Here is a 144179-nt window from a genome sequence, read left to right on the forward strand (position 1 = left end):
TTGAATACGGGATTGATTAAGTCCTTGACATCGTGGTTCATCCGATGAGATCATCGTGGAACATGTGGGAGCCAACATGGGTATCCAGATCCCGCTGTTGGTTATTGACCGGAGACGTCTCGGTCATGTCTGCATGTCTCCCGAACCCGTAGGGTCTACACACTTAAGGTTCGATGACGCTAGGGTTATAAAGGAAGTTTGTATGTGGTTACCGAATGTTGTTCGGAGTCCCGGATGAGATCCCGGACGTCACGAGGAGTTCCGGAATGGTCCGGAGGTAAAGATTTATATATGGGAAGTCCTGTTTTGGTCACCGGAAGAGTTTCGGGGTTTATCGGTAACGTACCGGGACCACCGGGAGGGTCCCGGGGGTCCACCAAGTGGGGCCACCAGCCCCGGGGGGCCACATGGGCTGTAGGGAGTGTTCCTTGGCCTACATGGGCCAAGGGCACCAGCCCCACTAAGGCCCATGCGCCTAAGAGATGGAGAGGGGGCAAACCCTAATGGGATATGGGCCTTAGGGCCCATATTGGTGCGCCTCCCTCTCCCATCCCCTCTTGGCCGCCCCCTTGCTCCCCATCTAGGGCTGCCGCCCCCCTAGGGTGGGAACCCTAGAGGGGGCGCAGCCCCTCCCCTTCCCTATATATATGAGGCATGGGGCTGCCCATAACGCGATTCGATCTCTCGTTGGTGCAGCCCTGCATCTCTCTCTCCCTCCTCTTCTGTGGTGCTTGGCGAAGCCCTGCAGGATTGCCACGCTCCTCCATCACCACCACGCCGTTGTGCTGCTGCTGGATGGAGTCTTCCTCAACCTCTCCCTCTCTCCTTGCTGGATCAAGGCGTGGGAGACGTCACCGGGCTGTACGTGTGTTGAACGCGGAGGTGCCGTCCGTTCGGCACTTGGTCATCTGGTGATTTGAATCACGACGAGTACGACTCCATCAACCCCGTTCACTTGAACGCTTCCGCTTAGCGATCTACAAGGGTATGTAGATGCACTCTCCTTCCCCTCGTTGCTAGTCTCTCCATAGATAGATCTTGGTGACACGTAGGAAAATTTTGAATTTCTGCTACGTTCCCCAACAATATTGTGATATCCCAAGAAGTAAACATGTTCCAACAAGGAACAACATCTCCATGTTCCAACAAGGAACAAACTTCAATCTTCACCTGCAACTAACAACGCTATAAGAGGGGCTGAGCAAAGCGGTAACATAGCCAAACAACGGTTTGCTAGGACAAGGTGGGTTAGAGGCTTGGTTCAACAATATGGGAGGCATGATAAGCAAGTGGTAGGTATCGCAGCATAGGCATAGCAAAAGAGCGAGCAACTAAGCAAGCAAAGATAGAAGTGATTTCGAGGGTATGATCATCTTGCCTGAAATCCCGCAAGGAAGAAGAATCGAGTCCATGAAGAAGACAAACGGACGTAGATGAACGGTTCCTCACAACGCAACATTATCGGAACCAACCCGAAGAAGCAACACCGGAAAAGAGCAAACAACCTAGTAAATAACCACCACATAGACATGGCATGATGCACAACCAAGTATGATGCATGTCCGGTTTAATGTAGCATGACATGGCAAAGAGCACAAACAATCCTACAAATTAAGTGGAGCTCATTATGCAACGGAGTTGCATATTGAAGAAAACACCACATGACTTATTTAGTTCTCTCTCGTTTATGTACCCAACAAGATTAAATGTTGTTAGCATGGCAAGAGGTGAAACATGAAGAAACTATCTAATCTAGGCAAGTTTAAATGAGGCCGGAAGCAACGAACAACAATTCCGGTAAATCCCCATATGCATATTATAGATTTGGTACTGTTCTGCCCTAAACACAATTTTAGAGTTATTAAACATGCAAAGCAAGCACACCATGTTAAACTAGGCATTTTTCTACCCCAATTACATATAAAGTTTATTAAATTCGGAGTTACGGTTATTTAGTTATGAAATAAACCGTTTTAACAAGTTATTCAAGCAAATTTAAACAAACAACATTTTAAACATAGATGAAAGTGGCATATTATTAAACTACACAAAATTCTAGACATACTACATATAAAGTTTGTTTTAATCCGATGCACGGTTATTAAGTTATTATATGCATGAAGTTTAGGGACCTCTCTGTAAAACAGCAAACTCTTGGATAATTAGGAAAATCTCTAGAACTGAAAAAAAACGTAACAGACTGAATCTAAGGCATGTTGGGCCAGCAGTGCGCAGGGCGCTGGAGGGGTTCTGCTCACCTAGGGGCTTTGGGCCGAGTTGAAGAGGAAGCAGGCCGGGGCGCTTGCTGGGCCGGATCTACAGGCGCTGGAGGGGTGGCAGCCCAGGCGCGCGCTTGCACGAGGCGCAGTCAACGGGGCGAGCGGCTGCGCTCGTCTTCGATTCATAGGAAGCAGGGCACGGCGCTAGTCTTCTCGTTCGAAGCAGAGGAAGCCAGCGGCAAGAACTGCAGCGGCAGGCTTGGCGCGAGATGAACCCAGGCAGACGCAGCAGGCCTCCGGCGAGGTCAGCAGGGCGAGGACGGCGGCGACCGGACGCGGGAGCGGGTGAGGGAAGCAGCTGGGTTCGGATCCGGCAGCCGGCGTCCCGTTGTGGAGCAGAGGACAACCATGGCCTCGGGTCTCTATCGATGCGACGACGACGGGAAGGCAGCGGCAAGCTCCATGGGACGGCGCTAGAACAGAAGGAGAGGAGGGCCCCGGCGTTGTCTCTCCGACGAGGCGGCGGCACGGGGATGGTTCTGGCGAGGGTGAGGAGGCAGGAGGCGCTGGAGGTCCACTTCAACGGGGACGCGGCGGATCTCGCCGAGGACGGAAGAATTGGAGGCGAGGCGGCCGGGTCAGGTGGGTGGCGGCACCAAAGCTTGTCAGACGGGACGGGCTGGTGCGACGGTGACCTGCAGGAGCTTGACGGCGACTGCTGCTACAGAGAAACAGAGAGAGATATGAGCGAGGGACAGGGGGAAAGAAAAGGCACGGGAAGATCCAGAGGAGGGGGACGCGACGTTCCTGCTGGTTGCCGGCGAGGAGTGACTTGGAGGCCTCGGCACGAGGAAATCGGCGAGCGGCGCGGGTTGGTTGGCTGCAAAAAACGAGGTGGATCTGGATCAGGGAAAAACCCGAGGTGGGAGGAGACAAGAGGAGTGGCTTCGGTTGGCTGGAGATTTGGATCGGGAGGGATGGATCCCGAGAGGGATTTGGTGGAGTGGCGGCGGCGATGGGACAAACCCCCTAGATTTTAGGGTTGCTGCCTAGGTCTATATATAAAGCACTGGATTTTTGGTTAGGGGCTATTAGGACCCTCCGATCGCAATCAGACGATCGCGAAAAAAAATTAGCTAGGGGGTCCAAATAAGAAAACGGTGACGTTTTGTAGATGTTTGGGGATGATCCGAACACAACGGTGGCGACTGCTCGGGTCGGGTCTGGGACAATTTTCGGACGCGTGAGGGGTGGGCCGCGGGCTCACGAGAGAGGTTAGGTTGGACCTGGCGGTAGGTAGCCTGTGCAGATGGTCTCGAGCTGAGAGAAGAGAAGAGAGGGAGGCCCGGCGACTGTTTCCGGAGACCGAAAACGTCCGACAAAAAGGACCGGCTATACTGCCGCTATAGTTATCCGTTGGGCTATCAAACGAACTCCGAACGCGATGAAACTTGGCGGGCGGTCTACTGACAACAAAACAACACCACACGCCAACTCTCATCCCATTCCGAGAACATTTTCCGGCCACTTATAAAATACTATTTCAGACATGCCGCGGGCGCGTGCAAGTGTGGTTGGGCTCAGAACGGACAACAGAGAGAACTCGGAGAACCCGGACGAATGCAAGTTTTAAAACATGATGATGTAGTGCACATGATGACATGATGAGATGCAACACGCAAGCAAATGACAAAGCAATAACAGCGAATAAGCGGAGGACACCTGGCACATCGGTCTCGGGGTGTCACACTTTGCCATCGGTATGTTACTTGCCCGAGATTCGATCGTCGTTATCTCAATACCTAGTTCAATCTTGTTACCGGCAAGTCTCTTTACTCGTTCCGTAATACATCATCTCGCAACTAACTCATTAGTTGCAATGCTTGCAAGGCTTATGTGATGTGCATTACCGAGAGGGCCCAGAGATACCTCTCCGACAATCGGAGTGACAAATCCTAATCTCGAAATACGCCAACCCAACATGTACCTTTGGAGACACCTGTAGAGCTCCTTTATAATCACACAGTTACGTTGTGACGTTTGGTAGCACACAAAGTGTTCCTCCGGAAAACGGGAGTTGCATAATCTCATAGTCATAGGAACATGTATAAGTCATGAAGAAAGCAATAGCGACATACTAAATGATCGGGTGCTAAGCTAATGGAATGGGTCATGTCAATCACATCATTCTCCTAATAATGTGATCCCATTAATCAAATGACAACACATGTCTATGGTTAGGAAACATAACCATCTTTGATTAATGAGTTAGTCAAGTAGAGGCATACTAGTGACGTTTAGTTTGTCTATGTATTCACACAAGTATTATGTTTCTGGATAATACAATTCTAGCATGAATAATAAACATTTATCATGATATAAGGAAATAAAATAATAACATTATTATTGCCTCTAGGGCATATTTCCTTCAATCTTAGCGGGAGGAAAATACTTAGAGATAAAAGCATCTTTGCACTTATTCCATGAATCAATACTATTTTTAGGTAAAGACGAAAACCAAGCTTTAGCACGATCTCCAAGCGAAAAAGGAAATAGCTTTAATTTAACAATATCATTATCCACATCTTTCTTCTTTTGCATATCACAGAAATCAACGAAGCTATTTAGATGGGTAGCGGCATCTTCACTAGGAAGGTCGGAAAACGGATCTTTCATGACAAGATTCAGCAAAGCAGTATTAATTTCACAAGATTCAGCGTCGTTAAGAGGAGCAATCGGAGTGCTAATAAAATCATTGTTGTTGGTATTGGTAAAGTCACACAATTTAGTGTTATCTTGAGCCATCATGACAAGCAAGCAAACTAACACACAAGCAAACAAAAAGCAAGCGGGCCAAAAGAGGCAAATAGAGAAAGAGAGGGAGGATAGAGAGAGGGGGGGCGAATAAAACGGCAAGGGTGAAGTGGGGGAGAGGAAAACGAGAGGCAAATGGCAAATAATGTAATGCGGGAGATAGGGATTGTGATGGGTACTTGGTATATTGACTTTTGCGTAGACTCCCCGCCAACGGCGCCAGAAATCCTTCTTGCTACCTCTTGATCACTGCGTTGGTTTTTCCCCGAAGAGGAAGGGATGATGCAATAGAGTAGCGTAAGTATTTCCCTCAGTTTTTGAGAACCAAGGTATCAATCTAGTAGGAGGCTACGCGCGAGTCCCTCGTACCTGCACAAAATAAATAAATCCTCGCAACCAACGCGATAAGGGGTTGTCAATCCCTACACGGCCACTTATGAGAGTGAGATCTGATAGATATGATAGATAATATATTTGGTATTTTTTATGATAAAGATGCAAAGTAAAATAAAAGCAAAGTATATAACAAAGTATTGGAAGATTAATATGATGAAGATAGACCCGGGGGCCATAGGTTTCACTAGTGGCTTCTCTCAAGAGCATAAGTATTCTACGGTGGATGAACAAATTACTGTTGAGCAATTGACAGAATTGAGCATAATTATGAGAATATCTAGGCATGATCATGTATATAGGCATCACGTCCTAGACAAGTAGACCGACTCCTTCCTGCATCTACTACTATTACTCCACTCATCGACCGCTATCCAGCATGCATCTAGAGTATTAAGTTAATGAAAACAGAGTAACGCCTTAAGCAAGATGACATGATGTAGAGGGATAAACTCATGCAATATGATGAAAACCCCATCTTGTTATCCTCGATGGCAACAATACAATATGTGCCTTGCTGCCCCTACTGTCACTGGGAAAGGACACCGCAAGATTGAACCCAAAGCTAAGCACTTCTCCCATTGCAAGAAAGATCAATCTAGTAGGCCAAAACAAACTGATAATTCGAAGAGACTTGCAAAGATAACCAATCATACATAAAAGAATTTAGATTAGATTCAAATATTGTTCATAGATAGACTTGATCATTAACCCACAATTCATCGGTCTCAACAAACACACTGCAAAAAGAAGATTACATCGAATAGTTCTCCACAAGAGAGGGGGAGAACATTGTATTGAGACCCAAAAAGAGAGAAGAAGTCATCTAGCTAATAACTATGGACCCGTAGGTCTGAGGTAAACTACTCACACTTCATCGGAGGGGCTGTGCTGATGATGTAGAAGCCCTCCGTGATCAATGCCCCCTCCGGCGGAGCTCCAGAACAGGCCCCAAGATGGGATCTCGTGAATACAGAAAGTTGCGACGGTGGAATTAGGGTTTTGGCTCCGTATCTGATCGTTTGGGGGTACGTAGGTATATATAGGAGGAAGGAGTACGTAGGTGGAGCAACAGGGGGCCCACGAGGGTGGAGGGCGCGCCTGGGGGGGTAGGTGCGCCCCCTACTATTGGAGATCGTAGCAGAAATTTAAAATTTTCTACGCATCACCAAGATCAATCTATGGAGTAATCTAGCAACGCGGGGAAGGGGAGTGCATCTACATACCCTTGTATATCGCTAAGCGGAAGCGTTGCAAGAACGCGGATGAAGGAGTCATACTCGCAGCGATTCAGATCGTGGTTGATTCCGAACTAAGCGCCGAACAACGGCGCCTCCGCGTTCAACACACGTGCAGCCCGGTGACGTCTCCCACGCCTTGATCCAGCAAGGGGAGAAGGAGAGTGTCGGTGTCAAAACCGGCGGATCTCGGGTAGGGGGTCCCTAACTGTGCGTCTAAGGCGGATGGTAACAGGAGGCAGGGGACACGATGTTTTACCCAGGTTCGGGCCCTCTTGATGGAGGTAAAACCCTACGTCCTGCTTGATTAATATTGATGATATGGGTAGTACAAGAGTAGATCTACCATGAGATCAGAGAGGCTAAACCCTAAAAGCTAGCCTATGGTATGATTGTCTGTATATATCTATCGACTAGCCTGGCCTCGGTTTATATAATGCACCAGAGGCCTAGGATAACAAGAGTCCCAGCCGAATACGCCGGTGGGGAGGAGTCCTTGTCTTGATCGCCAAGTCTTGTGGAATCTTCCTTGTATGCGGCAGCTGTCTAAACTAGCCCATGAGTATATGGCCATGGGGGTCCTCGGCCCAATCTAACAGATCGGGAGATGACGTGGTGAGTACCCCCTAGTCCAGGACACCGTCAGTAGCCCCCTGAACCGGTCTTCAAGTTAGGGACGCTCCTCGATTCTTCCGAACCGTTCTTCATCTTCGGTTTTTGGTCTTGAAAACCGGTTCAACAAATCTTCTCATCTTCGATCTTGAGGATCGCCGAAATGCATTCGACGAGTTTATACGTCGAGTATCCGAGGAGCCCCTTTAAGTTTCCGGCCTTTATCAATGCCTTGTTATTTTTATGCCAGACCTCGGGTTTGAAGTTGTTCCCAGGAGGCAGTGTCCTCTTGCGTCCGAGCTCCAACGCCGGACTGCATTCGAGGTATCTTTTGTAGACGAGCACCAACGCCGGACCACTTCCGAGCTCCAACGCCGGACTGTATCCGAGCTCCAACGCCGGACTATGTCCAAGCTCCAACGCCGGACTATGTCCAAGCTCCAACGCCGGGCTGTCATAAATCACCTTGGTTCAAAAAATTTGAAGGAGTTTAGCCGAGCTTAATGCCGGAAATGCCCTCTATGGAGCCAGCCACTAGCGCCCGAACTTTATGCTAGACTGCTTCCGAGGTGGTGCACCACCCCGACTGTGGGCCGATTTTTTATCAATATTTTTTATTGGTGCAATTTATTCTCTGCCGAGATATACAGCCAGTAGCCCTCAAGGTGTGTATCGGTCTAAAACCCGAGATGCACCTGAAGGATGACGTAAGACCGCTGATCCCAGTAGCTGCTGAGACTCAAGTTGATTTGCAAAATCGGCCTGAGGATCAAGTCCTAGCTCGGCAGAATACTTCGGGACACAAAAAGCGGCGTGCTCAGTCCTCAAGACTCAGGTTGGGTGCGGTCGACCAACATGAGGATCAAAATCTCCTCGGAAACTATATTGCACATAAAATTTTCTGCATTGGACAGGCAATGCAGTAGCCCCAGAGACACTGGTCGGGTGGCAACACTAGATCAGGGGATCGATGTACCCCTTCAATATTTGTAAATAATAAGCCCGAAGCCCAGTAGCCCCCGAGCCTTAATGCGGGCACGGGTGGCCGAATTAAGGATCGATATCCATAGTAAAATCACAAATTATGTGTAATGACTCTATGTATCCAAGTACTTTACGTCATTAATACTCGGATCCGCATTGTACAAAACTTTGTTGACCGACCATCGGCTTCCACCTCCTCGGCCAGTAGCCGAGGAGTGTTTGTCCTACTTTATAAAGCCTTTATGACGGCAAAGATTTACGACAAACAAGGCAATCTGGACACATGGTTTTATAAACAAAGGTACGCAGAGAGATATGTTATATTACTGTTTAACATAAGAAATGTCTTCCAAAGAAAATAGTTCCGCTATCGGTTCCTTTCTTTGGGTTGTCATGCTAAGCATGATCATAAAACCTCAGCTCTAATGTAAGAGCAAAATATCAAAGATTTAGTTTGGGAGGCCAGTTAATAGCCCCCGGTAGTGTTCGGCGACAGTCGAAGTCAAGCCGTAAACACTTCGGCCATTGTGATGAATGGCCCATCATTTAACACAGTCATCAGATCGTTGACCAGTTTACGCTTATTGTGACAGTCAGTTTTTGGCTTACTCCACTGAGGTGCTTAACCATGTGAGCTGGAAGCACAATCACAGTGGTTATCCCTTTGCACACCTAGCCGAACAAAGCGGAACGTAGGAGGCAAGCGCAGGAGCCGGGCAACCCAACTATTGACCAAAGACACATTTCAAAACTGATGCATATATAGCAATATCCGAGAATGTTTTTGCCGAATCTCTAAAGGTGTCCGGCGTTGCACCGCGAGACTTGTGCTGAAAACACACAAATAGTTTAAAAGTGCCATAACCTTGGAAAACCAAAAAACGTCAGTAAAAACTTGACGTCCGAACAAGATCAAGTGTTCGATGCCAATCCAAAAATTGGCCTTGGCAAAAGAAGTGCTTCTGTCGTGCTTTAACATGATACATCCTATCTCAAGACTTCAAGCGGGTCAGCCTACGGCTTCAACCTCCTATCCCGGGGGCGGAGTACTTCTCATTAGGCCAGTTTAGCAAACTAAACTCTAGCGGCTTTGAGAGAGAAATTAGGCTCCCCGGCTAGTGACCACATGCTCGTGTCAACAAAAGGAGTGATAGATGATGATGATGATGATGATGATGATGATGATAATAATAATAATAATAATAATAGTAAAACTTTGCAACGACTAAGAAGAAGAACACTTATCATAAAACGGCTCATATAAATTTAAGAGCCCCCAAGTGACTTGGGTAAAAGAATGATTGCATGTACCGAAGTACTTATATCATATCTATGTTCAACCGAACTTTAAACGCGTCTTAACCGACCGTCAGCTTCTCCCTCTTCGGTCAAGGACCAAAAAGTGTTATGTACTCCATCTGTCGAGAATATCGACGGTGTTTCCAATAACCAGGCAATCAGGCCATAAGGCTGTAACAGACAAAGCGCGCTCAGGGAACTTATGCTATATTACTGCGAAGTGTAAGAAGCATCTTCGAAGAAAATAGTACCCCCACCGATACCTTTCTTCGGTGCTCATTGTTATTATGAGACTTGTGCAATAGATTTTTTGTACTCATGAGTTTCGTTGTGTGCCGACCATCATTGAAAACTATAAGAGCGCTAGCTTTCGGCTTCACCCAGTCTGAGGTCCGGCTCGGATGGCCCGATTGTGACAATCGCAGAGGTGCTCCCTTTACTCCCTAGCCGAACAATCGGGAACATAGGGGTAAACACAGGAGCGAGTCAACCCAGTTTGCAAATCGCTTAAGTCAATATGGTGCATATTGTGGCGTAATACACGAACAAGGAACGAAGCCGTACAAGTATAATCATATGCAAGAGGAAAAGCTTCATGAAGGAAGCCCCCGAATGAATTGGGTATTTGAATTTATGCATCACAAACAAAGTTTGGACAAGGAAATTTTTTACAAGCAACTCTTTTCCAAAAAAGTATAATGCTTGGTCGAACCGAACACAAGTTAGAAATTAAAGCTTTGAGAATGAAACCGACTTAGCTGGTTAATGTGTTCGGTATTGATGACCTGGTCCGAGCTTGATGCGGGGCAAGGTTCCATCCCCCAAGCCGGTCCCGAGGTGGCGGAGCGGAGAGCTCGACACGCCGAAGTGGCGACATAGCACGGTCAATGCAGACCGACAGAGTGATGCCGAAGTCCCCGGATCATTTTCCTGTGCACAAAAAATAGTGCAAACCGGAGATAATAGTAATAATGATAATTAAAAAAATCGTTGTATAATAAATAATTTATGCAAAGTAAGTAATAAAAGAAATATGGTCTGGCACCGAAGTCCATGTCGATGCAAGGCGTCGGCGTGATGCGGTAAAGGCGTGACAAAGCCTGAATTCGCAGGTCGGTCCGAGCTCCGGATGCGGCGTTCGCCGGACTATGTACGGAAACTGACCGAACCACCATGCGACTGTCGTTAATGCGGCCACCATTTGATAGGCCTGTGTACATACGATGGACAAACCAGAGTAATAATTCCTTGGGAAAGAACCCAAACAAGCAAAAAAATACTGGAATTAATAGCACCTGGTTTATTTGTTGTAGCAATCCGAAGGAAGGTGATTCCCAAAATTGGGACTCGCTCCGCACACCCATTGCCTGATGGGCGATAAAACAACGGCATGGCAATGCTGGCAAAGGTTGGCTCGCCGAGGCAAAGCCCTCGGCCCAGCTAACGTGACGGAGCTGGTCGGCTAGTGACGCCGAAGTGTCCGGAGTAGGTTGATGAAGAGATGACGAAGCCCCCGGTCCAGCCGAGATGTCGAAGCCTCGATGTCAGCCGATGAGTCGAAGTAGGTCGGCGTGATGGACACTAGCTTGAAGAAGCAATAGTGCGGCCCTGTCGATGCAGGTCGTGACGTGGTCGATGCCGGCTTGATGAAGCGACGGTGCGGCGATGCCGGTATGCCCGCTCCGTGTAATCTGTGGGGCGGCGATGTTGGTGATGATTTATCCTTCACGATGCCGGACTCTTGTTCGGCTTGCTGAGATGATGATCCGAAGAAGTTGAGTTCGGCTCAACAAAGTGACGACGTGTCTAGCGCAGGTCGGCAGCCGTGGAGTAATATTGCCGGACTGGTTTGAGACCAGCATGATGTTGAAGATCATGTTCAAAAGATCTTAAAGTTACTGGAATGTGTTCGGGAACAAAACACAATACCCCATACAAAACTTCCTTCAAAAGGGATGTCCGAAATCCCGTTCATAAAAAAGACGAACTCGGGTTGGATTCGTTTTCGCGCAGAAAACAGATCCGAAAAGTGATGCACTAATCGGAAGGTTCCCAGAGTTTGGACAGTAGGATCGAGCTGAAATTTTGAGAGGTGGTAGATATAGGAATTCCACAGCCGATCAACGGTTGGATCTTTCAAAGGACGTCCGAGCTAGAAGCTGGACACCATGCCCTAAACTCATCCAGATTCCTGTCCAGATTTGACAGGGCTCCGGTATATCGCGGATTGCCAGAGATCCTCCATCGGAACTCGGCAAAATTTTCCAGGGTTGTTGTAGACTCAATTCCGCACAATTCCACCAAAGCGATCGTCAAAGCGATACTCGAGGAGGTGGTGGCGGCAGATACGAGTTCGCTGTCCAGAAAAACAGCACGGTCGCTTGAGGGCAATGTTGACGTTGAGCCCCCGAGCTCCATGGATGATTCCTCCGTGATCTTGATAGAGATCGGAGTTGATGTTTAATGAAGGCCCTCGTCCGAACATGGTGATCCGAACACGGGACGCAGTTCTTGGTCGAACCAAGGTGACCAGTCGAGCTGGTGACAAACATGCTGAAGTCGCAGTTGATCTGCAGGTGAGCCATCGATCCTTTTGCCGATCACACAGCGGAACTCTCAATGAAAGCACCAATGTCGGTGTCAAAACCGGCGGATCTCGGGTAGGGGGTCTCGAACTGTGCGTCTAAGGCGGATGGTAACATGAGGCAGGGGACACGATGTTTTACCCAGGTTCGGGCCCTCTGGATGGAGGTAAAACCCTATGGCCTGCTTGATTAATATTGATGATATGGGTAGTACAAGAGTAGATCTACCACGATACCAGAGAGGCTAAACCCTAAAAGCTAGCCTATGGTATGATTGTCTGTATATATCTATCGACTAGCCTGGCCTCGGTTTATATAATGCACCAGAGGCCTAGGATAACAAGAGTCCTAGCCGAATACGCCAGTGGAGAGGAGTCCTTGTCTTGATCACCAAGTCTTGTGGAATCTTCCTTGTATGCGGCAGCTGTCTGAACTAGCCCATGAGTATATGGCCATGGGGGTCCTCGGCCCAATCTAACAGATCGGGAGATGACGTGGTGAGTACCCCCTAGTCCAGGACACCGTCAGAGAGGTTGGGGAAGACTCCGTCCAGCAGCAGCACGACGGCGTGGTGGTGGTGGAGGAGCGCGGAACTCCAGCAGGGCTTCGCCAAGCACTACGAGAGACGAGGATGGAGAGAGGTAGGGCTGCGCCAAGAGAGAGATGATCTCGTGTGTCTTGCAGCCCCAAATACCTCAAGTATATATAGGGGAAGGGGAGGGGCTGCGCCAAGGGGGGGAGAGAGAGGAGGCGCACCTGGGGTGGGCCTTAGGGCCCATCTGCCCTAGGGTTTGCCCCCCTCCCCTCTTGGAGGCGCCTTGGGCCTTGGTGGGAGGCGCCCCAGCCCACCTAGGGGCTGGTCCCTTCCCACTATTGGCCCATGTAGGCCTCCGAGGCTGGTGGCCCTACCTGGTGGACCCCCGGGACCCTCCCGGTGGTCCCGGTACGTTACCGATAGCACCCGAAACATTTCTGGTGACCAAAACGGGATTTCCCATATATAAATCTTTACCTCCGGACCATTCCGGAACTCCTCGTGACGTTCGGGATCTCATCCGGGACTCCGAACAACATTCGGTAACCGCGTACATACTTTCCCTATAACCCTAACGTCGTCGAACCTTAAGTGTGTAGACCCTACGGGCTCGGGGGTCATGCAGACATGGCCGAGACAACTCTCCGGTCAATAACCAACAGCGGGATCTAGATACCCATGTTGGTTCCCACATGCTCCACGATGATCTCATCGGATGAACCACGATGTCAAGGATTCAATCAATCCCGTATAGAATTCCCTTTGTCTAGCGGTACGATACTTGCCCGAGATTCGATCGTCGGTATCCTCATACCTTGTTCAATCTCATTACCGGCAAGTCTCTTTACTCGTTCCATAACACATCATCCCGTGATCAACTCCTTGGTCACATTATGCACATTATGATGATGTCCTACCGAGTGGGCCCAGAGATACATCTCCGTTACATGGAGTGACAAATCCTAGTCTCGATTCGTGCCAACCCAACAGACACTTTCGGAGATACCCGTAGTGCACCTTTATAGCCACCCAATTACGTTGTGACGTTTGGCACACCCAAAGCACTCGTACGGTATCCGGGAGTTGCACAATCTCATGATCTAAGGAAATGATACTTGACATTAGAAAAGCTTTAGCATACGAACTACATGATCTTGTGCTAGGCTTAGGATTGGGTCTTGTCCATCACATCATTCTTCTAATGATGTGATCCCGTTATCAACGACATCCAATGTCCATGGTCAGGAAACCGTAACCATCTATTGATCAACGAGCTAGGTCAACTAGAGGCTTACTAGGGACATGGTGTTGTCTATGTATCCACACATGTATCTGAGTTTCCTATCAATACAATTCTAGCATGGATAATAAACGATTATCATGAACAATGAAATATAATATAATAATAACTAATTTATTATTGCCTCTAGGGCATATTTCCAATAGTCTCCCACTTGCACTAGAGTCAATAATCTAGTTCACATCGCCATGTGATTAACACTCATAGGTTACATCGCCATGTGACCAACATCCAAAGAGTTTACTAGAGTCACTAATCTAGTTCACATCACTATGTGATTAACATTTCAATGAGTTCTGGGTTTGATCATGTTATGCTTGTGAGAGAGGTTGTAGTCAACGGGTCTGCAATATTCAGATCCCTATGTATTTCGCAAAACTTTATGTCATATCGTAGATGTTGCTACCACGTTCCACTTGGAGCTATTCCAAATTTTTGCTCCATTATATGTATCTGGTATCTCTACTCAGAGCTATCTGGATAGGTGTTAAGCTTGCATCGACGTAACTCTTTACGTCGAACTCTTTATCACCTCCATAACCGAGAAACATTTCCTTATTCCTCTAAGGATAATTTTGACCGCTATCTGGTGATCCATTCCCGGATCACCTTTGTACCCTCTTGCCAGACATGTGGCAAGGCACAAATCTGGTGTGGTACTCAGCATGGCATACCGTATAGAGCCTATGACAAAAGCATAGGGGATGACCTTCGCCCTTCCTCTTTCTTCTGCCGTGGTCAATCTTTTGAGTCTTACTCAACTTCACACCTTACAACTCAGGTAAGAACCCCTTCTTTGACTGATCTATTTTGAACTCCTTCAAAAAAGTGTCAAGGTGTGCGTTCTTTGAAAGTATCATCAGGCGTCTTGATCTATCTCTCTAGATCTTGATGCCCAATATGTAAGCAGCTTTATCCAGGTCTTCCTTTGAAAAACACTCTTCAAACAACCGTTTATGCTTTCCAGAAATTCTACATTATTTCAAATCAACAATATGTCATCCACATATACTTATCAGAAATGTTGTAGTGCTCCCACTCACTTTCTTGTAAATACAAGTTTCTAGCAAACATTGTATAAACCTAAAAGCTTTGATCACTCCATCAAAGCATATATTCTGACTCCGAGATGCTTGCTCTAGTCCATAGAAGGATCGCTGGAGCCAGCATACCTCTTAGCATCCTTAGGATCGACAAAACTTTGATTGTATCACATAAAACTCTTTCTTATGAAAACTAGTAAGAAAACTTGGTTTTTGACATCCATTTGTCAGATTTCATAATCGAAAAATACAGCTAATGCTAACATGATTCCGACGGACTTAAGCATCGCTACGGGTGAGAAATTCTCATCGTAGTCAACTCCTTGAACTTGTGAAAAGACTCTTTCCCACAAGTCGAGCTTCATAGACGGTAACATTACCGCCCACGCCCGTCTTCTTCTTAAAGATCCATTCATCTCAATGGCTCGCCGATCATCGGGCAAGTCCACCAAAGTCCATACTTTGTTCTGATACATGGATCCTATCTCGGATTTCATGTCTTCTAACCATTTGTCGGAATACGGGCCCACCATCGCTTCTCCATAGTTCGTAGGTTCATTGTTGTCCAACAACATGATATCTAAGAAAGGATTACCGTACCACTCAGGAGTAGTACATATCCTTGTCGACCTACGAGGTTCGATAGCAACTTGATCCGAAGCTTCATGATCACTATCATTAACTTCCCATTCAACAGACGTAGGCGCCACAGAAAACATCTTTCTGTGTTGCATCACTCTCTGGTTGAAGTAAAGGTTCGACAACCTCATCAAGTTCTATCTTCCTCCCACTCAATTCTTTCGAGAGAAACTCCTTCTCGAGAAAGGACCCGTTCTTAGCGACAAACAATTTGCCCTCAGATCTGAGATAGAAGGTGTACCCAACTGTCACCTATGAGGATGTGTTTGTCCGCTTTGGGTTCGAGCTTCTCCGGCTGAAGCCTTAAGCATCGCAGCCCCAAACATTAAGAAACGACAACTTTGGTTTCTTGCCAAACCAATGTTCATACGACGTCGTCTCAACGGACTTAAATGGTGTCCTATCTAAAGTGAATGCAGCTGTCTCTAACGCATATCCTCAAAATGAAAACGGTAGATCGGTAAGAGACATCATAGATCGCACCATATCTCATAAGGTTCGATTATGACGTCCGGACACACCATTACGCTGTGCTGTTCCAGGTGGCTTCAACTGCGAAACAATTCCACAATGTGATTGCCAAACTCATAACTCAGAAAATCCCCCTTTGATCAGATCGTAGGAACATGATCTTCTCATTATGATGATTCTTAACTTCACTCTGAAATCTCTTGAACTTTTCAAACGTTTCAGACTTGTGCTTCATTAAGTAAATATACCTATATCTACTCAAATCGTCAGTGAAGATGAGAAAATAGCGATATCCACCGCACGCTTCAATTCTCATTGGATCACAAGCATCAACATGTATGATTTTCCAACAAGTCACTTGCCCGTTTCATTGTACCTGAAAACGGGGTCTTAGTCATCCTGCCCATGAGGCATGGCTCGCATGTGTCAAGCGATTCAAAATCAAGTGACTCCAAACATCCATCGACATGGAGTTTCTTCATGCATCTTACGCCAATATGACCTAAGCGGCAGTGCCACAAGAAAGTGGTACTATCATTATTAACTCTACATGTTTTGGCGTGAACATGCGTATTACCATGACCGAGATTCAATGAACCATTCACATAGGGTGCATGGCCATGAAAGGTATTATTCATGTAAACAAAATAACCATTATTCTCTAACTTAAATGAATAACCGTATTGCAATGAACATGATCTAATCATATTCATGCTCAACGTAGACACCTGATAACATTTATCTAGGTTCAATACTAATCCCGAAGGCAGATGGAGCGTGCGATGGTGATCTCATCAACTTTGGAAACACTTCCAACACACATCGTCACCTCGCCCTTAGCCAGTCTCCGTTTAGTCCGTAGCTTTTGCTTCAAGTCACCAATAATAGTAACTGAACCGGTATCCAATACCCAGGTGCTACCAGGAGTACTAGTGAGGTACACATTAATAACATGTATATACTTTGTTGAAGTTGCCAGCCTTCTTATCTACCGTGCATTTGGGGTAATTCCGCTACCAGTGACCGTTGCCCTTACAATAGAAGCACTTAGTCTCAGGTTTGGGTTCAACCTTGGGTTCCTTCACTGGAGCGGCAACTGGTTTTCCATCCATGAGGTTTCCCTTCTAGCCCTTGCCCTTCTGGAAACTAGTGGTCTTGTTAAACCATCAACACTTGATGCTCCTTCTTGATTTCTACCTTTTGCGGTCTTAAGCACCGCGAACAGCTTCGGGATCAACTCCATCCCTTGCATGTCATAGTTCATCACGAATATCTAGTAGCTTAGTGATAGTGGCTAGAGAACTCTATCAATCACTATCTTATCTGGAAGTTTAACTCCCACTTGATTTAAGTGATTGTAGCACCCAGACATTCTGAGCACATGCTCACTAGCTGAGCTATTCTCCTCCATCTTGTTGGCAAAAGAACTTGTTAGAGGTCTCATACCTATCAACACGGGCATGAGCCTGAAATCCCAATTTCAGCTCTTGGAACATCTCATATGTCTTATGGCGTTCAAAACGTCATTGGAATCCCGATTCTAGGCCGTGAAGTATGGTGCACTAAACTATCAAGTAGTCATCAGGATGTGTCTGTCAGGTGTTCACAACATCCACAGACGACGTTGTAAGGGTTTGCACATCAAGCGGTGCATCAAAGACGTAAGCCTTCTGTGTAGCAGTGAGGACACTCCTCGGACTACGGACCCAGTCCGCATCATTGCTTACAATATCTTTCAACTTGGTCTTTCTCTAGGAACGTATTGAAACAGGGAGCTACAACGTGAGCTATTTATCTACAACATATTTGCAAAGATAATTTAGACTATGTTCATGATAATTAAGTTCATCTAATCAAATTATTTAATGAACTCCCACTCAGATAGACATCCCTCTAGTCATCTAAGTGAAACATGATCCGAGTCAACTAGGCCGTGTCCGATCATCACGTGAGACGGACTAGTCAACATCGGTGAACATCTTCATGTTGATCGTATCTTCTATACGACTCATGCTCGACCTTTCGGTCTTCCGTGTTCCGAGGCCATGTTTGTACATGCTAGGCTCGTCAAGTCAACCTAAGTGTATTGCTTGTGTAAATCTGGCTTACACCCATTGTATTCGAACATTAGAATCTATCACACCCGATCATCACGTGGTGCTTCGAAACAACGAACCTTCGCAACGGTGCACAGTTAGGGGGAACACTTTCTTGAAATTATTACGAGGGATCATCTTATTTAAGCTACCGTCGTTCTAAGCAAATAAGATGTAAAACATGATAAACATCACATGCAATCAAATAGTGACATGATATGGCCAATATCATTTGCTCCTTTTGATCTCCATCTTCGGGGCTCCATGATCATCGTTGTCACCGGCATGACACCATGATCTCCATCATCATGATCTCCATCATCGTGTCTTCTTGAAGTTGTCTCGTCATCTATTACTTCTACTACTATGGCTAACGCTTTAGCAATAAAGTAAAGTAATTACATGACGTTTATGTTGAAACGCGGGTCATAAATAAATTAAGACAACTCCTATGGCTCCTGTCGGTTGTCATACTCATCGACATGCAAGTCGTGATTCCTATTACAAGAACATGATCAATCTCATACATCACATATATCATTCATCACATCCTTTTGGCCATATCACATCACACGGCACATGCAGCAAAAACAAGTTAGACGTCCTCTAATTGTTGTTGCAAGTTTTTACGTGGCTGCTATAGGTTTCTAGCAAGAACGTTTCTTACCTACGCCAAAACCACAACGTGATATGCCAATTTCTATTTACCCTTCATAAGGACCCTTTTCATCGAATCCGATCCGACTAAAGTGGGAGAGACCGACACCCGCTAGCCACCTTATGCAACTAGTGCATGTCAGTCGGTGGAACCTGTCTCACGTAAGAGTACGTGTAAGGTCGGTCCGGGCCGCTTCATCCCGCGATGCCGCCGAATCAAGATAAGACTAGTAACGGCAAGTAAATTGACAAAATCGACGCCCACAACAGCTTGTGTTTTACTCGTGCATAGAAACTACGTATAGACCTAGCTCATGATGCCACTGTAGGAGATCGTAGCAGAAATTTAAAATTTTCTACGCATCACCAAGATCAATATATGGAGTAATCTAGCAACGAGGGGAAGGGGAGTGTATCTACATACCCTTGTAGATCGCTAAGCGGAAGCGTTGCAAGAACGCGGATGAAGGAGTCGTACTCGCAGCGATTCAGATCGCGGTTGATTCCGATCTAAGCACCGAACAACGGCGCCTCCGCGTTCAACACACGTGCAGCCCAGTCACGTCTCCCACGCCTTGATCCAGCAAGGGGAGAAGGAGAGGTTGGGGAAGACTCCGTCCAGCAGCAGCACGACGGCGTCGTGGTGGTGGAGGAGCACGGAACTCCAGCAGGGCTTTGCCAAGCACTACGAGAGACGAGGAGGGAGAGAGGTGGGGCTGCGCCAAGAGAGAGATGATCTCGTGTGTCTTGCAGCCCCCAATACCTCAAGTATATATAGGGGAGGGGGAGGGGCTGCGCCCCCATCTAGGGTTCCCTCCCTAGGGGTGGCGGCAGCCCCAAAACCCATCTAGGGTGGCAGCCAAGGGGGGAGAGAGAGGAGGCGCACCTGGGGTGGGCCTTAGGGCCCATCTGCCCTAGGGTTTGCCCCCCTCCCCTCTTGGAGGCGCCTTGGGCCTTGGTGGGAGGCGCCCCAGCCCACCTAGGGGCTGGTCCCTTCCCACTATTGGCCCATGTAGGCCTCCGGGGTTGGTGGCCCTACCTGGTGGACCCCCGGGACCCTCCCAGTGGTCCCGGTACGTTACCGATAGCACCCAAAACTTTTCCGGTGACCAAAACGGGATTTCCCATATATAAATCTTTACCTCCGGACCATTCCGGAACTCCTCGTGACGTCTGGGATCTCATCCGGGACTCCTAACAACATTCGGTAACCACGTACATACTTTCCCTATAACCCTAGCGTCATCGAACCTTAAGTGTGTAGACCCTACGGGCTCGGGAGTCATGCAGACATGGACGAGACAACTCTCCAGTCAATAACCAACAGCGGGATCTGGATACCCATGTTGGTTCCCACATGCTCCACGATGATCTCATCAGATGAACCACGATGTCAAGGATTCAATCAATCCCGTATACAATTCCCTTTGTCTAGCGGTACGATACTTGCCCGAGATTCGATCGTCGGTATCCTGATACCTTGTTCAATCTCGTTACGGGCAAGTCTCTTTACTCGTTCCGTAACACATCATCCCGTGATCAACTCCTTGGTCACATTGTGCATATTATGATGATGTCCTACCGAGTGGGCCCAGAGATACCTCTCCGTTACACGGAGTGACAAATCCAAGTCTCGATTCGTGCCAACCCAACAGACACTTTCGGAGATACCCGTAGTGCACCTTTATAGCCACCCAATTACGTTGTGATGTTTGGCACACCCAAAGCACTCCTACGGTATCCGGGAGTTGCACAATCTCATGGTCTAAGGAAATGATACTTGACATTAGAAAAGCTTTAGCATACGAACTACACGATCTTGTGCTAGGCTTAGGATTGGGTCTTGTCCATCACATCATTCTTCTAATGATGTGATCCCGTTATCAACGACATCCCATGTCCATGGTTAGGAAACCGTAACCACCTATTGATCAACGAGCTAGTCAACTAGAGGCTTACTAGGGACATGGTGTTGTCTATGTATCCACACATGTATCTGAGTTTCCTATCAATACAATTCTAGCATGGATAATAAACGATTGTCATGAACAATGAAATATAATATAATAATAACTAATTTATTATTGCCTCTAGGGCATATTTCCAACACCTACCTCGTGGCCTCCTCTTTTGTGTCTTGACGTAGGGTCCAAGTCTCCTGTGTCTTGTTCGTTGAGAAAATCACATTCCCGAAGGTTTCATTCCGTTTGGACTCCGTTTGATATTCCTTTTCTTCCAAACCCTAAAATAGGAAAAAAAAACTACAATTCTGGGTTGGGCCTCCGGTTAATAGGTTAGCCCAAAAATAATATAAAAGTGGATAATAAAGCCCAACATAATGTCCAAAGTAGATGATATAGTATGGAGCAATCAAAAATTATAGATACATTGGAGACGTATCAACCGTCAGTGGATCGAATCATTGCCGCCATTGACATCACGCACGGGATCGAGAATTTTTGTTTTGTTTTTGAAACTAATAGTAGTAGCGCGGGTGGCACCCACGCTACTACTAACACACGCATAGTAGTAGCGCGGGTGGCACCCGCGCTACTACTAACAGTTAGCTGTAGCGAGCTAGTAGTAGCGCGGGCACCCGCGCTACTACTAGCTATTTAACCCGCGCTACTAGTAGGCTTTTTCCTAGTAGTGGACCCTCGACCCCTCACTGACCTCTCGAACACCTTCATTGTGAGCATGGTGCGGCTGTTTTCATGGCTTAAAATGCGGACATGCCCGAGCTGAAGGTCATCAGCGCGGGCGAACTGCTTCCATCCGTTCTTCGCGCACGGATGGAAGCAGTTCACCAACGCTCATGACCTTCAGCTCGGGGACGTCCTCATCTTAAGCTACAACACCAGTCGGTCAGCACTCGGACTGGAAGATCCTCGACCCCTAGACCCTCGGCCCCTCAGCCCTCGACCCCTCGGCGACCAGCGATCCTCGACCCTTTGCCCCGACCCTCGACCCCTTGGCGACTGGTGATCCTCGACCCTCTGCCTCGACCCTCGACCCCTTGGCAACCGGCGATCCTCGACCCTCTGCCCTGACCCTCGACCCCTTGTCGACCAACGATCCTTGACCCGGTTCCGTCGGCACCGACGCACCCCTAACCTCGACCCTCGACCCCTCGAAGAAGAAGAAGAAGAAGAAGAAGAAGAAGAAGAAGAGGAGAAGGAAAAAATGCTTGTGTGGCTGGAGGTGGACCCACCTGATCAGCAGGTAGCATTGCTGAACTAAAAAGTAGGTATCGGTGTTTCCTAAATCTTGCCAAACCATATGAGTTTGGGATCAAAAGAACACTTTCGCACTCAGTCCAGTTTAACGTCCAGAGAGAGTGCAATGTTCAGGGGTTAGTGTAGCTGTGTAAATGGTACCGAGCATAGCCATGGGAGCTCAATACCAATCTCCAATGGTTTCACACATGGCAACAATATCCAGAATTAGAGTATAAAAGCGCTTACTGAAGTAATCTAACATTTTTTGTAATCGGCAGCAACCTAGATTTAGTTAGTTCAGCGGTGAGCAAAGAGTGCATTTTCCTTCTTTTTTAGAATATGTACTATTTATCAAAAGAAAGTTTGGTGAGCAAACTGGTATTGATAAACTTATGTAAATGCTCCCACTTCGAAAATCCATCTCTACACCCGAGCTCATCTGCACCTGCGTTGACGAAAGAAATCAAAACAAATACTAGAAAATTCAAAAAAAATCCATTTTTTGTGCGGTAGACAATTTGGTGTGTGAGGTCCACTCCAATTTTCAAAGCATTTGGACATCTGAGGAGCTCTCAGCAAAAAAGACAAATTGATGGTCTATAAAAATGTTTACTCTTCATGTATTGTTTTGACCCGATTTGTCTTTTTGCTGAGAGCTGCCCAGATGTCCAAATGACTTGAAATTTGGAGTAGGCCTCATGCATCAAATTGTCTACCGCACAAAAAAACCTTGGAATTGTTTGAATCATATTTGAATTTTTACAAATTTTTTTAACCGGGTGCAGATGAGCCTGGGAACCGAAATGCCCTACTCCTCCCTCTTTACATACTGCCCCTGGTCCCTTTTAAAAATGCTTTTAGAGAAGCAGGAGCATATATGAATGACAGATAAATAGTTGCATGTATAATCCCTTTTAGAAATGCTTTTATAATTCAGTCTAATTTCTTCTTTCACTTCGTATTGACCTAATTTTTTGTTTAAAATAGGACGGTATATATTTGGTTTCGTTTCTTAAGCTTATCCACTTCCTTGATCATTCTCGGGTGTAGCTATACTTTGCTGCACATTTTCAAGGATGTAACTTAACAAAGTGCAATTTTAGGTGCCTGAATTTGATATATAGATACCATTTTGGGATAATGTACTTGCACCCTGATTGTTTTCATGTTGGCTTGTTTTGTATTGTAAGATGCTATACACCTTCGACCAAAACTTTAGAGGAGAAAGAAAAACTCTAGAGGAGGTATGGAAGAACATGTACATTGTGTTGAAACCCGAAACCCTGCCTCAATGTTGAGATGACCCATCTAGATGTCCGTTTGCCATCAAGCTAAGCATCAAGTTTTTCGTTGGATTCAACCTGGCAATGTGTCCAGGCCTACAAATAGTTCAGGTTCTTAGTCCATCCTTTCTCAACAGTGGAACACTGAAGAAGTAGGTGTTGGGGAACGTTGCAGAAAACAAAAATTTTCCTACGGTTTCACTAAGATCCATCTATGAGTTCATCTAGCAACGAGTGATCGGATGCATCTACATACCTTTGTAGATCGCGAGCGGAAGCGTTCAAAGAACGTGGATGAGGGAGTCGTACTCGACGTGATTCGAATCACCGAAGATCCTAGCACCGAACGGACGGCACCTCCGCGTTCAACACACGTACGGATCAGCATAACATCTCCTTCTTCTTGATCCAGCAAGAGGGGAGAAGAGGTTGAGGAAGATGGCTCCAGCAACAGCACGATGGCGTGGTGATGGTGGAGTTGCAGTACTCCGTCAGGGCTTCGCCAAGCGCTATGGAGGAGGAGGAGGTGTTGGAGAGGGAGAAGGAGGCAACCAAAGGCGTGTTCTGAAAGCCCTCCTTCCCCCACTATATATAGGAGGGCCAAGGGGGGGGCGCCGGCCCTAGGAGATCCAATCTCCTAGGGGGTGCGGCCAAGGGGGAGGAATCCCTCCTCCCCAAGGCACCTAGGAGGTGCCTTCCCCTCCTAGGACTCTTCCTCCTTGAAACCCTAGGCGCATGGGCCTCTTGGGGCTGGTGCCCTTGGCCCATGTAGGCCAAGGCGCACCCCCTACAGCCCATGTGGCCCCCCGGGACAGGTGGCCCCACCCGGTGGCCCCCGGGACCCTTCCGGTGGTCCCGGTACAATACCGATGACCCCGAAACTTGTCCCGATGGCCGAAATAGTACTTCCTATATATAATTCTTTACCTCCGGACCATTCCGGAACTCCTCATGACGTCCGGGATCTCATCCGGGACTCCGAACAACATTCGGGTTACTGCTATACATATCTCCTACAACCCTAGCGTCACCGAACCTTAAGTGTGTAGACCCTACGGGTTCGGGAGACATGTAGACATGACCGAGATCGCTCTCCGGTCAATAACCAACAGCGGGATCTGGATACCCATGTTGGCTCCCACATGCTCCTCGATGATCTCATCGGATGAACCACGATGTCGAGGATTCAAAAACCCCGTATACAATTCCCTTTGTCAATCGGTATTACTTGCCCGAGATTCGATCGTCGGTATCCCAATACCTCGGTTCAATCTCGTTACCGGCAAGTCACCTTTACTCGTACCGTAATGCATGATCCCGTGATCAACACTTGGTCACTTGAGCTCATTATGATGATGCATTACCGAGTGGGCCCAGAGATACCTCTCCGTCATACGGAGTGACAAATCCCAGTCTTGATCCGTGTCAACCCAACAGACACTTTCGAGATACCCGTAGTATACCTTTATAGTCACCCAGTTACGTTGTGACGTTTGGTACACCCAAAGCACTCCTACGGTATCCGGGAGTTACACGATCTCATGGTCTAAGGAAAAGATACTTGACATTGGAAAACTCTAGCAAACGAAACTATACGATCTTGTGCTATGTTTAGGATTGGGTCTTATCCATCACATCATTCTCCTAATGATGTGATCCCGTTATCAATGACATCCAATGTCCATAGTCAGGAAACCATGACTATCTGTTGATCAACGAGCTAGTCAACTAGAGGCTTACTAGGGACATGTTGGTGTCTATTATTCACACGTGTATTACGATTTCCGGATAATACAGTTATAGCATGAATAAAGACAATTATCATGAACAAAGAAATATAATAATAATACTTTTATTATTGCCTCTAGGGCATATTTCCAACAGTCTCCCACTTGCACTAGAGTCAATAATCTAGTTACATTGTGATGAATCGAACACCCATGGAATTCTGGTGTTGATCATGTTTTGCTCTAGGGAGAGGTTTAGTCACGGATCTGCTACATTCAGGTCCGTATGTACTTTACAAATCTCTATGTCTCCATCTTGAACATTTTCACGAATGGAGTTGAAGCGACGCTTGATGTGCCTTGTCTTCTTGTGAAACTTGGGCTCCTTTGCGAGAGCAATAGCTCTAGTGTTGTCACAAAAGAGCTTGATCGGCCCCGACGCATTGGGTATGACTCCTAGGTCGGTGATGAACTCCTTCACCCAAATTGCTTCATGTGCTGCCTCCGAGGCTGCCATGTACTCCGCTTCACATGTAGATCCCGCCACGACGCTCTGCTTGCAACTGCACCAGCTTACTGCCCCACCATTCAAAATATACACGTATCCGGTTTGTGACTTTGAGTCATCCAGATCTGTGTCGAAGCTAGCGTCGACGTAACCCTTTACGACGAGCTCTTCGTCACCTCCATAAACGAGAAACATTTCCTTAGTCCTTTTCAGGTACTTCAGGATATTCTTGACCGCTGTCCAGTGTTCCTTGCCGGGATTACTTTGGTACCTTCCTACCAAACTTACGGCAAGGTTTACATCAGGTCTGGTACACAGCATGGCATACATAATAGAACCTATGGCTGAGGCATAGGGGATGACACTCATTTCTTCTATATCTTCTGCCGTGGTCGGACATTGAGCTGAGCTCAATTTCACACCTTGTAACACAGGCAAGAACCCCTTCTTAGAATGATCCATATTGAATTTCTTCAATATCTTATCAAGGTATGTGCTTTGTGAAAGACCTATGAGGCGTCTTGATCTATCTCTGTAGATCTTGATGCCTAATATATAAGCAGCTTCTCCAAGGTTCTTCATTGAAAAACTTTTATTCAAGTAGGCCTTAATGCTGTCCAAGAGTTCTATATCATTTCCCATCAAAAGTATGTCATCTACATATAATATGAGAAATGCTACAGAGCTCCCACTCACTTTCTTGTAAACGCAGGCTTCTCCATAAGTCTGCGTAAACCCAAACGCTTTGATCATCTCATCAAAGCGAATGTTCCAACTCCGAGATGCTTGCACCAGCCCATAAATCGAGCGTTGGAGCTTGCACACACCTTGTCAGCATTCTTAGGATCGACAAAACCTTCCGGTTGCATCATATACAATTCTTCCTTAAGGAAACCATTAAGGAATGCCGTTTTGACGTCCATCTGCCATATCTCATAATCATAAAATGCGGCAATTGCTAACATGATTCGGACGGACTTCAGCTTCGCTACCGGTGAGAAAGTCTCATCGTAGTCAACCCCTTGAACTTGTCGATAACCCTTAGCGACAAGCCGAGCTTTATAGATGGTCACATTACCATCCGCGTCTGTCTTCTTCTTAAAGATCCATTTATTTTCTATGGCTCGCCGTTCAACGGGCAAGTCAGTCAAAGTCCATACTTCGTTTTCATACATGGATCCTATCTCGGATTTCATGGCTTCTAGCCATTTGTCGGAATCCGGGCCTGCCATCGCTTCTTCATAGTTCGAAGGTTCACCGTTGTCTAACAACATGATTTCCAAGACAGGGTTGCCGTACCACTCTGGTGCGGAACGTGTCCTTGTGGACCTTCGAATTTCAGTAGGAGCTTGATCAGAAGTATCTTGATCATCATCAATAACTTCCTCTCTAGTCGGTGCAGGCGCCTCAGGAACATTTTCTTGAGTTGCGCCATTTTCCGGTTCAAGAGGTAATACTTCATCAAGTTCTACTTTCCTCCCACTTACTTCTTTCGAAAGAAACTCTTTCTCTAGAAAGGATCCATTGTTGGCAACAAAGATCTTGCCTTCGGATCTGAGGTAGAATATATACCCAATAGTTTCTTTAGGGTATCCTATGAAGACGCATTTTTCCGATTTGGGTTCGAGCTTTTCAGGTTGAAGTTTCCTGACATAAGCATCGCATCCCCAAACTTTTAGAAACGACAGCTTAGGTTTCTTCCCAAACCATAATTCAAACGATGTCGTCTCAACGGATTTCGACGGTGCCCTATTTAAAGTGAATGCGGCAGTCTCTAAAGCATAGCCCCAAAAAGATAGTGGTAAATCGGCAAGAGACATCATAGATCGCACCATATCTAATAGAGTGCGATTATGACGTTCGGACACACCATTACGCTGAGGTGTTCCAGGCGGCGTGAGTTGTGAAACTATTCCACATTTTCTTAAGTGTGTGCCAAACTCGTGACTCAAGTATTCTCCTCCACGATCTGATCGTAGAAACTTGATTTTCCTGTCATGTTGATTCTCAACTTCACTCTGAAATTCCTTAAACTTTTCAAAGGTCTCAGACTTGTGTTTCATTAAGTAGACATACCCATATCTACTCAAGTCATCAGTGAGGGTGAGAACATAACGATAGCCACCGCGAGCCTCAACACTCATTGGACCGCACACATCAGTATGTATGATTTCCAATAAGTTGGTTGCTCGCTCCATTGTTCCTGAGAACGGAGTCTTGGTCATTTTACCCATGAGGCATGGTTCGCACGTGTCAAATGATTCATAATCAAGAGACTCTAAAAGTCCATCAGCATGGAGCTTCTTCATGCGTTTGACACCTATGTGACCAAGGCGGCAGTGCCACAAGTATGTGGGACTATCATTATCAATCTTACATCTTTTGGCACTTACACTATGAATATGTGTAGCATTACGCTCGAGATTCATAAAGAATAAACCATTCACCATCGGAGCATGACCATAAAACATATCTCTCATATAAATAGAACAACCATTATTCTCGGATTTAAATGAGTAGCCATCTCGAATTAAACGAGATCCTGATACAATGTTCATGCTCAAACTTGGCACTAAATAACAATTATTGAGGTTCAAAACTAATCCCGTAGGTAAATGTAGAGGTAGCGTGCCGACAGCGATCACATCGACCTTGGAACCATTCCCGACGCGCATCGGCACCTCGTCCTTCGCCATTCTCCGTTTATTCCGTAGCTCCTGCTATGAGTTACAAATGTGAGCAACCGCACCGGTATCAAATACCCAGGAGCTACTACGAGTACTGGTAAGGTACACATCAATTACATGTATATCACATATACCTTTCGTTTTGTCGGCCTTCTTGTCCGCTAAGTATTTGGGGCAGTTCCGCTTCCAGTGACCACTTTCCTTGCAATAAAAGCACTCAGTCTCGGGCTTGGGTCCATTCTTTGGCTTCTTCCCGGCAGCTTGCTTGTCGGGCGCGGCAACTCCCTTGCCGTCCTTCTTGAAGTTCTTTTTACCCTTGCCCTTCTTGAACTTAGTGGTTTTATTGACCATCAACACTTGATGTTCCTTCTTGACTTCTACCTCTGCTGATTTCAGCATAGCAAATACTTCAGGAATGGTCTTTTCCATCCCCTGCATATTGAAGTTCATCACAAAGCTCTTGTAGCTCGGTGGAAGCGACTGAAGGATTCTGTCAATGACCGCGTCATCCGGGAGATTAACTCCCAGCTGAGTCAAGCGGTTATGTAACCCAGACATAGTGAGTATGTGCTCACTGACAGAACTATTTTCCTCCATCTTACAACTGAAGAATTTGTCGGAGACTTCATATCTCTCGACCCGGGCATGAGCTTGAAAAACCATTTTCAGCTCTTCGAACATCTCATATGCTCCATGTCTCTCAAAACGCTTTTGGAGCCCCGGCTCTAAGTTGTAAAGCATGCCGCACTGAACGAGGGAGTAGTCATCGGTACGTGCCTGCCAAGCGTTCATAACGTCTTGTTCTGCAGGGAGCACATGTGCGTCACCTAGCGGTGCTTGTAGGACATAATCTTTCTTGGCAGCTATGAGGATGATCCTCAGGTTCCGGACCCAGTCCGTGTAGTTGCTGCCATCGTCTTTCAGCTTGGTTTTCTCTAGGAACGCGTTGAAGTTGAGGACTACGTTGGCCATTTGATCTACAAGACATATTGTAAATATTTTAGACTAAGTTCATGATAATTAAGTTCATCTAATCAAATTATAATGAACTCCCACTTAGATAGACATCCCTCTTCTAGTCATCTAAGTATAACATGATCCGAGTTGGCTAGGCCGTGTCCGATCATCACGTGAGACGGACTAGTCAACGTCGGTGAACATCTTCATGTTGATCGTATCTTCTATACGACTCATGCTCGACCTTTCGGTCTTCTGTGTTCCGAGGCCATGTCTATGCACATGCTAGGCTCGTCAAGTCAACCTAAGTGTATTGCGTGTGTAAATCTGTCTTACACCCGTTGTATGTGAACGTAAGGATCTATCACACCCGATCATCACGTGGTGCTTCGAAACGACGAACTTTAGCAACGGTGCACAGTTAGGGAGAACACTTTCTTGAAATTATTATGAGGGATCATCTTATTTACTACCGTCGTTCTAAGCAAACAAGATGCAAAACATGATAAACATCACATGCAATCAAATAATAATAGTGACATGATATGGCCAATATCACATAGCTCCTTTGATCTCCATCTTGGGGCTCCATGATCATCTTGTCACCGTCATACTCATCGACATGTAAGTTGTGATTCCTATTACAATAGCATGAACATCTCATACATCACATATAGATCATTCATCATTCATCACAACTTTGGCCATATCATATCACAAAGCACTTGCTGCAAAAACAAGTTAGACGTCCTCTAATTGTTGTTGCAAGTTTTACGTGGCTGAAGTAGGGTTCTAGCAAGAACGTTTTCTTACCTACGTGAAAGCCACAACGTGATTTGTCAACTTCTATTTACCCTTCACAAGGACCCTTTTCATCGAATTCGCTCCAACTAAAGTAGGAGAGACAGACACCCGCCAGCCACCTTATGCAACTTGTGCATGTTAGTCGGTGGAACCGGTCTCACGTAAGCGTACGTGTAAGGTTGGTCCGGGCCATTTCATCCCACAATACCGTTGAAGCAAGATAAGACTAGTAGTGGCAAGAAAGTTGACAACATCTACGCCCACAACAAATTGTGTTCTACTCGCGCAAGAAGAACTACGCATAGACCTAGCTCATGATGCCACTGTTGGGGAACGTTGCAGAAAACAAAAATTTTCCTACGGTTTCACCAAGATCCATCTATGAGTTCATCTAGCAACGAGTGATCGGATGCATCTACATACCTTTGTAGATCGCGAGCGGAAGCGTTCAAAGAACGTGGATGAGGGAGTCGTACTCGACGTGATTCGAATCACCGAAGATCCTAGCACCGAACGGACGGCACCTCCGCGTTCAACACACGTACGGAACAGCCACGTATCCTTCTTCTTGATCCAGCAAGGGGGAAGGAGAGGTTGAGGGAGATGGCACCAGCAGCAGCACGACGGCGTGGTGATGATGGAGCTGCAGTACTCCGTCAGGGCTTCGCCAAGCGCTATGGAGGAGGAGGAGGTGTTGGAGAGGGAGAAGGAGGCAACCAAAGGCGTGTTCTGAAAGCCCTCCTTCCCCCACTATATATAGGAGGGCCAAGGGGGGGGCGCCGGCCCTAGGAGATCCAATCTCCTAGGGGGTGCGGCCAAGGGGGAGGAATCCCTCCTCCCCAAGGCACCTAGGAGGTGCCTTCCCCTCCTAGGACTCTTCCTCCTTGAAACCCTAGGCGCATGGGCCTCTTGGGGCTGGTGCCCTTGGCCCATGTAGGCCAAGGCGCACCCCCTACAGCCCATGTGGCCCCCCGGGACAGGTGGCCCCACCCGGTGGGCCCCCGGGACCCTTCCGGTGGTCCCGGTACAATACCGATAACCCCGAAACTTGTCCCGATGGCCGAAATAGTACTTCCTATATATAATTCTTTACCTCCGGACCATTCCGGAACTCCTCATGACGTCCGGGATCTCATCCGGGACTCCGAACAACATTCGGGTTACTGCATATACATATCCCTACAACCCTAGCGTCACCGAACCTTAAGTGTGTAGACCCTACGGGTTCGGGAGACATGTAGACATGACCGAGATCACTCTCCGGTCAATAACCAACAGCGGGATCTGGATACCCATGTTGGCTCCCACATGCTCCTCGATGATCTCATCGGATGAACCACGATGTCGAGGATTCAAACAACCCTGTATACAATTCCCTTTGTCAATCGGTATGTTACTTGCTCAAGATCCGATCGTCGGTATCCCAATACCTCGTTTAATCTCGTTACCAGCAAGTCACTTTACTCGTACCGTAATGCATGATCCCGTGATCAAACACTTGGTCACTTTGAGCTCATTATGATGATGCATTACTGAGTGGGCCCGGTGATACCTCTCCGTCATACGGAGTGACAAATCCCCGTCTTGATCCATGTCAACCCAACAGACACTTTCGGAGATACCCGTAGTATACCTTTATAGTCACCCAGTTACGTTATGACGTTTGGCACACCCAAAGCACTCCTACGGTATCCGGGAGTTACACGATCTCATGGTCTAAGGAAAAGATACTTGACATTGGAAAACTCTAGCAAACGAACTATACGATCTTGTGCTATGTTTAGGATTGGGTCTTGTCCATCACATCATTCTCCTAATGATGTGATCCCGTTATCAATGATATCCAATGTCCATAGTCAGGAAACCATGACTATCTGTTGATCAACGAGCTAGTCAACTAGAGGCTTACTAGGGACATGTTGGTGTCTATTATTCACACGTGTATTACGATTTCCGGATAATACAGTTATAGCATGAATAAAGACAATTATCATGAACAAAGAAATATAATAATAATACTTTTATTATTGCCTCTAGGGCATATTTCCAACAGTAGGTTGAGCAGAGAAACATTGTGACTTTGTGAGTGTCTCCATGTTGGATGACAACGTAGTTGAGAACAAAAAATCTCGGTTCTCATTGCTTAACTTACTATATTTAATCTGCTAATATAGGTACTGACCTACCAGGTTCCTTCTATTGCAATCTATACGAAGGAAAATAGTGAGTGTTTCTTGAACCAATGTGTTAATGCACAAATCGGCGGCCTCTGTCTTCCAGATGACTATGATGTAAAAATTGAAAACGAAACAAGATTGTGTTGTAAAATGGGGCGACATAAGCTAATTGTTCGTTGCTAGAAAGTGCTTAGTTTTCCTTATTTGTAAGTATTTGTAAATATTTTAAAATTGCCGGCACAATGTTTATTTTATTTTTAGACGTTTAGAATTGGTTTAGACCTTACATATGAAGTAGCTACTTCTACAGAAGCACAAACTTTCTTTTCATATTTACTGCTACATGCGCTGATACAAATTGATATATACAGTAAGCTCGAGAAAGGGTTCAATAGAAGTTTGATCATGTGATGTTTATATTAAATTGTTTTTTTGCCAAACCAACAATAATTAATTTGACGGGCTCTCGTGGGTGCGGCATGCAGCCACGCCTCTGCCTGCCAATAGACCATATTTATACTTAACTTCTATATTTATTTAATTTTTTTATCAAACTACAATTTTCACTAGGACGTTCTTCCATAACTGTTAACATAATTAAGTAAACTAAAAATTACTAAATGTTAAGTGTGATGTTATTTGTTATACAATTGTAATGTCTATGTAGAAAGCATACATTTAATGTGCGTTTTCAACGTACTTCCCGTTAAAAAGATCAATAATTTGATCATAATGTGTGAAAAAATAGACAAAATTGCAAGCCTTCGTGGATAAATTTGAAATTTTTGTGTAACTAATATACATATATTTGTGTGTGTACTTGTTTGTTCGCATATCATTATTATCCTTAAATATCTTGGTATAGATCTCCAAAGATGTCAAGTCTAACAATTTCAAGTGGTTTCTAGTGTACCTATGACTTGATAAGCATTATCTCTTCTATATAAACTTGTTCAATATTTAGGTTAGTGTTTTCTTTAATGGTTGGACAACGTCGGATGCAAAACACGTTCGGGCCGTGTAGTCCGGACGATTGCGGGCGATTTGAGAGTCGGTGTTGGAGATGGCCTAATGTAAGGCTTCATGTTTCACTTTTCTTCCCACCATCCTTTAATCCAACCTTCCTCGCATGATGATCAATCACCTTAATTACTTATCTTCTAAACCAATTTCGTTTTAATTTAGTTAGCAAATGTCTCATCAAACAATATTACAATAAGGTAAACGACGAGTAGGATTGGATAAACATTTATTTACACAACCGCATTAATATAGGCAAATAAATCATAAGCCAACATACTAAAATATTTATATACTGTTGCGACACCCGGGCATTGTCCTAGTTGAGATTAAAAAAAGTGAGTAGAAACCAAAAATGAGAGAAGGTGTGAGGATGAAAAAACCGGGAAAGAAAGTCAGACGAATCTATAACTTTCCTTTCAATAATCCTACACATACAGGGGTTTTACAGGTCTGCTACAGACTCCCTCTTGCTAATTCGCTCGCCCCCCTCCCCCCCTGATTTTCAGGGGTGGGCCCCTCCCGCTAATCCTAAGCCAATCTATTTGCTCCACATCATCCTGTACGACGAAACATGTAAAAAAAAGCCTGTAGCTCTAGCATTACTGCTTTCCTTTAATAGTAGAATGGTAAAATACCTTCCTCGGTCTCATGAAACGGTGACTATGTCATCATCCAACTTATTCCGTCTCTCATGTGCTCATGGCTATTGGTCAGCCCCCTAACTACTATGGCCTCGGTTAGTTAGGCCTTGTACAATGGGAGGTGCTTAGAGAAATAAACCAGACTTTCTTTAAGCACCGATGCTTATTTGTACAGGATAAACGCTTAACTAAGCGTCTCTCCTGTAGAAATAAGCACCGGTGCTTCAGAAAAACCCGGTTTATTTTTCTAAGCATCTCTCTAAGCACCTTTTATTGTACAAGGCCTTACTAGCCAAAACATAGCTTCTCTTTGAGCTACGAGCCACTGCACTGCCAAATTGAAAATCCTTTGTTGTGCCAAAGTTAAATGAAGCCCCTTGCCTAGTTTTATCGCTGTGATCTCGAAAAAGGATAGACGACTTTTGCTACTCAGCACTTTTATGAGGCTTTTCACCAACTAAAGAGTGCATAGAAATTGAAAAATAAAATATGTAATTTTTTCCGAGATTTTTTAATCTATTCATCAACCGTTAAGGTAGTACAAAGTACACTAGAAGTACACCCGCAAAAGAAAAAAAGAACACTAGAAGTAAAATTTACCAGTTCCGTAGACCACCTAGCGACGACTACAAGCACTGGAGCGAGCCGAAGGCGCGCCGCCGTCATCGCTCCTCCCACGTTGGAGCCGGGCAAACATTGTTGTACTAGACAGTTGAAAAGTCGTCATGCTAAGCCCCAATAGGACCAGCGTACCAGAACAGCAACCGTCGCCGATGAAGAGAAGCGTAGATCGAAAAGATCCAACCTGTAGACAAAAGACTGGATCCAGACGAATCCACCGAAGACATACACTGACCGGACCCCATGATATCCGCCGGAGACACACCTCCACATGACATTCGACGACACTTGAAGCATCACCGGGACGGGGCTAGGTGGGGAGAATTTTATTCCATCTTCAAAAAGCCACCGCCGCCCCGTCTTCTTGAGCATGGCACAAACCCTAACGAAACTCGAAAAAGAAACTATTAACAATGAGATGAAATGATTATAAAATTCATGATGCTATTAAGTTGTACATGCATATTCAACTATATAACATGATTCTAAAGTTTTATGCCGAGAAGGACAATCTCGTGTCATGAGCAAGATAAATGAGTCTAGCACTCTACAGAAAGGAAAAAAATGGACAAAATTGTCTAATTTTGCACAGGGTGAAAAAGTCGACCATATTTCCATCTATTTTTACAAGCACATAAATAATTGAAACAAGAACATTTGTATTTTCTTTGACACTGATTTTCACCATGGAAAATAGTTTTCCTTCATCATGTGCTTCCGGATGCACCTTCCATTTCCCTCCGAAGACCTCGTGTGACGTCAGCAACGCCATCCAACTCCCGACCTCTCCACGTGTCCATGGCCCCCACTCGCCTGCTGGCCATCGCCGTGTCTGCCTGTCATTACCAACTAGCGCACAACTCCTCCTTATGTCTGGTCATAACCACCACATATACATGCCAAGATACCGATTTAGGAAGCATCCTATCTTGCTCTGTCATATCAAAGGTCAGATGATCTCCAAACAAACCTTCTATCCTGATCAATACTCTAAGATGCTAGATGCACCTATTTTCTTTTCATCCATAGAGATGCGCACATGCATAGAAAATGAAAATAAATAGAAAGAACGAAACAAAATCACACGAAAAGAGAGATGAAAATCACATGAAAGAGCGGAGAAAAATGTATCAATGATGAGACAAAATTTGCAAAGTGTTGTGGGAACCAAGGAAATTGAAAAAGATAAAAGCATTAACAGTGAGATGAGATGATTATAAAGTCTATGACATGATAATGCTTGTGCATTCAAGTATATAACATGATTATGAAGTTCTTACGCCAAGAAGAACAATTTCGCGTCACGAGCAAAACAAACGAATCCAGGGCTCTAAAAAAGGAACAAATGCATAGAATTTGGCCGTTTCTACACAAGATGGGAACAGCAGCCATATTTTCGTGTACTTTTATAAACGCGTGAACAATTGCATTTTCGTTGACACTAATCTCATCGGGGTAAAATCTTTTCCTTCATCAGGTCACACGTGCTGCCGGATGCACCTTCCATTTCCCTCCAACGACCTCTTGTGATCTCACTTGGCAGCGACTACGCCATCCAACTCCCGGCCCTCGGCCACCCCCTGGCCACCGCGGCCTCTGCCATGTCATCACCGGGCAGCGCACATCTCCTCCTCATGCCCAATCAATAACCGCCACATAAAACACACCACATCAATACCAATTTAGAAAGCATCATACCTGGTTCCGTCGCGTTGAGGGGCCACGCGATCTCGGAAAAGGGCATTTTCTGCGCCCCCAAGTCAACACTTCAATCGGCTGAATGCACCCTTTTCTATCTATCTGGAGAGGAGTGTACGTTGTTATATATTGGAATAAAAGTAGAAGGATGATTATAAATAATAAAGTCACGTGAAAAGCGAAGGGAAAAAGAAAGACGGTTTTTGTTTTTTGAGGGAAAAAGAAAGACGAATTAACACGTAGGCAAATTTTTTGCAAACGAGAGAGGCGAGTGACGCGACGTCGGCCACGCCACGCACGCACGCGTCCGCCTGCGTCTCCCACCGGAAATCTCCACGATCCAAAATCCAACTCCACCAGAGACAGAGAAGAGAGCCGAGATCCAAAATCCAGTTCCCCTCCACCGATCCGCCTCCTCCTCCTCCTCCTCCTCCTCGATCCATCGCGCCGAGATCCAAACCCTAGCCCTCCCTCTCGCCCCTCTCCCTGGAGGGATCGGCGCCGGGCGGATGGGGTCCGACTCCGACGACGCCGACTTCTTCGACAAGCTCGTCGACGACGACGACGACGACGCCAAAGCGCCCCCCTCCTCTGCCGCCGCCTCCGCCAAGGTGCCCCCCTCTGCCGCCGACGAGGCCGCCGCGGCCGCGGACCTCGCGGCCCTCACCCTGTCCGACGGCGACGGCGACGGCGACGAGGACGCCCCCGCCACTGGAGGGGCGCCGGAGCCCGAGCCCGCGGCGGCCGTGGTGGCCCCTCAGACCGCGGCTGAAGCCCCGACTGACGCCGCGGATCCTCCGCCTCCCGCTCCTCAACCCGAGGCTGAAGCCCTGGCAGCGCCCCGTGATGCTGAGGTCCTGACCGCGGCCCCTGATGCCGGGGTCCTGGCCGCGGCCCCTGACAACGAGGTTCCGGCTGGGCTACCCGAGGTGAAGGCGGTGGCCACTGCTGACCCCGAGGGCAGGTCGCCGGGTTCAGGGTCCGGGTCAGGCTCCTCCAAGGGCGTCCGTACCACGGTCAAGCAAGTGCAGTGGAGTCTCTTCGGCGCCGACATCACCAGCGGCACCGAGCCGGATCCGTTCAGCGACCTCCTGGCCGACGACGCATTTCTCGGAGCCGGGGTCCAGGGAGCGCAGGTGTCAGGTATGGGTGCCAGCAGTGTCGGAGCCGTGGATCACAGCTTCTTCAATCGAGCGGGCAGCAGCAATGCCAGTTCCCAGCTGGGCTGGGGGACTGGTTCCGGGGAATTCCTCGCGGATGGCGGTGTTGGTGAAGACGCCTTTTTCGGGGTGCAGGGTTCGGCTGTGGGGACTGCTGGTAGCATTGTGGCGGCGGATCATAGCTTCTTCAATGGAGTGGACGGCAATGCCAATTTGCAGTCGTATATGGGTGCTGGTGTCGTGGAGTCTGCGGATCATCAGAACACCAGTGCACAGTCTGACTGGACCGCCGGGGCTGTGGACCCCTCAGATCCCTACCCTGGCTGGAAGTGGGACGTGGCAACAGGGCAGTGGTATCAGGTGGATGCAATAGGTGCTCAAGGCTTTGCTGATCATGGCGGTGCTGTAGCGGCCTTTGGGAGCGAAAATGTTCATCAGCAGCAGCAGCAGCACCTCGGTGTTTCGTACCTGCAGAACTCTTCACAGGCAGGGTTGGAGACCATCACAGAGGAGGGCGGTGCCGCTGCCGCGAGCTGGGGCCAGGATCAGAGCAGCGCAGCCGCAGCGGAGTACCCACCAAACATGCTCTTCTATGCTGAGTACCCTGAACATTACTATGACACCAACACTCAGCAGTGGTTCACGCTCGAGTCATATCAGCAAAGTGTCTTGCAAGCTGCAACTCCGGCATCAGCAGTAGATGCATTTGCTGGGGCAGGTCACAGTGTAGCTCATACTGGGAATACTCAGGCAAGTAGTTTTAATCAGCAGAACCAATGGCAGCATGGTTCGGTAGCCAACAACATGCAGTCTTATACCGAGAATCAGATTAGTCAGCCGGCGTATACTGATCCTTTGAAGCCCTCTACAAATTATGGAACTGCTATCAACACATTCGTGCCTAATATCAACACATTCGTGCCTTCTACAAGTCAATACAGTGGTAGTGGCGAGGGCCACCAGGTTAGTAACAAGGTTTTCCAACCTACCAGTTATAAGAGTGCTGCTCACAAGGGTTTTGAACCGTATAAAAACAATCAAAGTGCTATCAACACATTTTTGCCTTCCACAAGTCAATACAATAGTAGTGGTGAGGGCTACCAGGTTAGTAACAAGGGTTTCCAACCTACCAGTTACCAGACTGCTGCTCATAAGGGTTTTGAACCGCATAAAAACAATCAAAGTGCTATCAACACATTTTTGCCTTCTACAAGCCAATACAGTGGTGGTGGTGAGGCCCACCAGGTTAGTAACAAGGGTTTCGAACCTACTAGCCATCAGAGTGCTCACAAGGGTTTTGAACCGTATAAGATCAATCAAAGTACTTCTGCTAGCCATGACAGTGGGTCCAGGGGATTTGAGCCTTCACAAGGTCACCAGGGGTTTAAACCTTTCATGAATAACCAGAGAAGCACAGGATTTGTACCTTCCACAAGTCACCAGATTGCCCACAAGGAATTTGAACCTCCGAAAGATAATCAAGCTCACCATGTAGCACACCAATCTTCATCAGGCCATGGTTATGACTATCCAAATGGCTTTGTTGAGCCACAAAAAGGTGTTCCTGTAACAAGCATGTACCAGATGCAAACACAGACTGATCCTGCCACACACATGCATTTACCAAATAACTATGTGAGCAATGAGAACTCCATGAGCTTTCCTCAGCAGCTAGCTCCATCTCAACAACTCGGTTACTCCCACCACGAGGAGAGGTCGTCAGCTGGACGCCCACCACATTCGCTGGTTGCGTTTGGATTTGGTGGGAAGCTTGTAGTTATGAAAGAGACCAGCTCGATGACTACAAACTTTGACAGTGGAAATCAGGTATCTTCATCACAGTCTTTATAATATTCTTGTTTGCAATTAAGTTGTAGCTAATAGCTTTTACCGTTTCATTGAAGGGCAATTCTCAAGGCACGCTGTCAATTCTTAATATATCGGAGGTTGTTGCTGATAAAATTGATCAACAAGGCATCCCTAATGGCAGTGCACTTAGCTACTTCTATGCTTTGTGTCGTCGACCTATTCCTGGCCCCCTTGCTGGAGGAAGTGCTGCAGCAAAGGATCTGAATAAATGGCTTGATGATATTATCGGAGGCTACGAGTCTTCTGTCAGCGATTTCCAAGGAGGGGATGTTCAAAAGCTGCTTATATCGTTGCTGAAAATATCATATCAACACTATGGAAAACTCCGTTCACCATTTGGGCCCGATCCATCGCGTGAGGTATTTTCTGTTTCGTCTTGGTATATTCTGTTTGGAAGTATGCATGCTTTTCCTTGAGCAGCATCATTGATTTTAGGGTACTGTAAAATCTTCACGGGAGCAATCAATGTACTACACTGTGACACTGATAATCCAGTCTTGCGCTGCAAGCACATACCAAATATACTCTCTCTAATACTTTGTAGGGACCTGTGATACAAATTTGGACAGAATAAATAACTTCTTGATCTTAAAAATTAGGTCTTGCACTTTTATGGGCCTGTATTCAATCACTTCTGGGCCCTACTGGTGGATGCAGTCCTACATCGTTGTCTGCTTATTTGTTCTTCTGCATATATCATGTTGAAAGAAAAACGAATCTTGATGCTGGAAAACAGTGACATGTAAGAGTTATGTGGTAGCTGTCTACTTCTCTGATAGATGCACCCTAGGTTAGATACCAGATTCGCAGCAATCACAGGTTAACCCTGATCCTGATTGCTTGCTGGTGGCAAATTTGTCGATGCCTACCTGATGGCAAGGGCCAGGAGATATCCATGGCACTCTCTGCCTTCTTTCTGCTGCCCTCACAGCCGGATATGGCGAGGTTAATCTCTATCCTTGAAGAGAGCCACACCCTTGGCATCCTGGATGAGATTTGCGGGGTGAGGGTTTGGAGAGGATGGGTTGCATGAGAGGGACTAAGGGGGAGATGATCAATAGACAGTTAGGGTAGTGTGGCCGTGTGAGCGATCGAGAGGAGAAGTGCTGGCACAAAGGGAGAGGCGAGCGACAAGGACTTGGGGTTTCCTTCGCATTCAAGGGGCATTGCCGCACTGGGTTTGTTGTGTGCATCTGTCTCAGTTTGTCCTTTTCATTTATTTTTCTTTTCCATTTTTTATTATCATGTGGGGATCTTCTGTAGTTGTAAGTCTATGGTTTGATTGGTGTTTTGATTTTAAGTATAGATCAATATTTGTATATTAGAGCCCTTGAACTGAAAGTGTCCGGTTTAAATGAAAGAGGTATTCTCCCATTGAGCCTTATAAGTGGCGTACCACGAACTGCAGATCTAGGAATTACTCTTAATGAAACGATATTATGCTTTTCATTAAACAAAAGAGGATTCCACATTAAAGCCATCCTTTGTTAGATTGTGTTCTGCTTGAAATGGCTTCAAGTCAATCCCTATTAGCTACCTATAAGTGGTTTGTGGCCTTTTGGTCCATGCGGCATTTTTCATATGCCAAGTATTTTGGCTCATGCCTATAAAGCAGCACTGTAAGGATTTGCATTGTGAACATCTACAAGTAACTCGATTCAGCTTTATCATTTCTTGTCGTGTGCTTGAATGTCTCTTTTTAATATGATATGATATTAAAATTATCCCATGTTGCCCCAAGCCCCACCCCCAGGTGGAATAATGACTGTCTTTGAATTATTGGTAACAGGGTATGGATGACCTCATGTGCCCATATGGAATAACAAATTTATTTTTGAATTGCTGTTAACAGGGTATGGATGGCCCAGACACTGCAGTAACAGCGCTTTTTTCATCATGTAGTAGTAATAGTGCCCGTATGAGAGACCATTGCATGAAAAATATCCCCTCAGAAAACCAGATACAGGTAATTCTGTTTTCTTGGCTATCTGTGCTGTCTCATCTAGCAAATATGGCCTTGGTTGAACCAACTATTCTACTGCAGGCTACTGCTCAAGAAGTTCAAAATCTTCTAGTTTCTGGTAAAAGGAAAGATGCGCTTCAGTATGCGCAGGAAGGTCAGCTTTGGGGACCTGCACTGATCCTTGCTTTACAACTTGGTGATCAGGTCTGCTTCACTCTGTAAATCTGCTGTCCCTAGACTGCTTGGTGGCTTTGCCTTTCTTTTTTCCCTGAACAATTGATGATCTTTTCATTGACTGGTCATGCAGTTTTATGCGGATACTGTGAAGAAAATGGCTTACTGTCATTTCAAATCTGGATCACCTTTGAGGACATTGTGCCTTCTTATCGCTGGACAGCCAGCAGATGTTTTTAAGCCTGAGAACCCTGTCGATGCCAATTATGCCACTTTACATACGCAGCAACAGCCTGCAGAGGTAATACACAAGAACTTATTTATTGCATTCTTGCCTGTGATTTGAAGGAGCAACAGGATGCATATTTAAATGGAACCTCCACATTTATTACTCTTGAGTTTAAATGACTTTCACTGGAAGGAATTGGAACCATGATGTCCATAGTTTTCGTGTCGTAGTGTGCTGCCACACAGAACTCTGGATCTTCTTTAGCCTGCACAATGTTTTTGTTTGTTGTCTTTTAAACCGCAATTGCTTTTTAAATCCTGACATGGATTTTGCCTGACTTCTCTCGACTTCTCATTTCATGATTCTTGACATTTTATGTGGAGTGCCCATTATTTTTTCCATTTTAGTTACTTTGAAGTTAAATGTATTGTGGCTTTTCCGTCCGACAGGGTACTCCTGTGGGCATGCTGAATGACTGGCAACAAAATTTGGCAATTATAACTGCAAACAGGACAAAAGCAGATGAGCTTGTAATCACTCACCTTGGGGATTGCCTTTGGAAAGAGAGAAATGAGGTTTGCATCTGTTTGAGTGTTCGTTTCCTTTACATGTTTTAGCTGAATACCTTACTTCTATTATTATATATGTATATGCAGGTTGCAGCTGCTCATTCATGCTATTTAGTTGCTGAGCTAAATATCGATCCATACTCCGAAAGTGCAAGAATGTGTTTAGTCGGAGCAGATCATCTGAGATGTCCTCGCACATTTAGCAGCCCTGAAGCTATACAGGTCTTCTAAATCTGCACACTTTACTTTGTGTATGTTTGTGGTTGTGGACATGTGTGCGAGCACACATGTGATGGTGCATTTGATCTTCTTGATAATAATTGCTCAGATATGAATAGTTGTGTATCTTGTTTGGCCCCCGTCCCTCTCCCACCAACCCATGGTCCGGCTGCAGATTAGATATGTTGCAACATCTGTCAAATTGGGATTTTATTATTTTGCTACTTGCTCTTTAGCATTCCTTTCTGGTTGGAAACTATAGTTTTTAAACTAGTGGGAGAAAAAAATATCTGCATTTCCTTCATGGGTGTTGGTCACATCTTTATTTTGCTTGGTTACTGCTCTTGTCCTATCGTAGCAAGTACATTAATTTTCACTTGTCATTTGCTATTCCTGAACAAACACTACATTTCTTTCATTGGCATTTGCTGTTCCTGAATAAATACCACATTTTTTTCATTGGCATTTGCTGTTCCTGAACAAATACCATTGTGATGCAACTTACAGAGAACAGAGTTGTATGAATATGCGAAAGTTCTTGGTAATTCTCAGTATATCCTCCTGCCATTTCAACCATATAAGCTGATATATGCATACATGCTTGCGGAGGTTGGGAAGGTCTCTGATTCACTAAAGTAAGTTTCTGGGCTATTTCATATCTCCTTGTATCCTAGTTATGCAAACTCATTTTAAAACTTGAATGTCCTTCCTAAGGTACTGTCAAGCATCTTTGAAGCTGCTGAAATCCTCTGGCCGTGCGCCTGAACTAGAAACATGGAAGCAATTGTTTTCATCTCTGGAGGAGCGGATACGCACCCACCAGCAGGTATGACTTCTGTGCAGTTAATGTTGTTTATTGATCTTGAGCATTTTCTCCTGTTAACTGGGAATTGACTTGGCCACATGTAGGGTGGATATGGCACAAATCTTGCTCCAAAGCTTGTTGGAAAGATTTTCTCAACATTTGATAAATCTTTGTCCCGCATGATGGGTACACAAACACAACCCGCACCAGTGCCGCCATTGTCACAGGGCTCTTTTGGTGACAGAGATTTCTATCCTGTTCCTCAAGTTACAAATCCTGCTCCTCCGGTTACAAACTTTGTAAATAGTCAGTCACCGATGCCTATGTCATCTTCTACTTCGGAGCAGTTTATGAGTGAAATAGCAGAAAATAGTGACCCTGACAAGAAAGGCGCACATAGCAGAAGTGTCTCTGCACCAGACTTAAAGAAAAAACAGGTAGGTTGTAATGCATACGATTTTTCTTATCTTGTTGCATATTATAATGTGTGCATTTGAATTTAGTGGTGTGTTACCTTGGTCAAGATGGTGTGCTATGTTTTTAAGGCGACGCCTTACCGCCTTAGGGAGGGGGGGCGCTTTGGCGCCTAGGCGACGCCTAGGCGGGCGCTTTGGACGCCTAGGCGCCCAAAGCGGTCGATTTTCCAAAGCAGAGGGGGAGCGCTTCGACGCCTAGGCGTCGCCTTAGGGACGCTTTAAAAACATAGATGGTGTGGTCACTATATATCATGTCTCCTGAATTTATCACTTCCCTAATACATATGCCCACTCCAAATATATCTTCTATGTGCTCCAAACGAAGGAGCACTTGTTCATTGGAATATTTTCTGGAGGTTTTTTCATTTCTCTGTCTGACATTTACCGTCTAACAGGGTGGTGGATCAGATAATGCGCAAAGCACATCAGGTTCAGGCAGTTCGCGATTCGGATGGTTGCTGCAGAAAACAGTGGGACTTGTTTCGAAATCTTCCAACCAGGTGTGTGCTGATAACTTTTATACTTCTGCCTACCTTTCGCTATGCACAGTAACTAAAATAATGTTCTCATTGTCTGAAGGCCAAGTTGGGGGAAGAGAACAGTTTCTACTATGATGAGAACCTGAAGCGGTGGGTGGAGCGAGGTGCTGCGATCCCTGCTGCAGCGGAGCCTCCTCTTGCCCCACCTCCAACAAAAGCCTCGTTCCAGAACGGCGTTCCAGATCACAACAACTCGACTGGGCCCCCCAGCGGCGGAGGTTATACTCCTAATGGATTTTCAGAAGCAAAGCCTCCAAATCCTTCGGAGCCGGTTTCAGGGATGCCGCCGATGCCACCTAGCCAGAATCAGTTCTCAGCACGCGGGAGGGCGGGTGTTAGATCAAGGTAATTTTGTTTAGTTCCACCGCCACTGTCTTGCATTTTACTTCTTCACCAAGTGGCCAAGTGGGCCCAAGTGGGCTATAACATACCCTAATCTGTGTAGATACGTCGACACATTCAACAAGGGTGGTGGTGGTGGAAACTCCTTCGGAGGGCCATCATACAACAGACCGGCCATGCCATCGGTGAACAAGCTGCCCGCCGCCAGTTTCTTCGTCCCAACTCCAGCCGCAGATGCTTCATTGCAGCCGACCGAGCCAACAGCCGACGCGCACAGCGAAACCGCAAACCAGGACGGGCCATCGTCCTCACCGGCAGTTGAGTCCTCATTGTACGCCTCCCCGCCGCCCCCAATGCAAATACAACCAGGCATGCAGCGGCACCCGAGCATGGACAACATCATGACCCCCTCTGGCAGCGGCAACGGCTCCTTCTCGAAGTCACGGGCAGCATCATGGAGCGGGACATACTCGGAGCAGATGAGCAGCACCGCCGCCTCGAGATCGCCGGACGGGCAGACCATGCAGTCCCCGCCAATGATGCCCGGCGTAAGACCTTCCCACAGCCGCTCCCACAGCAACTCGTCCCTTAATCGGTTCAACAGCGGTGGGTTCGGGGAGGATCTCCAGGAGGTGGAGCTTTGATACTCGAAACAAGGTTATGGAGAAAAGCGCGAGCGAGCGAGGCCGCCAGATTTTTCTTTCTTCTTGCTGATAGTTCGTTCTGTATTTAATATCCGTGATATATATGTCGCTAGAAAGGTACAAAAAAAAGGAGAGGAGCGGCGTCCCTTTTTTCTTTTTTTGCATGGGAAGCGTGCGGACGCCATTGTACATGATAGTTGTTCAACCATCATCTCAAGCCAGATGTTGGAGAGAAGAAATAAATGAGTATCCAGGGAGGAGAGGAGACTTGTAGCAGTAACTTGTTAAGATAGCAAGAAAGAAGCATGCACAAACTAGGTACATTTTAGAGCCTTTGATTCATCTCATCATTATGTAACTTGAGACTTTGGATTTCATAATCGGTCGCGGCTGTTCGGTCACTGCTCTTCTTTCAATTCTTATGCTGAGTATCATTTTTGCGTTTGGAATTGGTGTATATACTGTGCTAAAAGAACTATCTTGTCACATAGCTTGCAGTACTCCACCCGTAAAGAAATATAAGAGCGTTTAGATCACCACTTTAGTGATCTATGAAATATAAGAACGTTTAGATCACTATTTTATTGATATTTACAGAGGGAGTACATAATAATATAAGAGCGTTCTTCTTCATGATGATCGGAATCGGCAGAGTTGATTGCGCTTCTTGACCAGTAGTGTGGACCATGGTAGGGAGACTAGAGGTGTGGTTGCGGGACGACGGGGTGGTGGCGAACGAGCTAGGTGACAAAGGTGTAGTGCTGCGGCGACAAGTCCGACGACCATGGAGGACTTCTCTCCGGTAACACTCCTCTTTCCCTGCTCTCCTTCCAGCTCTTCCCTTTGCACCTCCTCAGCCACCTCTCCTCTCCTCACCCTACAAGATTAGCACAAGTTGAAATTGCAGACACCCCCATATCTTAAGTTTCGTGGACGCTGGCGAGAGTGAAGATGAACGGATGATGACCACGGTCGTACACACCGTCCGCAACATCTTCTGCATTGCACGCGGAGGCGGAGCCATCGTCGGATGGAAAACTTTTCCTGTCGGCACTTTCTAGGGCAACTCATTTATGCCGGGAATACTTATTGCCGACATATTATATGCCCTTTAAGGCCACTTTTGCCGGCAGTTTGACCGACCTTAAATAGAATGTCATGGCGATGTAGTGTTTGCCATACTAAAAAAATAAATCTAATGTTTGATTTCTAGCGAAATCCTAATTCAAAACCCTGCCTACTCAACATGAGCACATGACATTAGGGAATAGGGAATCCAGCAATAGAATCTCTCCGACTGATGGTGGCAAAGATTTGCGGTGACTGAGAAAATCCAAGTACCATCCGAATAACAAACCAATCATGGTGATCGCCATAGAAAATCAATTACGCCTGGTGAAAGACAAGTACAATGCCATTAAGTCAGGGGTAATTATAAAATCAAACCAGTGTATTAAAAAAATACAAAAAAGTACATCATGGATAAAACATCAACATAAGACAAGAAAAACAATGAGTGAGCCTTTAAATTTGAAACATTATTCGTCCAGAAATGGGAAAGGATATACTATCCGGAATGGAGGTAGTAGCACATTAAGTTGACTGGTGTTGACAAAATGAGCAACTGGTCATGGAATATGTGTACTGTGCATGAGCAAATATGCATATATATTATGACTGTGATGTCCAAATATTGAAAAATCCTAACAGTGTGTTCCCGGTGTTTATAGTAAAAAGGAGTGTTCCAGTTGATAACTAACTCTATACTGGCACATAAGAAAATGTCACATGGTATACAGTCAGTCCATAAGCACATCATAACAATGTGTTCTGGACCGTCTCAGTTAATACTAAATGCACAAACAACAGTCTATGTGTACAGAATATGACATACCTATGTGGCAACAATATTTCAATGTAAATAGAAAATTGTTTCATCATCTCTAGGAAATGGGAAATGATCAGTAGTTGTAGACGCTGCTCACAAAAGAGACGGTATATATTCCAATAAACCAACTATTAACAGCATCGTATTTTTAAAACCGTGGTAATGTGAAAACTAATTATTTCAATGGGCGTGCAATAAATACTCCAATTTCTATAAGACATAGCTTTATCAGCCTGGTTTGCAAAAAGAGGTCAATATCTCTTTTTAAAATATACTGCAAAAATACTATACTACGGTTTATAAAAACATGGTATTTGTTGGTGCCAAACACATAAAAAATATTCAAACTATGGTTTCTACATAATCACGATATTCTAAAAAAATCCAAAAATAAAAACTTTGCTGCCAAATGCAGCTGAAGCTATAAAAGCCCCGCATATTTGAGATCAAGGACGTACGGCGTCAATCTACCAGCAACACATAAAGAACAAGCGGTATGTGGTAAGCAATCCAAACAATTAAAAAAATGATACCAGTTAAGCATGAATAATAAATACAGTAGATTAGCAGCAAAAGTGTTGAAATTTAAGCAAGGCAGACTATACCCCTATGCGCCACTTTCCCTTCACTCGCCACCTGCACGGTTTCTTCCGGTTGCATAATTGTCCTTTGTTCCTGAAACCAAGCAGAGAAGAATATCAATCAGCTCGCCTCATTGACTTGTAGCAAAAATCATGAAAAACAATGCAGAGATAGATGAAAAAAAGAGAGGTGGTACTTTTCTTTAGAAAAGAAGGATGGCTCCTGGCCTCAGCATCTCGGAGATGCATGCATACACTTTATTAATTATTCAAAAAGAGAGGTGGTACTGATCTGACTCACCAGTATTCACGAATGCAACATGTGTAGATTTGGTAGATAAGGCAACAGGGTCCAAATACGGGGCCATGTAAGATGCAACCATCCATAGGCCGTGACCAAGCGTGGGTACTAAGGTTGTATTCAGTAAGTGACCCATTTGCCAGGCTGGCCTGAACAATGGTGTTGCTGACAACAGTGGGCAATGCCCCATTGGAGGAAACAGACAGGCTCCTCACATTGTCAAGGAACAAGGCCTTGTCCCCAATGTTTGTTACCGGAATCGGGTTTTCCAATGTAATTAGATCCGCAAGCCTATGGATGATCATATGCGACCATGAACGATCGGTGTAGCCGGTCACACGGATCTGCGAGCCGCATTCTACTAGGTGGATAGGACGGGTGAGCTTGTCGGTTGGAATTGTGGCAACCAACTTGGGTGGTGGCAATGTGGAGCCATCCACATGATCGTCGTCTGGTGGTGGTGGTGGTGGATCAACTTGGAATATATCCGAGTTCTCTTTGGGATCGAAGCTCATTCGCGCCATGTATAGTTTTCCTTGAAACGATAAGGGTGTGTTGTAACCAAGGGTGTGTTTGGTTCGGGAACGAAGTGTAATGGAATGTCATGGTTCCGTTCCACTAGAATGGGTCGGTTCCATCCTTGTGTTTGGTAGGGGTAGTTCCAAGGAATGGAATGGTTACGTTTTGATGTTTGATTTGATGGTTTGGTACATGGAATGAAATGGATTTGCAAGTTCCTACAACTGCAGTCTGCCTCGCTGAACTGAACCGGACAAGAAGTATTCAGAGCGACAAAGTCTCTCCCAGTTAACTATACAGAGAACATAGCTCTGATTATTATCACAGATTTTCCTCGGATCCAGTAAAATTAATTTGCAGAATAGAGTTGTGAGCATCACCAAATCAGACTCAAGGAATTCTGTTTTGAGCATCAATGGATCGAATCCATACATCCAGGCAACGTACAAAGGTGTGAACGACCAGAACCGGACTCAACCATGAGATAAACAGCAGCTACAAGAACAGAATGCGACAGCTGAGCGCGGCGGCCGGCTGGATGCGCGGCTTGGCGTTGGCTCCCGGCGGCGCGAGCTCAGGCCTCGGGCGCGGTCAATAGCCGGCGCTTGTAGCGGCTGCTTCGTCGCTCCGTGCCGTGTGCCGCCGCTGTTGCCCCACCGCAAGACCGCCATGCACCTGCTCCTTCGGAGGAAGACGAGACAAGGGAGCCGGCGTTGCAGATCGAAAGAAGAGGGCTAGCGGCGCAGACCAGAGGAGGAGGGCGGGCGGCGCAGACCGCGGGAGGTGGGGAAATAAGAGAGACGAGCGGCATGGCAGAGGATAGGGCTGCGCCGTTGCGGCATGCGGGAGTGCGAGGAGAGGAGCGGTTCCGCGTCGTCCGCCCAATCTGGAGGTATCACCCCGTTTCGGATCTGGGCCGAATATTCGTTCCAGGGGAACCAGTTGGTGACCGTTCCACCTCTATACCGAACATGAGAACGAGGCCCAGGAACGGGTTGGACCCGTGACATTCCGGTCCATTACTGTAACCAAACACACCCCAAGTGTCCAGGTTGACATGTGCCATTGCTGATCCCGGGAGGTGGCGAAGGCGACGCGGCCCATCCGATGCAGCGCGAGCAAGACGGTGACGACTCCGGCGGCGCTGACGCTGAGGGAAGCGCAGACTCCTCTGAGGTAGTAGCACCTCTGCGCCGGGAGCAAGGCCCCGGGCAGGCCCGAGTCGATGTGCGGCGCAAGGGTCGCGAGCCGCGGGAGGTCCACGACGTCGCCCGTGAAAGGGTGGAGGAGGCGAATGGCTGTGTCCTCGTCCCTATGCATGACCAGCAGGCCGTCCACCGAGTCTAGGACACAGTGGTCCTTGAAGGCCAGGAGCTTAGCGCAGATGGGTTGAAGAAGCGGATGTAGCCGTGGAGCTTGGTGTGGGCTGGGTGCAGGCCGTGGCCCTCTGGGAACATCATCCAGCGGCGCGGGTGGAACCGTGGGTCGACGACGCCGTGGCCGCGTGGACAGACGGTGCTGGATCGCCAGTGGGAGCAAACCGCGCGGAAGCGGATATAGTCCAGCAGGTCGCCTGCCAGCACCCGCCAAGCGATCAGGCCAAGCAAGTCTTCGTTCATCGACGCCTAGGGGGAGGCCGCCGCCGTGCCCGCGCCAGGGCAGACGCTGGATGCATGTAGAGTGAGGCGCCGTCGTCGTTTGCTGCTGTTGCAGGCAATTGAGGACGATCGCGCCGAAGGGGAACCTTTCTGATGGTCCAGTAGAGACATTTTGGATCACACAAATCTTGCTCTTCACCATACAATATGAAAACACTGTCTTTAATAACCCAAGAAAAAGAAATCCAAACTTTACTGGTTTCAGCAATATAATTAGGCTACCTGTAATGGGAGTTTCATAACTACACTCTCCGTCCTAAAATAAGTGTCTCAATTTTAATACAAAGTTGAGACACTTAATTTAGGACGGAAGGAGTATCATATATCATGCATGTCAACTAAGTAAGTGTGATGATGTGACATAAAATTAAGGGTCCCGATAACTGCCACACGTGTGGTGTATCGGGTAGTTGTGCCACACGCCTCGTGTGGCCAGGGGCGGAGCCCAATGGGCCAACCCTGTAGCACAGGCTACAGGGTCCGATTTGTTTTTACGTACCAAATATCAGGTTTTTGGCCCAGGGCAACAGGGTAGGCCGGAAAGAGTGCTACAGGGCCCATAATACCAGGCGCGCCAGGCCTCCTTTGGTCCGCTTCCAGCAGCCCATCACCACGAAGCCATCTAGCAACTAGTCAACGATTTTCTCAAGAAAAAAATTAACTAGTCAACGATCTATGTGGCTTCCCATATAGCGAACAAAACAATCGATCTGAGAAAAAAGGCGTACCGCCGCGCACAGTGATTCGGCAACGTGTGCAGCGGCCGGCGGCGATCGGTCGATCCAGGGATTGAGAACCTGTGCAGCAGCGGCGGCAATCGAACCAAGACTCCAAGAGGCAAGAGCTAGCTAGTAGGTACTTCTACTGCAGCTACTCTTTCTACAGGGTTCGATTTAAAATTTGGAATTGATCTATTCCTGAGTCCTGACAAAGTGACGATTCGAAGCAGCCCGCAGCAGTAGTACGGATCCGTTCCTGTCTTCCTCGTTGATCCGAACGTCCGCACAGCAGCGGCAGCCGGCACCGGTGGCGTCGTAATTTTCTCTTCTTCTCTCTTAGCAGTATATCAATGTGTTTTTGATTTTTTTTTGTCTAGATTAAGATCATCTATTGAGTCAAATTTACCCCTTATTTGTGTTGTTTGTCCTACATATTTTTGTATGTTGCCACAATCAAGTCAATGAAATTGTTGCTAGCAGATTGAATGACCCGGGCAAGATAAAATTAATAGAACATTATCATCCAAAATCTGAAAGATCTACTCCCTCCGTTTGTTTTTATAAGACGTTTCAAAAAGTTTGCTTTGTACTGTTTTGAACAGTGTCTGAATATCTAAAACGTCTTATAAAAATGAACAGAGGTAGTACTTGAAACTGCAATTCTAGTTTTGTTATTGTAGGTTATTGAGCCTTGGTGTCTGATAATGTGTTTTGGAATTTGTGAATGCAAGACATCCTTTCAAGAAATTTTGTCGTTTATTTTAGCATTATATTGAGCAGTGTGACTGTTGGATTTTTTTAACCTTTTATAAGTCGACTTCTATTATGTTTGGTAATCCGTGTTACAAGCTATGAAACACACCTTTATTTAACGCATCGGTTGCTAGATTTATTTTTGCAATGGTTAAGTGGTGCATCAGGGTAAGATTAGCTCCAGCTCCGCCCCTGCGTGTGGCATGGACAGCAACCAGCCCATACACCTACGTGTGGGCAAAACAACTAATGCCTACACACATCTTTTTTTCCCTCCTGAACCCTCTCACACGCGTGCATGTGGACGAAGTTGATAACGCCCACACGCCCGTATGTCAGGCCTCGTACCCTTCTAGTCCCGCATGCGACGCGTGACGCCCACCGCGCGCCCGCAGTTGGCATGGTCCAGACCCTCGTCCATGTTCGTTTATCTGCAGTTGCCATGTCGCTGAACTACGGTTGCCATGTCGGACAACTGCAGTTGCCATGGTTGCTCAACTGCAGTTGCCATGTATGGTCTGATCTAATGTAGTTGCCATGATTTCATAACTTTAGGAGTTGCCACATACTAACAATAGGCAGTTGAGAGAGTTGCCATGTGCTCACAAGCATGCTAGGGCAGTTGTCATGTAAAAAGGAAGAGTTGCCATCTGCTTACATGCACGTTAGGGCAGTTGCCATGTACGTGCACGTTGGGGCAGTTGCCATGTACCATGCAAAAACACATGGCAACTCGATAAAAGAGAGTTGCCATCTGCTTACGTGCACACTAGGCAGTTGCCGTGTACCCTGCAAAAACACATGGCAATTCAGGTAAAAAAAGAGAGTTGCCACCTGCTTATAAAGCACACTAGAGGCAGTTGCCATGTGCGCTGCAAAAACACATGGCAACTAGTAGCTTACGTGTGGGAGAGGAGACGGGCGTGTGGGCGAGATGGCAAATGCCCACACACCAGCCCTTGTGCGTGACTGAAAACTGGTGTGTGGGTGAACTGCTAAACGCCCACACACCGGCCCCTCCGTGTGGTAAAACGGATGTGTGGGCGAACTATGTCACACACCACACACACGCCTTGTCCTACGTGGCACAGAAAATCAGCCAAATTGTGTCAAGATTCGTGCATATAGTATTAGACGATGATGGATGCGTGTGGTCGAGATGGTCAACGCCCACACGTATGGGCGTTAACATTTCCGAAAATTAAATGAAAAAAGAAGTGATTGAGTATCATGATAAAATTTATGTTACATGTATGATTATAATAATAAACGAAAAAAGGGATTGAGTATGATACTATACATGATACTAGTATATGATACTTCACACTATACAACCAGCCTTATGGATTCGACAAGTCATAAATCTTGATCTAGAAACTCTTTGGGGGTATCAAACTGCAAAAGATGGAGCACCTACGCACCTCGATCGTGACTGGCTTTTGTCCGGGAGGCGCAGCTAATGTAGCCCGGTACTGAATATTTATGTACCACCGGATAGAATTGGAAGCGGACTCGAAATCCTAAGCGCAGCAGAGAACGGATTGCTCCATGGGTTCCCGTCGGCCTGGGCGGGGAAGGAGAGAGAAGGGACCTAGACAAGCCTGGGTTAAGCCGGAAAAAAAAGGCGTGGGTTAATAATCTGCGGCGACGCGTTTGGAACACGGCAACGATTCGTTTCTGGACGCACGCTCTCCCTTTTCGATCGATCAATCGTTTCTCATGAAAAAAAAGAGAGTCCTTCTGCAAGGAGAAAGAAACGTCGCAATTTTTTTTTTGGTGCTCGTATCTATTTCTTAATTTATTTCAGTATTTCCGGCGATACATGTTCAGTGGGAGGAGACGTTCCCGTCGACTACGAGGTGTTTATAGCAACTTCGTAAAATCTTAAAATGATATGCCGGCTCAGTCTCTCGAAGAAAATCATAAGAATAGGGTATGCGTGTGTGCATTCATACGGGTGAGTGTATGCGCGTATATATGAGTACTTCTGTCTGTATTGTGTTAAAAAGGAAAACTGTTTTTCTGGTGTTGCTCGCGTCGGGCAGGGGATCGTCGCCATGGTCTTCTGCTACGTCGTCCAGATCGGGGGCGTGTGGGTGATCTCGTTGTAGACGAGGAGGGGGCAAGCACGTGGTTGCGTATGAGAGAAGTAGAGTGGCGACAGAGGCTCCTCTACAAGGCTCACGACGACGTCGTTGACCATGGCGAGCTCCCGTGCAGGACGATGTGACGATTAATTATCTCTCTTCTCTCATTTTCTCTCCATGCACAAATCTCGAGGCATGCTAACGGATGGCATTGATAAGGTCGTTTGGGATAGTAGTCAATATCACACACACACACACAATATGTATTGTGATGTTTTGTCAATTGCAGGGGCTTAAGAGCATGGTTAATACTCCCTCCATTCCGTTTTATAGTGCGTATAAGTTTTTGACAAAAATTCCACAATGTAGTGCGTATCTCCTTTCTCGAGCGATTTTGGACGAAAATGCCCCCCCACCTAATCGAACAGCCAGCGCCCCACCCAGCCCACCGCATCGCTCGCCTCTCTCTCTCTCCCTTATCTCTTTCTTCTCGCTGCTTTCCCCACCTCCCTCCCCACCTCGCTGATCCCCACCGATCTCCCTTCTTCCTCGCTGATCCCCATCGATCCCCACCTCCCTTGCTGATCCCCAACTCCCACAACGCTTCCTCTCCTTCTCTCATCGATCTTCTCCGCTTCACATCAGTAGCCGTCCAACAGATCTGGGCCGAGAGGTGTGGCGGAGGCGGCGGTCTTCATGGGCGGAGGAGTTGAGGGAGAGGTGAGGAGGAAGGTCCTGGCTCTGTTGAAGGAGGCAAAGGTGGCAATACAGCAAATTGAGCTGTTGCTAGGCAAGACGCCCAAGCTGGACGGACGAGTTGCTCAACGATTTGGCAAGCGGCAGCGGGAATTCGAAGACACCGAGGGGGAAGAAGAGGAGGAGGTCCCTGGCGAGGGCTGCGCTGGAGACTGGCTGGATGCCCTCAGTAAGGAGGACCTGCTGGAGTACGTCAACGGATTTGATGTCAGCCACACCAACCAAGGTTCGCTTGTGACCCAGGATGCCGATGTCGGCGTCTGTGTAGAAGATGCCTCACCCATGCCGCTCAGTTTCATTCAACAAGGTGTGCATGTCCTTGGCGGCTGCCCAAGTACAGGAACAGGATGCATGTACGGGAACAAGCTCAGTTGTTGCCCAAGTAATGGCGTGCATGTCCTTAGTACATCGAGCTTGCCCATCTTGGCCGGAAAAGAAGTGTCACCCGAGGATGCTGAGACCCAGGACGGCAAAGAGGTGTTGCCCGAGGACACCGAGACCGACGGCGTCGGAGAGTTGCTGCCCAAGGACGCCGAGACAGACGGTGTCGGAGAGTTGCTGCCCGAGGGCGCCGAGACCAACGGCGGAGACGTGTTACCTGTGGACGCCGAGGCCGACGATGACTTAGAGTTGCTGCCCGGGGATGCCGAGAGTGACGACCGTGAGGAGGTGTTGCCCGAGGACGCTGAGACCGGCGACGGCGTAGATGTGGTGCCTGAGGATGCCCAGAGTGACGACGGCGTAGAGGTGTCGCCCGAGGACGCCGAGACCGACGACGGTGAAGAGGTGCCGCCCGAGGATGCCGAGACCGATGTATTATTTGTGCCTGACTCCATGCCCGCTCACGGAGGCGACTCGCTCGATGAACGAACAATGGAGGTAAGGGATAGTATGCTCAGGTTATTAATTCCTGGTTATCTGATGTGAGTGTGTTCACCTCAAATTTGGTTGCATGCATGGACATGGTGATATGATGTGATGAGTATTTTGTTTGAAAAGTTGGTGTTGTGTAGTTTCTCAAGTGAATGTAGATAGTGTCCTCAGTAGCACGAATTGTCCTATGATGTGTATTTTTCTTATTGTCAAATGAATGCTGATAATCAGATTTCATTCACTTGCTTGCATGGACCATGACCAGAACAAATTACTCATTTTTGCTTGGTGGTTAGCTCAGTTTCATGCATGGTAATTATCATTGATCAACTAAACAAAAAACACGTCCATAATACATTGATTAATATGTCCAGATTACATTGATCATTTGAACCCAAAATATGCCCAGATTGCTAGTATGATCAAGTGAACCCAAAATATGTCCAGATTCATTGATCATTTCTTGCCAAAATATGTCCAGACTACATTGATCCATTGAACCCAAACTATGTCCAGATTGCAAACAGCTGCATGCATAGACAATGACCATGTCTAGATGGTGGCATTTAGGAACTCAATCGTGGCATTTACAATTGCTGGATCACATGGTAACCTAGGAGGGAGAAGACCAGCTCCTGCTAGAGCCATCTTTCTCATGTGTGGAACCTTGTAGTGTTGGCTGCCATTAAGTTTGAGTATCTCCCGCATACAGGACTGCAAAGTGAGGAAGATGCGGTTGCTCCTCTCAGGGGGGTACTCTCCATATGCTTGGAGCACCTTGGCAACAATGTCATCTAGTGAACCTGGGAACAACTTCTGAAATAAAGCTTGTAGGGCTGCAAAAAAACCTAGGTCCAATATGTTCAGATCGGGAGAATTTGGTGGTTGGCACATCAACGTAATGTTCCATCCATCTGCCATTGCGGCTGCACAAAACATAGGATCATTGACGGGAATATGAGTTTTGGCGTTGTCCTGTTGTATGATTATAGGATAACCGCGTTCCGAAGCAGGCCACTTCTCCTTAATGGCAGGCAGAAGTTTGTTCACCATGTAATCTTGGCTAACTTTCCTTGTCACCGCGGGCAACACCTTAGTAACAATTGTTCCCGCATCACGGTTCTTGCTATCCCTCTTAGCCTCCTCTAGGAATGTAAAAGGCCATATGCCAATCTTGCCATCAAATGTCATGTTGCCATCATCATCATATCGAGGCCTCGCCACCGCAGCAAGGAACATCACTTTTTCAATGTAATTCTTGTTTTGTGTGGTACGCTTCGGATCTTCCTCATTGAGACCCAAATAGAATTTTTGATTCTTCCGAGTGCGATAGAACCACTTCTCATCTATGTGGATGACATTGTACATTCCATCAAATGTTGGCTGTTGTGGGATGCTTAGTGGCTGAAACATAGACAAACAAAACTTAACCCTAGCCCTCTTGTTTTCTTCTGTCAATGTTGATTTGATGGCATTAGAATGCCGCCTGAGTCTGCCCTCCTTCAAACGCCTGAATAAGGTAGTCTTTGCCATGTTCAACTCATTAGCAAGATCTTGGAGACTTGTTCTTTTTCTTAGATCAATATCCTTTATAGCATCTTCATTGAAAGCAATCCTCTTGCGGCCACAATTCTGGGTCCTCTTGCTCAAGACTCCCTGGAATCCACCAGCCTTCTTTCCCTCCAGCCATCTCAGTTGTATAGTTCGCAAAGGAATGTTTGTTTCTTCGGCAATAGCTTTAGTAATTCCATGATTCAGTTTACCCAAAGAAGACCTCTCCAAGATCATGGCAAATAGATTTTGCTTTTCTTCATCTTTGTACTGCCTTCTCTTTTTCTTGCCTTCATTTGCAAATAAGTGGCATCATACATTTATTACATTGCTAACTATATGAACAATCATGTAGGAACCAGTACATGTATGCATGAAGCAGTACAAGCATGCATGATCCAGTATACATGACCACTATAAGCATGCATGAACCAGTATCCATGAACCAGCACACATGCATGCATGAACCAGTACATGCATGAATGATCCAGAATCCATGAAGCAGTACGCATGTATGCGATCAGTGCAAGCATGCATGATCCACAATGCATAGCACACATGTATGCATGAACCAGTACAAGCATGCATACCAGCTGGAGCTGGATGTCCCTCGTCGTTTCCTTCAACATTTTCAGCATCAACTCCGGCGTCGACTACATCAAGTTCAACATTCAAGTCAATGCCAAGCATGCCATGTCCGTCTTCGTCGCCGCCGCTGCCGCCGCCGGACTCCACATTCAAGTCAATGCCAGTATCGACATGAACGGAAGGTTGGCCGAGGCCGGCGTCACTGAGTGGAGGTTGGCTAGCCTGCCACCTAACAGTTGGTGATCTTCCAATGAGTCCTAACCTCGTTCGTCCGCGTCCGCTCTGGCCATGACCGCGTCCACGACTGGCGTCTCCGCGTCCACGGCCGGCATCTCCACGGCCGGCGCCTCCGCATCCACGGCCGGCGCCTCCGCGGCCGGCGCCTATGCGTCCACGGCTAGCGTCTCTGCGGCCGGCGCCTCCGCGTCCACGGCCATGACCGCGTCCAGGGCCAGGCTCAGCTTCAGCATACACATGCTCGTGAGGTTCGTCCTCTGGCAAAATAAATCAACAAACCAAGGTGGTGAGCAAATGATCAGCAAGAAGACGAGAGCACCAACAAAAATATGAACCTCGGCAGGGAGAAGGACGTACCTTCATCCGAGACAATCAGCTCCAGATCGTAGTCTAGCTCTCCGGCAAGACCGCCGTAGTCTTCTTGGACATCTTCCCAGTTGATCTGGTTGTTTAAATCTAACTGTGCCATTGCAGGGTGAAGAACTAGAGAGAAATGAGATGCAGAGAGAAAAATGGTGTACTAGTACACTCTTGGTCCCGTCCTAGAGAGCTGATTCAAATTTGAAAAGGCTGAGCGGGCGTGGGTGGGGCTGGCCACGCAGACGTGGACGCGGGAATGCGCTGAACTTTCCCTCCAATTTCTCTCCGTGGCGGGATTACACGTGGCTGAGGTGATGTGCACATGGGGCTGGACAGAGTTAGTGGAGGGGTATATTAGACCAAAGTACATGTGCCAGCTCACTCATTGGTATTGCCGCTGGAAACTATACGCACTATAAAACGGAATAGAGGGAGTAGTATAACCAACAATCGGCTATGAAGTTGTCACATCATCTATAGCGAATCTAATAGCCAATATGTAAAGGACGTATTTACAAAGTAGTACTACTTCTTAATAGATGACCCACCTTACAATCTCACATTGTTTCTTGAAGCACGTGTTGTAGCCGGCTCTTAATCTACAATCCGTTTCCCTTCTCTTTCCTCTTCTCTTTCATACAACTCAACAAACATACAATATTTTAATCCTTACAGCCTGCTGACTGTACCTTTTTATACTTGCTCTAAGACAGAATGTCTAAAGAAAATCACTTTTGTTACCTTATGTCAGTTCTGTACTCGGCGAAGGTAGCATTTACGAGTGCGGCTCTCGGCGACCCCTGGGCAACCCTGGCAACAGAAACACTTTCTCGAGAGCCGCCGCACTAGGACATGTGGTAGAACCTGAGAACACCTATGAAACTATGACGGGTGTAGAAACCGGGAGAAACATTTACTAATAGAAAGAATGTATTTGTTGAAATTATTGATGAGTCCACGATATTGGGTGCTCGACAAACATTTACTGCACGTCAAAAAGTATATTTAAGAAAATGATTGTCGATTATCAGTTACATGCATCTCGGGACACGTGGTCTTGACATCACAGAGCCGTCAAGCATAACCTATCGTGCCACACGGCACCTGTGTGCCAAGGCCAAATTGCTTGTTCTTGGCATATGTTTGGTGACCTGAGTTTTCTTCGTTTGTCGAGTGCTCTTTGGGAGGCCCTCAGCGCAACGTCTTGCCTATGCCGTGTTTTACTGATTACCGAGATTTGGGCTCGGCTACATCGCGTTTTCCGTAATCTGGCGTGTTGAAGCTCGGCAAACATGAAAGAACTTGGTAAAGGCCTCTAGTCCTTAAAAGAGGTAATAATACCAATGATGCTTGGATTTGCCATAGATCTTTAATTTAGTGTCTAAACTTGAAAAATACGTCAAACTTGTTCTAAAACTTGGCATGAATGTGCAAATACGGTGCTAATCCCAATCATAGACGTAAAGTGTGTCATAGACGTAAAGTGTGCTGACGTGACACTATATTTGGCTGACATGGATGGGGTCCACTTCTAGAGACAAAACATAATTTTACTTGAATACTATGAGTCGGTTTGGTTCACGTCCTAGCGCTCGTGCCTGGGAGGAAGTGGTGCCTGGCGTGGACGTGCGCTGATAAAAATTTCAGCCTGCCCAGGCTAGCACGAGGAAATGTGTTTGGTTTGTGCCTGACCGGATGTACTAATATGAGTGACTAGCAAAAGAACTGCAGAAAAACCGCTATTAAAGACCGGGCTGTTGTTAGCCTGTACCCAGGCAGGCTAATGACCATGCCTGGTTATTCAGGTCAGGCTCGTATCAAATTTTTGAGGAAGCGAACCAGGCCGGGCTGGAAGCCACCAGGACACAAACCAAATTAACCCTATCTCTCTATGAGAGGTGGGTCCCGTCTGTCAGTACACAAGAAAACTGTAATGCAAAATAGTACTTCTTTGAGGTAAATGCAAAATAGTACTTACCTCACAGTGTTCGAACCTGCGAACTTTTTTTTTGAGACACTTGAACCTGCGAGCTAGAGTGGGCTAATTATGCTAGGCTGCTAGCCAACTTTCATGTGCTTTGTTCGGCCCCTCAGGCTTAATGTACTGTAAAACAAAAACTTGTGCTACTTAATGTTTCAAAGCACATGTTAATGTTAATGTTTCAAAGCAAACCGCAAAAAGAATGTAAATTATAAATCATAGTAATAGAGATTTTAATTTTTTTTCATGGTATTAATAGTTATAAGTATTATGCATATAAGTAAAATAACTAAATTTCACAAAATGTTCATGTAATACTTAGAATATCACATATTGTAACAACATTCATATAATTAAAATAATATATATGAACTATTAAAATATTTGTATTATATAAAATATTTAAAATATTTTTAAAATTACAGGTTGTAAATATTGTTTTCATTATTCAAACATTTGATTATTTATGCACACATTTTTATAATTCATAAGTATTTTTTATGAAAATATTTGTATAACTAATATTATTCAATTTAAAATTTAAAATGTATATATCAACATTAACTTTCGGATTATATTTACATTATATTAAAATCAAGAATATAAGCCATGAGCAAAATTATACACCAGTGAATATTTCTAAATATTTAGTAAATGTTGTTATCCATAATTTCTATAAATTGAATATTAGTCGTGCATGTACAAAAATGTTTGTACTCACTATATTTAAAACAGTATTTCATAAATAATAAGTTAATATTTCGTAAAATTACAGGAACATTTTTAGTATGTTATTTTATTGCATATATTTATATATTTATATTATGTGCACACGAATATTTTTGTACCACAAATCTTTCCCTAATAATAATAAAGTACGGATTGACTCCGTTGGTTCACCGTCACAATGCGCTTCTTCTTGTAAGTTTACGCTTTCACTTTGAATTTAAAACATATACACGAGATGGTACTAAAGTAAAGTTCCCAGATATTGGCTCTTTTTCCTCAAGCACCCACAATCGGTTTCCCAAGCACGATCGATCCTTCCTGACCAATGCCTGATCAAATTGTTCTAGCCCATGCGGCCCAATGAAGCCTGACGGCCCAGCTGGATAAGGATGGCCCAGTGCAGTCTGGAGGAACCAAAAAATAATGGCTGGTTTTGTGATTTGAACACACGACCTGGCAAACAAATACTGTCAATACCAGCTAAGGTACCACGAACTATGCGTTGTAAAGGAAGCCTGACCTATATATTAGTCCCACCTCGGTCCCTTACACGCAATCCTCTCAACTTAAATACGTCTTTGAATTTTCTGGATATCAAAGAGCCTTCTCAGGAATCAAAAAGGAAGGAAATAATTTGTCATGTTCAGATAAATAAGGAATGAAAGAGAATATAAGGAAGGAAAGGAGAATAAGCCGGTCCGTTCCTCCACATGATTGGAAAGAGAATAAGAAGATGAATCCTGCTGGTGAAATTAAGGAAGGAAGCAAAATATCAGTACTATGTGACGACGCACGTATACAAAGCAAGTACGGTCGACTCTTTCCTGTGTAAAAACACACGTACACAGGAGCATTAGCATAATGATGAATACACTCGCATGTAAGCCAACGGGACGACTAAATGCACCTTGTGAAATCAGTTTTTCCATAGCTAAATTAATTGATTACACAGGAAGTTACAATTCTACAAGGAGGAGGAAAGAGGGTTTTCTTTTTATGTATGAAAGAGGAATTTCGTAGAACGCAGCGATTCGGTGCTCGAGCTTAGCTGCACCTGAAATTGCTGGCGTTGGCTCGGGTCTCGTGATTCGGGAAACATACACTGGCATGTGTGCGCAAAAGTAGCGGAAATAGAGAATACAACACAGGTACGACATGAAACAGTGTCAAAGAGTGGGCCCGAAACGTATGGCTGGACGTGCGTCCCCGCGCCGATTTTCCTGGGCGGCGGACCAGAATGTTTACTTTTTTTCTCCGACCCGTGGAACAGTTCGCCAGTACGCGACGGCCGTCCGCTGCGCCTACCGGACGTCATGTGCAGGTCCGGCTGGAGAGAGGCCGGCACCAAACCCAAACCCAGATCCAAACCCTCTTGACTAGGTCGTTCTCGAAGGGGGATTGGATGATTTGCCCCACTTTATAAGGGGTTGGATGATTTGCTCCGTGATTGTCTCAATGACAGTGGCCCCGGTCCCCACCCGGTAGCCTCTCAGGGGAGCAAATGATCTTATGAAGAAGTAAAGTAGGGCAAAAGATCCAATTTCTCCGTTCTCGAAGCCTGCCGCCGCCGTGGAAGGCTTGTCCAAATCCAGCGGGGTACGGCGAGCTTCGCTAGCTCCGGCCAGTGAGGGATGGAAGATGCTAGGCTCGAGTTCCTGCTTGATGCCGTGGACAGGTAATTGAATCCTGCCTGATTGGAGATCTAGGAATTCAAGGATGGACACAGCCAACGACTGACGCTGATTCCGGCGCCCCTTGTTGACCTAACTTGCAGGATTTCGCTATGTGAAGGGTTCGCGGACAGTTTAGATGATCCAGATCCAGTCCCTCTGGCGGTGTTCCCACGAGTTGATGTAGCCCCTACTGCTCAGGTGGACTCAAATGACGGCTCAGGTTGCGGGCAAAGATGTTGGGTGCGCAGTCGCAGGGGAGCCGCAGGCAATCGATCTGATCAATCAACGGACAGGCTGAACGCGAGGCTCCGGCTTGGGCAAAAAGGTTAGCCCTGTAACTTGCTTTGTTAAGCTGTTCTTATTTTTTGCAAATGCTGTGATGGTTTCCTCCAGCTCTACATGCTACGCGGTGTGCTAGTTAGTTGTCTTAATGATTGTAGAACGAAAACAAAATGGAATTGCTAGTTTATTTTAGTTATTTTTGTGATTCATATGTAAGCTTAGTTCAGCCGGCACATCAAAATTACTGTTGTTCCCCTAATTTGAGGGTGCATAATTAGATGGGTGTTTGTTTGTGAATTCAGGTTATCGGCTTGTCATTGTGCAGCGTGTGCTGAACGAGAAGTGTGGTTCAGTGTATTTGTCGTTGCTTCTTCTTGGATGAGCAAATGATGGTAGCTGTTAGAATTGGCATCATCCTGAAAGATCTGCACTGCATTGAAGGGACACTTGCATTGAGCAAAACTGCACTAGTAGGTGCCTGCCAATTTCTGGAGACATTTAAAAGTTCAGGAGAAAATCATTGAGCAAAATTGTATTGAAGGGTTAAGAAATTATTTTTGTACATAGGTTGTGGCATGTAACTTGCATTTTCTTGTGTATCCCACACATCTCAAACCTTGTCTTTCCTTTTATTTCCTTCTTATTGTGTATTTGGCATTGGTAAATCTATAACAGGAACCTTCTTAATATTGCTAATGGTTCATCCTTATTGTGGTTCTGAAGTTACTAAACTACAAGACTATGAAGAGCCAAGGGACGGAGGGAGTGGTGGCACAAGAAACGTTGAGGAATAGTGACTACAACGAGCAAGGTGGAGGTGCAGCCAGCGATGACGAGTCGACGACGACTGTCGCATTCTCTATGGTAAGGTCTCCATCTTCTCTCCCTTTTTGTGTCAATTTGAATAATACACAAGTGCAAACAAGTTCCACTCAAGAGAAGTATAAACAAGACACAACCCTCTTAACAATGCCTTGCTGCTGGATGTACCTGAAGCCTTCTTGGCACTTGATTCAGCAGATTCTCGATTTCTTGTCACTTATTTTCTTATTTCTTGTATCACCGCACTCCCAGGTACAACCAAAGACGACGAACTGTTTGATGGTTTTTTTTGTCTTTCTCAGCTGTTGTTATATCTTAATTAGGAATTCACTTTTCATTTAGTGTTAATCTGAATACGAGAGTGGATTGAACTAGGAGTAATCTGCTGCTTCTTAATGTTTGATAATTTGATCGAGATTCACCCTCTCTAATCATTATTAGCTTGGTATATTCTTGAACCTCAACAAGTCATGAAGAATCCCATACTTCTTCCCAGTTTAATATTGGCAATTCACCCTTGTTGTTTACATATCGCTAATCCGTTACCAAATTACCAAATTGTCTAAATTTTCTTCCTCCAGTACAGTGTTTCCTTTTCGTTTCCAACTTTATTAAATCATAGTAACTTTACTGATTTGGATGAGCTGAGGATGAAAGAAGAGATCAGTGCTGCCACATGGTGCTTCCCGTTCGAGCAATTGGGGTGTGTAGAAATGCTTTATGACTTGCATTCTAGCCGATGAAGTTGTTATGCTTGTATTGTCACATTAATTAGGCCACATTTTTGTCCTGTCAGATATCAGTGTATTTTTATTTGTGTTTGCAATTATTTTACTCTTTTATCTCAATTTCTATTTGGTCTATATGGACCACGGACAATCAATTTGGATGCCTATACCCCAGTCTAGATTATATATATTTATATATGTCTTGCTAGTAATCTTATCATCCTGGAAGATAACAGCACAAAAATGTGAGTGTGCTTTACGTTTTCATTGTCAACCGTCTTGGTTTGCTTATAGTTTTCCAGCCAGCATGTTTCTATGCCAAATATGTCATTTGACCACACAAGTGGGTGTGGCGACTTAACCAAGTATCAGTCGACTAAGATGTAGACTGTTAGTCAAAAGCCCATCTATAATTCAACCAAAAATTCTATAGAAGTTAGCAAACAACCAACGTAGGAAAAATCCCTGAAGATTCTAATCCTCTGAAATTCTTATGAAAAACATCTAAATCAGAGGAGCCCTATACTTGAGAAGACGTCAAATGTGCATGGCCCATTTAAGAGCTATCATGGAAGAGGGAAAGGAGAAAACCATGCCAATCATGCTTACGAACGGATGGAGCAAAAATGTTTTAAGAGAACTGGATAAGATACCATACCACTGGTCTGAGTCGAACTAAGTGGTTGTTTGCATAATGATGGTAATCGATCTGTTTTTAGAAAACGAGATTTAGGATTATTTTTAGCAAAGTTTGTTTTACTTGCTTTTCTGTTAAGAAAGACCTACACAAAATTATGTTTGGGGTCTCCTTTGGGCTTTTGAAAGATATTTAGCCGATAAATCAGGCCGTTACGTTGGACTAGGCGCTCAACCTAGATGCCCGCTTATGAGGTTGTTACCTCATTGAAAACGCATATATTTCCAGAATGGCTGGTCCGTGCTGTGTGGGGATGAACCGATAAGGACGGGCCGTGCCGGGTGGCCGTTAAGACGTCCGTGCACCTGACGGGTCAGCCTGGCACAGAAAAATAGCTGGTCCGCGCAGATTTTTCTGGTCCGGGGACGACGTTAACGACTGCCATCGCATTAAATGCGCCAGTTTTACCGCGTTTTCTGGATGGATACAGGCCGAATACTTCGTTGAATACACCGAACGGCGCGGATCCTCATGCGAGTGGACGGGAAAGATATCGAGATCATCTGAGCACGGGCTCAGAATCGAATTTTTGAATTTCGTATTCCTACTATTTTGAATTTTTCAGCTGTTGATTTATTTCTATCTGACTTCATATGTGTTTTTCCATAACTCGAAGAGTGCTAGAGAGATATTTTGCAAGAATTGGGATCCTCAACGCAATGCATACCCTAATACTCCCTCCGTCCCATAATATAAAAACGTTTTTTACACTTCCATAATATAAGAACGTTTTTTACACTATACTAATGTCAAAAACGTTCTTATATTATGGAACGGAGGGAGTAGCATTCATGTTCCCTTTTCTGTTCATCTCCAAGGTCAAAATCTTTTATTTTCATACTACTTTCGGTGCAGAAGAAAACCGACATTCACTTAGACTAATTTGCATATCAAGCTAGGTATGCGAAGGAGGAACTCAACAACTACACATGCAAGATCACATTGATCAATCAATGTGAGCTCTTCTATAATATTAATTGTTGAATAGTTATGCAGAGGTGTAGCATTTTTGCAAAGATGGTTATACTGAAAGTACATAATTCTTATTCATGGCGGGAATAATTGAAGTGTATCATAAATGAAAGAGTAAATTCCGTTTTTACCCCTAAAGTTGATGCTTGTGACAGAAAACATCACAAAAGCATACATTTAGGTTTTTGCTTATGTTTTATGCCAAGTTTAGGCTTAAATCATTACATGCTTACTGGGATAGGAGAGTGAAGTGTTTTTTGTTTCTTCCATAGCAATTGATGGACATATTTCGGTGGTACCTTTCGAATGTTGTTATGAGACGTTGGCGGTCAATAAACACAAAAAAGTCTACCCCATTGGGAAATATGCCCATGCGTTGCAACGGGAGAAAGAAAATACCACATCTCTAAGAATGATTCAAGACCATTCACTCAGGTCCACGTTCTCTATTTTAACATAGCATCGAAAATGTCGTCACTTATCCTCCCTCCCATCCTCCCCTCCCTTATGTGTGGTCCGTAACTGCAATGCTTTAAGACTAAAGTAATATTGAAAATCCTATTATCCACAATATTCCCACGATATGCAAAAGTAATATTTGATTGTAATATTCATAATTTATTATCCATAATATTCTCACAATATCCAGGAGTTTAAAACATAAGAGCCAGTAGGTACCAAATATGAATATTTCTTAAAAACACGGGGAAAAATCCACTCAAACAACTTTACAAGTAACAAAAAAAAACAAAGCAAGGCAGCATTATTCAAACTATTTTGGTTGAAAATATAGTAAACATGCCCGTGCGTTGCAACGGGAAAAGAAAAATATCACATGTCTTTAATCCAATAACGACACCACATCTGTATTAATCTACACGGTGCTGGCATGGTTGAGCGCAAAGCCTGGACGGGTTTGAAACAGCCTCCGGCTGGCATCACTTGAGCAGCCGCACCGTGTGCAGGCCGACCATGTCGACGTATTCCCCTTGCGAGATCTACATCAATTTCTTTGGCTCGCTTTTCATGCGGCTCCTCCCTCCTTACGGCCATTGATCGGTAAAGGCGAACTTTGGGAGTTGTTTGTCTGGTGATGTTGGTGATGATCACGACTACCGGCAGAAGTGGAGGAATTTTGCCATACTTTTGAGCTCGGAGGAACCAGACCAATTTATATCAGAAGCCTGATAAATCATTTTACAAACCAATAAATCTGCCCAATGATTAACACAGCCGATATGGCATAATTTTAGTTACCCAATGGCTGCACCTGCCAATAGGAATTGAGCCCCCCATTAAAATAAAGGAAGGACATGCACTGCTTGCAGATTGACTCTAATTAATCCAACAAAAGCGGAAGGACATGCACTGTGCTGACTCACTCTAATTAAACGGCAGCTTGGTTGGCTTGTGTGTAACCTCGTGAAAGAGAATCAAGCCGTTGTGTGACTCCGCTAGCGCATTTTACTGACTATCTTTTCGGTGCTGCTTTTTCATACTGTCAATGTTTTTATTTCTCAGCGATTTTGCTACGTTAAATGGGAATTTGCTGCATATTTGCCAAAAAATATCTGGTTGATCTACATGCAGTTTCGATCAACGTCGCTCCAGCAAACAAGACACACGACATTGCAAGCCCAGTTAATGCTGCTACAAGAAGTACACAATGCTCCAAAGCTGGACCACCGTTGTTGATGTAAGGAGGACCGCATGCTGCAAAGCTCGACCACCATTGTTGTGAATTCGGATGCCACTATTGCAACAACCTTCTTCTTCGGGGTCAATCACAGGTTACGCCTAGCGACACCTATGTCATGGGTACAACTGCATATAATTTAGTTTCAACAGTAGAAGTTTTGGTGGATATGTTAATTTTTCTCCCGTTGCAACCCACGGGCATATGTGCTAGTAGTTATAATACATGACATGGCATGGGGCCTGGTTTATAGACCTTTATAAAATAATACATGCACATGAGTTTTTGTATACCACGAGATAACTACTAATATCACATGAATATTTGAATCTAACTTTATTATTATTATCTACAGATGTTAACGTGTGCACAATGCAGAGTGGCAGCATGTATATTCGTGTGATTATAATTTATAGATTTTTTTATATCTTATTTTGAAAATAATACTTCCTCTGTAAAGAAATATAAAAGCATTTAAATCACTAAAGTAGTGATATAAGTGCTTTTATATTTCTTTACGGAGTGATTATGTGCTAAATGGGCTGCATTGACTGCAGCCATCCGCACAATCATTAAAGCTGTGGGGCCAAAGTTTACTACATTTGAGCTTAGTGGCTGGCTCGCCAACCAACATACATCACTCTTTCAAACCCTGTCGGGAACCATTTTTATTTCAGTTTTCTTTTGTACTTACAGACGTGGCCCACTAGTCATAGACACATAGTATTCAACTAAAATCTTGTTTTTCTCAACAACAAAAAAAATCATGTTTTCCTTTTTTTTGCAAGTGAACTAATCCTGTTTTTCTTTTTTGCGGGTGAACTAAAATCCTGTTTCGTCACTACAAGTGGATCCTATGCCGTGTCAGCCAAATACGATGCCATGTTAGCACACTTTACATGTACGAATGGCATTGGCATCGTATTTGCATGTTCCCACCAAGTTTTAGAACTGGTCTGATATATTTTTCAAGTTCAGACACTAAAATGAATATCCATGGCAAGTTCAAGCACCACGCGTGTTATTACCTCTCCTTAACAAAAAAAGTTGCGTTCAAATCCTTGCACATGCACCGCGATTATTCTATTTGCACTGGTCCCAACGTTTGAATTCAGAAACTTTCACCTACCGACCAGAAAAGTTTAAATAAATAACATTTAGTTCTGCACAGGGATAAAATAACATATATTCACTGCCATGATTATTCTATTTGCACCGGTCCCAAGCATTTGAATTCAAAAACTTTACCTACCGACCAGAGGAAAGGCTCAATAAAATAACATTTAGTACTGCACAATGATAAAATAACATCTACTTACTGCCAATCAACATTTTTACTCGAGCATCATTGGGCGGAATCGAGATGTAGATTAAGTTGGGTAACGCCAGGGTTTTCCCAGTCACGACGTTGTAAAACGACGGCCAGTGAATTGTAATACGACTCACTATAGGGCGAATTCGAGCTCGGTACCCGGGGATCTCCAGCGTCGTCCACAAATTGGCTATTAGCGTCGTGTGTATAGCAGTGCTGTTTCTCCCCTGAGGAGGATACTGACGGAGACGAGATTGATGTGCCCACTGCATCCGTGATTATAGCTATAATCCCCGGCTGGTTCTGGTTTGGCTGCCGCCCCGCCAGCCATGAGGGTGAGATTATAGCTGAAAAACTCTTGCTGATCTGTAGTAGCCGTTGCCCTCTAGCTAGAAGATACTGATTTGCAGACCTCCATCGGTTGCTCATCTCGTTTTGTTGTCCTGAGGATTACAGCAAAAGTTGGTGCTGAAGGTGGACTTGCGCGACAGCAAACAGGAAAAGAAGGCGCTCAAAATAATCTCCAAACTCCCTGGTACTGCTATTATACTTCTCTTCTTCAGGTTTTCTGTCCTTGCCACTTTTGTTCCTGAATCCGACTCTAACGCATCAGGTCTCGAGTCGGTGAGTGCGGACTTGAGGGATGGGAAGATCACAGTCATTGGGAACGGCTTTGACCCGGTCAACGCGGTGCAAAAGCTGCGAAAGATGTTCGGGCACGCTGAAATCGTCTACGTCAAGCAGTTCGATAAGGAAGATGACGGCGGCCATGAGGATGAAAGCGGTGCGACTCACCCGTACGAGTTTACAGCCAGGTTCTTGAACCGTATCACAAAAAATTTCTGCAAGGAGCGTATCATTGGTTGCGGTCGGCAAGGAGTGGTCTACAAGGTACTACTCCCTCCGTTCCATAATGTAGTGCCTATAGATTTTTGCAAAAGTCAAACATTACAAACTTTGATCATATTTATAGAGAAACGTAGGTACATCTAGAAATACCAAATGCACATCATTGGATACATCATGAGTTATATTTTCAGAATGTGCATGTTTAATATTGTAGATGTAGATTGTTTTCCTTATACGCTTGGTCAAAGTTGGCAAAGTTTGACTTCCACAAAAATCTATTGGCACTACATTGTGGAATGGAGGGAGTAGTATTATTTCTCTCAGGAGCACAAAGTCTTTTTTTCCAAGGATTTTTCTAAGAGAATGAACATAGATTAATCTTGAGAACGGTGAATTTCATTGGAAATGCTAGCTTTCCTTGCCCAATCTTGATATATATATGGACCTGATAACACAAAGTGTCTCCAGAGATCTTGCCCACTTATGTTATTAGAGTCTAATAAAACGAAAAGAGAGCAGCCCTTCTCATCTTTGGCAATATCTATTATTTGTCCTAAACCATAACTGCGCTACAAAGAGCAGCAGGACCTAATCAAACCATTCCCTCTAAAACCTGCCATATTACCATCTTTGAAAAGCTCCTACCAAAGATTCAATTTCTGCAAACCAACCTTTGTGATGAAAGTTCTCAGGCACCCCATATGTTCTGACCCATACATAGAAAAGCCTGCAACATCTCCTGACCACCTAGCAACCGTGACTTAATGCATATGTTTTAACAGGGAATACAGGACAATGGAGTATGCATTGCTGTGAAGAAGCTTTATCTCATGCCAGGGCTTGACAAAGAGGAATTTAAAAATGAGTTTAATAATCTTATGAGGGTCCAACATCAAAATACTGTGCAGTTTGTTGGTTATTGCCATCATAAAACACAAGTGTTTGTTCAGCACAACGGAAAATATGTTTTTGCTAAAGTGGAAGAAGTATCTTTATGCTCCGAATACCTGCAAGGAGGAAGCCTTGACAAGCATATTTCTAGTATGATTATGCTCTACTTACACTATTATTTTGTAAGGCAATGATCCCTACACTTTACATCATGCTAATAAATATATTTTTTTAACTTCTGTAGATGAACCATGTGCTCTTCTTTGGCACACATGTTACAAAATAATTAAGGGAATGTGTGAGGGCTTACATTACCTTCACAAAGGATTCGAGTATCCTATTTACCATCTGGAATTGAAACCTACGAAAATTTTGCTGGATAAGGAGATGATGCCCAAAATTGGAGGTTTTGGTTTCTCTAGGCTCTTTGATTCAACAGAAATCACCAACACATCAGAAGTTACAGGAACAAGGTATGTTAACAACCATGCGAAGTAATCAAATTCTTGTATGGAACTTCTGTGAATATTTAAAAAAAAATTGTATCATGCAGAGCATACTTGCCACCAGAATACATCAGTAAACGGCAAATCACACCAAAGTTTGATGTATTCAGTCTGGGCCTTATAATCCTGCAACTAATGGCAGGAAAGAAGAGCTACAACAAATGTGTAGATACTTCTCCTGAAGTATTTATTGAGCTTGTAAGAAAAAACTCTATTATGAAGTGTAACAATTTTCAAAATTTCATTAATATTAGGCTGTGCCATACATATAGGTTCTCATGCCAAGAAATTATTTTTCAATTCTACAGGTACATGAATTCTGGTTAAACAGGATGCAGGGCACAATATCAAAGCATACTTCACGTGAAGTTAAAACATGCATTGAAATAGCTCTAAAATGCGTTGAGTTAGGTCGAGAGAAGAGGCCTACCATAAGCGAGATCATACAGAAACTGAATAAGATTGATATTGTTGAGTGCTCATCTATAGGTCAGTTATATAGAACAAGGGAGTTTTCATTCGAGTTCTTAGAAAATATTACAAATGGTTTTTCTGAGCAAAACATGGTTGGCCGTGGTGGATATGGAGTTATTTACAAGGTATAGTTATTACTTCATCCTCTAACTTACAAATGAACCCTGCCGTTAACTACAAGATTGAACGTTCCATAAAAACTGAGATTTTTAACAGGGAGTGCTGGACAATGGAGAAGAGGTTGCTGTTAAGAAACTTCGTCAAATGTTGTGGATTGATGATGAACAGTTTAAGAATGAGCTTAATAATCTAATGAGGGTCCAACACAACAATATCGTACGGTTAGTTGGCTACTGCCACCATACATCACAGATATTTGTTGAGTACAAGGGAAAACATGTTTCTGCTAGTATCGTAGAAAGAGCAATTTGTTTGGAATACGTGCAGGGTGGAAGCCTTGACAATCAACTTTCTGGTATGATCCTGCTCTACTTGCACTAAAGTATATTTGAATTTCCTACAATATAAAGGGTTGAGAATACGACGGAACTATTTTTTGCAGCATCTAGAGGGGAAACTTAGGTGATACACACTTGATAAGACTATTATACTTGTTATTTACATGGTAATACTAACTTTTTTTTTCACTTCTACAGCTGAATCATGCAGACTCGATTGGAACAAATGTTACAAAATAATAAAAGGAGTATGTGAGGGTTTACATTACCTTCATAATGCTGATACTCCCATTTACCATCTGGACAACCGGCAAATATTTTGTTGGATAAGGATATGGCGGCAAAAATTGGTGATTTCGGTTTGTCAAGACTTTTTGATTCAACACAAACCTATATGACACAGTCCCAAGATATTAAAGGAACATGGTAAGTTAATAACCCAGAAATGAAAGAGAGTATTTTTTTTGAAGCTCGGGCTCCATGGCATCCCTTATCCTTACCCCTCCAACATTGCTTTGAGATCTGTGCTAGCCAACTAACTTACTACATCAAAGTTTCACTTTTTTGTTCTCAAATGAAACAACATCTGTACTTCAAACTTTGTAGGTCAACCAAACTTTAGAACTTCAATGTCTGAACAAAAATTTCAATTTTTTTGGTCCGACATAAATATACAAGATTAGATTTTGTTTTTGAGTTAAAAGGTTATTTTAAATATTTGTGATGCATGTAAATTTACGGAAGTTTTTTCTCTGTTGTCCTGCAAACTTTGAACCTATTTTTTTTTTAAAAGGAGGATGACCCCGGCCTCTGCATCTGGGTGATGCATACGGCCACTTTATTAATTATTCTCACAAGACCTTACAAAGTCATACAACAGTAAGACTAAAGCCGCCGTCTAAGCAACAAACTGTCGCTACACCTATCCAGTTGATGAAGGGGCGCAGATAGCCTGGGCCTAATACCAAACAGACATCGCAGCCAAGCCTAACATCTAAGACCTGAGACCCCAACCTAGCCACTTGCCGGGTCTGGGGCACAAACTGGTCCGGCGTGCTCTCAGAGGCCGCCGCCGCCAACTGCCACCGCTCCATCATCAGAACTGTATTGATGCATCAACCTTGCTCGGTCTAGCTACCGTCGACGCCACCACGGCGCCCAACGGCACCTCCTCCCTGCGCGCAAACAGCTGAGCACGTCGCGGTCACCACTGATACACCTCAGCGCCATGCTGCGAAGTACCACCAGCCGACATAGCTTGAAGTCCTTGGAAGATCTGTCGTGCGTAGCACCTGCCAACCAGGCATGACAAAGCGTAGCACCTGTCGGTCAGGCATGACTTGACATCTCCACCGAAGCTCCATGCAAGACGAAGCCGCTCCACCTCCTGCCTCGGACTTCCTGCGCTGCTCCGCAAACGATGCTCCCAAGAGAGAAACGACACCGCATGCCGCCATCGTCCGATCTGGAACACCAGATCCTAGGGTTTCCCCCGGAGCAGCACGAGTGGGTCGACAGTAGTTACACGACAATGCCTCCATCAAGGTAACGGCGAGAACGCCGCCATCACCTGCTGTCGGTTCGGTTTTCACCGGCAACCATGTCTGCCCTACTCGCAGCTGGGACAAGATGATGGATCTCGAGATCCGATCACCAAGCCTCTGGCCGGCCATCTCTAGAAGAAGATGACCACCACGTCCACCAGCGTCACCGCCGGCACCTCCATGGTGCCTAGAGGTCGACAAGCCCCGACGAACAGCACGCCTCGCCAGCCGCCATGGCCCAGACCCAAGCACCACCAGATCCAGATCGGATCGGGGTCAAGGGCCCCAAGCCACAGCCGCTGCGGAGGCAGCACCACCGGACGGTGCCCTCCCCTCCACCCCGCCGTAGGACCGAGTCATCGCCGGAGCTCCGCCGCGCCACGCCGCCAAGCCGCCGCTGGAAGAACTCGCCCTGCCGCCAGGGGAGAGAGAGAGAGAGAGAGAGAGAGAGAGAGAGAGAGAGAGAGGCGCCAGGGAGAGGCCCCGCCGCCGCCGGCACTGCGTGGGCTTTGCTCGGCTGTGTCCCTTGGCGGCGGCGAGGGGGGAGGGAGGGTGTTTGAGGGCCGGCGTCGGAGGGAGCTAGGGTTCCCCCGAGTCGCCTCAGAGAGGGACGCGAGGGACGCGAGGGTGTTTTATTTGGGATAAACGAAAGACACGAAAGTGCTTACATGGATCACAATGCATAAAGTGGGTGGCTAGATAACGGGTGCCATGGAGCTTGAGCTCTATCACAACTTTCCTCGGAAATAATCATAGCATCTTTTCTTGAACTTTCAGAAAAATAATTGTATTTGATCAAATGCAGTGGATACATGCCACCAGAATACATCAACAGACAGAAAATCAGTCCAAAGTTCGACGTATTCAGTCTCGGGGTCATAATCATACAAATAATGGCAGGAAAGGAGGGCTACTTCAGTTGTCCATACACCCCTCGGAAAGAATTTATTACAACTGTAAGAAAAAGGATTTCATATTATGGAAAACATTTTTTCACAATTTTTTTATTGTGCCTTACCCCTGTTCCCCACTTTTGGTGTTATTATGTTTCAATTATCTAGGTACGTGAAAACTGGCGAACAAAGGTGCAGACAACAATGTCGCCCCATGCATCTGAAGAAGTGAGGACATGCGTCGAAATAGCGTTGAAATGTGTGGAGGATGACCGAACGCGAAGGCCTACAATAGCCCAGATTGTTAGTGAACTAAGCAACATTGGTGTTGCTAAAAGTTCACGCATCAGCCAGGTACATACTCTCTGCTCCCGTGGATCATCTCTTTTTCACCAAGACTGGCCTCATGTCTTTTGTCATCCTACTTTTATTTATATGTTCCCTGCCATAACCTCTAGCTATCGACACGTGCGCTTGCACCGGTAGGAATTTTAAAGTAATAACAATAACCAATTAATGTAAAAATAATAATAATTCATTTTTTCTCTCGATTCCTACGTCATTTAACAGTCCTTTCTGGATGCAGTGGGCGAGCAAGCTGACTGCGTTGAAGACCTTGTTGTTACCCACTCACTTCAAACATTGGCTGTTCCTCTTTGTCGCAGTGATTTCCATGTTTTTCGCATGGGCTCAATTCTGCCCAGGTATATGTTGATGCATTTGTAGACGAACATGATTAATTGCTTGAAGGCACGAGTCTGTTGGATTCTATTAATGTGCAAAAACCTTCAAATTATGCAGATTCATGGTGCCAAGGCATCACAAGGAGAACGTAAACAGCAGCGCCTACTGAATGCCTTCGTCTACACGCCACAAAAGGCGGCAGCGGAGAGAATAGTTTCTGTATGAGTGCTGCTAGCGATTTCCATATTAGTTTCTTCTGTCAAGCAAGGAAATGGCTATCTTCAGTCAGTAGAGTGGTATTTCCCCTGATGTCCCAGCCGGAGCTTCTCGAGCCGAGCTGCGGTCTCGAGCTTTGGCGTGAGGCCTGCAATCAGACCATGACACCTCCCCTCTGACCACCACGGCGAGCTCCCTCCCTCCAACCGAGGACTGGCGCAAGGTGTTCGACGAAATGGTCAGAAGGAAGGCATTTTGTTTCCTTTTCTCTTCGCCTTTTTTTGGCAATAATGTGGAAATATATTTGAAATTGGTTTTATTTATGCAAAAAAAATTTATTTGTGGATTAGCAAACAATTTCTTTGGGCATTTAAGTTTAGAGCAAGGACCAAGTGCAAGAAAGTTGAACTCCTCAAATGTTAGCAGGTTGAACCTCGTCCTCCTGAAGAACATGCTCGATTGGTGCGGCCATCTCCAACATCTTCCACCATCACGAGCCCTGCTTAAAGAAATTAAACCTTTGCATGGTGCGTGTCGCATATGACAATGTAAAAAAAAATCTGGATGCCAACCATGTTATGAATTGGCCATCTGCATCAGCTTGTACTGAATCTGTGTGCTGGCGGTTTTCATGGTTTTAATGGGATGCCATAGCAGCGTTCCTTACAAAAAATTGAGCAAATATTCGATCATGCGCACGAATAAATGGGCCTCAGCACTGTATAACACAGTCAGACCCTAAAACTACTGGCAGAGCCTCCCTGCAAAATAAATAGGAAGAACTATCGACAAAGGGTGACAAAGGGTGTCGGCAGCGGCAATATCTTGTCTTCGCGGCGTGCGCGCGACAGGTCCAATGTTACAGCTTACATCAAGAGAAGGAGGAAGTAAACACGATGTTGCCAGAGGCAGGATCGAAGGAGGCCTCCACAAGCGCAGCCGAGTCGTCGGCTGGGTTCACTTCCACAGGCTTGCTCAGGAGCTGCACGCCTTGCTTCCAGTATCTGCTATCTGAGAGGGGTCAACAATACCAACAACACCATCAGGGAAATGCAGTAGACAACCATCAGTCTCGTTACACTTACATCTTATATGTCCCAGATACAGTTACAAACAAGGTATGAGATGAAGGTAAGATGTTTTATTTACCTGGTCCCGTGCTTATCACGATGGAGTTCTTCTCGTCGAGCACCCAGTCGATCCAAACCGCAAAGCCGTGGCACGTGCCAGCATCGGCAAACTCGATCTACGAGACCACATATGTAATACATCAGCCAGAAAACTATGTGCATATCAGGGCACAAAATTCAGTTAGGAAATTGCATGCATACTGTAGCCACCAGAGGGGCGCTTTTACATTGTGTATCTTAGTGTGCATGAGAGGCCCAAGAATGAATGATACCCGGGTTTCCTATGCATTGCATTTATGTAAACCAAAAAAGGTCAAGGCAGAACAAAATCGCTCCCAGCAGACACCTTGCAAACAACTTTGCGCTAGTATGATCTAAGTTAGCGAGATGTCATGCATTCGCATCTTAAAATTCAGTTAGAACCAGTGACAGCGTGGACCTAATAAAACTCGAGGATCTCTGTGAAGTTGAAGTAACTACCACAAAGAAAAACTCTTATTACGTTCATGCCACCAGAAAGATAACAGCAAATACCTTTGTTTTCCCAAAGCAGGAGTGAATAGGCTCAGAAAAGTTGAAGTCCATGAGAGAGTACACTTTGCTTAATTTCTGCTCAATTTTGAAAGCATCGTTAGTCACTTCTAAAAGAAATGATATGATACATTTTCAATGTGTTCAACCTCGAGACTGTATTTGTTGTACCTTCGTATAACCGCATTGCCATACATAATAGGGAAGACAAGGACCTTGCTGCTCTCCAGGAAGATCACCGCAGGCTCCTAAAGTCTCGTTAACAACCAAGTGGTCAAAACCCTCGACATCTTTAAGGCTGCGACGGCTCCTCCACAAGTCCTGCAGCACCCCAGTTATTTGAGGAAAAAAATAACTCTGTTCTTTTGCCCAAAAGAAAATAAAGAGTGATTTGTGGGAAGACTAACCGGAAGAGACATGGCGCATAACTTTAATACTCCTTTGCAAGGCATTATGAGTGCATCCTCGGATAACATTGAATGAAACAGAGTTCTTGCATTCCTAAAGTAAAAATAACAGGAGCAGATATTGGCATCTTCAATCGGCATTACAACACAGAACAATAGACATCAAAGGCCTTCTCATTTAAAATGTGGGTTCCATGTTCTAAAAAATATGATTAATACTTGGTGAATTCAATGAAAATTAGATGAATAGGTGTGTTTATCCTACAAGGTACTCAAAACAACAATATGACCCTTCCAGCCTAAACTTGGATCAACAAACCTAAAATGGTGGCAACAGTTAAAAAATAAAGCCTATTTCCCTAGTGAAGAGGATATAGAAGTTCGTTTCTTCGCTTGTTAGTTAAGGCATATGTGAACAGATGCATGAACGTATACGAGCAAACATGTGCTTCTCTGTTCAAATTGAGGGTGCATTATTTTCTTTTACAATACTATGTTGCCACAATTGCACCATACTAGTACTAGAAGGAACTCTCAAAATAAAAGTACTAGATAAAAGGAAACATTTAATAGGGTGCCACATTTTCATTAAAATATGGGCTTGAGAATAACGAAATTATACTCCCTCCGTTCATTTTTGTAAGTCGTTTCAGACAACTCAAAATAGGCTATTTTGCACATTGTCTGAAATGCCTTCAAGGCCTTATAAAAGTGAACAGAGGGAGTAGTATAAAAGTGAATTTTAACTATCAATCAGAACTACATCAGTTTCTGCCAGGCCGGAAGAATCGATGAGGAACAAGGAGACAAAGAATCAAAAGAAAATATACTAACAGAAATACAACAAGTAGCACAACATGGAACGGTGTTTGAACTTGAATGTGCAACATCAACTGACTGATTTGTTAGTAATGGTGTGAAGCTTAATCTGTTAGATAATGAGTACTAGAATTTTGAAGTAACAAACCAGAACCGCAGGTTTTGCCATGGAAGCATTCCTTCACTGCCACAATAAAATGGTTCGCCCACTAATAAGTTAATCTGTGGAGATAAAATGATAGAAGATCATGAGAAATTCATAATAAAAAAAACAGTACGAATCCTTGAACTACTTTTGAAGCCAGAGTATAGACTAGCAGCAAACCTTTTTATGTTCCAAGTCATCCGTTGAAATAGATGCCGCTCTTTTACCAATCACTTGAATTTGATCCATGGAGAAATTGTTTGCCTTTGCAACAGCTTGGAGATATGTTGCACCCGTGTCCCGTAGACCAGGAAACATGGCAATGACTTTTGAAGATGGTGAGAGAGAAGAAACTAAGAGAGCCAAGAATATACTGTCATCAGCCACGAAACAGGTTTGCGGAGATCTGTCACTCAGCTGGGCAGAAAAACATTGAATATGAATAGACGATGTTAGAATAATGTAGGTAATCTGTATCAAAAAGAGAATGTAGGTAGCATAAACCATGGAACTGATCCTGTGCTCCAAGTGAAAGATACTAGATTCCATGAACTAACAAGGCAACAATATAGCTTCCAGATTGTCGAAAGGGTAAAAATCCCTACAGTCCATGCCCGGAGGGACCAGCTAATATTATGAATTGAAAATTTGAATATGATTATGCAAGCACAGTTTTTTCTTCTGTTTTTCAAATGGCCAAACTGCCAAACTGCAGAAACTATTGAAACCCTGAATTCATTTCCAAATGTTGGCAGATCATTAGAATATTTTTTGCATCAGCAGATCTGTGGAATTCTTTTAGAACGTCGAAGTCTTAAATTAACATCCTGATCCATTCCTAACAGCGGAAAACAGAAGTTTGTTGAAATCAAGTGTGCAATGCAACAACATAATATCACAATCAAATGAACTGGTGTACTTACAACATTTTTAATTGCTGTTATCAAAGCTGATCTCCAATATATATCACCATAAAGTGCTATCCTTTCTGGCAACAATGTTAGATTGTCAGCTTTCAAGCTTCCATTGCATGCTTCATCATTGGGGTTTAGTAGCTGATAAGAGATGCTAGTTAGATTATGACTAGCCCTTAGAGAAAGAGTTTGATCTTTCATAACAGGAGTACCCATTCCTTGTGTAAACCAAACACAGTGCTTCCAGTGATCACACCAATCCTTCGTGTCTATAAAGATAAAAGGACGATATCATTTTAAGTAACTTTAGAATGCGAAACAGGGTGACTTCTATAAGGTCTACATATCAAATACGCTAGTTCAAGCAAGTGGTGTCAAATGCTAGTGAACTTAAGAAGAACGTATATTCTGAAAACAATCATATGCCCAAACCAGTTACTTCTTCAACATATTAAGGCATAACACCGCTATATGACTTCAACATATCACATCACTAACAAATAACAATACTTGCAGCAATGCTATTAACATCGCTAGCATAACACCGTGCAGACACATTAAGGCATAGGTAAGCAACCATGGATGTGCATTGGGACACTATCCTGAACATTCACGATACACTATACCAGAAAAAAAAAAGCACTGATTCCATTTAAACCTTTGCAGTGCAATTGTGAACTTATATATGGTACTTAGTTCCATGGATCAAATGCACAATCCCCTTTAAAATTTAATGGTATGTTGACATTTAGAATTTTATGTTTTTCAAGTAAATTGTAGGCCAAACATATGGTGATATAGAAATTTCCTAGGTTTTGTACTGACTGCTGTGTAAGTACTATATAGGTGCAGTGTTAAAGAAAGCTATTTCTTCAACATATGGCAGTCAGTTCCACATAACATCATTCTAGATAGTAGATACCCACATGGCCCAAGTCCAACATTACCAATACATCAGGGAAATGCAGATAAATGTTGGCCAAAACATGCCAACAATATTAGCCTATCAATCTAGGGAAATGCAAAATGACACTGAAAAATGCAAAAGAACTACTTAAGATGACAAAAGTCTTGATTATTTAACCAACCATCAGCGCATTGTGGTAGATCCTTGATACTTGATTGCCTCACCCATTTGGGAGCTGTGGAGTAGAAGATTGACCCAGCAGAATCTAACTGAAGCACCCACCTACATTTGAAGACAAAATATTCATTCAGCGCACTTTTAACTATAAGGTGATGAAAGAGACTACCAGATGCTGTACTTGCCATGAAATAATAGCATGAACACAGCCATCACCAGTTGTTTTAATCGTGATCTTGTTTTCACGCTGGCTCTCTGGTCGTTCCGAAAAGTCAAATTCAAAAACTTTGAAGGGTTCTGACAGCTAAAGCAAAATAAGTTAGGACCTAGGACAACAAATTTCCTGAACATGCAAAATAATCGTGCATAGCATACCAATCGTATCTCATCTTCTAATGGGTCACATTTCATTGCATGTTGTTGCAGCTTCACAGAAACAATATTTTCCATCCCATCAGGAGTAAGCCAGACACCATCTGCAGCATTTGCTTCATTGCTGTGCAAATCATGCATCTTCCACAAGAACGGACTTTCGACTAACTAGGATGCCCAAATAAAAAAAATCCAGTATAAACCAATCACACATTGCTTCCATAGAAAATGTTATCCAGATGAAGTCGTATTGAACAAGTGGAGGGAACGGACCTGCCCGTATGTAGTTGCTCGATATGGGACTGTCTTTGGATTTTTCACCAATAACGAATCATGAGCTTGCTGCAGAGTAGGTATCAGACCCTCACCCAACAGCTCAGAGTCAAGAATTTCACTCACCTGAGAAACATAAGATGTTTTGTCAACTATAATGAACTTTATCTGCAATAGCAGGACAAGCCTAATGCAAAAGAAGTGCCAACTCCGCATAAATCCCTAACTGCATGAATAATAGCTAAGGAATATCACAAGAAATGTTAATTCATCAAATAAATAAATAAATCAATATAACTTCTTCCTAATAAGGAAAGTGCCTACTATGTTGTCGCTAAGTGTGAACTGACAACTGAAATAGCCAAATCTGAATGATGCTGGCAATCCAGATTTAGAATGTAGTGATACAGTTGAATTATATGACAACAAGTATGAGTACTATACTAGGTTATTTGACTGAGCATAATATGTATAATACTGGAGCAGGTTCATGTAGTAGAACAAGAAAGCCAGTTGAGCTAAAACAAAAGCATACCAGTACATCAGCTCGTGAATCAAGCTCGACTCCAACTTCAAGCTCATCTGACCGCTTATGGAAGAGTTTCACCTTATTCTCCATCCCGTTGGCTCTCAGTACCCTGCGCGTCAACTTGCCCATGGGAAGGTAGGATTCACATGCCGACACGCTGCCCCTGCCTTCGCCTCCAACAGCCCCCAAAGCTCGCGCAGACATCATGGAGAGCAGCCCTGTCCCGGCTCTGAGCCATCATAAGCATTAGCATCCACTCTGTTTTCTTTGTGATATCATAGATCATGTAGCCAACACAGCTGATTTGTTTTCTAAACCAACATGTCCTTAATTAACAAGAGGACCAATTAAATGCTAATGGTTATTTTTCAAATGTTAATGGCCTTGATAAACTTGTCTGAATGTCCCAATGTGACCCAAAGTACATGCTCCAATGAGTGTAAATGCATCGATGGGCGCTCACCCGATGTCGAGGACGCGGGCGGAAGGGTCGGAGACCGCGGCGTCGATGGCGCGGCGGTAGGCGCGGTTGCGGGCGGCGTCGTTGAGCATGTCGAGGTAGGAGGTGGCGGCGAGGAGCTGCCTCTGCGTCTGGGGAGGCGCCGCCCCCTCCTCCCCTTCCTCGTCGACGACGAGCCACTCGGAGTCGCCGGTGAGCGGGTTGAGGCGGAGCTGGAAGGCGCGGGACGGCGCGGCCGCGGAGAAGGCCATGCGGCTGCGGCCGCGGAGCAGGAGGTGGAGCGCGGCGGGCGGCGGAGGGGCCAGGCCGGCGAGGCAGCCCGGCATGAACGGGGGGCTCCGCCGGCGGCGGCTAGGGTTTTGCGGGCGGGCGGGCGCGAGCTCGGCCGCCGTCGGGAGGGACTGGGAGTGGCGCTTTCGCGGAATGGTGCTTGGGGACCCACGTATTTGTGCCTTGAGGGCCTGTTTTGAATACAAGGTTTTTTTAGGGGCCATTAGAAGAAAAAAAAACATTCCCATGAGGGCCTTCCCAAAAATGGAGAAAACATTGCGTTTTTTTCCGGGTTAATTCCAATATTACGGAGCTACAGTCGATATGCAAGAGTTTCGCGATACAACTATACAAGGGGGTTCTTCATAAACACACAGCCATGATACACTCAACACGACTATACTTGGCCAAGCAATCTGCCACACCATTTTGTTCCACGGTGTAGTTATGTGGAATAAACTCCTTGTCCTTTGTTTTTGCCTTCTCCTTCACAAGATGTCCACACACGAAGCGTGAGAAAATCATTAGAAGATAAAGCTGTAAATGCCTCAGAGGAATCCGACTGAATAATGACTGCTAAGGAGGTATGCTGGGCAACTAGTGTCATACCCTGCATGATCGCATGCAGCTCTGCCTTCAAAGAATTATTATAGTTGAAAATATATTGATAAGCCAAAAAGATAATTGGCCTGTCGTGCTTCCTGAGAATCATTCAGACTGGTGTCGCACCCTGTGAGAATGACCCGTCCATCGACAAGACCACCACATTCACAAGCGGTGCAAGCCACCGAATGGCCGACATATGCCCAGAAGGTTTTGACATCGACAACCTCCAAGAATCATAAGCTGGCATCTTATACCTTTTAATACCTCCTTAGTGGTATACTTTCGAGCATGGCCAATTGATTTATAAATTATAACAATTGTTTAGAAAAGTCACTGTCTCATCGACACGTGGGATTTCATTATTATGGATCAAGTAATTTTTGTAACGGTTAAATCCAACATATGAGCATAATTACCATATATCAAATAGGCTCCAAACAAATTAGTAAAACACTGAAGAGTCATTCTTTTCCATTATCCACAAGTTGCTCATTCACGGGGAGCGGCCATATGGTTTGCATATGATCCCAAATCAACCGTGTATGGGCACACGTCATCAGTGCATGCAAACTGCATTCATCCTCCATACTTCAAAGAACACAAGTGTTCTTGGTAGCTAGATGGCGACGAAGTTTACACACGAGAATAGCTAAGTGTGCCCATGACAGCCTTCCATGTCGTTGTCTTCATTTTTTGTCAAACTCATACTTTGCAAAACAAGATTCCATACAAATCTATCACCTCAAGGACAGAATTAGATGCTCCTTTAGAGAAATATACATCATGATCAAAAGTAGCAAACCGATAGGCGTTCTTGACAGAAGAAATTCCGCTCTTTCCCAGTTGCCAAGCGAAGAATCCTGGCGTTGTCTTGGTGATGGGAGAATTTTCAAAATTTCATGAACATCTATTAGCCAGAAAGATTCATTTAGCCATTGAATGTTTTAAGCACCATGCTTGTCCAAGAAGTCCGCCACCCAATTAAAACGATAATTGCGCTTCAGTGTAATCAGTCTGAATGAGGGCCTTTATGGAATCTACGGATACCTCCAAATCGAACAGCCATCTCCCACTCGTCAAATAATTCCTTTTGTTAACAAGATAAAGGCTATGAACTACACCCTTTCACAGAGCCGTAATATTTCCTGAAAAGACAATACACAAGTAGAACGATATTTTACCAGCGTTCAGGGGTATCTAGTAAGCGCCAAGCTTGGTTAAAAACTCTCAAGTCACAAATTCTCATCCCACCTTTGCACTTAGGCAACCTCATCTTGTCCCAATTTAATCACGTCATTTTCTTTTTACCATTCTCCACATCACAACATCATTGCCACATGAGTAGAGTTAACACATCACAGACCGATGCAAACAAGCAAAAAACACTCATCGCATATATTGAAACGACTTCGGCTACCGATTTGATAAAAACATTGCACATGATGTGATTTTGATGTTGCTTATATGCCCCAAGAGCATGTATTGTATTCAAGCTAACCGAAGCGCAAATTGACCGGAAGATGATTAAAAAACAAACACCTTTTGTCTTCTTGTGTGCAGCGATGCACCATTGGGCATAATTAAACTTCTCATTTCCTTATAGCTAGTGTCCACGTGTTGTGTTGGTCAACGCTCCTTCTTTTATGGCATTTTAAGTTGTTTTATTTGATACTTTGAACATCAGACATGAATGATAGACAAGAAAAGTCTACTCCAAGTTCTCTTAGGTTACGTCAACATCAATCATCAAAGAAAACTCGTATTAGCCTTTGAAAACAATTACTAGAAAACGACCTCAAGCGAACCGTTCGTTGATTGATTGACTTATAAAATCAAATAATCCCACAAGACGGTCAAAAATTCTCACAAGAACAATGACCCGCATTTTTTCATTTCGACGCCCTTTGGACACGTAGCAGATACACAAATGCTTTTTCTGCATAAAGAAGTGCTGGCACTTGGATGATAAACGATACTAGTATATATTAAGCAAATTAAACAGTGTCCCCATCTTGCTATTTTTTAGTTTGATGAGGTGGCAATGCCATGAATAGCAGCCAGTGCGAAATGACAAAATGCTCACTTTATAAATAAAAAAATAAAATAGACAAGCCAGAGAAAAGGAGCAGGGGCGCCCTCCTGACCGCGCACCAACCGCCTCCTCCACGCTCGATTCCATCTGCCACTGCGAATCTCTCCCCCTCCCTCTTCCCACCGATCCCCGCCGCGCAGTCGCCGGCGCCGCCGCCGCCATGGCGCTCCTCCTCCGCCACTCCCGCAAGGTACCCCCACCTCTTCCCCTCCATCCGTGCCGTCGCCCCAGCGGCGCCCCAGTTTGTCGGACGAATTCGTGGCCCGGTGATCTGTCCCTGACCCCAAATCCCCCATGGCTCCCACCTGATCCGATCAGATTCGATCCTGCCTCGGGGACGATGGCTTAGAATCGGACGGTGACGATGGCCGCGGCCGCGGGTTCGCTCGCTGGCTGCCCCCCCTGCGGCTGCCTATGTCAGATTGATCACACATACCCCGCTCATGCATTCCCACCTTAGCGACTTGGATTGTGGAAAATTAATGTCGATAGGTTATTCTGAGTAGAGATGTGTGGCTGTGGATCGACTGGAACAGATTAATCTGGACACGGCGGTGTTCTGATTTTTTTTAGCACAGGGGAGAGAGGTGGCAGATGTAGACCATACATAGGTTTTGGTTGATGTGAACGATGTAATCGTGTGATTTTTTTTTCTTGGAACCGTAAATCCCTGGCTCGTTTTCATGTGCTCATGGTTGCACACGTTTCGCTTGTGCAGCTGCGAAGAGTGCACGGCGTCCTGGACTGCGAGCGTGGGAGCATCGCTCGGCACTTCTCTGTCGCCGCTGCAAAAGAAGACGGTACGTGCTCCTCTGTCCGTATTCCGGCGGTATCTTGATACGCTAGTTGTTCTTGAGAAAACTGAAACCAGTATGCTGCCCAAGTCCCAATGTATGTTTCAATGTTTTATCGGCCAAGTACCCATGGCATGGAAGTGTTTCCTACACTTTGCCTCGGTGCTGCACAAGGATGCAGCTGATTTATGCTTATGGTTCAGGACCCTACCAGCGTACTACCATGTTTGGTGCTGGAGTAGGGCTCAGGGTTTTGTTATCCTTGTATTGTATATCAGCCGTGACAAGCTCCCCCTCTGACAGTAGTGGGGTGCAATCTGATGAAATTTTCTTCCTGAGATTTGAAAGAGGCAGCAGCTACACCTCTAAAACAGAGTTACTGCTTAACAAACCTTCTAGCCTTTAAATTCAATATGAAGTGAATGCTCATTTCGTCCTCTCATGTTTAAGCAATTGAGATGTCAGCAATGAAAATACAATTAACTGTGTTGCTATTTGAATGGCCACTAGTTCTTCTAAAAGGAAACTCTAGTGTATATCAGTTATCTCCTAATACGAACCTTTGCAACACATACTGTTTTGGTTTCAGTGTGTGGAACGGCAATTTCCTCATTTACGGGCTTGCTTACATTAAAAATAATCGGTCTTGCCCTGCTGCAGCTGTCTCAAGTTCTAGTGTTCATGGGGAGTACGGGAAAAAGGTTGGAAGGTCGAGCATTTTCCTAGACAGGCAGTCTGAAAAAGATCTCCATGCCTTCAAGGTTATGCAGTTGTGATTACAATCCTACTTATTTAATTGGAGACTAGTTGTGTATTCTGACTTCGGTGGGCTGTCTCATCTATTATTCGCAGGTATCATCACGAGAAGCAAGGGGAAGCTACAGCTCCAAACGGATGCCAATTGCTGCTACTGGGGTCAATAGCTTGTTCTCATGGTATGCACTCTCGTTTATGTCTTTTTCCTGAATTTCCACGTCCATATATTCTATGCTAGTTCATCATAGCTGTAACCATGTTTTGACTGTCTGTTGCTATTTTTCAGTGGACAGGTAGTTTCGGCAAGACATTTTTCAAGTGGGGCAGGTACCTCTCTCTTGTCAAGCTATCTGTGTATTAAAATCATTTCCAGCTTTGAGTTATAAGATGATACAAACAAGTTGATATCTAACATTTTTAACAAAGTTATCAACCATTTATAGATTTGCCACCACATGAGGCTATCGGGATGCCTTCTCTTTCCCCTACTATGACCGAGGTAATTTACTCAAAATTGGAAATAAATGCAAAGTGCTGACAGATAAAACATAAAGCATGACCAACGTGCATGTGTTTCTTTGATTGTCTATGTGGTTAAAAAACTTTTAATGGCCTGTAGGGGAATATTGCAAAGTGGGTGAAGAAGGAAGGAGACAAAGTTTCACCTGGTGAAGTTCTTTGCGAAGTGGAAACCGTAAGTTTTGTTTCTCGTCATTTATTCCCAGGGCACAACTTGTGCTGCTAGCTAATTGTCGAGCACATGTGTGGTCACCAGGATAAAGCTACCGTGGAGATGGAATGCATGGAGGAAGGCTATCTCGCTAAGATAGTTTGTGGAGATGGCGCAAAAGAGATTAAAGTTGGCGAGGTACATATATGCTATATCCTGATGCATAGGAGACGCTTCTTTTTGCCACTGTCTCTTAACATAGTTGTTGGACTAACGACCACAAGTTTTTTGTTTGTGAACTAGATTATTGCCATAACTGTGGAAGAGGAGGGTGATATTGAGAAATTTAAGGATTACAAGGCTTCGTCTTCAGCTGCAGCTCCAGCTGAATCAAAACCCCAATCTGAGCCCGTGGAACCAAAAGAAGAGAAGAAAGAGGTTTCCAAGGCCCCCGAGCCAACAGCTACAAAGACTGAAGAATCTTCTCAGTCAGGGGATCGCTTATTCTCCAGTCCCGTTGCCAGAAAGTTGGCAGAAGACAACAATGTAAGCCCTTACATTTCAGATATCCTGATTGTCCATAAGAAATGCAGTTTTTGACCTTCAGAATTGTGCCCCAAACAGGTACCGCTTTCAAGCTTAAAAGGTACTGGTCCAGATGGGCGTATTTTGAAGGCAGACATTGAGGATTACTTGTGTATGCTCTCTTCTGTCTATTTTTGTCCTTGCCAGTGCGAACAAAAGTCATTGAGTCCAAAAACTGAGCATGATTAGTCATGAACTGTCTTAGATTTCTCACCTTTTCTCCGCCACCATTTTTTTACTCACCGCCACTCTCATTTGTAGGATAATTAGTGGATGGTAGAAAAGGTGTATTTAAAGTGTTTAATCTGCATAAAAATGTATCCAGCAAGTAGAAGGGTTCAGTCAACTGATAATGTTATGCTTATGCTTGATGAAGCTTCTGCAGCCAAGGGTTCGAAGAAGGAAGCTGCAGCAGCTCCAGGACTAGGTTATGTGGATCTTCCAAATACACAAATACGGAAGGTAAAATCAATGCTGTGGAGTTCTTCAAATGTACGTGTCGCTTATGGTATGCTCTACTGCAATTGACGGCATCTAATTTTGTTTTCCTCAGGTTACTGCAAACCGCCTGCTGCAATCTAAGCAGACTATCCCTCACTACTATCTGACAGTTGATAGCCGTGTTGACAAACTTATCAAGTATGGACATCGTTCGTACATTTAATAATTTATCTTACACATTACCCATTTTCCGTGAACTAGATGAATAATTTGCTCAATCATTGTTTGGGTAATCAGCCCTATCTTTTGCCTGCACCATTATTTTGCTTCTGACACGGAAGATCCATCCATTATTTTGTTTTATTCTAGATTGCGGAGTGAGTTGAATCCGATGCAGGATGCATCTGGTGGGAAGAAGATATCTATTAATGATCTTGTTATTAAGGTAAGTTTTGACGTATGGTGGTTTCTGATGCTCCTTTTTATCTTTATGCAATGTGTTTACTTGAGCGGTAGGAAATGTTATCTGAATAAGTTTATTGTGGGTTCTTCACACAATTCTCAGTTGCTTTGTGTATCTCTACACTACAGTATTGAGCTGATTGCTGTTTACTATGCAGGCTGCAGCATTGGCTCTTCGTAAGGTTCCTGCCTGTAACAGTTCCTGGATGAATGATTTTATTCGCCAGTAAGATATGGACAGTAGGTCAATTAAGATTGGAGCTTCATTTTCATTAGTCAGAACGTAATGTATTTCATCTGTTTCCCATGCAGGTATCACAACGTGAACATTAATGTTGCTGTACAGACTGAGCACGGTTTGTTTGTTCCAGTAGTTAGGGTGGGTTGCTCGACTCGGAACTAAGTTCACCGTGCCATTCTTCATATCATCTGCCCCTTTGACCTGTGTTGTTTATACAGGACGCGGACAAGAAAGGCTTGGCCGCTATTGCTGATGAGGTGAAGCAGTTGGCTTCAAGAGCAAAGGATAACAGTCTAAAACCAGAAGATTATGAGGTATAGAGCGGAACATATATCTAGAATGCAAGAGTGTTCAATAGTATTCGTCCTTGATAGTTTTGATGCTACACTTTGCAGGGTGGCACTTTCACCGTCTCTAATCTGGGAGGCCCTTTCGGAATCAAGCAATTCTGCGCCATCGTAAACCCTCCTCAATCGGCAATCTTGGCCATCGGCTCTGGTAATATGCTGCCTAATAGTTGGGGATCCATACCGAAACCCCTCGGTTATACTACTTACTCTGTTACTTACCACGCGGTTGGATTTTTTTCTGGAGCAGCTGAGAAGAGGGTAATCCCCGGGGCGGCTGAGGGCCAGTACGAAATCGGGTCCTTCATGTCAGCCACGCTAAGCTGCGACCACCGGGTCATCGACGGTACGTTTTTCTTTCTTGCCGACTCTGAACCAGTGGATGATGATTCTCATTCCTATGTATCTATGACAAAGGTTTTCTGTTCATTACCTACCACTCACGTTTTGCAGGTGCCATGGGTGCGGAATGGCTCAAGGCATTCAAGGGCTACCTCGAGGACCCGACGACCATGCTGCTGTAGGAGTTCTTTTTCTCTGCTGTAAATGATGATGATTGAGAGCAGTTTTTCTGTGTAGGCTCTCACAAATAAAGACCACAATAACCACGCCTCATTTTTCGGCAATGAGGGCTGGAAACCAAGAGCAAACAAACAGATCATAGTCGGCACAAGATGTTTAACCTATTTATCGGCAAATGGTCGATACACCTTTTTTCCCTTGCGTTACTTGACTGGTGGAAAATTGTTGCCTAGCTACTTTTGCGCCGTGTTCTACTGAATCCGATTCAAAGAAGATTGTGTATCGTATTGCTGCAAGGTGCCAGTCTTCTGTTGCTGAATTTTTCTTATATAGTTTTGTGGCGTTTATGCTGTACTTTTTCTCCTAACTGCGCAATGTGAGGATGAAATAAGAGCACGAGTATGTGTCACGGCCCCTAGCCTAGCCTCGCGTGAAGGACACACATAAATGGGCCAGGCCCAGTTAACTTGAAGCATCCCTGGTAAAGGGAAAGTATCTAGCGCTCCCAGGTTTAGGGTGCTCCCGGTGCTTTGATGCGAAAAACATTTTTAAAAATTTTCAAAAAATTCTGAAAAAAATGCAGCACATCGATGGAACATCGATGCCTCTTGTCACAAAATTTCAAATCAAAATTCGAAACATTGCTTGAGATACAAAAATGACAAATTTGACATCAATGTGATAATGGGCCAAAACTAAAGCCCAACTTATGTTATGTACAAAAATTTGTCATTTTTCTATCTCGAGCAATGTTTCGAATTTTGATTTGAAATTTTCTGACAAGAGATATCGATGTTCCGTCGATGTGCTGCATTTTTTTCAGAATTTTTTGAATATTTTAAAAATGTTTTTCGGACATTTGGAGCACCGGGAGCACCCCAAGCCTGGGAGCACTAGATACTTTCCCCCTGGTAAAAGGGTGTAGCGATAGTGCATCTTCCATAGGCCACTGACATACCTTTTCCTCATTCATTTTTTTTTCAATGGTGAAAAGGATTATGTCTGATGTGAGATTGCCTTTTTTGTCAATGATGAAAAGGATTATGTCTGATGTCGAAGATTGATCAATGGTGGGTTGTCTAGTTTGTTCTTCCTTACATGTCCATTGTGGTCTGAATGTTGTGTATACAGGTGTATTTCTTCTGTGTTTACCCAAGATTGTGATTTGAATGTTCTCATCTCTTCAACTTGTGCGCGTTCGTCATTACTACTCAGCAGTGTGTCAGCGAATTTCCTTAGACCAAACTGTGGTTTGAATAGCAACTTGTACCTCACGACCACTCGATTTGGGATGAATGAAGCTCCCAAGAAATTAAGTTTTGCCATAAGCGAATTTCTTTAGATCAAAGCCAGAGGCATTCAACACACTAGTGGATGAGCTCCCAATAGAAATAGCCAAAAAGTACTGTCACATGATCTTGCTTAGTCGCATAGATTTACATGCGTTCGCCTCATGCTACCTTTTCTATTGTAACTCTAATCTTGCTTAGTCATCTACTATTCCGAGCTTGCAAAAACGTCTTATATTCTGGGACGGAGCGAGTAATTGGACAGTGCTTATAAATACGTGCACACCATCGATCGTAACACTCCTCAACACCCTATTCTCTGCCATGGCATAAGCTGACCCGCGCCACCATCCTCCTCCTAGTCGTGTCTGTTGACGCCGGGTTCCCTTCAACCCACGCCTAACCCCGTTGATCCCGAGCTCTCACCTGCCGCAGCGGCAGCTACGCATCGGCCTGCAGGTCCAAAATCTGGCGTTCCTCATCATCTACATATTCATTGTAATTTGATCTTTTGAACCCAAATTTTCTGTCAACTCTGTGTAAATGCGTATTTAAGATACTTGAAATAGTTCCCCTAAAAAAAAGATACTTGAAATAGGTAAGTACTAAGGGGAAGTTTACGATGCTTGCTTATAAAGCTGAGCCACACAAATTAGTCTTTCTTTTAATACAGTGATGTTAGTTGCTTCTTTTATTCCAAATAAGGAACCGGATGATTCAAAGAATTCAAAGAGACTGAGGAATTGCAAACAAGCAACGGGGGACAACATGGAAGTCTGAGGGGGCCGTGCCCCCCCCCCCCCCCCCCCCCCCCCCCCCCCCCCCCCCTTTCAAATAGGTAAGTACCATGTGTTTGAATGTCCGTTTCTATTTTTCAGTACACAGGTAGTTTTGGCCAGACATTTTTCAAGTGGGGCAGGTACCTCTCTCTCTTGTCAAGCTATCTGTGTATTAAAATTGTTTCCAGATTTGAGTTATAAGATGATACAGACAAGCTGATATCTTCATATAACATTTTTAACAAAGCTATATACCATTTTAGATTTGCCACTGCATGAGGCAATCGGGATGCCTTCTCTTTCCCCTACTATGACCGGGGTAATTACTAAAATTGGAAATAAATGTACAGATAAAACATAAAGCATGACCAACATGCATGTGTTTCTTCGATTGTCTTTGTGGTGTAAAAAACTTTTGAATGGCTTGTAGGGAAATATTGCAAGGTGGTTGAAGAAGGAAGGAGACAAAGTTTCACCTGGGGAAGTTCTTTGCGAAGTGGAAACCGTAAGTTTTGTTTCTTGTCATTCACACCCAGGGCACAACTTGTGCTGCTAGCTAATTGTCGAGCACATGTGTGGTCACCAGGATAAAGCTACCGTGGAGATGGAATGCATGGAGGAAGGCTATCTTGCTAAGATAGTTTGTGGAGATGGCGCAAAAGAGATTAAAGTTGGCGAGGTACATATATGTATCATAAAGGAAATCCATATAGATAGAAGCTTCAGTGGTTCTTCAATTGGTTGCAGGTTTAAGTACAGAAAACCATATTAAGTATTGTTCTTTAGATGTGTTAAACATGTACTAATTGGTTGGCTATTGTGAGAAAAAAGATCATTCATCCGGTAAATAAATAAAAGGATAGTTCAGTGTCTATGTCAGCTGAAGTATAGCTGGATTACTACATTTATTTATCAATATGTTTTTGCTGTTGCTCACTGCCCTTGTAGGTTTTCTATATCATGTGCTTTGTGTTGTTTTTCAGACCTCAATGGCACTCTCTACCTGGCCAGTGGCATTGTTCAAGAGAAAAAATTCTAATTTTTTTTAATGTAAAATATGTTCCCAGAATTTGAAAAGTATTTGTAAGATTCAATGAAATATTCATAACATTTATAAAATGTTCACAGATTCAAGAAAACATCCATGACATATAAAAATGTCCATACAAATTTAAATATTACTATCACCTATAAAATATTTTTGAAAAAATTAAAAAATGTCAACACTCATATGAAAAAACTTTTAACCCGTATCTAATAAATGTTCAACATGTACTTGAAAAGGTTTTTATGGAATGTGAAATTTTGTTCACCCAATTTTAAGAAAAAATCTCATGACATATTAAAAACTATATATATATATATATATATATATATATATACTAAAACTGGGTGAATAAAAAAATATTAATTTGAAAAGGTTTTGCGTAGGAATTTTTCACATCCTTTTTTGTTTGCGATAGCTTAGTTTCATGTCCAGATTTCTTTATTTTCTTTCATTTTTTGAATTTACCTCTTTATTTTTATTTCCCATTTTTATTTTAAATTATTTTTCTTTTTTCTCTACTGTTGTCTTTTTTTCTTCTGTTTTTCCATTTCCTTTTGTACTCTCAATTTTTCCACAAGTACACAAAACAAATTATGATATATCCACATTTTTTGGAATACGTCAACTATTTTGTCTTAATATGAAACAACAATTTTCATGTATTAAAAATGTTCTTCGTGTTTAAAAAAATGTTCCTAGTGGTTGTAAAAAATGTTTGTTGTGTACTTCAAAAATGTTGATTACACATTTAATAAATGTTCATACTTTTTGAACAATGTTTATCATGTATTAATTTGGTTTGCCATCAATCAAGAAACTATTCATCATGTATATAAAAATGTTCACCCTTTTTAAAAAATATTGATAGTTTGTTTTAAAATGATCATCGTGTAGATCAATTTGACCTTCTGCAATGTACCAGAACAAGGATGTAGATGAGATCACGAAGAGGTGGCAGCAAAATACACGATAAAAATGCAGGAAAGTTTTTTTTTGATATATACCCTATCGGGCATTGTCAGTTGTTTGGGAAGCCATGGTGGGCCCAAGCACCCACCTAGGCGCTCTAGTGTTCTACGCGTTTGCCCCCTGTGGCACCCCAGTTTGCTTTTGTTCACAATAGATCTATGGTGACTTGAAACTTATCCTTGTATTTTTTCGTTAGTCGAAGATACTTATTTCCCCTTAAAATAGAAACCAGATAACAGAAACTGCTCGTTACACTTTATTCATATTTTGACCCAAATAAACTTTAAAATTTTGTAGAAACGATGATAACTAACATGAACAATAGAAAAAAATATCAGCAAACTTAAGAAGGGCAAGAGCAGACAAGTGGTTCACAATATATCTTCCACATCGACATGATCACCCTAGATTGAGAATGGTTGATAAACATGCAACGCAAACTTGCCAAGCTTCTCGAAATGTTGGGAAATTTACACATTTGACTTTAAGGTTATAAGATTTACCATAAGTCTGCAGCGACTCGGGAGAAGAGGCACCTCGAGCAGGATGAGGCGGCGCAGTAATGACGCTGGTAGCGGGTGTGGATATAGGGGAGGTGGGTCGCCGACGTTGAAGAAGTGGTGTTTAGTGGGATGACCGGCGGTGCGGCGACTTCGTAGAAGAGGTGGCTCGAGCAGAATGAGGTGGTGTGTTGTGATGCCGACTGTGGGTGGTGGATACAAGGTAGGCGGGTCACCAACTCGGGAGAAGTAGGGTTTACAAGGATGGCCGATGTTGTGGCGACTAGGCAATAGAGTCGGCAGATAAATCATAGCCGAATAGGGAGAGTAGAAGATAGAATAAGCAAGAGGAAGCAATGTGCAATTTAGACATCATTCAATATAATGTTTATCAATAACAACAACTTTAGATCAGGACTAACTGACAAAAGTTAATTATAACTGGTTAATTAACTCTCGCCACATCACATTCAATAGTCTAAAAAAATGGTTTGCCTTTTTAGGAATGGAGTAGGTTAATTCTGGGGTCTCATTGCGAGCAAGCAAAGTAAAGCCAATACCAGACCGGTGAACTGCATTCATGCGCTGCTGCACATCTTCAAACAATAAGAATGGTATTGTACAATACTAAATCGATTTACCAGATGCCTGGTTTTGATGGTGTTAATCACGTCGACACTATTACTGGAAATGATTATTCCTTTTTATTAAGTCAAGGGTCTACTCCAGCTTCATCCACTACCAAAATTTAAGAGTTTTTTTACTCTACCGACATACCAACCTAAGCAATTTAAGAGGTTTATACTTTGATTAATTCAAGAGTTTTTATTAATTTATAAGAGGGAGGGATGGAGGGAGTTGGGGCGTACCAACGTACAATCCCCAACTCTCCTTTAATACTTACTAGCAAAGGTGCCCGTGCGTTGCAACGGGAAACAAATATCCTCACATCCTCCTACCCAAAGAACACATCACGCAATGTGTGCGGATCAATTTTTGTAGATGTGGTACAAATAAAATAACTTCTGAGATTTCTCGAGTGCGCAAGCGACACGCTTTTTCTCTTTTAGAATGAGCCCACACAGAAATTTGAGTTCACACGGATGTTGCTTATATCTCCAATTGCCCATGAGTGAAGTGTTTAAGCGGCAAATCGTATTGTATTCTTCATACTACTGAAGAAGTCCAGTGCAAAAACGTGAGAGGTGAACTATAGTAGGGAAAATTCAACGGCGATAGAGAGGACGGGCGCGCGTGCTCCTGGTACGTGGACCAATAGGACAGGACCGAAACAATGGGCCTCTTCCGGGTGGACGTATACGCTACAGACGAGAATAGTGCGATACGTACGAGGCGACGTCCACGGCGCACGGTAACGACGGCGCATGTGGAGTGTACCGTTGGTACATAATATGAATCGCGGTACGTGACGGAGATGGACACAAGTTCCCTCCAGACAACGGCCTACACATAGCAGAGGAAAATAAATGCCAGCTCGGGGCCACCACAAAGGCCGAGCCCCCAACCCCTACCCCGGCCCTTCATTTCGACTGATCTACATCGCCATCAGCAAAGACGAGAGGTCATGGCGACGGCGGAGGAGGTCGGCAATGGACTGGAGTTCTTATCAGATCTGGTGGATAGGTATGGTTGCTAGTTAATCCTGTGGACGTACTTACTCTAAATCTTTTGCGGCAACTACTCAAGGATGCGTGGGGCGATTTGCAGGTTCTCCTTGCTGGATCTTGCATCAATCGATTTCAATCCAGCGGGTGAACTGGATACTTGTTTTACACAGTCAGCTGTTGAATCGAGCATGGGAGATATTGGCGACGCTCCGCTTACAATCCAGGTCGCTGAGAACAACGGCTGCGAGGAACTGAGCTTGTCGGCGGCCGATTCACAACAATCAACAAGAAAAGATGACCGTCGGGCCCCTGGGTGGACAAAAAGGTACCCCTCTGTTCGTCTTGTTCAGTCCGAACTTAGAAAACAAGTAGGCCGAAACATATCTGAAAGTATATTGATGGTCATAATTTTGTAGCTGTTCATGGTCAACTATGAAGCTAGTACGCTAAAGATTTGTCCGAACATTTTAGATCTCTGACATAGCTGTTCATGGTCAACTATAATACTGTAAAAATGTATTTGCAAGGGTCTCCACATACCTGACGAAAAAGAAGGCAAATGTATTGATGTATTACATGTTGCTCACGTGTTAAATTTGCATTCTTTAGTAAAAGGAAGGCAACCCTTTACCCTCAAGATTGATTCAGTATTAATGATGCAGGGTTCATATTGGGCGAGCCCCTCTCGAGCGTCCACCTTGTGCTGGAAGAGTATGTGCCCTTGAGAAAACATTAAGAGGATATGCGGAAAAGAGAACAAATACCGTTGTAGTACCAGCTGTTGGATACAACTTCGGTTCATTGGGGGAGGCGTACGACTTCTATAACCTATATAACCTATATTCGTGGGAAATTGGATTGGGAATAAGATACGGAAAAAGTAGGCTCAACGTCGAGAGAACCAAATGTATGCAAGAGATAGTATCTGGATGCTCGGTGAGTTCAAAATAGATTTATTATCCAGTTTGCTGCAATGGTTTCGTGAAAATGCACTGAACAATTTAAAAGGATATGTGCCAGCAAGCTGCCCCATGCACATATGAAGGCAATACATGAGGTTTCTTTTCGATGGAGAGGCGAATGATAACTATGAAGAGCGACGAACAAAGATAGTACGGCAAATATTAGGCGCCTTCTCCCCCCGCGTCGTCTCCTCCGAGGCGACCCGGGGGCAACCCTAGCCGCCACAGCCGCGCCCCCTCCTCCCCCCTTCCTCTCCGCCGCCGCCTGAGGTGTGCTCCGGCGCGCGCGCTCGACACCGATGAAGGTGGCGGCGGGGATTCGGCGGGTGCTCGTCTCGGGCAGGGCCTCGGCACGCGGGGCGGCGGCCCCGGCAGGTGAGGGTGGGGTGGTCCTGGCGGCGGGCCGCCCTGCCGGTGCGAGCTAGGCGCCTCCTCGGTCTTGCGGGTGACGAGGTGGCGGTGGTCGACGGTCGCAGGTGTGCATCCCTCCCCGCAGGTATGCCACTGATGAAGTCCATCCCCTCCGCCCCGATCTGCTCCTTCCTTGGCCAGATCTGGGTCCTGGTGGCTTAGGCCGCTGCTCTCGGTTGTTGGCTGCGCGGATCTCGTCGGGCGGGGCTGGATCCGGGGGAAACCCCTGGCCGGCGCGGCGGTCACACCAAAGGCGACGCCTTGGGCGCCGTTCCCCCCCTTGGAGGCTGTGGTGTGGATCCTCCCCCCTCCTTCCGCCCCCTCCTAGGTGAAAGCCTAGGTCCCCTGCTTCGGGCGGCGACGGCATGTCCGTGTCGTGTTCCTTCTTGGAGGCACCGTCCGGGGATTGCAGGGGCGGAGAGAGAGTTTGGTTGTGGATGTGATGGTGGCGGGAGTCAGCTTGGTTTCTTCATAGGTTGCTGCTGGAGGGTCCCTGACGAGGTCGCCGGTGGGTCGACGCCCACGAGCCTGGGCAAGAGGGGATCGGGTTCCCCTCTTCGGCGACAACGATATACCTTTGGGTGGGAGCATTGTGCTCCGGGAATCCAGCGCTGGCCTTTGATCTACTTTTCGCTGCTTCCCTTGCTTCTGCGAATGTGGCCGACAGCTCTCGCCCTTTGGTGCGGCTGAGCCGCAGACGACGATGGTGCTTGTTTGTAGTGTGCCATGGGCTTGTGTCCTGCTCTAGTCTCTTCTCCTTGCAGCTTGGAGGCCATCCATTTGGGTTCTGGGGTGAACCGAGCCGCCGTCTGCCGGTACGGCATCCTTCGAGCCAGGATGAAGGGGTAGGGGCCCTTTGCAGAGGCAGTAATAGGTGGTGGTCTGGTCCATGGCTGGTTCCGAGGGTGGCTGTGATCACGAAGCTTGCGCGGCGGTGCATTCCTCCCAAGACCCTAGTTTTGTTCTGTTGGTGTAGGTCGTCCAGTAGGGTGTTGGTAGCAGCGTCAATTTGTTGCTGCCTTGAGTTGTTTTGCTTGAGTACCTTGTATCCGTCGCTCGGTTCCCTTTTCTTTGCGTTGTAAGCGGTTGTCCTTGTAATCCTGGCCGGTTGATGGCTTTGTTAATTCAAAGCCGGGCTCTTCTTGAGCCTTCGTTCCAAAAAAAAAACGAACAAAGATAGTGAGTTGCTTCGTTACTGCATTTAATATTAGTACTTGTAATTTAAGCTTTACGAATCTTGCTAGAAACTAACAAAGAAAATTTTTATGTACAAGGTGAACACACCACTGGAGTTCCACGCTAGCAGGATCTACACTCGAGCTATGTTTGAGAATTTTGGTGAGGTCCTGTATGAAGCAGGACAATACAGGGTAGAAGTTAAAAATGGTTCGAAATATTACTTACACCGGTACCACCCAGAGAGATACGAGAAGTAGTGTAGAGTACTGTACATACTACATAGTGCATGTTGTCGCTGAGGATGAAGAACTCTCATGTGAATGTGGTAACTTCAAGCGCACATGACTGTATGCTGCCGTTCAGTTAAGGTACAGAATCACCATATTGAGACAAAAATTGTAGGATCAGTGTTCAGGCTTGCTTCAAAAAACCGTATATACTCAACAATTTAAAATTGCATTGCAGGTTCTTGATTTCTTGGGTATAGACAAAATTCCATCAAAGCATATCCTCAAAAGGTGGACAAAAGATGCAAGAGATATACTTCCAACCCACTTGTCACACCTACAAAGAGACAAGATTTCAGCAGACATTCAAATTTTTATACACATGCTTTAGAGGTTGTAAAACTTGGTGATGCAAATCCAATTGCATATGATTGTGCGATGGAACTCTTAGGGCAGCAATGGATAAACTAACATATTTAGCTGCTGAGCATGATGGTTTGGGTTTGCAACACATGATTGAAATGAAGAAGACAAAAGGTACAGAACTGACTCTCTTCCAAGGAGCACAACATGGACACATGAGCGATGATGAAGGTAGCGCCGTCAAATATTTCATTGGATTATCAGCTCCAGAACAAAAACACAAGGCCGGTCGACCAACAAACAGCAGAGACAAGCCTCCATATGATGACCGATCTGCAAAGAGCAAAAAAAAATAAGGTCACATCATAAGTTGATACAGGTATTGGATGCAGTACAAGCAAACGAACACGGTTCTACACACTATATGCCGTGGCCCTGGTCACAAGAGCACAACGTGTCCCCTAAGAGGGGACACTCCTCAAAAGAAAAGGAAAGAATCAAAATGCTCAATCTGCGGAGTGGGAGGGCATCGAAAGAACACCTGCACATGGAAAGCAACCTACTCATGATCCTGTTATCGAACCATGAGTAATCTATACAAGCAGCTAGCATATTTACCCTGTATCCTGACTGCTCCCTACCATGCACCTGAAATACTTATGTACTGTCATCTTAGTAATATGTATTTGCGTGAGCCCCTGAGCTGTCTAGATGTGTTGTTTAAAACTATTTCATGCTTCATGGTCCTGTAACAAATATCTCAGATTAATCTCCATGTGCTACTGATGACATATTCATCTACTATCCATTACATACACATATGCCTCCATTTTTAATTCCTGTTTTAATGGTAAAATCCCCTGAAATGTCGCCCTGTCATTCATCTATGCAAGTACCAATCATTTCAAATATTGCTGGATTTTCGCTATTTTCGCCTTGTATCCTGAAAGCTCACTTGCAGTGCCTGATAGCTAAATTATGTTCTGTATTTGTCGGATGCCCTGAATTATGCGGATGTACTGTTGAAATGTAATTTTAAAGGTAATGTAACAAAAAAATTCAGATTAATCCTTGTATGCCAATCATGACATAACCAGCTGCTACTCCCTGGACTCACTAACTTATCTTATTTTTCCCTGGTGTTTTTTCCTGGAAGAAATAAGCAGTTAGAGACGGAGAGGCTGATTCGGTCCGATAATAAATGGGCTAGCTGGCCCGCACAAGCACCGCTCCCCACCATAAACGGGATCAACTGCGCGCTGTTACCCCTGTTGCTGTTCCACTGGTACACCTTGGCACATAACCAATCCTCGCATCAGGGCCAAACGCCCGTTTAACCCCACCTCCGTTACGTACGTATGCTAAGGGCATGTACAATAGTGCTATCTTAGGAGTGTCACATAGGATAAATGATGAGGTGAAGGAGAGAGAACTCGTAAGAAAAGGCTTGTCTTCTCTTATTTAAGATAAGACAAGAGATGATCTCTTAGCACAATTTGTCTCACCAAGTTTTAAGGAATTGCTAGTTATTGAAGATAAGGCTAAGATATAACCCATTGTAGACATATTTTTTTTGTCATCTCTGAATTACATGCAAGACTTAAGATAAGACTGTCTTGTTAACTATTGTACATGCCCTAATTCGTAACTCCATGTATGCCCTGCATGCCCCACCAGGAAACATATAATATAGAGTATAACCCGCATCCCTATGCTAGGTTCCATGGTGGGAGATAACAGGAGCGTGCGCGCTCGTCCTCTCCTACCAATTTTCGAAATTCAGTCATACTATTGAAAAAGTCTAGTGCAAGAACATGATAGGTCAACTATAATAGGGAAAATTCAGCAATATATAAAATAGGTGCCATGCACGTTTGGAGTTTGTTTGCTTGATAAAGGTGAAATCTTCCAGATGCATACACATAGCTCATGTCTTCCTCTTTTTATCTGTCTTCCTTTTTTTCTCCTCACAATCTCCTACGTCTCTCTCTTTATCCCAGCCGAAAGGTATGTCAGCATGATCGAGTCGTTATTTCCTAACCTACTTATTATTCGTTGACTCCTTGCTTATGTATAAATCTATTTTTAAATCTCAGCCGTCAATTTTTTAAGGTTAACACAAAATCAACGAATATATAAAGGGGTGATGAATGAAGAACTACAAAAGCTTCCGTCCTTAGCTAAAGATAAAGATATTATGGGAAGGAGGGAGTAGTGGAGATTTAAGAGTTTTTTTTTACTTTGGCACAGCAGCCGCATGCAGCAACTAAACCCAATAAGATGAGCCTAAAATAGGAAACACTGTATGAATAGAGACCGGTGAGCTCTGCTAGGCATGTTCCAACTCCAAACCTGAACGAATTGCGCGCAGTTAAAGTTTCTCGTGATCAAAACAAAGTTGCCCATTGCTTAGCAAATTATGGTAGATCTGGAGATAGCACTGCGTGCTGGCTTAACCCACCCTCTCCTTTTATTTCTGAACTTGTTGCTAAGGATTGTAATTCTATGAGTTTGAAATAAAACATCCTATTTCCATCGCAAAAAAAAAAAAGAATTGCACGCAGTTGTGTGCCACCATCAGATAGGCTCAGCATCAGATGACGTGTTTATTTATTATTAGTATAACTCAAGTGCCCCAGCCGCGGAACAGAGGACGCTTTGCTTTAGTCCCACATCGGCAAGTTGAGGACACTTGACCTTCTTTATAATGGAGGCACATGGCTAGTCATTCGTGCCCGTAAAAGGTGCACACCAAACGGTGAGAGGGTGACCCATTGTGCTGCACTGCACAATTAGCAACTAAAACAAATGATCAAGGTTAAAAATCATTGTCACCAGATTACCCCCGCGTATGACACATGCGCTGATGTTATATTTCTTTACCGACATCAATTTTAATTTGTCATTGTCCTTCTAAATTCAAAATTTCGTTTTAATTTGCCATTGTTCTTCTAGATTCAAACTTTTGTCCCCAGATTAACTCAGCACATAACATGTGCGCCTATCCTTTTTTATTTTATTTTTGGGCACCCCGTTTTAGCATTTTTTTTATTTTGGAACGGGAACATTTGATGTCATATTTCTTTACCCACATAAATCTTAATTTGTCATTGTTCTTCTAAATTCAAAATTTTTCTTTAATTTTCCATTGTTCTTCTAGATTCAAAATTTTGTCCCCAGATTAACTCAGCACATAACATGTACGGCTATCCTTTTTTATTTTATTTTTGGGCACCCCGTTTTAGCTTTTTTTTTTGAACGGGAACTCCATCTTTTTGGGCAATTGCCGACAACATTTTTAACATGTTTTTCTTAGGGGTAAACATCTTATTTTATTTGGAACACTCCTTTTTGTGCAATTACCCGCGATATGTTTAACCTCTTAAATCCGCGCGAAATTCCTTTCACGGAAGACGGGAGCTGAAACAAAAGATAAACTCTCATGAGCTCCTCACGCCGCCTACTCCAGGGCAACCTGGGGCGTTAACCCTAGCCGCCGCCACCACCTCCTCCTCCATCCTCCCCTCTCCCATCGTTGTCCCTAGAGGTGGCCGCCGGGAAAGCCCGTGCGCCACTGGTGAAGAGGACGGAAGAGATCTCAAGTCCCGCGATCGTGGCGTGGCTGCCTAAAGGGGATGTACACGGCGGCACAAGATCTTCCTCTAGCGGCTCCTCCAGGCGACACGGCGACGCTCTGGTGACAATGTGGGGACGGTGGACTCGACTGGGGTGTGATCTATGATGCAATGGCCCCGGAGCGGCGGTTCCAATCATAGCAGCAACGGCGGCCCTTCGCCAGGGTTCTGGGTTGGGAGACTTGCCGGTCCTCGGTGTGGTTGGAGCTAGAGGTTGAAATAACATACTTCACTCTTTTGAAATAAAATGTTACACATTTTAAAATAATCAGTTTCACAAGTTGACATTTCAGTTCCATATCGTTTTCATTTCCAGAAACCACATTTCACATTTCGTAGCTTTTTTTCACAAAAGTCATATATATTTCAATTCCACATTTTCGAAATAACATATTTCACTCTTTTGAAATAAACTGTTACACATTTCCAAATTATCAGTTTAGTTTCATATTATTTTTAGTTTCAGAACCCACGTTTCACTTTTCACTGGCTGATTTCACAAAAAGCACATCTATCTCAATTCCACATTTTTGAAATAACATATTCTCTATAAGGCAATCTCTAAGATGATCGCTTGCCGCCTGAAATATATTCTCGACGAGATTATTTCCCCAGTTCCAAGTGCTTTATTCCTTGTAGGCTGATTACTGGTAATATTCTGTTGGCTTATGAGAGTCTACATACTATAAAGAATAAGAAAAAAGTCAAATGAGGCTACTGCGTAGTGAAAGTGGATATGCACAAAGCTTACAATAGGGTGGAATGGAAATTCTTAAGAAAGACAATGGGCACAATGGGTTTTCATAATGAGTTTGTAGAGTTGTTGATGGCTTGCATTCAATCGGTCAAGTATAATGTCAGATTCAACAACCAAGAAACAAATTCGTTTACTTCGGGTCTCCAGCAGAGTGATCCTCTATCATCATATATTTTATACTCGAGCGGCTCCTCCAGGCGACACGGCGACGCTCTGGTGACAATGTGGGGACGGTGGACTCGACTGGGGTGTGATCTATGATGCAATGGCCCCTGAGCGGCGGTTCCAATCATAGCAGCGACGGCGGCCCTTCGCCAGGGTTCTGGGTCGGGAGACTTGCCGGTCCTCGGTGTGGTTGGAGCTAGAGGTTGAAATAACATACTTCACTCTTTTGAAATAACATGTTACATATTTTAAAATAATCAGTTTCACAAGTTGACATTTCAGTTCCATATCGTTTTCATTTCCAGAAACCACATTTCACATTTCGTAGCTTTTTTTCACAAAAGTCATATATATTTCAATTCCACATTTTCGAAATAACATATTTCACTCTTTTGAAATAAACTGTTACACATTTCCAAATTATCAGTTTAGTTTCATATTATTTTCAGTTTCAGAACCCACGTTTCACTCTTCACTGGCTGATTTCACAGAAAGCACATCTATCTTAATTCCACATTTTTTAAATAACATATTCTCTATAAGGCAATCTCTAAGATGATCGCTTGCCGCCTGAAATATATTCTCGACGAGATTATTTCCCCAGTTCCAAGTGCTTTTATTCCTTGTAGGCTGATTACTGGTAATATTCTGTTGGCTTATGAGAGTCTACATACTATAAAGAATAAGAAAAAAGTCAAATGAGGCTACTGTGTAGTGAAACTGGATATGCACAAAGCTTACAATAGGGTGGAATGGAAATTCTTAAGAAAGACAATGGGCACAATGGGTTTTCATAATGAGTTTGTAGAGTTGCTGATGGCTTGCATTCAATCGGTCAAGTATAATGTCAGATTCAACAACCAAGAAACAAATTCGTTTACTTCGGGTCTCCAGCAGGGTGATCTTCTATCATCATATCTTATATATATATATATACACTAATTGGAGGCACCATTAAAGCCTTCTCATTAATCCACATCTACAAAATTAATTACACCGTTGGATTAATTAATTAAAGCCGGAGATAAAAAGAAAACTGACGTAACACAATGGTCCAAAAAAGGGTCCTGACACGTTCAACGTTGCTGTGAAAAAAAAGAAAACATCCATCGTTGCCTTAAAAAAAGATATCCTCTCCAACAAAAAAGATATCCTCCTTCCATAAAAACTCTAGCAATGTAAAGGAAAAAAAAAATAACATCTTCTCCCATGAAGAAGAAAAACATCCAGCGGTTCAAAAAAAGATATTCACGTTGGTAGGTGAAGATTTCTATTTCTATATTTCTATTTCTATTTCTATATATATATTTACTAATTGGAGGCACCATTAAAGCCTTCTCATTAATCCACATATACAAAATTAGTTACACCGTAGGATTAAATAATTACCGCCGGAGATAAGAAGAAACTGACGTAACACAATGGTCCAAAAACGGGCCCTGACACATTCAACGTTGCTGTGAAAAAAAAGAAAACATCCATCGTTGCCTTAAAAAAAGATATCCTCTCCAACAAAAAAGATATCCTCCTTCCATAAAAACTCTAGCAATGTAAAGGAAAAAAAAAATAACATCTTCTCCCATGAAGAAGAAAAACATCCAGCGGTTCAAAAAAAGATATTCACGTTGGTAGGTGAAGATTTCTATTTCTATATTTCTATTTCTATTTCTATATATATATTTACTAATTGGAGGCACCATTAAAGCCTTCTCATTAATCCACATATACAAAATTAGTTACACCGTAGGATTAAATAATTACCGCCGGAGATAAGAAGAAACTGACGTAACACAATGGTCCAAAAACGGGCCCTGACACATTCAACGTTGCTGTGAAAAAAAAGAAAACATCCATCGTTGCCTTAAAAAAAGATATCCTCTCCAACAAAAAAGATATCCTCCTTCCATAAAAACTCTAGCAATGTAAAGGAAAAAAATAACATCTTCTCCCGTGAAGAAAAAAAAACATCCATCGGTTCAAACAAAGATATTCACGTTGGTAGGTGAAGATTTCTTTTCCCTCACTAAGATATGCTGAACGTAATATTTGATGTAAGTCCAAATTGATAAGTTAAAAAAACAAGTCCATAATGAGCGCTTTGGCTTGTGTCTGCACGCTAAAATTAGGGAGTCCATGTATGGTACGATTTGTCATCCGCCAAACAAAAAAAAAAATACGCTACAAGTCATACGTGATACAAGTCCAACACATGGTAACACTACTAGGGAAAAGCCTATACACAGAATTTTACCAGTAGCGCTGCTGCTACTTAGTAGCAGCGCGTGTAAATAAACCGCGCTACTGTTATGACTTTAGCAGTAGCGCGTACTAGCGAAAAGCGCTGCTACTACGTTTGAACTGGGCGCACATGGCTAGCCCAACCTAGCAGTAGCGCTTATACTGGCCCAGTGCTACTGCTAATCTCCTTAGCTGTAGCGCGCTTACGTGTAAAGCGCTGCTGCTAACGGAAATAAAATAAAGTGAAAAACAAGTAGAAAAGTAAATGAAAATGAAAGAAATAGAAAAAGGAGAAAGGGAAAAAATAAAATGTAAAGAAAAGTAAAAGAAAAAAGGGAAAAAAGGAAGCTATAGCGCGTTTCTGGAAACGCGCTACCGTTACGTTTCACTTAAACAACGGTTTCCCCCCACCCCGCCCCCCCGGCCACCAGTTTTTCCCCAAATCTCCCTCGCCCTCGCCGCCGTCTCCTCACCGCCGCCGCCCGAGGCCGCCCTCAGCCTCACCGCCGCCGCCTGAGGCCGCCCTCAGCCTCACCGTCGGCGCCCTCCACCTCACCGCCGCCCGAGCCCGCCCAGGACCGCCCCTTGCCCGTGCCCGAGCCCGCCCTCTCCGCCCCTGCCTCCGTCACCGAGCACCTCCCCGCCACCGTCTCTCCCCTCTCTGTAAGTCCCCCACCCCTCCCCCACTTCATCTCTCACCCCTCCCCCCCACTCATCTCTCTCTGTATTTTAGAGAAAAAATTAGATATTAATTAGATGTTTTTCAGTTAGGGCACTAGAGTTTTGCTAGGTTAATTAGGTTAGTATAGTGTTGCTAGCAGTAGTGGTACAGTAGGTTAATTAGGTGATGTTAAATGAATAACCTAAATGAATGAAATTAGTAGTTAACTGAATTTTTTTCCTTTCATCATTATAGAGCACTAAAGTTAACTGAATTTTGTTCTATTAGTAGTTAAATGAATTTTCTTCTACACTTTGTTTTTGAATTAGCTTGCGAAATTTGGACATGTGGTTGCTCGTGTATATTTGGACACTGTTTGCAGGGAATGATGCTTAGTGGCCTATGTTTTGCCGGAATGTTGATTCATTCCTTTTCCGGCAAATTTCAGGTTCTCGATTTGTCCACTTTTTAGCAAAGGTCATGCTGAAATTTTCCGTGAATTTCGGCATGACTTGTGCTACAAACTAGGACATATCGAGTGCTCGTGATTTGCCGCACCAGGAAGGAGTCAACATTCCTGCAAAACAATAGGCCTTTTTTATGTCATTATTCATTTTATTAGGTCTAGAATTAATTGACTAGATTTAATCATAGGAAACATGGCTAGCCACGATGAAGGACAGGGTTCTGGTGATTGCGACGACGCCTACCGGGCGGCAGACGAATTTTTTAGCCTTACCGACGATCAACCGATGTTATTGCTGGGCCCACCGGTGGCATCGGGGACTGAGACCGACACGCAGACCGGTGCTGAGACTGAGACCGATGCTCAGACTCAGACCAACATCGAGACCGGCGCCAAGACTGAGACCAGCGCTGCCTCAGGGAGCGGAGCCGGTGTAGAACCGAAAGCAAAGAGGCAACGGGTTCATAACAAACTCAGGACTACTAGAGTGGTGGTCACGGAGGTGGACGACGGCAAGTTTGAGCCAACGGTGCCCGAGGAGATCACTGGGTGGAGAGGTCAGGGACAAGAAGATGAGGGGCGGCAGGGTCGCCTTCGGCCATAAGACCGACTTCTGCTGCATCCAGCAACTGGACGATTCTCTTAATGATGGATTCTATGTCCTACACCACATGCTGGAGTACAGACGTGAAGGAAATATGCCCTAGAGGCAATAATAAAGTTATTATTTATTTCCTTATTTCATGATAAATGTTTATTATTCATGCTAGAATTGTATTAACCGGAAACATAATACATGTGTGAATACATAGACAAACAGAGTGTCACTAGTATGCCTCTACTTGACTAGCTCGTTAATCAAAGATGGTTATGTTTCCTAACCATAGACAAAGAGTTGTTATTTGATTAACGAGGTCACATCATTAGTTGAATGATCTGATTGACATGACCCATTCCATTAGCTTAGCACCCAATCGTTTAGTATGTTGCTATTGCTTTCTTCATGACTTATACATGTTCCTATAACTATGAGATTATGCAACTCCCGTTTGCCGGAGGAACACTTTGGGTGCTACCAAACGTCACAACGTAACTGGGTAATTATAAAGGAGCATTACAGGTGTCTCCAAAGGTAGATGTTGGGTTGGCATATTTCGAGATTAGGATTTGTCACTCCGATCGTCGAAGAGGTATCTCTGGGCCCTCTCGGTAATGCACATCACATAAGCCTTGCAAGCATTGCAACTAATGAGTTAGTTGCGAGATGATGTATTATGGAACGAGTAAAGAGACTTGCCGGTAACGAGATTGAACTAGGTATTGGATACCGACGATCGAATCTCGGGCAAGTAACATACCGATGACAAAGGGAACAACGTATGTTGTTATGCGGTCTGACCGATAAAGATCTTCGTAGAATATGTAGGAGCCAATATGGGCATCCAGGTCCCGCTATTGGTTATTGACCGGAGACGTGTCTCGGTCATGTCTACATTGTTCTCGAACCGTAGGGTCCGCACGCTTAAGGTTTCGATGACAGTTATATTATGAGTTTATGCATTTTGATGTACCAAAGGTTGTTCGGAGTCCCGGATGTGATCACGGACATGACGAGGAGTCTCGAAATGGTCGAGACGTAAAGATTGATATATTGGAAGCCTATGTTTGGACATCGGAAGTGTTCCGGGTGAAATCGGGATTTTACCGGAGTACCGGGAGGGTTACCGGAACCCCCCGGGAGCCATATGGGCCTTATTGGGCCTTAGTGGAAAAGTGAAAGGGCTGCCCATAAGGGCTGCGCACCTCCCCCTTTCCCTAGTCCTATTAGGACTAGGAGAGGTGGCCGGCCACCCCTCTCCCTCTTTCCCCCTTGGGAATCCTAGTTGGAATAGGATTGGGGGGAAGTCCTACTCCCGGAAGGAGTAGGACTCCTCCTGCGCCCTCCTCCTTGGCCGGCGCCCCCTCCCCCCTTGGCTCCTTTATATACTGAGGTAGAGGCACCCCATAGACACACAAGTTGATCCACGTGATCATTCCTTAGCCGTGTGCGGTGCCCCCTGCCACCATATTCCACCTCGGTCATATTGTAGCGGTGCTTAGGCGAAGCCCTGCGACAGTAGAACATCAAGATCGTCACCACGCCATCGTGCTGGCGGAACTCCTCCCCAAAGCTTTGCTGGATCGGAGCCCGGGGATCGTCATCGAGCTGTACGTGTGCTAAGAACTCGGAGGTGCCGGAGTAACGGTGCTTGGATCGGTCGGATCGGGAAGACGTACGACTACTTCCTCTACGTTGTGTGATCGCTTCCGCAGTCGGTCTGCGTGGGTACGTAGACAACACTCTCCCCTCTCGTTGCTATGCATCACATGATCTTGCGTGTGCGTAGGAATTTTTTTGAAATTACTACGTTCCCCAACAGTGGCATCCGAGCCTAGGTTTTATATGTTGATGTTATATGCACGAGTAGAACACAAGTGAGTTGTGGGCGATATAAGTCATACTGCCTACCAACATGTCATACTTTGGTTCGGCGGTATTGTTGGATGAAGCGGCCCGGACCGACATTACGCGTACGCTTACGCGAGACCGGTTCTCCCGACGTGCTTTGCACATAGGTGGCTTGCGGGTGACAGTTTCTCCAACTTTAGTTGAACCGAGTGTGGCTACGCCCGGTCCTTGCGAAGGTTAAAACGGAGTCTATTTGACAAACTATCGTTGTGGTTTTGATGCGCAGGTAAGATTGGTTCTTGCTTAAGCCCGTAGAAGCCACGTAAAACATGCAACAACAAAGTAGAGGACGTCTAACTTGTTTTTGCAGGGCATGTTGTGATGTGATATGGTCAAAACGTGATGAGATATAAGTTGTTGTATGAGATGATCATGTTTTGTTATCAGCAACTGGCAAAAGCCTTATGGTTGTCTCTATATTGCATAAGATGCAAGCGCCAAATAATTGCTTTACTTTATCGCTATGCGATAGCAATAGTTGCAAGAGCAATAGTTGGCGAGACGACCGTGTGACGACACATTGATATAGATCAAGATGATGGAGATCATGGTGTCATGCCGGTGATGATAGAGATCATGACAGTACTTTGGAGATGGAGATCAAAGAAGCAAGATGATGATGGCCATATCATGTCACATATTTTGATTGCATGTGATGTTTATCTTTTTTATGCATCTTATCTTGCTTTGATTGATGGTAGCATTATAAGATGATCTCTCACTAATTATCAAGAAGTGTTCTCCCTGAGTATGCACCGTTGCCAAAGTTCGTCGTGCCCAGACACCACGTGATGATCGGGTGTGATAAGCTCTACGTCCATCTACAACGGGTGCAAGCCAGTTTTGCACACGCAGAATACTCGGGTTATACTTGACGAGCCTAGCATATGCAGATATGGCCTCGGAACACGGAGACCGAAAGGTCGAGCGTGAATCATATAGTAGATATGATCAACATAATGATGTTCACCGATGAAACTACTCCATCTCACGTGATGATCGGACATGGTTTAGTTGATTTGGATCACGTGATCACTTAGAAGATTAGAGGGATGTCTATCTAAGTGGGAGTTCCTAAGTAATATGATTAATTGAACTTTAATTTATCATGAACTTAGTCCTGGTAGTATTAGCATATCTATGTTGTGGATCAATAGCTCGCATTGTTGCTTTTATGTGTTTATTTTGATATGTTCCTAGAGAAAATTGTGTTGAAAGATGTTAGTAGCAATGATGCAGATTGGATCCGTGATCTGAGGTTTATCCTTATTGCTGCACAGAAGAATTATGTCCTTGATGCACCGCTAGGTGACGGACCTATTGCAGGAGCAGATGCAGACGCTATGAACGTTTGGCTAGTTCAATATGATGACTACTTGATAGTTTAGTGCACCATGCTTAATGGCTTAGAATCGGGACTTCAAAGACGTTTTGAACGTCATGGACCATATGAGATGTTCCAGGAATTGAAGTTAATATTTCAAGCAAATACCCGAGTTGAGAGATATGAAGTCTCCAACAAGTTCTATAGCTAAAAGATGGAGGAGAATCGCTCAACTAGTGAGCATGTGCCCAGATTGTCTGAGTACAACAATCGCTTGAATCAAGTGGGAGTTAATCTTCCAGATAAGATAGTAATTGACAGAATTCTCTAGTCACCATCACCAAGTTAGTAGAACTTCATGATGAACTATGATATGCAAGGGATAACGGAAACGATTCCCAAGCTCTTCGTAATGCGGAAATTGACGAAGGTAGAAATCGAGAAAAACATCAAGTGTTGATGGTAGACAAGACCACTAGTTTCAAGAAAAGGGCAGAGGGAAGAAGGGGAACTTCAAGAAGAACAGCAAGCAAGTTGCTGCTCAAGTAAAGAAGCCCAAGTCTGGTCCTAAGCCTGAGACTAAGTGTTTGTACTACAAAGGGACTGGTCACTGGAAGCGGAACTACCCCAAGTGATTGGCAGATAAGAAGGATGGCAAAGTGAACATAAGTATATTTGATATACATGTTATTGATGTGTACTTTACTAGTGTTTATAGCAACCCCTCAGTATTTGATACTAGTTCAGTTGCTAAGATTAGTAACTCGAAACGGGAGTTGCAGAATAAACAGAGACCAGTTAAGGGTGAAGTGACGATGTGTGTTGGAAGTGCTCCCAAGATTGATATGATCATCATCGCACATTCCCTATACTTTCGGGATTAGTGTTGAACCTGAATAAGTGTTATTTGGTGTTTGCGTTGAGCATGAATATGATTTGATCATGTTTATTGTAATACGGTTATTCATTTAAGTAAGAGAATAAATTGTTGTTCTGTTTACATGAATAAAACCTTATATGGTTACACACCCAATGAAAATAATTCGTTGGATCTCGATCGTAGTGATACACATAATCATAATATTGAAACCAAAAGATGCAAAGTTAATAATGATAGTGCAACTTATTTGTAGCACTGCCATTTAGGTCATATTGGTGTAAAGCGCATGAAGAAACTCCATGCTGATGGGCTTTTGGAATCACTTGATTATTAATCAGTTGATGCTTGCGAACCATGCCTCATGGGCAAGATGACTAAGACTCCGTTCTTCGGAACAATGGAGCGAGCAACAGATTTGTTGGAAATCATACATACTGATGTATGTGGTCCGATGAATATTGAGGCTCGCGATAGATATCATTATTTTCTGATCTTCACATATGATTTGAGCAGATATGAGTATATCTACTTGATGAAACAAAGGTCTGAAACATTTGAAAAGTTCAAAGAATTTCAGAGTGAAGTGGAGAATCATCGTAACAAGAACAATAAAAGTTTCTACGATATGATCGCAGAGGTAAAATATTTGAGTTACGAGTTTGGCCTTCAGTTAAAACAATGTGAAATAGTTTCACTACTCATGCCACCTGGAACACCACAATGTAATGGTGTGTCCGAACGTCATAACCGTACTTTATTAGATATGGTGCGATCTATGATGTCTCTTACCGATCTACCACTATCGTTTTGGGTTTATGCATTAGAGACAGCTGCATTCACGTTAAATAGGGCACCATCTAAATCCGTTGAGGCGACACCGTATGAACTTTGGTTTGGCAAGAAACCTAAGCTGTCGTTTCTTAAAGTTTGGGGTTGCGATGCTTATATGAAAAAGTTTCATCCTGATAAGCTCAAACTCAAATCGGAGAAGTGCGTCTTCATAGGATATCCAAAGGAAACTATTGGATACACCTTCTATCACAGATCCGAAGGCAAGACTTTTGTTGCTAAATTCAGAAACTTTCTGGAGAAGGAGTTTCTCTCGAAAGAAGTGAGTGGGAGGAAAGTAGAACTTGACGAGGTAACTGTACCTGCTCCCTTACTGGAAAGTAGTACATCACGGAAAACTGTTTCAGTGACACCTACACCAGTTAGTGAGGAAGCTAATGATAATGATCATGAAACTTCAGATCAAGATACTACTGAACCTCGTAGATCAACCAGAGTAAGATCCGCACCAGAGTGGTACGGTAATCCTGTTCTGGAAGTCATGCTACTAGATCATGATGAACCTACGAACTATGAAGAAGAGATGGTGAGCCCAGATTCCGCAAAGTGGCTTGAAGCCATGAAATCTGAGATGGGATCCATGTATGAGAACAAAGTATGGACTTTGGTTGACTTGCCCGATGATCGGCAAGCAATTGAGAATAAATGGATCTTCAAGAGGAAGATGGACGCTGATAGTAGTGTTACTATCTACAAAGCTAGGATTGTCGCAAGAGGTTTTCGACAAGTTCAAGGTGTTGACTACGATGAGAGTTTCTCACTCGTATATATGCTTAAGTCTGTCCGAATCATGTTAGCAAATTGCCGCATTTTATGAAATCTGGCAAATGGATAAACAAAACTGCATTCCTGAATGGATTTCTGGAAGAAGAGTTGTATATGATGCAACCAGAAGGTTTTGTCGATCCAAAGGGAGCTAACAAAGTGTGCAAGCTCCAGCGATCCATTTATGGAATGGTGCAAGCCTCTCGGAGTTGGAATAAACGCTTTGATGAGTTGATCAAAGCATATAGTTTTATACAGACTTGCGGTGAAGCCTGTATTTACAAGAAAGTGAGTGGGAGCACTACAGCATTTCTGATAAGTATATGTGAATGACATATTGTTGATCGGAAATAATGTAGAATTATTCTGTAAAGCATAAAAGGAGTGTTTGAAAGGAGTTTTTCAAAGAAAGACTTCGGTGAAGCTGCTTACATATTGAGCTTCAAGATCTATAGAGATAGATCAAGACGCTTGATAAGTTTTTTCAATGAGTACATACCTTGACAAGATTTTGAAGTAGTTCAAAATGGAGCAGTCAAAGAAAGAGTTCTTGCCTGTATTACAAGGTGTGAAGTTGAGTAAGACTCAAAGCCTGACCTCGGCAGAAGATAGAAAGAGAATGAAAGTCATTCCCTATGCCTTGGTCATAGGTTCTATAAAGTATGCCATGCTGTATACCAGATCTATTGTATGCCCTACCGCTGAGTTTGGCAAGGGAGTACGATAATGATCTAGGAGTAGATCACTAGACAGCGGTCAAAATTATCCTTAGTGGAATAAGGATATGTTTCTCGATTATGGAAGTGAAAAAAAAAGGTTCGTCGTAAAGGGTTACGCCGATGCAAGTTTTGACACTAATCTAGATGACTCTAAGTCTCGGTCTAGATACATATTGAAAGTGGGAGCAATTAGCTAGAGTAGCTCCATGCAGAGCATTGTTGACATAGAAATTTGCAAAATACATGCGGATCTGAATGTGGCAGACCCGTTGACTAAGATTCTCTCACAAGCAAAACATGATCACGCCTTAGTACTCCTTGGGTGTTAATCACATAGCGATGTGAACTAGATTACTGAATCTAGTAAACCCTTTGGGTGTTGGTCACATGGCGATGTGAACTATGGGTGTTAAGCACATGATGATGTGAACTATCGTTGTTAATCACATGGTGATGTGCTCTAGATTATTGACTCTAGTGCAAGTGGGAGACTGAAGGAAATATGCCCTAGAGGCAATAATAAAGTTATTATTTATTTCCTTATTTCATGATAAATGTTTATTATTCATGCTAGAATTGTATTAACCGGAAACATAATACATGTGTGAATACATAGACAAACAGAGTGTCACTAGTATGCCTCTACTTGACTAGCTCGTTAATCAAAGATGGTTATGTTTCCTAACCATAGACAAAGAGTTGTTATTTGATTAATGAGGTCACATCGTTAGTTGAATGATCTGATTGACATGACCCATTCCATTAGCTTAGCACCCGATCGTTTAGTATGTTGCTATTGCTTTCTTCATGACTTATACATGTTCCTATAACTATGAGATTATGCAACTCCCGTTTGCCGGAGGAACACTTTGGGTGCTACCAAACGTCACAACGTAACTGGGTGATTATAAAGGAGCATTACAGGTGTCTCCAAAGGTAGATGTTGGGTTGGCGTATTTCGAGATTAGGATTTGTCACTCCGATCGTCGGAGAGGTATCTCTGGGCCCTCTCGGTAATGCACATCACATAAGCCTTGCAAGCATTGCAACTAATGAGTTAGTTGCGAGATGATGTATTATGGAACGAGTAAAGAGACTTGCCGGTAACGAGATTGAACTAGGTATTGGATACCGACGATCGAATCTCGGGCAAGTAACATACCGATGACAAAGGGAACAACGTATGTTGTTATGCGGTCTGACCGATAAAGATCTTCGTAGAATATGTAGGAGCCAATATGGGCATCCAGGTCCCGCTATTGGTTATTGACCGGAGACGTGTCTCGGTCATGTCTACATTGTTCTCGAACCGTAGGGTCCGCACGCTTAAGGTTTCGATGACAGTTATATTATGAGTTTATGCATTTTGATGTACCAAAGGTTGTTCGGAGTCCCGGATGTGATCACGGACATGACGAGGAGTCTCGAAATGGTCGAGACGTAAAGATTGATATATTGGCAGCCTATGTTTGGACATCGGAAGTGTTCCGGGTGAAATCGGGATTTTACCGGAGTACCTGGAGGGTTACCGGAACCCCCCGGGAGCCATATGGGCCTTATTGGGCCTTAGTGGAAAAGTGAAAGGGCTGCCCATAAGGGCTGCGCGCCTCCCCCCTTTCCCTAGTCCTATTAGGACTAGGAGAGGTGGCCGGCCACCCCTCTCCCTCTTTCCCCCTTGGGAACCCTAGTTGGAATAGGATTGGGGGGAAGTCCTACTCCCGGAAGGAGTAGGACTCCTCCTGCGCCCTCCTCCTTGGCCGGCGCCCCCTCCCCCCTTGGCTCCTTTATATACTGAGGTAGAGGCACCCCATAGACACACAAGTTGATCCACGTGATCGTTCCTTAGCCGTGTGCGGTGCCCCCTGCCACCATATTCCACCTCGGTCATATTGTAGCGGTGCTTAGGTGAAGCCCTGCGACAGTAGAACATCAAGATCGTCACCACGCCGTCGTGCTGGCGGAACTCCTCCCCAAAGCTTTGCTGGATCGGAGCCCGGGGATCGTCATCGAGCTGTACGTGTGCTAAGAACTCGGAGGTGCCGGAGTAATGGTGCTTGGATCGGTCGCATCGGGAAGACGTACGACTACTTCCTCTACGTTGTGTGATCGCTTCTGCAGTCGGTCTGCATGGGTACGTAGACAACACTCTCCCCTCTCGTTGCTATGCATCACATGATCTTGCGTGTGCGTAGGAATTTTTTTGAAATTACTACGTTCCCCAACAAGACGGGATCACCAGAACCTTCGCATGACACCTTCTTCCGGCGATGCCCATATTCTGCAATGGGCAAAGGACATAGGAGATATCGAGGATCATCGACTTCGAGCTGAGTTCTATAACATCCAGCGCGAACTGGCCCAAATCATCATGAAGGAGGTCGTCGGAAAAACAGGGATGTTCTACGGAGAAGGACAAATGTCGCGGGAAGACGTCCGAACATGGATATCCTCTCAGTGTCTCGACCTGAAGCCTTTCACTAGGCTCGGGGACTATCTCCCTGACTTGGATGGATGGAACGACATGTTGGAGTGATTGTCGATATATGACAATGTGTCCGTTTAGTCCATACTTTCTGTATGACAAAACTTTGAGTTATGCACGGTGAAACTTTATTTGTGATGTAATTAAACCGTCCTCCTCCTCGACTAGCGAAAATCACTCTAGTTAGGGCATTTTGGGGTACGATGAACTTTGTTATTTATGCTTATGATATGTTGTTTTTATTTTTGCCAAGTCTGTCTCTTTCTGTTGCTCAACTATATATGTTGCATATCATCGACTCATGTGATGATGCAGGTGCATAGATCATAGATGGCGAAGAAGTGCTATGCCAGGAGTATATATACGACAAGTGGCCGGAGTGTCAGGCCCTTCCGGTTTTCGAGCGACAGGCAGTAGTTAGTTTAGAGGTTCACGCTAATGCGAAAGAGGGATACGAACTCATGTTCTCAAAGTGATAGCTCTTCTCGCGTATATCATTGTTTAGATGGATGACGATGTATTTGCATATCATTCGAGACTTGTATCGCTATTTTCGAGATGATGATGAGAGACCACTTTGTGTTGGATGATGATTATGATGATGACATGATTTGATGAGACTAATTGTATGTATATGCTATGATTACATTTGTATGTGTATGATATGCTAAAGATTATTGTATAAAGCCTATTCAAATACAAAACAAATATGCAGGAAAAAAACTAATAAATAAACTAGTAGTAGCGAGGGGGGAAATTTAGCAGTAGCACCGCATTGTCAGTAGCGCGTCCCAGCAAACAGCGCTGCAGATAATATCAGTAGCGCCCTTTCCCAAAGAGCGCTACAGCTATTCATCTATAGAAGTAGCATGGGACAACCGGCGCTACTGCTATACGTTAGCTGTAGCGCCTTATTAGTAGCGCCTGTGCCCGCGCTACTGAGAGGCCCAAAACCCTTGCTGCTGCTAGGCTTTTCCCTAGTAGTGTAAGTTAAAACACTCATTATAAAACATAATTCTTATACTCATTATAATCAGTACTCCCTCCGTCTAGGTGAGCAAGTCATCTTAGATTGTGCACTGTGACCAAGGAGGAGGGGAAAACGAGAGATCTTAATGTTTATTTGCTAATTAATAGCATTGCATGCAATGAACTAACAACTGCATGTCGTGTTTGGTAGTCTCAAGTCATTAAAAGCATGCACACCCACATCTCCTATTGGTTGATATGTCAAGAAACAAGAAATGAGGTAGAAGTTAATGCACCGCGCCTAAGTGTTTTGGGAATATTGTATCGAATGAGTGTACTGGTGTGGCTAGTTAATTAATATAAGGTGGTGTTCAAAAAAAAGTATAAATTTGGTCAAACACTTTGCAAACGGTTCACGGGAGTAAAAAGGACCAGAGGGAGTATCATGCATGTGGAGTAGGCAAAAAAAATTGCTTGTCTAAAAAAAAGGCAAAAAAAATTGCTCATTTATAGCCGGTCGAAGTCTCCAAGGGCGCGACCGCGCGAGGGAGGCGAAGGTCGTGGGAGGCGCGACGTTTGACGGAATTAAGTGAAGTTACATCCACGCGCCGGCATGGCGTGCAAATAGGCAGAAGCTATACCGTCAGGCCTACGATATGGGTCTAGTAGACATGACATCTAGTGGGTCCCGCATAGTTCTCGAGAACTCTTTGGGGGCTTGCAGCCGTTTATCCACCGGGCAAGCCAGCAACCCCACGCCGTTCGCACGCCCTACTCGTCCCCATCTTCTACCTTACAACAGTTCGCTCCCAGTCGTCCCGTCCTTTCACATTAGTTCGCTCCCATTTTTTTTGTGGGGTACGAAGTTCAACTTCTCCTAACTCTCCTTCAAAATCCATGGCCTCCCAAATCTCCATGGTCGCCGCTGAGTACCAGGTTAGAGCCATCACCGGCGATCAGTTCATCGTCATCTACACACGTGGATCCGAGATGGTGAAAGCATGGCTTGCTCGCTTCCTACGCATGTTCAACAGTTCAACGGATGAGTGGGTCGCTGGGCTCGATGTTGAGTACACCACAGTCCTGGGACGAGAGAAGGATCTAAAGGACGAAGAGAGGAAGAAGCCCGCCGTGATCCAGGTTTGCGTACATAAAGTTTGCTTGGTCTACCACATATGCCATGCCGACGTTGAGTGCCAGGATCTTAAGAACTTCCTCAAGGACAAAAGAGTGAAATTCGTTACTGTAGGCTTTAAGAACGACAGTGACGTCCTGCGTCAGATAGGTCTCGTTGTAGGCTAGCCCTTCGATCTCCAGAAGGCAAGCCTGGTCCTCCTCTCAACCTTCAATGCTGACCCTGGCAGCAGCCATGATTGATCCTTCGTACGCTAAACTGAAGAAACCTCATCACGAGTTTCATCATGCATGGGAGTGCTACCTCTTGAGCTTGTGTTGGATTTCCCCGAAGAGGAAAGGATGATGCAGCAGAGTAGCGTAAGTATTTCCCTCAGTTTTTGAGAACCAAGGTATCAATCCAGTAGGAGGCCACGCGCAACTCCCTCGTACCTACACAACACAAAGAGCTCCTCGCAACCAACGCGATTAGGGGTTGTCAATCCCTTCACGGTCACTTACGAGAGTGAGATCTGATAGATAATATTTTTGGTATTTTTGGTATAGAGATGCAAAGTAAAAGTAAAAGGCAAAGTAAAAAGCAAAGCAAAATAAAAGTGATGGAGATTGATATGATGAGAATAGACCCGGGGGCCATAGGTTTCACTAGTGGCTTCTCTCGAGAGCATAAGTATTCTACGGTGGGTGAACAAATTACTGTTGAGCAATTGACAGAATTGAGCATAGTTATGAGAATATCTAGGCATGATCATGTAAATAGGCATCACGTCCGTGACAAGTAGATCGAAATGATTCTGCATCTACTACTATTACTCCACTCATCGACCGCTATCCAGCATGCATCTAGAGTATTAAGTTAAAAACAGAGTAACGCTTTAAGCAATATGACATGATGTAGAGAGATAAATTCATGCAATATGAAATAAACCCCATCTTGTTATCCTCGATGGCAACGATACAATACGTGCCTTGCTGCCCCTTCTGTCACTGGGAAAGAACACCGCAAGATCGAACCCAAAGCTAAGCACTTCTCCCATGGCAAGAACTACCAATCTAGTTGGCCAAACCAAACGGATCGAAGAGACTTGCAAAGATAAACCAATCATACATAAAAAGAATTCAGAGAAGAATTCAAATATTATTCATAGATAGACTTGATCATAAACCCACAATTCATCGGTCTCAACAAACACCACCCGCAAAAAGAAGAAGATTACATCGAATAGATCTCCACAAGAGAGGGGGAGACATTGTATGAGATCCAAGAGAGAAGAAGCCATCTAGCTACTAACTATGGACCCGAAGGTCTGAGGTAAACTACTCACACTTCATCGGAGAGGCTATGATGATGTAGAAGCCCTCCATGATGACGGCCCTCTCCGGCGGAGCTCCGGAACAGGCCCCAAGATGGGATCTCGTGGATACAGAAAGTTGCGGCGGTGAATTAGGTTTTTGGCTCCTGTTCTGTTCGTTTGGGGGTACGTGGATATATATAGGAGGAAGAAGTACGTCGGTGGAGCGTCGAGGGGCCCACGAGGCAGGGGGGCGCGCCCTAGGGGGGGGGGGCGCCCCCTACCCTCGTGACCGCCTCCGGCGTTCCTTGGCGTAGGGTCCAAGTCTCCTGTGTCATATTCGGGAAGAAAATCACGTTCCAAAAAGGATTTTTCTGTTTGGACTCCGTTTGATATTCCGTTTCTTCGTAACACTGAAATAGGCAAAAACAGCAATTTTGGGCTGGGCCTCCGGTTAATAGGTTAGTCCCAAAAATAATATAAAAGTGGAAAATAAAGCCCAATATAGTCCAAAACAGTAGATAATATAGCATGGAGCAATCAAAAATTATAGATACGTTCGAGACGTATCAGGCATCCCCAAGCTTAATTCCTGCTCGTCCTCGAGTCGGTAAATGATAAAAAGAGAATTTTTGATGCGGAGTGCTACTTGGCATAATTTCAATGCAAAATTTCTTAATTGTGGTATGAATATTCAGATTCGAAAGATTCAAGACAAAAGTTCATATTGACATAAAGAATAATAATACTTAAAGCATACTAATAAAGCAATTATGTCTTCTCAAAATAACATGGCCAAAGAAAGTTATCCCTACAAAATAATGTAGTCTGGCTATGCTTTATCTTCACCACACAAAGTATTTAAATCATGTACAACCCCGATGACAAGCCAAGCAATTGTTTCATACTCTAACATTTTCAAAACTTTTTCGATCTTCATGCAATACATGAGCGTGAGCCATGGATATAGCACTTATTGTTGGGGAACGTAGTAATTTCAAAAAAAATTCCTACGCACACGCAAGATCATGGTGATGCATAGCAATGAGAGGGGAGAGTGTTGTCTACGTACCCTCGTACACCGAAAGCGGAAGCGTTATATCAACGCGGTTGATGTAGCCGTACGTCTTCATGATCCGACCGATCCAAGCACCGAAACTACGACACCTCCGAGTTCTTGGCACACGTTCAGCTCGATGACGATCCCCGGGCTCCGATCCAGCAAAGCGTCGGGGAAGAGTTCCGTCAGCACGACGGCGTGGTGACGATCTTGATGTTCTACCATCGCAGGGCTTTGCCTAAGCACCGCTACAATATTATTGAGGGGTATGGTGGAGGGGGGCACCGCACACGGCTAAGAGAACGATCACGAAGATCAACTTGTGTCTCTAGAGGTGCCCCCTGCCCCCGTATATAAAGGAGCAAGGGGGGAGGCGGCCGGCCTAGGAGGAGGCGCACCAAGGGGGGAGTCCTACTCCCACCGGGAGTAGGATTCCTCCTTTCCTTGTTGGAGTATGAGAGAAGGAAAGAGGAGGAGCGGAAAAAGGAAAAGGGGGCTGCACCCCTTGTCCAATTCGGACCAGAGGGGGGGGGGGCGCGTGCCTCCTTCCTTTTGGCCTCTCTCCTCTATTCCCGTATGGCCCAATAAGGCCCATATACTCCCCGGCGAATTCCCGTAACTCTCCGGTACTCCGAAAAATACCCGAACCACTCGGAACCTTTCCGATGTCCGAATATAGTCGTCCAATATATCGGTCTTTACGTCTCGACCATTTCGAGACTCCTCGTCATGTCCCCGATCTCATCCGGGACTCCGAACTCCTTCGGTACATCAAAAACTCATAAACTCATAATATAACTGTCATCGAAACCTTAAGCGTGCCGACCCTACGGTTCGAGAACAATGTAGACATGACCGAGACACGTCTCCGGTCAATAACCAATAGCGGAACCTAGATGCTCATATTGGCTCCTACATATTCTACGAAGATCTTTATCGGTCAGACCGCATAACAACATACGTTGTTCCCTTTGTCATCGGTACGTTACTTGCCCGAGATTCGATCGTCGGTATCTCAATACCTAGTTCAATCTCGTTACCGGCAAGTCTCTTTACTCGTTTCGTAATACATCATCTCGCAACCAACTCATTAGTTGCAATGCTTGCAAGGCTTATGTGATGTGCATTACCGAGAGGGCCCAGAGATACCTCTCCGACAATCGGAGTGACAAATCCTAATCTCGAAATACGCCAACCCAACATGTACCTTTGGAGACACCTGTAGAGCACCTTCATAATCGCCCAGCTACGTTGTGACGTTTGGTAGCACACAAAGTGTTCCTTCGATAAACGGGAGTTGCATAATCTCATAGTCACAGGAACATGCATAAGTCATGAAGAAAGCAATATCAACATACTAAACGATCGGGTGCTAAGCTAATGGAATGGGTCATGTCAATCACAGCATTCTCCTAATGATGTGATCCCGTTAATCAAATAACAACTCTTTGTTCATGGTTAGGAAACATAACCATCTTTGATTAACGAGCTAGTCAAGTAGAGGCATACTAGTGACACTTTGTTTGTCTATGTATTCACACATGTATTATGTTTCCTGTTAATACAATTCTAGCATGAATAATAAACATTTATCATGAAATAAGGAAATAAATAATAACTTTATTATTGCCTCTAGGGCATATTTCCTTTAGTCTCCCACTTGCACTAGAGTCAATAATCTAGTTCACATCACCATGTGATTTAACACCAATAATTCACATCTTTATGTGATTGGTTCACATCTCCATGTGACTAACACCCAAAGGGTTTACTAGATTCAATAATCTAGTTCACATCGCTATGTGATTAACACCCAAAGAGTGATCATGTTTTGCTTGTGAGAGAAATTTAGTCAACGTGTCTGCCACATTCAGATCCGCATGTATTTTGCAAATTTCTATGTCAACAATGGTCTGCATGGAGCTACTCTAGCTAATTGCTCCCACTTTCAATATGCATCCAGATTGAGATTTAGAATCATCTGGATCAGTGTCAAAGTTTGCATCGACGTAACCCTTTACGACGAACCTTTTGTCACCTCCATAATCGAGAAACATATCCTTATTCAACTAAGGATAATTTTGACCGCTGTCCAGTGATCTACTCCTAGATCACTATTGTACTCCCTTGCCAAAATCAGTGTAGGGTATACAATAGATCTGGTACACAGCATGGCATGCTTTATAGAACCTATGGCTGAGGCATAGGGAATGACTTTCATTCTCTTTCTATCTTCTGCCGTGGTCGGGTTTTGAGTCTTACTCAATTTCACACCTTGTAACACAGGCAAGAAACTCTTTCTTTGACTGTTCCATTTTGAACTACTTCAAAATCTTGTCAAGGTATGCACTCATTGAAAAAACTTATCAAGCGTTTTGATCTATCTCTATAGATCTTGATGCTCAATATGTAAGCAGCTTCACCGAGGTCCTTCTTCGAAAAACTCCTTTCAAATACTCCTTTATGCTTTGCAGAATAATTCTACATTATTTCCGATCAACAATATGTCATTTACATATACTTATCAGAAATGCTGTAGTGCTCCCACTCACTTTCTTGTAAATACAGGCTTCACCGCAAGTCTGTATAAAACTATATGCTTTGATCAACTTATCAAAGCATATATTCCAACTCCGAGATGCTTGCACCAGTCCATAGATGGATCGCTGGAGCTTGCATATTTTGTTAACACCTTTAGGATCGACAAAACCTACTAGTTGCATCGTATACAACTCTTCTTTAATAAATCCATTAAGGAATGTAGTTTTGTTTATCCATTTTCCGGATTTCATAAAATGCGGCAATTGCTAACATGATTCAGACAGACTTAAGCATAGATACGAGTGAGAAACTCTCATCGTAGTCAATCACCTTGAACTTTGTCAAAAACCTTTTTCGACAAGTCTAGCTTTGTAGATAGTAACACTACTATCAGCGTCCGTCTTCCTCTTGAAGATCCATTTATTTTCTATGGCTTGCCGATCATCGGGAAAGTCCATCAAAGTCCATACTTTGTTCTCATACATGGATCATATCTCAGATTTCATGGCCTCAAACCATTTTGCGGAATCTGTGCTCATCATCGCTTCCTCATAGTTCATAGGTTCGTCATGGTCAAGTAACATGACTTCCAGAATAGGATTACCGTACCACTCTGGTGCGGATCTCACTCTGATTTACCTACGAGATTCGGTAGTAACTTGATCTGAAGTTACATGATCATCATCATTAGCTTCCTCACTAATTGGTTTAGTAGTCACAGGAACAGATTTCTGTGGTGAACTACTTTCCAATAAGGGAGCAGGTACAGTTACCATATCAAGTTCTACTTTCCTCCCACTCACTTCTTTCGAGAGAAACTCCTTCTCTAGAAAGTTTCTGAATTTAGCAACAAAAATCTTGCCTTCGGATCTGTGATAGAAGGTGTATCCAATAGTTTCCTTTGGATATCCTATGAAGACACATTTCTCCGATTTGGGTTTGAGCTTATCAGGATGAAACTTTTTCATATAAGCATTGCAACCCCAAACTTTAAGAAACGACAACTTTGGTTTCTTGCCAAACCACAGTTCAGATTGTGTCGTCTCAACAGACTTAGATGGTGCCCTTTTTAACGTGAATGCAGCTGTCTTTAATGCATAATCCCAAAACGATATTGGTAAATCGGTAAGAAACATCATAGATTGTACTATATCCAATAAAGTACGGTTATGACGTTCGGACACACCATTATGCTGTGGTGTTCCAGGTGGCATGAGTTTGTGAAACTATTCCACATTGTTTTAATTGAAGACCAAACTCGTAACTCAAATATTCTCCTCCACGATCATATCGTAGAAACTTTTATTTTCTTGTTACGATGATTCTCCACTTCACTCTGAAACTCTTTGAACATTTTCAAATGTTTCAGACTTGTGTTTTATCAAGTAGATATACCCATATCTGCTCAAATCATCTGTGAAGGTCAGAAAATAATGATACTTGCCGCGAGCCTCAACACTCATCGGATCGCATACATCAGTATGTATTATTTCCAATAAGTTAGTTGCTCGCTCTATTGTTCCGAAGAACGGAGTCTTTAGTCATCTTGCCCATAAGGCATGGTTCGCAAGCATCAAGTGATTCATAATCAAGTGATTCCAAAATCCCATCAGCATGGAGTTTCTTCATGCGCTTTACACCAATATGACTTAAACTGCAGTGCCACAAATAAGTTGCACTATCATTATTAACTTTGCATCTTTTGGTTTCAATATTATGAATATGTGTATCAGTACGATCGAGATCCAACAAACCATTTTCATTGGGTGTGTAACCATATAAGGTTTTATTCATGTAAATAGAACAACAATTTATTCTTTTACTTAAATGAATAACCGTATTGCAATAAACATGATTGAATCATATTTATGCTCAACGCAAACACCAAATAACACTTATTTAGGTTCAACACTAATCCCGAAAGTATAGGGAGTGTGTGATGATGATCATATCAATCTTGGAACTACTTCCAACACACATCGTCACCTCACCCTTAACTGGTCTCTGTTCATTCTGCAACTCCCGATTCAAGTTACTAATCTTAGCAACTGAACTAGTACCAAATACTGAGGTGTTGCTATGAACACTAGTAAAGTACACATCAATAACATGTATATCAAATATACCTTTGTTTACTTTGCCATCCTTTCTTATCCGCCAAATACTTGGGGCAGTTCTGCTTCCAGTGACCAGTCCCTTTCCAGTAGAAGCACTTAGTCTCAGGCTTAGGACCAGACTTGGGCTTCTTCACTTGAGCAGCAACTTGCTTGCCGTTCTTCTTGAAGTTCCCCTTCTTCCCTTTGCCCTTTTCTTGAAACTAGTGATCTTGTTAACCATCAACACTTGATGCTCTTTTCTTGATTTCTACCTTCGTTGATTTCAGCATCACTAAGATCTTGGGAATTACTTTCGTCATCCCTTGCATATCGTAGTTCATCACGAAGTTCTACTAACTTGGTGATGGTGACTAGAGAATTCTGTTAATCACTATTTTATCTGGAAGATTAACTCCCACTTGATTCAAGCGATTGTAGTACCCAGACAATTTGAGCACATGCTCACTAGTTGAGCGATTCTCCTCCATCTTTTTAGCTATAGAACTTGTTGGAGAGACTTCATATCTCTCAACTCGGGTATTTGCTTGAAATATTAACTTCAACTCCTGGAACATCTCATATGGTGCATAACGTTCAAAACGTGTTTGAAGTCTCGATTCTAAGCCGTTAAGCATGGTGCACTAAACTATCAAGTACTCATCATATTGAGCTAGCCAAACGTTCATAACGTCTGCATCTGCTCCTGCAATAGGTCTGTCACCTAGCGGTGCATCAAGGACATAATTCTTCTGTGCAGCAATGAGGATAAACCTCAGATCATGGATCCAATCCGCATCATTGCTACTAACATCTTTCAACACAATTTTCTCTAGGAACATATCAAAATACACATATGAAAGCAACAACGTGAGCTATTGATCTATGACATAGATATGCTAATACTACCAGGACTAAGTTCATGATAAATTAAAGTTCAATTAATCATATTACTTAAGAACTCCCACTTAGAAAAACATCTCTCTAATCCTCTAAGTGATCACGTGATCCAAATCAACTAAACCATAACCGATCATCAGTGAAATGGAGTAGTTTTCAATGGTGACCATCACTATGTTGATCATATCTACTATATGATTCACGCTCGACCTTTCGGTCTCAGTGTTCCGAGGCCATATCTGCATATGCTAGGCTCGTCAAGTTTAACCTGAGTATTCTGCGTCTGCAAAACTGGCTTGCACCCGTTGTAGATGGACGTAGAGCTTATCACACCCGATCGTCACGTGGTGTCTGGGCACGACGAACTTTGGCAACGGTGCATACTCAGGGAGAACACTTTTATCTTGAAATTTAGTGAGAGATCATCTTATAATGCTACCGTCAATCAAAGCAAGATAAGATGCATAAAAGATAAACATCACATGCAATCAATATAAGTGATATGATATGGCCATCATCATCTTGTGCTTGTGATCTCCATCTCCGAAGCACCTCCATGATCACCATCGTCACTGGCGCGACACCTTGATCTCCATCGTAGCATCATTGTCGTCTCGCCAATCTTATGCTTCTACGACTATCGCTACCGTTTAGTGATAAAGTAAAGCATTACAGGGCGATTGCATTGCATACAAGAAAGCAACAACCATATGGCTCCTGCCAGTTGCCGATAACTCGGTTACAAAACATGATCATCTCATACAATAAAATTTAGCATCATGTCTTGACCATATCACATCACAACATGCCCTGCAAAAACAAGTTAGACGTTCTCTACTTTGTTTGTTGCAAGTTTTACGTGGCTGCTACGGGCTTAAGCAAGAACCAATCTTACGTACGCATCAAAACCACAACGATAGTTTGTCAAGTTGGTGCTATTTTAACCTTCGCAAGGACCGGGCGTAGCCACACTCGGTTCAACTAAAGTTGGAGAAACTGACACCCGCCAGCCACCTGTGTGCAAAGCACGTCGGTAGAACCAGTCTCGCGTAAGCGTACGCGTAATGTCGGTCCGGGCCGCTTCATCCAACAATACCGCCGAACCAAAGTATGACATGCTGGTAAGCAGTATGACTTATATCGCCCACAACTCACTTGTGTTCTACTCGTGCATATAACATCAACACATAAAACCTAGGCTCGGATGCCACTGTTGGGGAACGTAGTAATTTCAAAAAAAATTCCTACGCACACGCAAGATCGTGGTGATGCATAGCAACGAGAGGGGAGAGTGTTGTCTATGTACCCTCGTAGACCGAAAGCGGAAGCGTTATACCAATGCGGTTGATGTAGTCGTACGTCTTCACGATCCGACCGATCCAAGCACCGAAAGTACGGCACCTCCGAGTTCATGGCACACTTTCAGCTCGATGACGATCCCCGGGCTCCGATCCAGCAAAGCGTCGGGGAAGAGTTCCGTCAGCACGACGGCGTGGTGACGATCTTGATGTTCTACTGTCGCAGGGCTTCGCCTAAGCACCGCTACAATATTATTGAGGAGTATGGTGGAGGGGGGCACCGCACACGGCTAAGAGAACGATCACGAAGATCAACTTATGTCTCTAGAGGTGCCCCCCTGCCCCCGTATATAAAGGAGCAAGGGGGAGGCGGCCGGCCTAGGAGGAGGCGCACCAAGGGGGGAGTCCTACTCCCACCGGGAGTAGGATTCCTCCTTTCCTTGTTGGAGTAGGAGAGAAGGAAAGAGGAGGAGAGGAAAAAGGAAAAGGGGGCTGCACCCCTTGTCCAATTCGGACCAGAGGGGGGGCGCGCACCTCCTTCCTTTTGGCCTCTCTCCTCTATTCCCGTATGGCCCAATAAGGCCCTATACTCCCCGGCGAATTCCCGTAACTCTCCGGTACTCCGAAAAATACCCGAACCACTCGGAACCTTTCCGATGTCCGAATATAGTCGTCCAATATATCGATCTTTACGTCTCGACCATTTCGAGACTCCTCGTCATGTCCCCGATCTCATCCGGGACTCCGAACTCCTTCGGTACATCAAAAACTCATAAACTCATAATATAACTGTCATCGAAACCTTAAGCGTGCCGACCCTACGGTTCGAGAACAATGTAGACATGACCGAGACACGTCTCCGGTCAATAACCAATAGCGGAACCTGGATACTCATATTGGCTCCTACATATTCTACAAAGATCTTTATCGGTCAGACCGCATAACAACATACATTGTTCCCTTTGTCATCGGTACGTTACTTGCCCGAGATTCGATCGTCGGTATCTCAATACCTAGTTCAATCTCGTTACCGGCAAGTCTCTTTACTCGTTTCGTAATACATCATCTCGCAACCAACTCATTAGTTGCAATGCTTGCAAGGCTTATGTGATGTGCATTACCGAGAGGGCCCAGAGATACCTCTCCGACAATCGGAGTGACAAATCCTAAGCTCGAAATACGCCAACCCAACATGTACCTTTGGAGACACCTGTAGAGCACCTTTATAATCGCCCAGTTACGTTGTGACGTTTGGTAGCACACAAAGTGTTCCTCCGGTAAACGGGAGTTGCATAATCTCATAGTCACAGGAACATGTATAAGTCATGAAGAAAGCAATAGCAACATACTAAACGATCGGGTGCTAAGCTAATGGAATGGGTCATGTCAATCACAGCATTCTCCTAATGATGTGATCCCGTTGATCAAATAACAACTCTTTGTCCATGGTTAGGAAACATAACCATCTTTGATTAACGAGCTAGTCAAGTAGAGGCATACTAGTGACACTCTGTTTGTCTATGTATTCACACATGTATTATGTTTCCGGTTAATACAATTCTAGCATGAATAATAAAAATTTATCATGAAATAAGGAAATAAATAATAACTTTATTATTGCCTCTAGGGCATATTTCCTTCACTTATATGGAATAGAATGGTGGTTGTGGAGAAGACAAAAAGAGGGGAAGATAGTCTCACATCAACTAGGCGTATCAATAGGCTATGGAGATGCCCATCAATAGATATCAATGTGAGTGAATAGGGATTGCCATGCAACGGATGCACTAGAGCTATAAGTATATGAAAGCTCGTCAAAACAAACTAAGTGGGTGTGCATCCAACTCGCTTGCTCACGAAGACCTAGGGCAATTTTGAGGAAGCCCATCATTGGAATATACAAGTCAAGTTCTATAATGAAAAATTCCCACTAGTATATGAAAGTGACATAATGAGAGACTCTCTATAATGAAGATCATGGTGCTACTTTGAAGCACAAGTGTGGTAAAAGGATAGTAGCATTGTCCCTTCTCTCTTTTATCTCTCATATTTTTTTTATTTGGGCCTTTTTTATGGCCTCTTTTTTTTTAATTTTTCGTCCGAAGTCTCGTCCCGACTTATGGGGGAATCATAGTCTCCATCATCCTTTCCTCACTTGGGACAATGCTCTAAAAAAATGATGATCATCACAACTCGATAATTACAACTCGATAATTACAACTCGATACTTAGAACAAGTATGACTCTATATGAATGCCTCCGGTGGTGTACCGGGATATGCAATGAATCAAGATTGACATGTATGAAAGAATTATGAACGGTGGCTTTGCCACAAATACGATGTCAACTACATGATCATGCTAGCAATATGACAATGATGGAGCGTGTCATGATAAACGGAACGGTGGAAAGTTGCATGGCAATATATCTCGGAATGGCTATGGAAATGCCATGATAGGTAGGTATGGTGGCTGTTTTGAGGAAGGTATATGGTGGGTGTATGATACCGGTGAAAGGTGCGCGGTATTAGAGAGGCTAGCAATGGTGGAAGGATGGGAAAAGTGCATATAATCCATGGACTCAACATTAGTCATAAAGAACTCATATACTTATTGCAAAAATCTAGAAGTTATCAAAGCAAAGTATTACGCGCATGCTCCTAGGGGGATAGATTGGTAGGAAAAGACCATCGCTCGTCCCCGACCACCACTCATAAGGAAGACAATCAATAAATAAGTTATGCTCCGACTTCATCACATAACGGTTCACCATACGTGCATGCTACGGGAATCACAAACTTTAACACAAGTATTCTTTAAATTCACAACTACTAAACTAGCATGGCTCTAATATTATCACCTCCATATCTCAAAACAATTATCATGCTTCAATCTTCTCTTAGTATTCAACACACTCAAAAGAAAATTTCACAAATCATGAACACCAAGCATATTAACATTAAGCAATTTACCATGCTATTAGGACTCTCAAAATAATTTAAGTGAAGCATGAGAGATCAATAGTTTCTTTAAAACTAACCACCACCGTGCTCTAAAATATCTTAGTGAAGCACATAGAGCAAAATTATAACGCTCAAAAGATATAAGTGAAGCACATTGAGCAAAACTACATAGCTCAAAAGATATAAGTGAAGCACATAGAGTATTCTATCAAATTCCAATTCATGTATGGCTCTCTCAAAAGGTGTGTACAGCAAGGATGATTGTGGCACACTAACAAACAAAGACACAAATAATACAAGACGCTCCAAGCAAAACACATATCATGTTGGTGAATAAAAATATAGCTCCAAGTAAATTACCTATGGAAGTGGACGAAAGAGGGGATGCCTTCCGGGGCATCCCCAAGCTTTGACTTTTTGGTGTCCTTGGATTATCTTGGCGGTGCCATGGGATTCCCCAAGCTTAGGCTCTTGCCACTCCTTGTTCCATAATCCATCAAAAGAATTCACCCAAAACTTGAAAACTTCACAACACAAAACTCAACAGAAATCTCGTGAGCTCCGTTAGAGAAAGAAAACAAAAGACTACTTCAAAGTAATGTAATGAACTCATTCTTTATTTATATTGGTGTTAAACCTACTGTATTCCAACTTCTCTATGGATCATAACATATTTTTTTTGATAGAAAGACTGTAGGGGAACCCCCTACAGTATAATTGATGCAACAAATCCAAATTGCAAGTACCATGCCTTGAACCTGGGTGGGTGGGAAGGCATCAACCCCTCCCCACCACTAGGCTATGCCTTAGTCTGCGTCATAACATATTTTACTAACCATAAATTCATCAAAATAAGCAAACAACACATGAAAAACAGAATCTGTCAAAAACAGAACAGTCTTTAGTAATCTGTAACTAACGCAAACTTATGGAACCCAAAAAATTCTACCAAAATTAGACGACCTAGACAATTTGTTTATTGATCAGCAGCAATTGGAATCAGTATTTTATCACGTTCGTATGATTTTTAATAATTCGGGCACTGAACGCAAAGTTTCTGGAAATTATAGCAAGATCAAATAACTATCATCCAAGAAGATACAATAGGTCTAGCTTGGCACAAACACTAATTAAAACACAAAACCTCATCCAAACAGACCCTAACAGAAGAAAAACACGAAAAACTAAAAACAAAATTGGGTTGCCTCCCAACAAGCGCTATTGTTTAACGCCCCTAGCTAGGCATAAAAGCGAGGATAGATCTAGGTATTGCCATCTTTGGAAGGCAATCCATAAGTGGCTCTCATGATAGTTTCATATGGCAATTTTATTTTCTTTCTTGGAAAGTGTTCCATGCCCTTTTTAATGGAAATTGGAATCTAATATTCCCTTCCTTCATATCAATAATCGCACCAACCGTTCTAAGGAAAGGTCTACCAAGAATAATAGGGCAAGAAGGATTGCAATCTATATCAAGAACAATGAAATCTACGGGCACATAATTCCTATTTGCAACAATAAGGACATCATTAATACTTCCCATAGGTTTCTTAATAGTAGAATCCTCAAGATGCAAGTTTAAAGAGCAATCATCAAAATCGCGGAAATCTAGCAAATCACACAAAGTTTTGGGGATAGTTGAAACACTAGCACCCAAATCACACAAAGCATAAAACTCATGATATTTAATTTTAATTTTTATAGTTGGTTCCCACTCATCATAGAGTTTTCTAGGGATAGAAACTTTTAACTCAAGCTTTTCTTCATAAGATTGCATCAAGGCATCAACAATATGTTCGGGAAAGGCTTTCTTTTGACTATAAGCATGTGGAGAATTTAGCACGGCTTGCAACAAGGAAACACAATCAATTAGAGACCAACTTTAATAATTAAATTGCTTGAAATCCAATATAGTGGGTTTAGCAACATCTAGGGTTTTATTTCTTTCAATCCCACTTTCATCAATTTCATCATAAAGATCTAAATACTCTGAATTTTTAGAACGCCTTCTAGGTAAAGGAAGATCATATTCAGTTTCATCAAGATTTATATTGCAAAACAAAGATTTGATTGGAGACACATCAATAAATTTTAGATCTTCATCTTGATTTTCATAGGTATTCGGTTTAGCGGCCATCTTATTGACTAAGGTAGCTTGCATATCCAAAATTTCAGCAGTCATTTTTTCAAGACGAGCAATTTGGGATCTTATACCATCAAATTCTTTAGACATATAATCGAGCTCTTTATTCATATAACTCATAAAACTTTTTTTGTTCCTTAAGCTCGTTTCTAAAGAAATTATTATGCTCAAACTGCAAAACCATAAGTTTCCTGACATTGTTTTCGATCTCCTCTAACCGTTTAAGGTGAAGGTCACCAAATTTAGGTAAAGCCATCGCGACAAACAAGCAATCCAACACCCGAGCAAACAAAAGGCGAGAGAGAAAAAGGCAAACGGAGAAGGAGAAGGAGAGGGCGAATAAAACGGCAAGGGTGAAGTGGGGGAGAGGAAAACGAGAGGCAAATGGCAACTAATGTAATGCGGGAGATAGGGATTGTGATGGGTACTTGGTATATTGACTTTTTGCGTAGACTCCCCGGCAACGGTGCCAGAAATTCTTCTTGCTACCTCTTGAGCTTGCGTTGGATTTCCCCGAAGAGGAAATGATGATGCAGCAGAGTAGCGTAAGTATTTCCCTCAGTTTTTGAGAACCAAGGTATCAATCCAGTAGGAGGCCAGGCACAAGTCCCTCGTACCTACACAACACAAAGAGCTCCTCGCAACCAACGCGATTAGGGGTTGTCAATCCCTTCACGGTCACTTACAAGAGTGAGATCTGGTAGATAATATTTTTGGTATTTTTGATATAGAGATGCAAAGTAAAAGTAAAAGGCAAAGTAAAAAGCAAAGAAAAATAAAAGTGATGGAGATTGATATGATGAGAATAGACCCGGGGGCCATAGGTTTCACTAGTGGCTTCTCTCGAGAGCATAAGTATTCTACGGTGGGTGAACAAATTACTGTTGAGCAATTGACAGAATTGAGCATAGTTATGAGAATATCTAGGCATGATCATGTAAATAGGCATCACGTCCGTGACAAGTAGATCGAAACGATTCTGCATCTACTACTATTACTCCACTCATCGACCGCTATCCAGCATGCATCTAGAGTATTAAGTTAAAAACAGAGTAACGCTTTAAGCAAGATGACATGATGTAGAGAGATAAATTAATGCAATATGAAATAAACCCCATCTTGTTATCCTCGATGGCAACGATACAATACGTGCCTTGCTGCCCCTTCTGTCACTGGGAAAGAACACCGCAAGATCGAACCCAAAGCTAAGCACTTCTCCCATGGCAAGAACTACCAATCTAGTTGGCCAAACCAAACGGATAATTCGAAGAGACTTGCAAAGATAACCAATCATACATAAAAGAATTCAGAGAAGATTCAAATATTATTCATAGATAGACTTGACCATAAACCCACAATTCATCGGTCTCAACAAACACACTGCAAAAAGAAGAAGATTACATCGAATAGATCTCCACAAGAGAGGGGGAGAACATTGTATTGAGATCCAAAAAGAGAGAAGAAGCCATCTAGCTACTAACTATGGAACCGAAGGTATGAGGTAAACTACTCACACTTCATCGGAGAGGCTATGATGATGTAGAAGCCCTCCGTAATGACGGCCCTCTCCGGCGGAGCTCCGGAACAGGCCCCAAGATGGGATCTCGTGGATATAGAAAGTTGCGGCGGTGGAATTAGGTTTTTGCCTCCTGTTCTGTTTGTTTGGGGGTACGTGGATATATATAGGAGGAAGAAGTACGTCGTTGGAGCGTCGAGGGGCCCACGAGGCAGGGGGTGCGCCCTAGGGGGAGCCCCTACCCTTGTGACCACCTACGGCGTTCCTTGGCATAGGGTCCAAGTCTCCTGTGTCATATTCGTGAAGAAAATCACGTTCCAAAAAGGATTTTTCTGTTTGGACTCCGTTTGATATTCCGTTTCTTCGAAACACTGAAATAGGCAAAAAACAGCAATTCTGGGCTGGGCCTCCGGTTAATAGGTTAGTCCCAAAAATAATATAAAAGTGGAAAATAAAGCCCAATATAGTCCAAAACAGTAGATAATATAGCATGGAGCAATCAAAAATTATAGATACGTTGGAGACGTATCAGGGAGTCGAAGACATTAGATGAAGATCACATCCTGTACGCAGCAATGGATGCCTACCTTTGTTTAAATATCTACAAGGGTTGGATGAAGAAGCAGAGCTTAGTGTCCGGTTCAAGCAAAGAAGCGTCGGCGAAGAGGAAGAGGAAGAGGGACGAGGACGAAGTCGAGGACGTGGACTCGGACTCCAGGTAGGTGGCAGTGCCGTCGCTCATGCTGGTTCTACTCCAGTGTCAAGCGGACGGACTAGTTGCTTATTAGTTTATTTTCAAGGGTGTGTTGTGCTGAGGCCCCAGCAGAACTATGTTTATGTTCTTTCTTATTATTTGAACTCTTTAGTACGTATAGTAGTACTAGTACTATGTCTTAGTACTGTTCTTCTTGCAGTTGGTACTACTGCTCGTATCTTCATGTTCCTACTATACTTAATATGTTCATACTAGTAGTATAATTTGGGTCAGTCGATTTTTGAAAGAAGTTCGACGGAGCGAAGGAAGAAGACGGCAGAAGAGGTGGAAGAAGACCTTCTAGCCATCCATGTTGCATCAAACGGCTCACATGAGTCGACTGACCCAAATTGCTCCTTCAGATTGCAGGATCCACGTGGCATTCAAGGTCTTGAAGGTAGATTCCGCGTCCGCACCCGGTTTGCGGGCTCGACGCGCGCGCGACCAGCTTTCGCCGCGACAGCCACCATGCGCGCCTCCTCCGCACGGGCGGAGACGACAATGACACGCTAGTTCCTCCTCGCCGGCGTGCTGGAGCACACGCTCGTCCTCCTCTTCGTACGCTGCATGCATAGACGTGGCTCCACCAGCTGCTCGCGTGCTTGGCAGCGCGGCGGCATCGCGAGGAGGGACTGCAGACGACGTGAGCGGGCGAGCCTTCGGCTTCATGGCACAGGGATGGCGGCGACACGGTGGTGATGGGCGAGAAATTGTTGGCCGGAGCAGGCGGGCGCCGGCATGCGCAACGGCGGCGGCGGCATATTGATGAGTGCGCGTGTGGGAGCTTACTTTAGTTTTAAATATAAGGTTGGTCAAACTTAAAAGAAAACCGTACTAGTACACGTAAACATTAGACTTAGGCAGCGCTTTTATTAGTTAGTACCACAGCCACGATACGGAATCCTGTGCAAGCGCGTGAACCGTGGCCGCGCGGTCGATCGAACGGTGCGTTACCGTGTCGCGCTCGAAGGACATCCACCGAACCTTTTTGTGCGTGTGAAAACAATCCTCGAGTATTGCTCAACTTTTTTTTCCTGTGAAAGTTCTTGCCGCTGCAATATTTCCATATATTTGAATTTAGCTGTAGTTCGTGTTTATTTGGATTTGGACGTTTTAGGTGCGCCCTAGTTTTTTTAATACTGATTTTGTGTGTGTGACTGAGAGAGAACGTGTGTATGTGTCCATATGTGTGTTGTGGCGGAAGGGCAATGTGGAGACGGTGTGCGTGTGATACAGACATAGAGAGGTGTGAATGTGCAAATGATCATGCATGAGTGAGACATAGACAGATGCCTATACGATGTGTATACATGAGATAACGGTCTGCTAGTTTACTTGTATGTGTGTGTGTGTGTGAGAGAGAGAGAAGCATCCGTAACACAACAACCATCTCTCTCGATTCGTTCGTCCCTCGCACGGTAGCATGCAACACATGCATCAACACACACATTTTGACACCCTCACCCGGCCCCTGCCCACCTCAAGGCCCGCACAATCTCTTCGTGAATACCCATTTCTCTCCTTAGGTTTGTTTTCTCTCAATATCTGACACACACACACACACACACACACACACACAGAGAGACACGTAGCACAACACACACACACACACACACACTCCCCCGAGCACACAATTCATCCCCATCCAAGGTTATACGGCGGCCACTCTCGCTTGTGCTTCTTTGCACCCCAACATGCACAACACCTCAATCTTCAAAGAGGGCAACGAGCAGATCGAAGACGGTGACCACACCACGCTAGAGAATGCGGGGTCATTTGGAAGCAGGGTGATGTGACGATGGCTGACTGACTCCTCCCCCCGCCCTCTCTCTCTCTTGCACAAAATTACCAATCCCTCTCTCCCCCGCACAAAATTGTCAATCCCTCAACCGAAGAGATCCTTCCCCTCTTGTCCATGTTTTTCCTACTCTCTCATCAAACATGTTGTCTCTTCTCCTTCCACGTATACAGAATCCAGATGCACACGCATCTCATGTATATTACATGTATGCATCTTTCTCACAGACCTAACTTCTTCCTCTCTCTCTCTCTCTCTGTCTCGTTAGGTTTGATTCCTACTCTCTCGTCCACATACATACAATCTTTCCCGCCCTATCTGCTCCCTCTTCAAAAGCTCTCTCTACACGTTTCATTCACACATTGGGATGTCAAAATGTTGCTTCTATAATGGCCGATGTAGAGTTATGGTTGTTCTTGTTGCATCCTACAAAGTAATAACTATGAAATGCATTTAGATTCTCATTTGACTGGGATTATGTGAGTTTGAGCATGTTGTGAAGTACTATAGACCTTGTATACATCTTGGGATTCGACAATGATTGTAACTATTGAATTTTATAGACTATTGCATTCGAAGTCAATAGCCTAATATATTTATTTCACAATTTCAACAAATGATTAGTTCACTACAAACTAAGAAAACAAATGTGTACTCCCTCCGTTTTTATTTAAGTCCGCGTATTAGCATTGGTCAAAGTCAAGTTTGGTAAACTCTCAGAAAGCTTATAACAAAAAATATTAACATATACAATAACAAATAAATACCATTAGATTCATTATTGAATGTACTTTCACATCATACATATTTGTTATGGTAAATGTTTATATTTTTCTATAAACTTGGTCAAACTTTAGGAAGTTTGACTTCGGTCAAACCTAATATGCAGAGTTTACTACTACTACTCGCTAGTTGCTTAGCCGAATCACTCAACACGCCACACGGGGAGTCCAGTGTCACAAAATTTTGAGGTCGGCGGGAAAATCTCCCGCGACCCTGATTCGAGCAGTGGGAAGTTACCATCATAGCCTTCGGAATAGGCCTACGGATGACGCTTGGTACGGGGCTGTTTTCGTAACTTCAGGTTCACCCTACCCAGCCAACCCCACCCCAGCACTCTGAGTAGTACACCTGAATACTCCACAATTTCTATCCCCACCGCAAAATAGACTTCTCCACGGCACCGCAGCCTTCGTGCTCCTCCCCTTTACATCGGCGCACTCGTCCACCGCAGCGCATCTGCCTCATCGAAGACCTCGTACGCCGCACTGGAGCCGGTCCACCGTCGTCGTCGTACACAGAGCCTCTTCCCCGGCATCGTCTTCCACGGTCTCGGATCTGCTTCCCGGAAGCCGACGCCAAGCGTAGAAGTACCACCGTCGTGGACAATGAACTGAGTCCCGTTGCCGACCATGACTCACAGAGGCCGCCGCGACCATCGTTCTCCTCCTCGATTGGTAATGTGTGTATTGAATCACTTAGCAGTACATGTGCAGTTCCAATTTTGTTCATACCTACCCTTCAAATTTCCTGGGTGCTATTGTTCCCGTAAAAGTAATTGGTTATAGCCTCCATTGTCCAACAGAATATCAGCTTGTAATTGTGTGTCGCTCCTGTATCGCGCTGTGCTTGGGTAGGTTTTTCATCTGCAACCAGTAGTGTGGCAAATGATGGAAAGGTTTTTAGAACTAGCAAAATGCCCATGCATTGCACGCATCAAGATGCATTTGTATGAGTAGTTTATCTTGTTGGAGATGCTCTAACATGGCAGACGAGTGCTTTATGTTGCCCATAAGATGCGCGAGTATTACTAGTAGTATATTTTTCTTGCCATGTTGAGATTTTAAAACCACGAGTGCGAACATGCAGAGGAGCAATGAAGACCAAACACGGGATATTCGGGACATCTTCAAGGAGCGTGGCAAGTTAAAGAGGAGCTGCACCGAACCTGTGAAACGAGCTTTGGTAAGTAACACCCTTTCAATTACTTTCGTGTAGCCTCGTGTTCTTTGATGTGTACATGTTGTAGTTTCTGTTTCTCTTAAGCGTGGTGTTCTTCGATGTGTAATAAGAAGAGTCTTAATCGTCCTATTGCTTTCATTTTTAGCTTGATGTAGGAAGTGGGTGTTCTCACCTTGTAGTCTGTTTTTATTTATTTTTTTCCTTTTGAATTCACTTCTCCGAGTTCTGTTTATCTGGCTTCTACTAAATGGATCTAGGTTGCTCTGAGTATTGATCTAAAAAAGAAGTAACTTCATGTCCGGATGCAGTTCCTGCGAGGAGGGAAGTATGGTCAACCTCGAGATCATGTTTCCAAAATGAGGCTGGATTACACACAAGGTGCCAGTTCCCTAATGATGCTGGATTAGACACAAGGTGCAAATTCCCAGATGATGCTGGTTACACACAAGCCAGGTGGAGTCGTCAGCTGTTTGTGTCCTCGTGGCATTAGTAAAGGCTGAAAGAAAGCGTGCAGCAGCCCTTGAGAATGTAGCTGAGTTCCTAAAGAAGCGAAAAGAGCAATCAGATGCTCTCTTCACCCAAGCCAAAGAAGAGATGGAAGAAGCCAGAAATAAGCTAGCAGAGGCAGAGCAGGCTAGGCGTCTCCTGCTATCTAAAACTGTTGTCAATACAAAATTTCCTTCATAATAGCTAGGTTCAAATGTTTATCCAGTCAGCATGCCTGTTGTGATGTCCGTGCATCTACTGATGTGGCACAAAATGTTTTTTTCGGGTCATGTAATAACAGCAATTACTTTCCAAACAATAACAGACGAAGCATTGGACATGGTATAGTTCACGTGCAAGCCCGACATTCCAAGTTCAACTTCCACATCAAACTCACGTTCACAGATATCTGCACATTCATACATAATGTCCACAACCATGTTTCACTTCAAAGCCAAAAAAATGTGAGGAGAGTTATAAATAAAGAAAATCCTCTACTAGTTCCTGCTACCAGTGCGAGCACAACAAGTCAAGACCATGCGCAAATTAATTATATTTTAGTCATTTTTTGTGTTCTAAAATGCCTGCCGGCTCGCGGAAGGACGTGTTGCCGGCACACGCGCGGATTCAATGAAGGCAGGCGGGGCAGTCTTAAGCTGGTTGCACGCGGCGAGGAGGCGTGCTTAGCCGGGCCTGCAGCGAGTGCGTCCCTCTTGGCCGGCGCGCCGGTTCAATGCCTGCGCTATGAGAGGTCGCGTCCGTGTCAGAGCAATCACTCCCTCCAGTCCTTTTTTGTTTGGGTATAACAAAATCTCGTTTTCCATTCACATTTTACAAGTAAAGTTCGTGGACAAACTTTGACCCAAAGTACGATGGGGACTAGTAAACTAGAATGGAGGTAGTAGTTTTTTTAATCTAAGAAGGGTTTCCCCTTCCGATTTTCATTAAAGAAAACCAACATCTAAATCTAAACCATAGTATTTGCCCTAGAACTACCAGGTTCAACATCTCGCAACATAAACCCATACAACCTCCATCGAAAAAACAAACCATACAACCATACACCAAGGAGGTACGTAGTACTATGAATTCCATTTTCGCTCCATACAAATCATTCTAAAAACTACTTACTACTTATAATGCGCCATTGAAAATCAGAACTCTTAACCCCGCTAAAAAAGATATTTTAAACATGGCTACTCGATCTGTGGCAACTGGCGAGCCACCGCGCTCCAAGTCGTTCACCTGTGGTCCCGACCATCAACTCCTACGGATCAAATTATCACGCGAGCTGACTATTCCTACAAAGGTGCTCCACCACGTACCCGGTACCCGCGAATGCAGCAATCGTGCCCCTAGGGTTTTAGAGTTTATTTGTTAACGTCGCCTTTACGTAACACTCATGTGTGCGAGACAACGAGAGGCCGACTGCGTGCGTGCGCCTCTTCTCTTCGTATATGTACTCCACCATTTGTCTGGTGTCCAAAAAATTATAATAACTACTAGCAATGTGCCAATGCGTTGCCACATGATCAAAGTAGATTAATACAGTGGCGGAGCTAGATGCAGATTACGCCTGGGGCTGTGCTATGTTGAGTGATAAACTTCTATGATTTTCTATGCTTTGCATGAAGAAATTACAAAGGAAGTTGTTTCTAGGCCTGGGGCTATAGCCCTAGCTGCCCCAGGCCTGTCTCCGCCACTGGATTAATACATATTCACCGATTTGATAGAAAAAAAGTCTAGCTTTGAAATACGTATATCACTAAAAATATGTTATGTTTCACTCAAAATATATTCCTTTGGCGGTTTTGATGAGATAAGGGAGGAATGTTGTTGGTTTCAAGATTCGAGAAGTGGTATATGTCTAATTTCTACTCTTACTAGCAAGATGCCCGTGCGTTGCACGGAACATCAGGATCTTGTGGGAGAAAAGGATGAATGAGGGAAGGCCTTATCTGAAAATGTGGTGAAGAGTGCGGGTAAATTGCCATATTTTCCTTCCTATCCGTCAGATATAAATCAGACGACCTACATTACAGGATGGCAGGCCCACCATCATCACCAACTCTATTTTTATCCCTACTCTTATAATAAGCATTATCGGTGATGATCGTGTGCCTGCCATCCTGCAATATAGGCCGTCCGATCTATATCTAACGGACAGGAAGGAAACTATAGCAATTTTGCAAAAAGATACCCACACCCCTCTCCACATTTGCAAATAAGGCCTTCCCTCGTTCATCCTTTTCCCCCACAAGATAAACTACTCATACAAATGCATCTTGATGTTCCGTGCAACGCATGGGCATCTTGCTAGTTGTTGCAAAAAGCCCATGTGTGTGTGAGAGAGAGAGGGCGAGTGGAGGAGGACGGCGTGCATGTGTGACAAAGACACAAGGAGTGTGTGTGCGATAGGTATCAGCTTAAAATGAGGCGATAGTGTGTGTGTGCACAATCGAGAGGGCGTGTCTCAAGAAGGGAAGAAAAATCTACATAGATACAAGGAGCGGGAGAGAGACATGTATGCGATGGTGGAAGCACGAGTGTGCGGGTGTATAAACCTATCTAGAGGCTAGCTAGTCGATAAATGTTTGTGAGAGAAATACGAGTCGGGGTGCGAAAGCGAGAGTTTTGTGTGTGTGAGAGAGAGATGGTAGTCGGGAAGGGGAGTGGAAGCAGGAGTTGTGTGTGTGTGTGTCTGTGAGAGAGAGAGAGAGGAGATGGTAGTCGGGGTTGTCTGATCGGTAAACAAATGAATAATGTCAGTCTGGGATGGAGACGAAAAGGAGACCGCAATAAATGTTGTGTCTACAGGAGAGATAGAGAGAGTAATTTTAGTGGTATGAGTCATATGTAGAGACATATAGGGTGTGTGAGAGAATCCCATAGAGAGAAAGACAAAGTGAAAGACGAGTGGAGACTGTGTGTTTGGCGGTGAAAAAGAAAGCTTAGGTACCGAGTGATACCAGAGAACAGTAGAGACGTGAGAGATAATGAAAACCGTGTAATGTATAATGATAGGGAGAGTGTGACACTTCTCAAGGGAGACCTCGAGAGACCATGTTTGCGAGGATAGGAGCAACATGAAGTGAGCGTGCGGGTGAGCTGGAGAAAAGAGAGTGATAGCTACCTGAAGTAGCATGCATGCGAGAGAGATGGGCGTGAAAGGAGTGAACAAAAAGGGATTCAAATATTTGAATTCGAGATGATGATACATGTAATCCATACTCGAACCAAAATTGATTTATCAAACATGCATACTCATATGAATTCACGGACATCTATGTTATTTAATATGTAGATATTACTGATCCATACATTTTAGTAGAACATAATTAGGTTAATTTTTTTTGAATTCAACCTTAAGATTTCGAGATTGTTGTATTTGTAAATCATATTATACATATAAAGGAGCAGAATTCTTTGTTGTGCTTTTGAAAGTATATATATAAAAAATGATGTATATAGAATGTAATTCCAATTGAAAATGGATCCCGCCCGAAAAAAAAGAATACAAACGGGATTCGAATTGAGTTGGCACGGTAAACGTGCACTCTGTAAAATTTGAACGAAGGGGGGAAGTTGCAGTAACCGCCCGAAACCAAAATCTGCGAGATGGAAATCACTACTGCCTATCCCTGCCACGCAAAGCCTATATGCCGGATTTCTATAGGTTTTGATGGGGGTAGGTTTGTAATTTCACCCAAACATGACGTAACCGCCTCTCACCCGGATTCATACACGGTGGGCGCCAAAACACAGTGTGTCCTCGGCCGAAATCGACTCCCTCCCTGATTCATATTCATACATGGTGGGCGCCAAAAACAAACTCTCGTCGGCAAATATTTGGTGTATGCGAGATTACCGTCCTATCCCCAACCGACTAGTGTTGCTGTGATGTAGTAGAAATTTGAAACGGGGGCTAAGTTTGTAAATTTCCTCGCATTTGAGACAAGCGCGCCCTGAATACATGGTTCCCCCTTCCTCTCTACCTCCCTTTTCCCCATTCGTACTCCGTGGGCGCCAAAACACCCTCTCCACCCCACCCTCCTCCGTCCGCCGCCGTCCGCCACCCCATCCACCACCGTCCTCCTCCACCATGCCGGAGCTGATACCTCGACGCCGCCATCCATTACGAGAGATCGACCTCTCTCATCCACGGCTTCGGACCGGGATCCTTGCATCCCGTCCTCTCGCTTCATCCCCGCTGTCGTCCACCTTGCCGGCGCCGCTCCTATGACCGTCTCGTCCACCGCGCCCCGCCGCCACCGTCTACCCTCCTAGATCTGCTTCCACGCTGCCGACAGCCATCGCTACCGCAGCATTGTCAAATTCTCAGCAGATGCGTACACGGCGCCGCACCAGAGGCGATACTCTTTCGTATCTGCTCAACTTATTTATCGCAGCAAGAAAATAGATCGCCACTGCTTTACTCTGATTTCTTGTCTTGGTTGCGAAGTTGCCCTTGTCCGGTTTGCACCTTCAGATCTGCCATGGCACGCTCAACACCATACTCG

At 44.3% G+C, this 144179-nt stretch overlaps 6 protein-coding genes across 10 annotated transcripts; 5 read left to right on the forward strand and 1 right to left on the reverse strand.

The window, feature by feature from the left end:
* The first annotated feature begins 36536 nt into the window (after positions 1 to 36536).
* LOC125518991 (protein transport protein SEC16A homolog) lies at positions 36537 to 45619 on the forward strand. Its single transcript, XM_048683876.1, has 13 exons — positions 36537 to 39216; positions 39294 to 39617; positions 41111 to 41224; positions 41303 to 41425; positions 41529 to 41696; positions 42074 to 42199; positions 42281 to 42415; positions 42920 to 43047; positions 43127 to 43238; positions 43322 to 43654; positions 44089 to 44193; positions 44273 to 44577; positions 44678 to 45619. Exons 1-13 carry the CDS (start codon positions 36739 to 36741, stop codon positions 45216 to 45218), a joined length of 4992 nt encoding a protein of 1663 aa, XP_048539833.1. The 5' UTR covers positions 36537 to 36738; the 3' UTR covers positions 45219 to 45619.
* A 16440-nt stretch (positions 45620 to 62059) lies between these two features.
* Positions 62060 to 64505, forward strand: LOC125521559. Of its 2 annotated transcripts, none has more exons than XM_048686622.1 (4): positions 62060 to 62191; positions 62357 to 62474; positions 62574 to 62797; positions 63478 to 64505. In XM_048686622.1, exons 2-4 carry the CDS (start codon positions 62431 to 62433, stop codon positions 63546 to 63548), a joined length of 339 nt encoding a protein of 112 aa, XP_048542579.1. In that variant the 5' UTR covers positions 62060 to 62191; positions 62357 to 62430; the 3' UTR covers positions 63549 to 64505. The 2 variants fall into 2 exon arrangements, with proteins under 2 accessions (XP_048542579.1, XP_048542578.1); XM_048686621.1 differs by lacking the exon at positions 63478 to 64505 and adding an exon at positions 63057 to 63419.
* A 4805-nt stretch (positions 64506 to 69310) lies between these two features.
* Positions 69311 to 76029, forward strand: LOC125518037 (dual specificity protein kinase zak2-like). Its single transcript, XM_048683001.1, is given in 14 exon segments — positions 69311 to 69316; positions 69438 to 69516; positions 69595 to 69872; positions 70613 to 70871; positions 70966 to 71194; positions 71275 to 71425; positions 71536 to 71826; positions 71918 to 72176; positions 72358 to 72462; positions 72465 to 72585; positions 74509 to 74659; positions 74765 to 74950; positions 75183 to 75300; positions 75398 to 76029. Coding segments are annotated over 14 exon segments (2268 nt in total). The 3' UTR covers positions 75433 to 76029.
* A 130-nt stretch (positions 76030 to 76159) lies between these two features.
* On the reverse strand, positions 76160 to 82598 carry LOC125523021 (protein arginine N-methyltransferase 7). The gene is made up of 14 exons (XM_048688057.1): positions 82164 to 82598; positions 81707 to 81929; positions 81172 to 81297; positions 80902 to 81066; positions 80712 to 80830; positions 80531 to 80631; positions 79452 to 79711; positions 78709 to 78945; positions 78532 to 78605; positions 77565 to 77658; positions 77329 to 77478; positions 77161 to 77235; positions 76646 to 76742; positions 76160 to 76507 (listed from the first exon to the last, which is right to left on the reverse strand). Exons 1-14 carry the CDS (start codon positions 82484 to 82486, stop codon positions 76368 to 76370), a joined length of 2184 nt encoding a protein of 727 aa, XP_048544014.1. The 5' UTR covers positions 82487 to 82598; the 3' UTR covers positions 76160 to 76367.
* A 2560-nt stretch (positions 82599 to 85158) lies between these two features.
* On the forward strand, positions 85159 to 90242 carry LOC125523022 (dihydrolipoyllysine-residue acetyltransferase component 2 of pyruvate dehydrogenase complex, mitochondrial-like). Of its 4 annotated transcripts, none has more exons than XM_048688058.1 (19): positions 85159 to 85318; positions 85847 to 85928; positions 86583 to 86683; positions 86775 to 86857; positions 86965 to 87005; positions 87122 to 87177; positions 87298 to 87372; positions 87454 to 87546; positions 87652 to 87894; positions 87973 to 88045; positions 88310 to 88395; positions 88487 to 88572; positions 88744 to 88819; positions 88995 to 89062; positions 89149 to 89215; positions 89296 to 89391; positions 89473 to 89575; positions 89675 to 89770; positions 89878 to 90242. In XM_048688058.1, exons 1-19 carry the CDS (start codon positions 85289 to 85291, stop codon positions 89946 to 89948), a joined length of 1626 nt encoding a protein of 541 aa, XP_048544015.1. In that variant the 5' UTR covers positions 85159 to 85288; the 3' UTR covers positions 89949 to 90242. The 4 variants fall into 4 exon arrangements, with proteins under 4 accessions (XP_048544015.1, XP_048544016.1, XP_048544017.1 ...); XM_048688059.1 differs by having other exon boundaries at positions 88319 to 88395; XM_048688060.1 differs by having other exon boundaries at positions 87973 to 87994.
* Positions 90243 to 96015: 5773 nt separating this feature from the next.
* Positions 96016 to 100116, forward strand: LOC125523376. The gene is made up of 5 exons (XM_048688421.1): positions 96016 to 96175; positions 96260 to 96484; positions 96822 to 97095; positions 98807 to 99079; positions 99177 to 100116. Exons 1-4 carry the CDS (start codon positions 96117 to 96119, stop codon positions 98966 to 98968), a joined length of 720 nt encoding a protein of 239 aa, XP_048544378.1. The 5' UTR covers positions 96016 to 96116; the 3' UTR covers positions 98969 to 99079; positions 99177 to 100116.
* Positions 100117 to 144179: the final 44063 nt, after the last annotated feature.

Source organism: Triticum urartu, chromosome 7 (genome assembly GCF_003073215.2).
Source record: "Triticum urartu cultivar G1812 chromosome 7, Tu2.1, whole genome shotgun sequence".
Classification (NCBI taxonomy): domain Eukaryota; kingdom Viridiplantae; phylum Streptophyta; class Magnoliopsida; order Poales; family Poaceae; genus Triticum; species Triticum urartu.

Bases quoted from the DNA above. Each gene is read 5' to 3' on its own strand.
- LOC125523376 (XM_048688421.1), top strand. From the start codon at position 96,117: ATGGCGACGGCGGAGGAGGTCGGCAATGGACTGGAGTTCTTATCAGAT. The intron at 96,485-96,821 runs GTACCCCTCTGT...TTAATGATGCAG, and splicing joins GCCCCTGGGTGGACAAAAAG to GGTTCATATTGGGCGAGCCC. The intron at 97,096-98,806 runs GTGAGTTCAAAA...TTTATGTACAAG, and splicing joins AGATAGTATCTGGATGCTCG to GTGAACACACCACTGGAGTT.
- LOC125518991 (XM_048683876.1), top strand. From the start codon at position 36,739: ATGGGGTCCGACTCCGACGACGCCGACTTCTTCGACAAGCTCGTCGAC. The intron at 39,618-41,110 runs GTATTTTCTGTT...TGCTGTTAACAG, and splicing joins GGCCCGATCCATCGCGTGAG to GGTATGGATGGCCCAGACAC. The intron at 43,655-44,088 runs GTAGGTTGTAAT...ACCGTCTAACAG, and splicing joins CAGACTTAAAGAAAAAACAG to GGTGGTGGATCAGATAATGC.
- LOC125523022 (XM_048688058.1), top strand. From the start codon at position 85,289: ATGGCGCTCCTCCTCCGCCACTCCCGCAAG. The intron at 86,858-86,964 runs GTATGCACTCTC...GCTATTTTTCAG, and splicing joins GTCAATAGCTTGTTCTCATG to TGGACAGGTAGTTTCGGCAA. The intron at 87,895-87,972 runs GTAAGCCCTTAC...TGCCCCAAACAG, and splicing joins AGTTGGCAGAAGACAACAAT to GTACCGCTTTCAAGCTTAAA.
- LOC125523021 (XM_048688057.1), bottom strand. From the start codon at position 82,486: ATGCCGGGCTGCCTCGCCGGCCTGGCCCCTCCGCCGCCCGCCGCGCTC. The intron at 80,831-80,901 runs GTATGCTATGCA...ATTTTGCTTTAG, and splicing joins TAGAAGATGAGATACGATTG to CTGTCAGAACCCTTCAAAGT. The intron at 77,479-77,564 runs GTTAGTCTTCCC...GGGGTGCTGCAG, and splicing joins TATGCGCCATGTCTCTTCCG to GACTTGTGGAGGAGCCGTCG.
- LOC125521559 (XM_048686621.1), top strand. From the start codon at position 62,431: ATGGAAGATGCTAGGCTCGAGTTCCTGCTTGATGCCGTGGACAG. The intron at 62,475-62,573 runs GTAATTGAATCC...CCTAACTTGCAG, and splicing joins CTGCTTGATGCCGTGGACAG to GATTTCGCTATGTGAAGGGT. The intron at 62,798-63,056 runs GTTAGCCCTGTA...TTGTGAATTCAG, and splicing joins GCTCCGGCTTGGGCAAAAAG to GTTATCGGCTTGTCATTGTG.